The sequence below is a fragment of the Callospermophilus lateralis genome, unplaced genomic scaffold (assembly GCF_048772815.1).
Source record: "Callospermophilus lateralis isolate mCalLat2 unplaced genomic scaffold, mCalLat2.hap1 Scaffold_43, whole genome shotgun sequence".
Taxonomy (NCBI): Eukaryota; Metazoa; Chordata; class Mammalia; order Rodentia; family Sciuridae; genus Callospermophilus; species Callospermophilus lateralis.
Window position 1 is genome coordinate 1736737 of NW_027514380.1, and position 144179 is coordinate 1880915.

At 36.9% G+C, this 144179-nt stretch overlaps 1 pseudogene; it reads left to right on the forward strand.

The window, feature by feature from the left end:
- Positions 1–4735: 4735 nt before the first annotated feature.
- On the forward strand, positions 4736–111682 carry LOC143389045 (kinetochore protein NDC80 homolog; annotated as a pseudogene).
- Positions 111683–144179: the final 32497 nt, after the last annotated feature.

Sequence of the window (144179 nt, forward strand, 5' to 3'; positions counted from 1 at the left end):
GGTTTACTTCAACAGTTTACAGAGGAACACACCTATAATCCCAGAAACTCAGGAGACTGAGGCAGGAGGATCACAAGTTCAAGGATAGACACAGCTACTTAGCGAGGCCCTGTCTAAAAATTAAAAAAAAGCAATTTAAAATAAAAGGTGCTGGGGATCTAATTTACTAGTGAAGTACCCCTGGGTTTGATCCCCAGTACCAATAAAAAACATGTTATCTCAAAAATGTACTTTTTTTTCCTATTGAATTAGCAAAGATCAAAAAGATTAACAAAACATGGTGTGAGCAAGGGTTTTGAAAATAGGATTCTCATGGACATTGAGGGGGACGGTTTTTACAGATAACAGCTTAGGTATATTTATAAATTTTTAAAATGTATATAATATTTGACCTGGCAGTTATACCTCTATGAAGATAAGTGAATAAGTATACTATAATCAACATACCATTATTCATAAGAAAGAAAAACAAATAACATTTTAAATGGTTATGAAAGGAGTATGATGTCTTTAAATAATAGAAAACTATGTAGGCATGGCTGGGTTTTACCTCAGTGGTAGAGCACTTGCCTGGCATGTGTGAAGAACAGGGTTTGATTCTCGACACTGAATATATAAAGATCTATTGACAACTAAGAAAATAATTAAAAAAAACAAAACTAGGCAGCCAGTAAAATGATCACCCATGATTGTGCACATCAGGTTCAACTCACAAATATATATATCACAGTAAAAATGACCACATAGCTTCATATAGAGAGACTGCTGTGTATTTAAATTCTTATATATACTTTCATATCCTCCAAAAGTGAGTTAATGGTGGCCATTTCTTTGTGCAGGAGTTGAGGGCTTACTTTGTCATTATGTTGTTTTATATGGGTAAAAACTTTTCTAGTTATTATAATAAAAAACACAACAAACTTTTAAGAGAAAGAACTGCCTCTATATCATCAAAATTACTTCAAATATTTTCATCTTCCTATTTAAGAGGAAAGAATTCATTAAATGTTGCAAATAAATGTAATACAGGATCTCCTTCTTAGAACCACACTTTAAAATGACAAGATAATAGAAATTAAAATATTAGAGTCAAAAAGCTAGTTAAAGACAAACATCATTATTCACACAGCCCTCATTATTGGCATCCAACTTACCTCCCAGAGGTTCTATGAAATCAAACACTTCTAAAACAATATCCCTTTTACACATTAAGGAAACAGACTGAAATTAATAATAATAATAATAATAATAATAATAATAATAATAATAATAATAAAAGAATTTTTAAAATGTAAAATCATAAAACACTTACCACAGTAAAAACATTTAATTATTTTCCTGTCTTACATTCTTTCATAGCACCTTTATTAAGATCTGGAAAAAAATGTTTGGAGAAGTTAAATAGATTTTAAATGTATACTTTTAATCCAATGTTAATTTACTATAGATTTCTTTTTTTCTGAAACTAGACAAAACAGTTTAAAAGAACTCATGGCAAAATAAGCAAGCAAGAATTCCCAGGAATATGAAAAGCAACAAGGGGAACCTAGTTTTAAAAGATATTAAAACTTTTATAAAACCAATAATGTAATACTGGTATATGAAGAAAATGACTAATAGAATACAAACCTCAGAGACACTCCAATACCTCCAAAAGTTAACAATACCATAAGAGATCAAAGAAGGGCTCTAAAATCAACAGGTGAAAATAACAGACACACAGAAAAAGTTAATGTTGAACCTATCCATTATTCTGAACACCAGAATAAATCCTAATTTGAACATTTAAATGTAAAAGTGATACCATAAAAGTACTAAAAGAAACCATGGGCAAATTCTTAAAATCTTGGAGGCCTTTCAGTGACTTAAACTCCAGATATCTGGGCTGGGGCTGTAGCTCAGTGGTAGAGTGCTTTCCTAGCACTTGTGAGGCATTGGGTTTGATCTTCAGCAACACATAGAAATAAATAAAAATTAAAAAAAAATCAGGATACCATAATGATTAATTTAAACTGTAGTATTTAAAGAAAAAATGTAAGACTTTTGTATACCAAAATATGTAAAGGTAAATAAAAATAAGTAAAAACCTGGGGAAAACTGTAATTGATATCACACAGGGAGAATCTCTCGAATTTACAAATTTCTAGAAATTGATAATGGGGAAAAAAGCAACCCAAAACAAAAATGTGAAAAAACCCACTAACAGAGAATTCACAAGAAAAAAAAATACAATTAGTTTTTAAGCACAATATGCTCAGCCTTTTTAATAATGATTGCAATACACACTAAACTACTCTATATTGATAATTCTCATCTATCAAACTGTTAATAAATTCAAGGGTTGTACACAGTACATTGGAAAGGCCCCAGAGAAATAGGAAATCTCTCTTACACTGCGATCTGCCCTCTGATATCTGTGGTATTCAGACTGAATGCAGCAATCATAGGTGAAAATTTTTTTTAAAAAATTGTCATACTAAACACATACCAACTTTTTTGTTGTCACTAGTCCCTAAACAATACAGTGTAACGACTATTTACATGGCATTAATATTGTATTAGGTTTTCTAAGCAATCTAAAGATGATTTTAAAGTATGTGGAGAAAGTGCATGTGTTATATACAAATACTATGCTTTTTATATAAGAGACTTAAGCATCCTTGTATTTCAGTATCCACAAAGGGGTCCTCAAACCAATCCTCCATGGATCATGAGGAGCAACTGTGCTCCTGGGAGTTTAAAACGGTGCAACACCTAAGAAAACAAGCATTTAACTAAATTATAAATGCACTGCCCACTGGCGCAGTGATCCCACTTCTAGGAATGTATCCCACAGATGTACTTGCACATGTATAAAATGATATGTATACAAGCTGTTTCACTATAGTATGGTCTGTGATAAACCTAGAAATAACCCAAACACCCACCAGGGGGGGCTGGCTAAGTAAACAAGGCACTTAATGGACACTGTTTAAACACAGCTGTTTTTTTTTTTTAATTTTTTAATATTTATTTATTTTTTTTAGTTTTTGGCAGACACAACATCTTTGTATGTGGTGCTGAGGATCGAACCGGGGCCGCACGCATGCCAGGAGAGCACGCTACCGCTTGAGCCACATCCCCAGCACCACAGCTGTTTTTTTTAAAAAAGTGTTTTCTATAAACAAATATTCTTTCTAAATAAATACTAATAGAAAAAAAATCTCAAGAGCATATAAAGAAAAAGCCATAGGATAGAATTACTTGCATTGTATAATACATTTTATATAAAAAGAATAGAGTACACTGGCATTTCTCCTACTATAAAAGGAAACAATTGACATCTATGGGAAATAAATTAAAGGTGGTTATCTAAGAAAGAAAGGCAAATCGGGAAACAAAGCAGTTGGAAATCACATTTTCCCAAGCATGCCTGTGCCATTTTAACTTTTGAACCATAAGAACATGTTACCTACATTAAAAGAATTTTCAAACATTAAAAAGAATACTTACAGAAAGAAGAGAAAGAGACACCCATAGATAAGACTTAAAACTAAGATTTAAAGAGAATTTTTGCTCTGAAATTAGATGCTGAAAAGCAATCTTGGTGTGATCATTGCAAAAGGAAAAAAAATGCTTTTTTCCCCTTCAATCAAGATAAAGAATATGATAATCTGTTTTTTAAAAAGCTATTTGAATGAGTAAGAAATTTGGAAAGGGGAGAAAAATGTACAATGAGGACACTCTAGTATAATGGTTCTCCAACTATGGTCCCTGTACCAGCAGCATCAGCATCATGTGATAACTTGTTAAAATTAATATTCTCAGGCTCCCACCCAGACTACTGAATCAGAAACATTGTACTAGTCCAGCAATCCTTGTAACACCCTCAAGTCTGAGAGTCACATATTTTGTCTGGTTCTTCCCACAGGTTCAGGAACACCATCAGTCTGCATTTCAAACAAGCTCCAGGACATAGAACCACACTTGGATAAGCAAAGCTGAAGTCCTCCTGGGGGAAAAAGGTATGTAACCTTCATATGGTTGAGTTTCCCATGAAACCTGTCCTCAGTATCAGATGGAAAAAGTCCTTAAACAGGCTTCCTAGCCAAGAGATATCATGGAGCTAGTTTCCTACATAAACTGTGTACACAGAGAATAAATGTTTTCAAATACATTCTTATAAAAACAACAACAACTATGAATCATTGAAATTCAACTTAAGGATGTCTCATTTGAAAAAAATTATAAGTAGACCTACAAACTTTCAGAAATAGGCCAAAGAAACAAAAATAAACCATATTCCATAAATTCTGCCTGTGTTGTGTGAACAACTTAACCTCAAATGCATTAAGTGCCCACCATGTGCTTTCATGGAAAAGCACCAAGAAGTTTGTTTCCCTCAAACCCTTTTCAAAAATATTGTCCTCATGTTGATGAACATTGATCTTCCATTTGTTTTACACAAGGAGAAAGATGTGAATAGGAATCTTTTGAATAAAAAATTCTAGTTTAGCAGAGGGCAGAGCACACACCCAGAAGGCAGGCAGCTTTGGAGCAGCGGTGCCGCCAGCAGTGGCGGGATTCGGATCCAAGCTCGAGCCCTCCCTGAGCCCCAGAGCTGCCCAGGGCTCCCACCCCAGCTCCCCAATTGCGCTCACCCATCTGTCCCTAGCCCTGCCGCCCAGCCCCAAGACTCACGCCCCCAGCCCCCCTCCCCTACCCGGAGCCACCTACCACCAACCCGCTGGCCACCATGTCGGTGGAGCTGGAGGAGGCTTTGCTGCTTTCTGGCGCCAAGGGGGTCATGGGGGGGGCAGCTACGTGTGGGGGGAAGCTACAAGGGCCGTGGTGGCCTCAAGCGTAAGAGGACCCGCAAGAAGAACCAGCGGGGGCACCTACAGCCAGCTGGTGGTGGAGACATCCGCAGGCTGGGTGAGCAGAGGCTTGTTGCTGGCAGGCATCTACACAGAGGCCAGGAAGGTGGCTGGGTTCGATCAGCAGAACAGTGGCACCTACCTCAAGTACTTGGTGCACACTGGTGCAGAATGACTTGCTACTGCAGGTCAAGGGCACAGGCGCCACCAGCTCCTTCAAGCTCCATCGCCAAAAGCTGGCGGCCTGCTAAAGGTGCATGCCTTTTCTGCGCCTACCATGCACAAACCCAAGAAGCAGGCAGCACGGTGCCACACGGACCCCTGACCCACCAAGGGCGCCGACAAACACAGGCTCCAGAAGGCCGCTGCCATGAGGACAAGGGCAGCAGCAGCAGTAGCAGCAGCAAGGCCAAGAAGGCAATGGCTGGGAGCAAGAAGTTGAAGAAGGCAGCCAAGCCCAGTGTCCCCAAGGTGCCCAAGGGCTGCAAGTGAGCACCCCAGCACCACACGTGACAACATGGAGGGGGACCATCCCCGCTGGGCCAAGACCTCCCCTCCCCTCCCCCACACGTCGCTCTGGCCGCAGCTCCCCCATGTGCTGCAGGGAGATTTTTGAAACAGCCAGGTGACACCCTGATTGGCTCTGGCCCTTAGCAATGGCCCTCACCATGGTTACACCCCACCCAGGAGCCAATGGGCAGGGCCCTGGTTGGCCAGCTGGCTGCAGGGGCCAGGCCTGTCCCCCTCCCTCTCCCCACCTCTGGGCTCCCAACAATTGCCCAGGGTGCAGGGCAATGCAATGCTCCTCTCCCAACCAAGCCTCAATAAAACATTGTTGACTTTTGCCAAAAAAAAAAAAAAAAAAAAGAATTCTAGTTTAGACAGAAAGTGTAAGGTGCTGGCACATGCCTGTAATCTCAGCAGTTCTGGAGGCTGAGACAAGAGTCTCTCAAATTCAAAGCCAGTCTCAGGGATGGTGAGGCACTAAACAACTCAGTGAGACCCTGTCTCTAAATAAAATATAAAATAGGGATGACGATGTGGCTCTGTGGCTGAATGCCCCTGATTTCAATCGCTGGTACTCACCCCCCTCCAAAAAAAAGAAGGCTATAGAAATCTGTAACTTATTTTTGCAAATCACCTTTGAATAATTTTTGGTGCTAAAAATTAACCAATGTCCTGACATTTTTATATATTTCCTATTTCATTGTCTCTGAGATGCCATCACCTTTAGAACATTCTTATTCTATGTAAATCTCAGAAGAAAAATTGCCATGTGGTTACAATATACCAATTTTAAGATTCCATCCATCTCAGATGTGCATCTTAAAAATCAATAAAATGCCTTAATTATAAATCACATAATTGTATGGTAGATTATTTTTTTTCCAATTAACTCTATGTCTCTCAAATGTAAAACTCCATAAAGGCATGCGTGTTTTGCCCATTTGACAACATTTCCTCCATGCTTAGAAACTGAAACATTTTCAATATCTTTGTAACTCGTTATTTATTTAGTTTACTTAGGAATATGTGAATATGAAAAAAAAAAGTAATGATTTTTAACAGTATTTTTAACCTTGCCGAGGCAAGGTCAGAGTAGAAATTAGAAGTTTATTGAAGGACAGCAGAAAAGACTTCTCTGAGACATTTTACTTGCTCAAAATAATAAAAAAGTAATTATTTTCAATTTGTCTGACTTCTCAGGTCAAAGAGATTCAATACATCTCTACAGAATTGAAAATATATTCTCTTCCAAGAAGTCTTTACTTACATGTTTGTTTCTACAGCAGCTTTCAATAATAATAAGCAACAAACACCTTAAAAGATTTTTAAAAAGTCAAAATAAACATCCTTTTTAGAGTTAAACAAGTTGAAGAAATTTTTGTTACACTCTAGCTAGCTTGAGCTAAATGCTATTTTAATTATTCTCTATCATAACTCGCAGTGTTTCAAATGAAAAGATAATTTGTAATGAGTAATACCATGAGGTCTGGTGTATGTGCATCTATCTACATTTTCCAAATTTGCTAATTTAAACACCAGTAAGTAGAAAGGGTTATTTTAAAAGTGATTACAGCTGGGCATGGTGCTGCTTGCTTGTTAATCCCAACAATTTGGGAGGCTGAAGCATGAGGATCCCAAGTTTGAGACTGCCATTTCAAGAAGGGGAGAAAGGACTGGATCTCAGTGGTAGAGTGCCTCTGGGTTAAAACCCTAATAAGTAACCCACCCCCTAAAGTGATGACATGAATGTATATTCTACTCAACTCAGAACTGCTATTGTACACACTGCTGTCACTTCCCAACTCTGTTCTCACATCAAACTGCTAAAATGATATTAGTGTTTAGATATCAACATTTCTAATGTGAATTCCCATTAAACACAGACAAGCACAACCTTACCTTCCAAGATTCTTGAATAATTGACAAAGGTGTCACTGTTACCGCTGTTGACTGGTGACGAGTCTTGCTTCCCCAATGTTGAAGAATAACACCAGAGAAGCATGCCGAGGCAAGGTCAGAGTAGAAATTATTAGTTTATTAAAGGACAGCAGAAAAGACTTCTCCCAGGGGAAGAAGGGGACCCAAGAGGTGGAATATGTGAAAGGGTGGTTATTTCCCCTTTTTACACTTCCAGTGATGGAACGTATGTTGGAAGGCCTGAGGGGTGGGACACACGTGGGTCAAAAAAGTAATCTGGGCAGGAAGGACTTCATTAACACTTCTTTGAGATGGGCTATCTTCAAATCTGCTGGGGCTGTTTATTAACATTTTTTGGGGATGAACTTTGGGCCTAGGGCTTTTCTGGGGACTTCATTAACATTCCATGAGTTTTACTGCATTTCTGGAAATTCATTCTCAACATGGCCTCCATTTTAGATCTTACTCGATATTAGACCTGATTTACCTGACTACACTGGCTACCTAAATTTAAATCTGGCTTCATCACTTGTCAGGGGCTAGAAGGAAGTTCTCCTTCTAAGAATAGCCTGACCTTTACAAGAAACAGCCTGTGGCCATCTATCTTCCTGAAACATCTTGAGGTTATCTCGCCTCTGGCAGTTTCACAACCTATGCCCAGCAACTGCCAATAGGAGAGCTTCCCTATCCCCAGCGTATAAATACCTCTGTGTGAACAATAAAAATTTGCAGCTTGATCAGAACTCCTGTCTTGATATCATCCCTCGTGTCTCTTGTCCCTTCATTCCTCCCGGCCTAGGTTCACCGCCCTCATTGATGTCCTGCCAATCGGGACATTTGGCGCCCAACATGGGGCTCGAGCCTTTGACTGAGGGGGAACGCCATCCTCCGGGGAGACTTGGCCAAGCGGAGCTCACGATCACCTCGGTAGACACCAGCAAGAGACAGATCCAGGAGGAGAGTGGGGACGACGCACGGTGAGTGACCCACCATGGGACAAGTAGTCTCGTCACATGATTTGTTTTTGTCAGGCCTCAAGGAGGCCGTCAAGAAACGGGGGGTGCGTGTTAAGAAAAAGGACTTAAAACTATTCTTTTCATACATAGGAGAATTGTGTCTGTGGTTTCCCCTTGAAGGGACCATTGATGGTAAAAGATGGCTTAGAGTAGGAGAATGTTTGAAAGATTATTATGAATCCTTTGGTGCCTGTTCCCACTTTTTCTTACTGGAACTTAATTAATGAAATTCTTAAAAGTTTACCCTTTGACATTGGTACCTTAAAACTTGTCAGGATTGGGGAGGAGGGTATGCAAAAGACCTCTCGTCCCTCTCATCCCCCTCGGCATGCCCTTCAGTTAGTATAGATATAGATCCTTCTCAGTCTCCCCAGGACCCTGGGAACCTTCCTGGTCCCGCTCAAAATCCCACCCTAATAAATAAGGCTTCAAAGGTTGCCAACCACCTTTATCCAGTTTTAAATCCTGGAGACATATTGACCCCTGGGGAGGAGGCTACCTTGGAGATGGAAGCAGCTCGCTACCATTCAGATGACCTGCCACCTCTCAGGACCCTATCACAGCCTATAGGACTTACACATCCACCTCTCTCCTATATCCCTCCTGCCTTTTGTGCTCCGGCCCTTCAGGGGCCTACTACCCCGTCTCCCGATATTTTTTCTCCACTTCCCTTACCTAACCTGACTCCCTTGTGAGAGTTTCTCCAACATAGATGGGAACAGATTAAACTTTTAAAAGAATTAAGATCCCTTGACTTTGAGCTCCGATAATTAGCCTTAGGCACGAAGTCTACACGATCTGGCCCAAGGCAGTCTAATACACACACCATAGGCCTGTTCTCGCCTTCCCAGTCACCCACAGTCAGACAGATAAGCATGCCCAGACTGAGGACAAGAATTTAGAGGAGGATCAAGAGGAGGAAGCGGGGGAAGGACAAGAGGAAGACCATGACTCAGAGGATGAGGAGCCCACCCTTAGGCAGGAAGGAACCCAGTGTGCCTACAAAAAATTAAGTCTGCGTTTTCTTGAAAAACTTAAAAAGGCTTGTGCTCACAATGGCCCCACTGCACCTTATACGTTGGCCTTATAGAATGCCATAGCGCACAATGGCTTACTCCTAATGATTGGAAATTATTAGCCCAAGCTACCCTCAGTGCTGGATTCTTCCTGTTATGGAATGCAGATTTCAAAGAGCACTGTCGGGAAACTGCTCAAAAAAAATTTAACTAAGGCCTCCTCTAAATCCTGGACTTATGTTAAGCTAGTGGGCAATGCTCCTTTTGACACTAACCCTAAACAGGCACGGTTCCCTGCTGGACTTTTGTCGCAGATTCAGACGGCTGGCGTACATGCTTGGAGACGCCTCCCTCAAAAGGGCTTGGCTACCACTTCCCTGGCAAAAATTCGACAAGGGCCTGATGAGCCTCAGAGTGACTTTGTTGCACGGCTCAACCTAGCCCCAGAACGCCTGCTTAGACCAAGCGAAAGCAAAAGCACCTTTGTAAAACATCTTGCCTTTGAAAACGCCAACCCGGCATGTCAGTATGTTCTTCAGCCACATGAAGATAAAGGGGAACTTTCTGACTTTATTATACTCTGTGCTGGGGTGGGTGTAGCCCATGCCATGGGTCTCACCATAGGTGCCGCCTTTACCAAGGCCTTTTGCAATCCTGGCTCACATACTTGCTTTACTTGTAAACAACCTGGCCATTTTGCACGGGAGTGTCCAACAGGCAAACAGGGCCTAGGGCCAACATCTTCTCCAACAGGGGCTAAACTGCCCCCAGGCACCCTTTGCCCTAGATATGGTAAACGTCATCACTGGGCCAATGAGAGTAGATCTAAGACAAATGCCCTTGGACAAGGAGGGAAACTCCCTCCTTGCTTAATAATTCCAACCCCACCCTTGCTGGTGATTGCTGGCTTTGCATAACAGGTGCAATCATGCCTATGGCAGTTCCTTTAAATTCTAGCAAAAACAAAGATGATACATGCCAACCCGGACTTCCTTTTAAAGTACAGCCTATGGACACTTTTACATCATGTCTTTTAGGCGTGATGCAGAATAATACCTATGATATTGATGTTGGAGTTACTTCCTTTGGAAATTGCTCAACAGTACAAAATTACTCCTCACAAACCCCACCTCTTTGTCCCCCCAGTGGCACAGTTTTTATGTGTGGAGGAAACTCGGCCTTCCCCAGGCTTCCAGCGAATTGAACTGGTGGCTGTGTTCTTGTCTTATTACTCCCTGATATAACTATTGTACGAGGAGACAAACCTCTACCCATTCCTAGCCTAGACACCTTAGTCAAAAGACACAGGAGGGCAATACATGCCTTACCACTCCTTGCCAGCCTTGGAATAGCAACTGCTGTGGGCACAGGTACAGCTGGCTTAGGCACAGCTATACACTTTTACCATCGCCTGTCTCAACAATTTATAGATGATGTACAAACTCTATCAGGAACCATTAAAGATTTACAGGACCAAATAGACTCCCTGGCAGAAGTGGTCTTTCAAAACAGACGAGGCTTAGATTTGCTGACAGCTAACCAGGGAGGTATTTGCTTGGCCCTGGGGGAACAATGCTGATTTTATGCCAATAAATCAGGCATAGTACGCACTAAAATTAAGCAGCTTCAAGAAGATTTAGAAAAGAGATGAAGGGAACTATTTGAAAATCCCCTCTGGACCTGGATTATGGATTTCTACCCTACCTTCTTCCCCTATTGGGCCCTTTGTTGGGTTTACTTTTAATGGTGTCCATAGGACCCTGCATTAGAAACAGGCTGGTACAATTTATTAAAGAACAGATTAATATTTTAGCCTCTAAGCACATATACAGGTCCACTATCATCATCTGGAGATGGAAGACCGTGCTGCCAACATTTAAAAGGATGTTCCACCCTTCTCACAGGCTTATTTCTTAAAGTTTACATCCTCACAGATCTCTCTTTCTTATATAAAAGTACAAATAACAGCTCTGACCAACCATTTTCTGCCCTTGCCATAAGGGTTAAATTATCCCTCCTCCCATGAACCCCTCCAGTTTGGGGATGATGCACCCATGGAGTGAGGACGTTAGGCCAAAATAACTGAGGGTGCAGGAAGGACTGCAGGAGGATGGATCCACAGATCCCAAAACCCAAGACTTCTGAGTGACATGGTCTGGTGCATGGTGGTTGGCATGCTTCTCCCTCAAAACCGTCTCCTCCATAAACATGTCAAGGCCACAAATTCTCCTAATGAGGATGCTCGCTTGGATCAGGAGATATTCTAAGGCCTCCTAGAGGAACAGAGCCTCTATCACCCCCTAAAAAACATGTCCAATAAGGTATGGTCAAATATTTTATGTAAGAAAGGGGGAAACGTCAGGGGCTAGAAGGAAGTTCTCCTTCTAAGAATAGCCTGACCTTTACAAGAAACAGCCTGCGGCCATCTATCTTCCTGAAACATCTTGAGGTTATCTCGCTCTGGAAGTTTCACAACCTACACCCAGCAACTGCCAATAGGAGAGCTTCCCTATTCCCAGCATATAAATACCTCTGTGTGAACAATAAAAATTTGCAGCTTGATCAGAACTCCTGTCTTGCTGTTATCCCTCGTGTCTCTTGTCCCTTCATTCCTCCCCACGTAGGATTGCCGCCCTCGTTGATGTCCTGCCAGTCGGGACAATCAATAACCAAGATCATGGCCTTTTTTATATGTCAGACAAATCAGAAAAAATAATTTTCCCAGAAAGAAGTTGTTTGTCATCCCTTTCTTGTTAAAATAAAGTAGATAATGGATATGTTCTTAATAGTATCTTCAAAGAACCAGAACAGTCCTTAAGGAAAATTTTTAGTTATCAAAGATATTCAGGGACACCAATTTAGTGTTTGGGGGCATTTAGTGTATGGGGTCCAGGATCTAGGCTTCAAACAATGCTTGGGTGGGACAGATCTGTATCATCAAGATTCATCCTGGTCACAAGAATTTTGATCTTATAATGGTTTAATTAAGCCCACTTTAAATGACCATTACTTTAAGACAAGATATTTAAAAGTTTTTATAGGAAACTCCACCCCTTGCCTCTAATTATGTAAGACAAAGTAGTAAGGGGTGCTTCAGAAGCATAAGCAAACTGTCTGAAAATTAGTGCTCATTTTTTCACACTACACATTAACTTAACATAAATTTAAAATTATAGTGAGTATACATAGACTACTATATATGCTAACAGTATGAGATGGCACATAAATCTCACCCCAATGAATCCAAAAATTTCAATCTTGTTAATATTTTACTTGTTATTACTGGCAGCTGAAGGGATCCATGGAAGGCTTATAGTAAAACCTGTGGGTAGACTGAGGCAGCCTGTAATTGACCTTGGTGTGTAATCCCTAGTTCAATCTAGCCTCTCTTTTTATTAGTTTAAATAAGGTTGTCCCAACACTAAGTATCCCAACACTAGTTTCCATCTTCATCTCCCTCTTGGATTTTCTTGTTTGAACTAGATCCTAGTACTTTTTTTTTTTAACCAACTCAAACTTGTTCACTAGCAGCAGGTGCAAGCACTCGAATGCATGCTGTCCTTCAACACAGCTGAAATTTCTGGTTATAAGTGAGACTGCAATGCATGTCATATATTGTCCTCCCTTTATTTCTCTTCTACATGTAAGTGAAAGTATCACACCCACTTTCACTTATGTGTGTATGCAGGTTCTGTTGTGTACAAACCTCACTGCTCAGTAGCAAAGTGGGCTTGATAAACATTCAACACCAAGGAGAGGAGCCTGGGTTCTGTGGTTGACAACCAACTGTTCCAGACTGGAATCCCCTGCTTCAAGGGTAATCAAACTTTCCTTTGCCTGAGGCAAGACTTGGGCTCCAGTATTTCACATTCCTTGGGCGAGTGACCCCACCCCTGGAGTACAAAGATAACTCTAAGCACACCTTTGCTCTCTCACACAGGGCCAAATGATAGTTTAGCGGTGGAAGTGAAAGGAAAGTGAGCACAACACTTGGAGTTACCAAGAGATCTTTATTGCAGCAGTGCAAAAGAGGAGGAGAGAGAAAGAGAGAAGAAAGAGAGAGCAAGAGAGAGTGAAGCAAGAGATTGAGACAGAGAGAACAAGAGACGGGGGGGGTGGCAGGAGGGAGTTTTTAAAGCCAAATTCTTTTTTTTAAAATTTTTATTGTTGGTTGTTCAAAACATTACATAGTTCTTGTTATATCATATTTCACACTTTGATTCAAGTGGGATATGAACTCCCATTTTTACCCCTATACAGATTGCAGAATCACATCAGTTACACATCCATTGATTTACATATTGCCATACTAGTGTCTGTTTATTCTGCTGCCTTTCCTATCCTCTACTATCCCCACTACCCCTCCCCTCCTCTCTTCTCTCTCTACCCCCTCTACTGTAATTCATTTCTCCCCCTTGTATTTTTTTTCCCTTTCCCCTCACTTCCTCTTGTATGTAATTTTGTATACCCCTGAGGGTCTCCTTCCATTTCCATGCAATTTCCCTTCTCTCTCCCTTTCCCTTCCACCTCTCATCCTTGTTTAATGTTAATCTTCTTCTCATGCTCTTCCTTCTTACTCTGTTCTTACTTACTCTCCTTATATCAAAGAAGACATTTGGCATTTGTTTTTAAGGGATTGGCTAGCTTCACTTAGCATAATCTGCTCTAATGCCATCCATTTCCCTGCAAATTCTATAATTTTGTCATTTTGTAATGCAGAATAATACTCCATTGTGTATAAATGCCACATTTTTTTAAATCCATTCTTCTATTGAAGGGCATCTAGGTTGGTTCCACAGTCTTGCTATTGTGAATTGTGCTGCTATGAGCATGGATGTAGCAGTTTCCCTTAGTATGCTCTTTTTAGGTCTTTAGGGAAAAGACTGAGAAGGGGAATAGCTGGGTCAAATGGTGGTTCCATTCCAAGCTTTCCAAGAAATCTCCATACTGCTTTCCAAAATGGCTGCACCAATTTGCAGTCCCACCAGCAATGTACAAGTGAACCCTTTTCCCAACATCCTCACCAGCACTTGTTGTTTGACTTCCTAATAGCTGCCAATCTTACTGGAGTGAGATGGTATCTTAGGGTGGTTTTGATTTGCATTTATCTGACTGCTAGAGATGGTGAGCATTTTTTCATGTACTTGTTGATTGATTGTATGTCCTCCTCTGAGAAATGTCAGTTCAGGTCCTTGGCCCATTTGTTGATTGGGTTATTTGTTATTTTATTGTCTAATTTTTTGAGTTCTTTGTATACTCTGGATATTAGTGCTCTGTCTTAAGTGTGAGGAATAAAGATTTGTTCCCAGGATGTAGGCTCCCTATTTACCACTCTTATTGTTTCTTTTGCTGAGAAAAAACTTTTTAGTTTGAGTAAGTCCTATTTGTTGATTATAGTTATTAACACTTGTGCTATGGGTGTCCTATTGAGGAATTTGGAGCCCGACCCCACAGTAAGTACATCGTAGTCAACTTTTTCTTCTATTTCAGGTGCTGTGTCTCTGATTTGATATCAAGTTCCTTGATCCACTTTGAGTTAACTTTTGTGCATGGAGAGAGAAAGGGATTCAGTTTCATTTTGTTGCATATGGATTTCCAGTTTTCCCAGCACCATTTGTTGAAGATGCTATCCTTCCTCCATTGCATGCTTTTAGCCCCTTTATCAAATATAAGATAGTTGTAGTTTTGTGGATTGTTTTCTGTGTCCTCTATTCTGTACCATTGGTCCACCCGCCTGTTTTGGTACCAGTACCATGCTATTTTTGTTACTATTGCTCTGTAGTATAGTTTGAAGTCTGGTATTGCTATACCGCCTGATTCACACTTCCTGCTTAGCATTGTTTTTGCTATTCTGGGTCTTTCATTTTTCCATATGAATTTCATGATTGCTTTCTCTATTTCTACAAGAAAAAATGCTATTGGGATTTTGACTGGCATTGCATTAAACCTATAGAGAACTTTTGGTAATATCGCCATTTTGATGATGTTAGTTCTGCCTATCCATGAACAGGGTATATTTTTCCATCTTCTAAGATCTTCTTCTATTTCTCTCTTTAGGGTTCTGTAGTTTTTATTGTATAAGTCTTTCATCTCTTTTGTTAGGTTGATTCCCAGGTATTTTATTTTATTTATTTTTTTTTTTTTTGAGGATATTGTGAATGGAGTGTTTGTCATCATTTCCATTTCAGAGGATTTGTCACTGATATACAGGAATGCCTTTTATTTATGCGTGTTGATTTTATATCCTGCCACTTTGCTGAATTCATTAATTAGCTCTAATAGTTTCTTTGTAGACCCTGTTGGGTCTACTAGGTATAGAATCATGTCAACTGCAAATAGTGATAATTTGAGTTCTTCATTTCCTATTTTTATGCCTTTAATTTCTTTTGTCTGTCTAATTGCTCTGGCCAGTGATTCGAGAACTATGTTGAACAGAAGTGGTGAGAGAGGGCATCCCTGTCTTGTTCCAGATTTTAGAGGGAATGCCTTCAGTTTTTCTCCATTCAGAATGATGCTAGCCTGAGGCTTAGCATAGATTGCTTTTACAATATTGAGGTATGTTCCTGTTATCCCTAGTTTTTCTAGAGTTTTGAACATAAAGGGATGCTATCTTTGTTGAATGCTTTTTATGCATGTATCGAGATGATCATATGGTTCTTATCTTTAAGCCTATTGATGTGGTGAATAACATTTATTGATATCTGTATATTGAACCAGCCTTGCATCCCAGGGATAAATCCTACCTGATGATGGTGCACAATTTTTTTTGATATGTTTTCGTATCCGATTCACCAGAATTTTATTGAGGATTTTTGCATCTAGGTTCATTAGAGATATTGGTCTGTAGTTTTCTTTCTTTGAAGTGTCTTTGTCTGGTTTAGGAATCAGGGTGATGTTGGCCTCGTAGAATGAATTTGGAAGTTCTCCCTCTCTTTCTATTTCCTGAAATAGCTTAAAAAGTATTGGTATTAGTTCCTCTTTAATGGTTTTGTAAAACTCTGCTGTATACCCATCCGGTCCTGGGCTTTTCTTAGTTGGTAGTCTTTTGAAGGTTTCTTCTATTTCCTCAATTGATATTGGTCTGTTTAGGTTGTCAATATCCTCCTGACTTAATCTGGGCAGATCATATGACTTAGGAAATTTATCGATGCCATCACTATCTTCTATTTTAATGGAGTATAAGGATTCAAAATAATTTCTGATTATCTTCTGTATTTCTGAAGTGTCTGTTGTGATGTTGCCTTTTTTCATCCCGTATGCTAGTAATTTGATTTCTCTCTATTCTTCTCTTTTTTAGCATGACTAAGGGTCTGTCGATTTTATTTATTTTTTCAAAGAAACAACTTTTAGTTTTGTCAATTTTTTCAATTGTTTCTTTTGTTTTGATTTCATTAATTTCAGCTCTGATTTTAATTATTTCTTGCCTTCTACTTCTTTTGCTGTTGTTTTGCTCTTCTTTTTCTAGGATTTTGAGATGAAGTATTAGATCATTTATTTGTTGGTTTTTTTCTTTTTTTAAGGAATGAACTCCAAACAATGAATTTTCCTCTTAGAACTGCTTTGAATGTGTCCCATAGATTCCGATATGTTGTGTCTGTGTTTTCATTTATTTCTAAGAATTTTTAAATTTCCTCCATGATGTCTTCTATAACCCATTGATCATTCAGTAACCTATTGTTCATTCTCCAAATGATGCATGATTTTTCCTTACTTCTTTCATCGTTGATTTTCAGTTTCATTCCATTATGATCAGATAAAATGCATGGTATTATCTATACTCTTTTATATTGTCTAAGAGTTGCCCTGTGACATAATATATGATCTATTTTTTAGAAGGATCCATGTGCTGCTGAGAAAAAAGTGTAACTGTTTGATGTTGGGTGGTATATTCTATATATGTCTATTATGTCTAGGTTATTAATTGTGTTATTGAGTTCTATAGTTTCCTTATTCAACCTTTGTGTGGAAGATCTGTCCAGTGGTGAGACAGGTGTGTTGAAATCTCCCATGATTATTGTATGGTCGTCTATTAGACTCTTGAACTTGAGAAGAGTTTGTTTGATGAACATAGCTGCACCATTGTTTGGGGCATATATATTTAAGATTGTTATGTCTTGTTGGTGTATGGTTCCCTTGAGCAGTATGTAGTGTCCCTCTTTATTCTTTTTGATTACCTTTGGCTTGAAATCTATTTTATTTGATATGAGTATGGACACTCCTGCTTGTTTCCAAAGTCCATATGAGTGATATGATTTTTCCCAACCTTTCACCTTCAGTCAATGTATGTCTTTTTCTATCAAATGCATCTCCTGAAGGCAGCATATTGTTGGGTCTTGTTTGGTGATCCATTCTACTAGCCTGTGTCTCTTAATTGGTGAGTTTAAGCCATTAACATTTAGGGTTATTATTATTATTAATATAATTAATAACATTAGGGTTATTATTATTATTAATATTATTAATAACATTTAGGGTTATTATTGAGATATGTGTTGTTCTTTCAGCCATATTTGTTTATTTATGTTACTAAACATGGTTTGTTTTCCTCTTTGATTATCCCCCCCCCTTTACTGTACTACCTCCCGCTGTTGGTTTTCATTGATATTTTCCATTTCCTCTTCCTGTAATATTTTGCTCAGGATGTTTTGAAGAGATGGTTTTCTAGCTGCAAATTCTTTTAACTTTTTTTTATCATGGAAGGTTTTAATTTCATCTTCCATCCTGAAGCTTAATTTCGCTAGATACACAATTCTTGGTTGAAACCCATTTTCTTTCAGTGTTTGAAATATGTTACTCCAGGATCTTCGAGCTTTCAAAGTCTGTGTTGAAAGATCAGCTCTTATCCTGATTGGTTTACCCCTAAATGTAATCTGCTTCATTTCTTTTGTAGCTTTTAAAGTTCTCTCCTTATTCTGTATGTTGGGCATCTTCATTATAATGTGTCTAGGTGTGGATCTCTTATGATTTTGCACATTTGGCCTCCTGTAGGCTTCTAGGATTTGGGATTCTGTCTCATTCTTCAAGTCTGGGAAGTTTTCTCGTATTATTTCATTGAATAGATTGCTCATTTTTTTTTGGTTTGGACCTCTGTACCTTCCTGTATCCCAATGACTCTTAAGTTTGGTCTCTTTATGTTATCCCATATTTCTTGGATGTTCTGCTCATGGTTTCTTAACAGTCTTGCTGAGCTGTCTATGTTCTTTTCAAGTTGAAATACTTTGTCTTCATTGTCTGATGTTCTATCTTCTAAGTGTTCTACTCTGCTGGTAGTATTCTCAATTGAGTTTTTAAGTTGGTTTATTGCTTCCTGCATTTCTAGGATTTCTGTTTGTTTGTTTTTTATAACCTCTATCTCCCAGTATAATTGATCTTTTGCTTCTTGAATTTGTTTATGTAATTCATTGTCGAAGTGGTCGAAGTGGTCTTTCATTGTCTGATTTTGCTATCTAATGTCTTCCTTGAGACTCCAGATCATCTGAAGCATGTATATCCTGAATTCTTTATCTGATATTCCATCTGCTGCAGATATTACCTCTTCTAAAGTTCAGTTGACCTGTATTGCTTGTGGTCCTTTCTTTCCTTGTCTTTTCATACTGTTCGTGTTTCTTTCTGTTGGTGAAACTGTTGTGTTATTGATTTTTCCCCCTATATATTTATATTGCTCTTGTATTGTTGCAAAGTCTCCCTCACAGGCACGGGCGGTGGCTGTGCCCCTCCTCCAATTGGGGCAATGTGCCTATCATGCCGGCAGGCCGCTGGGCCTGTTCTTTTGGTGGTCGCAGGTCCGCCTACCTTGCAGGCACGGGCGGCAGCTCTGCCCCTCTGCAGGCCGCTGGGCCTGTTCTGCCTGTGGGTCACAGGTCCGCCTACCTTGTAGGCGCAAGCAGCGGCTCTGCCCCTCCACAGGCTGCTGGGCCTGTTCTGTCTGTCGGTTGCAGGTCTGTCTACCTAGTAGTCGCTGGTGGCAGCTCTGCCCCTCCCCCAACCGGGGCGATGGCAGGCCACTGGGCCTGTTCTGCCGGTGGGTCGCAGGTCCGCCTATCTTGCAGGTGCATGTGGCGGCTCTGCCCCTCCGCTGGTTGCTGGGCCTGACCTGCCGGTGGGTCGCAGATCAGCCTACCTTGCAGGTGCATGGGGCAGCTCTGCCCCTCGACGGGTTGCTGGGCCTCTTCTGCTGGTGGGTCGCAGGTCTGCCTACCTTGCAGGCATGGGGGTGGCTCTGCCCCTCCGTGGGTTTCTGGGCCTGTTCTGCTGGTGTGTCGCAGGTCCCCCTAACTTGCATGCCCGCGGCGGCTCTGCCCCTTTGTCAACCGGGGAGATGTGTCTTGCAGGCCGCTGGGCCTGTTCTGTCGGTGGTCACAGTTCTGCCTACCTTGCAGGCGTGTGGGGCAGCTGTGCCCCTCCACGGGTTTCTGGGCCTGACCTGCCGGTGGGTCGCAGGTCCGCCTACCTTGCAGGCATGGGCAGTGGCTCTGCCCCTCCATGGGCCACTGGACCTGTTCTGTCTGTCTGTTGCAGTTCTGTCTACCTAGCAGTCGCTGGTGGCGGCTCTGCCCCTCTCCCAACCTGATCGATGGCGGACCTCTAGGCCTGTTCTGCCGGTGGGTCGCAGGTCCACCTACCTTGCAGTCGCGTGGGGCAGCTCTGCCCCTCAATGGGTTGCTGGGCCTGACCTTTTTAAAGTCAAATTCTAATGAGGTCTCTGGGTCTGCAAGCTGCCTTGTTGGCTGGCAATGACTGGATTACACAGTAGTTGCTAAGGGTGTCTTCTGCCTTCAGGAAGATGGGGCAGGGGTGAGATGTGGGTTTCTGTTGCACCAGATGGGTGGAGATCGAGTGTTTAGACTTGATGTAAACAGGTGATAAAGGACAAGACGCGGGGAGGGTGTGAGTGCATGTGTTATCCTGCAGCTAACATTCGTTGAGCCTTCTCTACAGACAACTTGGTTCAGCCTGTCCTGAACCTAACATTCCTCTCATTTGTTTTCTAAGTGACATGGGGAAATCATAAAATCCTCTGGCTACATCCTGCTTAATGGTGGGCAGTATGGGACCTAGGAGGGGAAGTGGAAAAAATGTTCAGAGACAGATCTGGGAACACCAGGCAGCCAGAAATAACACCCAGTGGCTATAAACAGTTATTTTGGCAGGGGTAAAGTCCATAAAAGTTCCTTGAAACCACAAGTCATCAATGGCATCAAATCAGTCCTGGGAAGAGGAGATTCTTGGTATCAGCCATTGGTCCTGTCATAGGGACTCTAGGAAGTATCAGAGGTAGCTTGGTTGAATCCAGTAATGTTAAAGGTGACAGCCCAATTTCAGCCAGTGGAAGGGCAATCACCTTGTCCCATAAACTGAGAGTGGGTGGTGTAATCCTGGTGCCATATCACTTGGATGTTAAAGCACCATTGTGGTTGGGATAGAAACTTGAAAGAAATTTAATGATTAGTAAAAGAAGAACAGGATTGGTGAGAAATTTTGAGTTTGGTGGGCGTGGTGGAAGTCCATGACTGGATATTTGGAAGAGGTACCTTTTGCAAGTGGGAGACATGGTACCAGGGTAAATGTCTAAAAGCTTGGTCACCACTGGGGTAGTAAGTATGACTGTATGGGGTCCCATCCAGCGAGGTTACAATGACTGAGAATGCAGTTCCTTAAGTAAGACTGAGTCACCCAGTAGAAGAGGGTCCAATTCAATTTGTGGTTCTGCTGGGATTGAGGCAATGACTGTTGCAGGAAGGCACTGATCTGTTTGTTTCCTGAGAAGTGGGTGCTGGACCTTTCTCTGACGGAGTGGAGGTGGGATGTCTGAACCTGGGAATGATCTGCTTGATGAGGATGGAGGTGACGGTGTCACCAGTTTCTCTGGATGTAGGGAAATCTTCTACTAACCTGAAAAAGTATAAACCAAAGTAAGTAGATAGTGAAGCTTTTTGTGACTAGGCATGTGAGTGAAGCTGATCTGCCAGTCTTCCTCTGGCTGTTGGCTCCTCATCTGATGTGTGGGTAGTTTAGGTTTGATGCTTCCTTGTGGGAATGCTCTAGATCAGACAGACCAAGCAGAGTGAACCTGACAGAGATCAGATCTCATTTCTAGGAAGTGAAAGAGAGGTTGTAAAATCTGGAAAAGAGGTTATGAAGGGTGTTGGGGGGGCATAACACTCTGGAGCTAGTGTTATGCTCAAATTTGGGACCCCCCCAAAACCATCAGAGACCCAAAATTGATGCAAGCAGCAAAGAGGTGTTTATTGCAAGCTAGCTTAGTCCTCCGTGCGCACACACAGCAACTGGTGATGCTAAGAGGCCCCGAGCCCAGGGTTTGCAGCAGTTTTATACATTCTTTGGAGAAGGCATGGACCCCCACATACATCATAGCATCTTTTAGCAAATCATCACACATTGCAGGAAAATCAAATAACAACTCTAAAACATAATTAGTACATTCACTGGTGGTAACAAGTTGGGTAGAAGTGATTGGTTACAAATATTCATTTGAACTAATTGGTTTAAGCCCAAAGGGGTATTCATGCTGAATTACATGGTTTCCCAACACCATAAACTACTGGGAGGGTCATCTGGCATCCCAGGTATTTCCCTGTCTCATGCTGATTTGTGGATGCTAGGGGGTTACTATGGGTCTCCACTTAGCCTGACTGAGTCAGGGACACCTGGTGCAGCAGATCTCTCCTGTTATTTATAGATAAACCACTTACCAGGGTGGGAATTTCCTAGGAGTGCTCTGTGGGTCTTTAGAAGGACAAAGGTCATGTCCCTTCCCTGGACAGGCTTTGCTCTGAGGTAGAGGCTGGGTTTTCACTAGAAGAGTTGGTCATGAGTTGTAGGTCTCTGTCTTGGGCATCAGGGGCTGGTAGTCTCAAAGAAGTAGTTGATTGACTGGCTGGTTGGTGAATTTGTGTATCTGATCTTGCAGGAATTTCTGTAGACAATTTAACATACAGAGTTCTCTTAGGAGAAACATAAAGAGGACTAATAGGGGTCCTGTGAGGGGGAGGAGCCAAGGCCACACTTGAACATTCCCCGTGGAGCCTGTTGGCCTAGTTGCTGTCTCCTCTTTTCTAGCCGTTCCTGTCCTTCATTACTCCCAGGAATGACTGTGTTTTAGCTTAACTGTTTTTGGTAGGTGTTTAAGATCAAGATGGTCAAAATTGACTTTGTTTCTATCATTAAGAGTAGCTGAGTTCCCATAGGGGTCACTCGTGGAAGAACTTGAAAGCAGCTTCTTAGTTCTGCTAGTAATATCTGTGCTATGATGGGTCCAGGTCTTGCTTGACCATGTGGTTTTCCTTGGAAGCATCAAGGACATCTCCTGTCTCAAATGACCCTCCTATTCACAGCAAGTTAACTGATTGGCTTTTCATTTTCCAGTTGTCTCACTAATCTCCTTGATCAAGAGGTTATGTGGCCCAGAGTTGCAAAGTTCTTTAGAGAAGTTCCGTGTTCCCTAGATTCAGACTGACTCAGAGGGCAAGAGTCAAATATTGGTTTTCTTGGCCATTTTAATTTATCTTTAAGTCTTGATCTTAAAGATCCAGCAAAGTCAGTTTCACCTTAAATTAAGAGTACTGGATTTTAGCTGAAGTCAGGGCTACTTTGGAGTCATTCTGATATGTAGTAAGATGGTAGGCAGAAACTTATCTCAGGGAAGGCAAGGCTCTTTATAAATCTTAGGTAAAGTGTTCTAGTATTAAAGTTTATCTTTGTTTCTTAAATATCATTTTATAAAGTTTACATATATTGTTGCTTGATGATACATGAATACTGGCTAACAATATATGATGTTACATTTAAATTCTACCCAGTGTATTGTACTGCATATTTATCTTATTGATAACAGGCCCAGTTATAGAAAATTAAATGATATAAATAACTCTCCAATATGTTATTCTTATAAGTCTAAAATTACCATGCAACTTTAGTTTGGAGAACACCAGCTTGATATACTGTTTGGTTTTGTTGTTGTTTTTGTTTGACTTTCTATCTTAAAGACTTATATACCTGGAATACATGAACACATTTAATATACAAAAAAAGAGTAATACTACCACAATTACTATTGATGGTTTTATATTAATCAAGTTTAGCTCTTAAAGAAATAACATACTACAATATTGCAAAATAACAGTTGTTGTTTAACCACAGTTGTATAATGTTTAATTCATTCAAAATTACTTGCTCAAAAAACTTTCATATATAATCAACTTACACAGACCTTCTTTATCACTTACTGAATTCTATATAGCCAACAAAAACAGACCTTTTTTATCACTTGCTTAAACGCTCTCATTTACTTAATCACATACACTCTTATCCCAAAACACATTTTCCTTCCATTAAATCCATACTTAGAACCTTCTAATTTCTCTTTCCCATCTGTTAACTTCTTCTTTATTCACACTTTTAAAAAAATCTTTGTAAATTTCTGAACTTAGGCAAATGATTCCATTTTAATAAGTAATATTTTGTTATTTGAAGTACACAATTAATCCCATTTGTTTACAATTTCATGAAAACCTACAAAATGTTTAAGTGAATAAAAGTATACTGTTGTAGTGATGGACAAGGCAAGGTACCTAAGATAGCACTGAAGATGGGGAAACAGTTTTATTTGGTTGCATCCAGATTCAGAGGGCACCTAACAGGAAGACCTTCCAGGAATTGGACAGAGGCATGGAAAAAGCCTGTTCCAAAGAACTCACACACCCTGCTGCATCTAATTTCAGAGCAAGTCCCAGACACATCCTCAGCAGCCCCACCAGGAACCAAGGGAACCAGCCGTGAGCACCGAAGGGAGAAGGACCAGAGGCCAGGAAGGGCGCAGGCCTGCACGGGTATTGGAAGCTCATCCCACCACATCCCAGCAGTGTGACTTTGGGCAGGGTGCTGCACCTCTCTGTGCAGCCTGAGCATGGAAATGCACAAGTTAAGTGCCTGGTACACAGCAAAGTGGTGCTGCCATGGCCATCAGTGCCAAACCCGCCGCCCTGGGAAACTGAGGTTGGCCCCAGGATCTCTTCCCGAATTCCAGGACTGACTAGCCAGGGGGAATGGCCCATAGCACCTGGTGCCTCGCCCTGCACCGGGTCCCCAAATGGCAGGGACTGGGCAGCGCTGCTGCAGCCTCGGGGCATGTTGGGCTGCCTCCGAAGATGCAGGCTACCCACCACCCACCCAATCCACTCCCTTTGTGGCCTTGGTCTCTGCCGCTCTCAAACTCCTCAGCCCCCACCAGACACTACTGCAGCCTGCTGCTCACGTATTGGCCGCTCACATATTGGGCCACCACCACCAGTATCCATGAGACTTCGCTCCTCTCTGCACTCCCCACACTCACCCCAGGGACAGTGGAATGGTCTGGGTCACTGAGCCCGAGCCCCAGGTCAGGACTAGCCATTATCAGGTCCTTTTATCCATATCCCCTTCCTGGAATCCTCTCCTCCAACCCTCGTGACCTGGAAGGATTAAAACCCAGGTGATGTCATGCTTTGTTGGGGCCCTCCAAATACCCCCAGAGACCCAGATCAATGTGAGCAGCAAAGTGGCGTTTATTGTGAGCTAGCTCGGTCCTCCATGTATAGCAACTGGGAGCGCTGAGAGGCCCCAGCCCATGGGCCTCCAGCAGTTTATACACTCTTTGGGGAACGCAGTCACCCCACATCCATCACAGCATCTCTTAAAAATCATCACACACCATGGAAAATCCAACAACATCAGATTAAGTAGCGGGAAAGAATATGGAAAGTGTTCTTGGTTTGTTCAAGGGGTTGATGCAATTAAAAAATGATTGGTTAAACCATGAGGGTGTGGCAAGGGGATCATGTGCCCAGCTGCAGGGTTTCTAGTTTAGATATTGGCCACCACACCTAGGTGGGAGTATCTGGAATTTCAGATATTTCAATATCTTGGCCTATCTTCAGTGATCACCATCTGTGGCTTTTTTAGATCTGTTTCCACAGAGCTTTTCTGTGGTATTTTCCTGATTTTAGGACTATAGTAGGTCAAAGGTTAAGTTTCAGAGGAAAATGAGGTCACAAGTAGACTGAAGTTGCTTAGGTCTTTCAGTGAATCTGCAAATTAATACAAATCTGGAAATCTGTATGAAGATTAAAAAAAAAAAAACTAGAAATGAATACTGGGCCTATCCTGTGCCTGAGGGCTTAGGAGATCCTAGTTTGGAGCCCTGCTCTCTCCTTTACTATTTATTCAGGATCACTTTACAAAAGCACTCTTTCTTGAGGCTTTGACTCTCATCATCTTAACACAGTAACCCCAGGTGTTTTCTGTGACCCTGGCAGAAAAAAACAGGAATGCTGAGGGAGTATCCTGAGACTGAGGGGAAGGGGCCCAAGTGCATTCAATTAATTGTTTTCCTTGATGATTTAATGGTTCTTTTTTTTCCTTTGTTTTTTGCAGTGTTAAATTATAGAAAAAATACCAAAAATTGAAAAGCAAATGTGTTCATGAAGCCAGAATTAGACAGGCAGTCAGTACAGATAGATAACTTGAGTCAGGCAAGATCAAGAAGACTAATTTTGAGTGATTCCAACCATTTGGAGACTGTCACATATGGGAAGAATTGTAACTCTCTCAGAGTTTTGACCCTTGTCAAAAACCTCACACCTCCACCTGTAACCAAGGTAATCTGTCCCATAAATTACCCCTCTTTACAGGAAGTTTTAAGGTGGTTCATTTGTCTTTGGCTCTCTGCACTGCCCTTCCCCCTTCAGCCTACCTGGGATCCACCTTTGGGCCACCCTGCCAAGATTTCTTGGCCTAGTTCTGGGCCTAGTCAAGGATTCAGGAAGGAGAAAAATAAGAAGAAAAGGCAGGAGAACAAAGGAAGCCTAGAACCCCAATAAAGGACAGAAATACTCAATTCTTTGGACACCAGTGTTATCGTTGATTACCAGTGACACGTCCTTGCTTCTCCAGTGTTGAAGTATAACACCAGAGAAGCACGTCAATGCAAGGTCAGAGTGGAAAATAAAAGTTTATTAAAGGACAGCAGAAAAGACTTCTTCCGGAGGAAGAAGGGGACCCAAGAGGTGGTATCCGTGGAAGGGCCATGTCTTCCCCTTTTTATAGCTAAGGTCTTTTTTTAGCTTTCCTGCATTTCTGTCAGTGTTTCTGTCCTTTGTTCTGTTATCTTTCAGTGATGGAATATAGGTTGGAAGGCCTGAAGAGTAGGGCACACATGGGCCAAAGGTAGCCTTGTGAATCCAGCAAAAATAGCTGACCCGATTCCCTATAAGAGTGGAGGAATGTAAGAAAAAAGTTCTCACATCTGTTCAGAATTAACCTCTGAACTATTTAACCAAACATTGGCATATCCTGTCCTTGGATAAGGTATATCCAGCAAAGAGATGAGAAAATTGGGAGGCTATTCTTTTAAATTACATTAGGAGGGGTCTTGTTTCTGCTGCAGAGCTCAGAGGGTTCCGTCTGAGAAATCACATCACCATCAGCACACTCAAAGAAAGAATTGAGTTCTTTCTTCTGACTGGGAGTTCAGGAATTCACAGGGATAGATAGATGATATATATATATATATACAGATATATAGATAGATATATGATATATAGATATAAGGATATATAGATAGATTGGTAGATATGTAGATAGATTAAGAGATATATAGAGAGATTGATATATAGATATAGATATAGATACAGATATAGATATAGATAAAGCAAGAGGTATTTAAAAATAAAGTGCATGCATAGCAGGCTGTCTGACCTGAGCCAGGGCTATAGCAAGGATGATTATGGAATAATAAATGTTTTGTGCCACCATCACACAGAGGTTTCTAATAGTTCTTCTGCAGGGACATGACCTCTTATTTTTCCAGAGACCCTGTGTGAAGAATTCCAGAGCTGTTGAGGACATCCAAGGACATGCTGCCTGTCCCAGCCCCCACTTTGAGTGCAGAATTTCTTCTTTCTTCGCAGGATGGGGCAGAAAGAATTCTAAACAGATAAAGCTGGCCAGCAAGCATCCACTGGCAGATCAGAGTCGTTGCAAGGCCACCAGGACTTGGAGAGAACGGTTGGGATCCAGGCTTTGGAAGCTGCCAATGGACCCACCTTTTTTCCTGTTCCTCTTCTGACCACCAATAGATAGGCCCAGGTTCTATGTCCCTTTCCATGACACAGGTAGGCCCTCTTCCAGTCCCACCCAGGCTGCATGGGAGGTGTCATGAACACTAGAGAGAGTTAGAAGTCTTTCATGAGTGCCTTCTGTCACCCCAATACTGTCCTCTTCTCTTTGTGCCTCAATTTTCACATGGGTTAAAGGAGCTGGATAAGATGATCTTCAAGGCCCTATCAACTCTGCACAGAATAGTGTTTGTTCCTAAGTTTCCCTGGATTTTTTTCTTGACCTAGATTTTTTTCAAGAAGCAACTTTTCCTTCTTCTCCCAGGGAAATCTTAGCCACATGTTTCTGAACTTTTCCACACCACCTTCTCAGGACTCATTTCACTGAATCTTTGTTTGTTTTCTTAAGTTCCTGGTGGCCAGAGCTGGTAAGGTCTTGCTGGCCTGCTCCCTGGGAGACACTGATCTTATATTCCCATGTAACTTTTTCCGTGGAGCGGGGAAGAAAAAGGTGCCCCCTCTCTTTGAGCTTTGGCTCAGTCTGGGGCCCCAGGCTGGGCTCTTTCATTCAGGTTTGTTAATTTATTAAATTTTCAAAGCATCTCAGAGCCACAGAGGAGTCAGTTCAGATGAGGAAACTGAGGCTCAGTAACCATGGCTTGTGCAATCTCCCAGATTAAGAAAATGTGAAGCTGGGAATCCAACTGCATCTATTTGGCCCTAAAACCTGATTTTATCTTTTGCATCATGTAACCTCCTGGCTTTTTCTTGGAGAAGATTCCTGGGTCAAGGACAGGGTGGCCAAATAGCAGAGAAGACAGAGCACATCACGTTGCTCTGAAGACAAAAATACATCCCAGGTAAACAGGGAAGAGAAAAGGAGACACTCAAGTCTCAGAAACTGGCAATAATCCACTTGAAGCCAAGGCTCCTGGCATGTGACATCACACCCAGTCTGCTTCCCACCCAGCTTTGTCAATCTGACTCTTTAGAGAGGACTTTGTACCATATTCTACAAGAGCCCAAATGGCAGAGTGCAATGTGCCATCAGTTCCATCACAGAGGAGTTGTGGGAATTTGGATAAGTTCCTCCCATGCTCAGAAACCTTGTTTAATTTTCATGAGTATTGAGTGTGAGACTGTGCACCTATCTCAACAGATTATGGTGGGCAGCAAAACTGAACAGACTTTTCTGACTCAGATATAAAAACATATTATCATCTTTCACTCACAGAACCCACACATCTCAAGCATCACCTGTAGCAATACCTGACAGAAACTTTTGTATCTCTAGCTGTCACCAACTTTGAACAGTCCTTTAAAGCTTCATGAGTATTTCCATCCTTTCTAGTCTGAAATTCACCCAATAGACCTCTAAGTAGGCAGTACTGCTCCTGTCCATGGCTGTAGTTCACAGATTTAGAAACTAAGGCCCACCATTTATGGTTCCCAGCTTGTTGAAGTGTTGACATGGAGTTGGAGCCCTCTGTCAACACTTCTCTATCTTCTTGTCATTTTGAGAGAGCAGGCTAGTAAGGGCATCTCTACAGCCATCTGTGGTTCAGATGTGCCCAAGACCCTCCTGGGCCCTGTGTCCCTCCACAATGGCCACATGCCTGAGTTCAAAGCCAGCCTCAGGTCAGGACTGAGCATGGAGGTTAGTCCACAAGTCAGCCCTCCTGAGACCACCCACGTCCTGAGGGCTGATGGTCTTCTTTTCTTTTTTTTTTTTCTTTTTTTGTGTGTACTGGGGACTGAACCCAGGGATGCTTCACCCCTAAGCCCCATCCCCAGCCCTTTTTTGTATTTTATTTAGAGTCAGGGTCTTGCTGAGTTGCTCAGGGCCTCATTAATTTGCTGAGGCTGGCCTCCAACTTTTGAACTTCCTGCCTCAGCCTCCCAAGCTGCTGGGATGACAGAATGTGCCACCATACCCAGCTCTGAGGATGCATGGACACCTATAAATGTACCATGACCTCAAGTTGAATGGGACTCACTCCCAGAGCACTAGCCTATATAGCATTTTCCACTAAAGCACACTCCCCAGGTTCCCTTCAGTCCCAGCTGGGCACAGTCCGAGGGGGCATGACTGCTGGAAAACTGCCTGCAGAACTGGATGATTTAGAATTTGTTCTTCATGGTCATAGGATGCTGGCTTATTTTTGTGTCTTCAATTCCATTTTGAAACCAAGGTGGTTCAGACTTCTTTATAAACAGCCAGTCATGAATTCAACTTCATTAAGGTCAATTAATCCTAGATTCATTATAAATTTGCCCAGAGGAAGTTGTTAGACTTTCCCCTTTGATTGGAATTTGGGCTTTAAAGATGCTTTCAGGAGTGAAATGGAAATTTCTCTTTTCTCAGAGGGGACCTACCTTGTCAGTGATTGCCATTAACCCTGTGTGTTCCTCAGTGGGTGATACACCAACCTTAGAGCAGACTGTCAGGCCTCTAGCTGAGCTCCCTGTCACCCCCAAAACTGAGCAGATCAGCTAATGCCACACTGAATCAGAGGTGGAGGAAGTCTGATGCAGTGGCAGAATCTCATTCCAGCAGGGCACAGTGGTGCTCATCTGTCATCCATGTGGCTCAGGAGGCTGAGGCAGGAGGATGGCAAACAATTTGGAGGCAAGCCTCTATACCTTAGTAAGACAGTGACTCAAAATAAAAACACCAAAAAGAGCGAGGGATACAGAACAATGGTAGAGCATCCCTGGGTTCCCTCCCTAGGACCACAATCAATGAGGAAACCTGCCGCTGAATTTGGTTTACTAATACTAGATTTTTGTGAGAAATTTTGTGTCTATGTTCACGGGGATATTGACCTGGGTTTTTGTTTTGTTTTCTTTTTCCTTGTAGAATCATTACCTGATGCTATTACCAGGATGATGCTGGCTTCATGGGAACATATTAGAAAACACTTCTTATTTATTTATTTATTTATTTGGTTGGTAAGAGTTCGAGATGCATTTGGTTTCATTCTTTGTTTTGGCCTTGCTAAGTGGCTGAGGCTGGCATCCACCTTGCCATCCTTCTGCCTCAGCCTCCTGAGTCTCAGGGATCACAAGTGTGCGACACCATGTTCAGCCTTTTGAATAAATTTTTTATAGATGACTTTGAATTATGTTTTCAAGACTGTAAAATGGGCTGGGGAAGTGGCTCAAGCGGTAGCATGCCTGCCTGGCATGTGTGCAGCCCGGGTTCAATCTTCAGCACCACATACAAACAAAGATGTTGTGTCCGCTGATAACTAAAAAATAAATATTAAAATTCTCTCTCTCACTCGCTCTAAAAAAACAAAAAATACTGTAAATTGGCAACCTTTCCTTTCTTGCCTCTCTAGACAGCCCTGGTCCTGGCAATTGCTCAGGATCTTGGGTGTAAGGTGCCTTTCTGCCCCATGGTGGGGAGCAAAGTTTACTCCATGGAGATCAAGAAGACAGAGGTGCTGATGGAGTACTTCCACAGGGCTATCGGTGAGTGTCACGTTGGAGTGACAGATGGCTGTTACTTCTCTGGTGCTTTGAATCCTTTAATCTTAAAAATGCTTCTGTGATGTGTTGATTGGACTGCTCATGTTCTTTTGTTGCTGTTGATAAGACAGGCAAGAGCAGCCAGCCATCCCAGCAGCTTGAGAGGCTGAGGTAGGAGGATCACAAGTTGGAGGCCAGCCTCAGCAACTTAGTGATGCCCTGAGCAACTCAGTGAGACTCTGTTTCTAAATAAAATGTAAAAAGGGCTGGGTTTGGTGCTCAGTGTTCAAGGGCCCCTGGGTTCCATCTCTCGTACTCAAATAAATATTGAATAAATAAATAAAAAGGCTAAGAAGTCTACTTGGGGAGATTTTGATTTAATGCTGAAGGAAAGAAAATGCAATGGGTGGGTGCAGTATTTGGGAATGGGGAGATGTCGTGGGACCCTGTTTCACCCCCCACAGCCATCTGATTTCCTGGTGACTGGCACTGTGTCTTCCTGCAGTGCCTCTATGAGACACTGGCTCTGCCTCTTGATCTTCCCCAGCAGGTCCCTGTAAGCACTCAATTATGGGGCGCTCTCTCTCTCTCTCTCTCTCTCGACCATGACCACTGAGCCACCACCAGCCCCTGTGTGACACTAATGCTGAATTGAAGAGTTCTAATTCTGAACTGTATCCAGAAGCCAAGCTTTGTGTCACATTAAACTTAGGCTTTTTATTTTTATTTTTTGGTACTAGGAATTAAATCCAGAGGCACTTCAGCCCTGAGCGCCGTCCCCAGCTCTTTCTATATTTTATGTAGAGACAGGGTCTTGCTGAGTTGCCAAGGCTGGCCTCCAACTCTCGATCCTCCTGCCTCAGCCTCCTGAGGTGCTGGGATTATACGTGTGCACAATCACACACCTGGGTTATACGTTTAAACTCTTTCTCTCTATTGTTTTTTCTTCATTTCTCCTTTTCTTTTCCCTTTTCATTTCCTATTTTTTAGGGTCTCACTATGTTTCCCAGGCAGTCCTGTAACTCCTGGGTTCAAACCATCCTCTTGCCTCACTATGGCTGAGGCAGGAGGATAGCAAGTTGGAGGCCAGCCTCAGCAACTTAGCCAGACCCTGAGCAACTCAGTGAGATGCTGTCTCTAAATAAAATATAAAAAGGGCTGGGGATGGGGCTCAGAGGTTGAGGACCCTGGAATTCCATTCCTGGTACCAAAAAGAACCAAAAAATGTGACCAATAAGATATCACAACCTTTCAAATGCCTGAATATTATTATTTTTAAGAAATTAAATTAAAAAATAAAAACCATTTTTCTGGGCTGAGACAGGGGCTCAGTGGCAGAGCACCCACCTAGCATGTGTGGGGCCCTGGGATCCATTCTCAGCACCACATAATTTTTTTTTTTAAAAAAAAAGGTATTGTGTCCATCTGCAACTAAAAAAAAATAATTACAAAAATTTTCTGTGAGACAAAAACTTGATAAAATGGCATTCACACAGATGCTTGTGTTTCAGTGTCCCAGTGGAAACTGAAATGCTTTAAAATTTGAAAAAGTATAGGTCACCAGGCACATTTGTTGGGGGTCACCCTTGGGATGTGGGAGTTGGGACACAGCAGGGGCTTTTGATGGCAGCTGGTGAGGAGAAATTTCTAGATTCTGCCACAGAATAAAAGGGCAGGCCGTGGCCTCCCCTCAGACAGGAACCTTCTGTCCCTGCACCTTTGAATTCCTACAGAGCTGCAGAGGGAGGGAGAGAAGTTCATCTGTTCCTGTCTGTGCCACTCCTTTGACGTGATAAAGGTCCCTGTCAAGGACTTAGAAACCAGACCCAGCAGATGAAACCCATGTGCTTTGTGCTGTCGTGGCCAGAGACAGCGCCTGCAGTCCCTCTCCTGGCCACCAGCTGGGCCCACTGTCCACCAGGCCTTCCCCTGTCTACTTGTCACCACTGAGAAACTTCTAGAAAAATATGAATGGCTGAGAGATAGGGATGCCTTTTTTACCCTCCTGGAGGAATTTCATGTCACTGTCCCCTCACAGTGAGTATGGGAAGGCATTCCATTTGGAGGAATTTCCTTTTTGCAGAATAGAAAAGGTTCTATTATAAAAAATCAAAGTAGGCTTAAAAGCCCAGAATTTCCCAAGCTTGACAGAGTTTTCTGGTACCTTCATGTTGTCTGGGAAATTTCTCTTTTTTTCTTCCAGGGATTGAACCCAGAGGCCCTCAAACCCTGAGCCCTATCCCAACCTTATTTTGCATTTTATTTAGAGACAGAATCTCCCTGAGTTGCTCAGGGCCTCAGTGTTGTTGAGGCTACCCTCTAACCCATGATCCTTCAGCCTCAGCCTCCGGAGCTGCTAGGACTCGAGGTGTTCGCACCTGCACCCGGCTTTGTTTGGGAAGTTTGTCTTGGGGTTCAGGAGCTGGGAATTTGGTTCATCAAACACAGAATGTGGCTTCTCTTTTGTGTGTTTTCCTAAAGCCTCTTTTATAGGCTCTTAGATGGATCCCAGGCAGAGAAGAGCTGGCCCTTAGCTTCCTGTCTTGACTCTTCTTGTCCTGGTTGGTTGTCTAGAGAAGGCAAGTGATGGCGTGATTAGATAACACCCCCCTTGAACAGTGGGAAGTGGCCTGAGTGTCTGATCCGGTGTCTGTGTGTCTCTAACTTTGGGACATTTCCATATCAGCTCACAGGGAGCCTGATGGTCACCTGCCAGAAGAAGTCCTGCCCATTTGTCAGGAGAGAAGCGACCCTCATTTCTTCTTCTTCTTTTTCTTCTTCTTCTTCTTCTTTTTTTTTTTTTTTTTTTTGAGGAGGGGCACTAGGGATTGAACCCAGGGCACCTAACTGCAGAGCCACCTCCCAGCCCTGTTTTGAATTTATTTGGAGACAGGGCCTCACTGAGTTGCTCAAGGCCTCACTGAGTTGCTGAGACTGGCATTCAGCTTTCCATCCTCCTGCCTCCCGAGCTGGGATGACAGGTGTGGGTAACGCTCCCTGTAGTGTTGCTCTCCACCCATGATGGTGTCTCCAGGTTGAACTGTAAGGTGACAGAATGGAAATCAATGAAATTGAAACAAAAAAAAAACCATGGAAAAAAATGACAAAACTAAAAGTTGGTTCTTCAAAAATAATAAAAATAATAATAAGATTGACAGACCCTTAGCCATGCTAAAAAAGAGAACGAGAGAGAGAACTAAAAGTACTAACATACGGGATAAAAAAGGCGATATCACAACAGACACTACAGAAATACAGAAGATAATTTGAAATTATTTTGAAACCCTATATTCCAATAAAATAGAAGATAGTGAAGATATCAATAAATTTCTTAAGTCATATGATTTGCCCAGATTGAGTCAGGAAGATACACACAATTTAAACAGACCAAAAACAAAGGAGGAAATAGAAGAAGCCATCAAAAGACTTCCAACCAAGAAAAGCCTGGGACCAGATGGGTATACAGTGGAGTTTTACAAAACCTTTAAAGAAGAGTTTATACCAATACTTTTCAACTTATTTCAAGAAATAGAAAAAGAAGGAGCTCATCCAAATTCATTCAATGATGCCAACATCACCCTGATCCGGAAACCAGACAAAGACACTTCAAAGAAAGAACTACAGACCAATATCTCTAATGAACCTAGATGCAACAATCCTCAAAAAAATTCTGGCGAATCGGATACAAAAGCATATCAAAAAAATTGTACATCATGATCAAGTAGGCTGGTTCAATATACAGAAATCAATAAACGTTATTCACCACATCAATAGACTTAAAGATAAGAACCATATGATCATCTCGATAGATGCAGAAAAGGCATTCGACAAAGTACAGCATCCCTTTATGTTCAAAACACTAGAAAAACTAGGGATAACAGTAACTTACCTCAACATTGTAAAAGCTATCTTGCTAAGCTTCAGGCTAGCATATTTCTAAATGGAGAAAAACTGAAGGAATTCCCTCTAAAATGTGGAACAAGAGAGGATGACCTCTGTCACCACTTCTATTCAATTTATTTCTCAAAATACTGGCCAGAGCAATTAGACAAACAAAAGAAATTAAAGCCATAAAGATAGGGAAAGAAGAACTTCAATTATCACTATTTGTGGAAGACATGATATTATACCTAGCAGACCCAAAAAGGTCTACAAAGAAACTAATAGAGCTAATAAATGAATTCAGCAAAGTGGCAGAATATGAATCAACACGCATAAATCAAAGGCATTTCTGTATATCAGCGACAAATTATCTGAAATGGAAATGAGAAAAACCACCCCATTCATAATATCCTCAGAAAAAAAATAAAATATTTGGGAATCAACCTAACAAAATAGGTGAAAGATTTATACAATGAAAACTACAGAACCCTAAAGAGAGAAATAGAAGAAGATCTTAGAAGATGGAAAAATATATCCTGTTCATAGATAGGCAGAACTAACATCATCAAAATGGCGATATTACCAAAAGTTCTCTATAGGTTTAATGCAATGCCAATCAAAATCCCAATGGCATTTTTTTGTAGAAATAGATAAAGCAATCATGAAATTCATATAGAAAAATAAAAGATGCAGAATAGCAAAAGCAATTATAAGCAGGAAGTGTGAATCAGGAGGTATAGTGATACCAGATTTCAAACTGTACTATGGAGCAATAGTAACAAAAACAGCATGGTACTGGTACCAAAAGAGGTGGGTTGACCAATGGGTACAGAATAGAGGACACAAAGACCAATCCACAAAATTACAACTATCTTGTATTTGATAAAGGGGCTAAAAACATGTAATGGAGGAAGGATAGCAACTTCAACAAATGGTGCTGGGAAAACTGGAAATCCATATGCAACAAAATGAAACTGAATCCCTTTCTCTCGCCATGTACAAAATTTAACTCAAAATGGATCAAGGAGCTTGATATCAAATCGGAGACTCTGCATCTGATAGAAGAAAAAGTTGACTCCGATCTACATATTGTGGGGTCAGGCTCCAAATTCCTTAATAGGACACCCATAGCACAAGAGTTAAAAACAAGAATAAACAAATGGGACTTACTCAAACTAAAAAGTTTTTTCTCAGCAAGAGAAACAATAAGAGAGGTATATATGGAGCCTATATCCTGGTTACAAATTTTTACTTCTCACATTTCAGATAGAGCCCTAATATCCAGAGTATACAAAGAACTTAAAAAATGAAACAATAAGAAAACAAATAACCCAATCAAAAAATGGGCCAAAGACCTGAACAGACACTTCTCAGAGGAGAACATATAATCAATCAACAAGTACATGAAAAAATGCTCACCATCTCTAGCAGTCAGAGAAGTGCAAATCAAAATCACCCTAAGATACCATCTCACTCCAGTAAGATTGGCAGCCATTATGAAGTCAAACACCAACAAGTGTTGGCAAGGATGTGGGGAAAGGAGTACTCTTGTAAATTTCTGGTGGGAATGCAAATTCGTGTGGCCAATTTGGAAAGCAGTATGGAGATTCCTGGGAAAGCTGGGAATGGAACCACCATTTGACTCAGCTATTGCCCTTCTTGGACTATTCCCTGAAGACCTTAAAAGAGCATATTATAGGGATACTGTTCCATCGATGTTCATAGCAGCACAATTCACAATAGCTAGACTGTGAAACCAACCTAGATGTCCTTCAATAGATTAATGGATAAAAAAATGTGGCATTTATACACAATGGAGTATTAGTCAGCACTAAAAAATGACAAAATCATGGCATTTTCAGGGAAATGGATGGCATTAGAGCAGATTATGCTAAGTGAAGCTAGCCAATCCCTAAAAACAAATGCCAAATGTCTTCTTTGATATAGAAGAGCAACTAAGAACAGAGCAGGGAGGAAGAGCATGAGAAAAAGATTAACATTAAACAGGGATGAGAGGTGGGAGGGAAAGGGATAGAGAAGGGAAATTGCATGGAAATGGAAAGAGACCCTCATTGTTATACAAAATTACATATAAGAGGATGTGAGAAGAAAGGGAAAAAGAAAAAAAAGACAAAGGAGAGAAACGAATTACAGTAGATGGGGTAGAGAGAGAAGATGGGAGGGAAGGGGAGGGGGGATAGTAGAGGATTGGAAAGGTAGCAGAATACAACAGTCAGTAGTACGGCAATATGTAAAAACATGGATGTCTAACAGATGTGATTCTTCCATCTGTATACAGGGTAAAAATGGGAGTTTATAACCCTCTTGAATCAAATGTATGAAATATGATATATCAAGGGTGTTGTAATGTTTTGAACAACCAATAATAAAAATAAAATAAAATAAATAAATAAAAGCAAAATTACTTTGAGACATTGGTTTATAAGTAAAATGTATGTGCACTTCTAGTTTTATTTTCAGGAACTGCCAAATTGCTCTCCAAAGTGGCTGTATCATGCATACACTACTCAGTAGTTTATTCATTTTGCATTTCTCTGATGGGTGGGAATTGTGACTAATTGCTGTTTCCATCTGCATCCCCAAGATTACTAGTCAAGAAGCCTGGGTGAAACTCTCTCCTCTGTGACACACTGGGGAGCTGGTCTCGCTATAAAGTGATGACAGAGTTATTAGCATCCCTGTCTTGGCAGGAGCTCAGATCATGGCAGGATTGCATACCAGCTCTCATAGGATCAAAGAGATGCCAAAGTAAGATCACCAGCCTGCAAAAGGTCCTGTATGGTGTACCACATCTAACAGGCCTTTTGATGATGTAAAGCAAAACTTGCCTCCCATGCAGGGTATAGAGTGAAGTGCAGCCTGAATGCCACCATCTACCAGAGTCACATTTTAAAAGAGGAAGTTTCTGGTCAGAGGAGAAAGCCACATGCCTCACTGAAGTAAAAGACTGAAACAGGCCTCTCCTTTATTTAGGAGTCGTGGAATACTCCTTTAAGCAATTCTCATGTTCCCCTTTATTCCTGCCCTCCTTATAGTATCCTGAAACCGCCCTCTTTGGCCTAGCAAGCTACGGTGAAGGAAGAAATGAAGGAGAAATCAAAGAAAAACAGCTGGGAAATTGGCTAATGCAACACCTTGCAACATTTTTCTGCTGCATCTTTTATCTTATAGGATGATAAAACAATGCCAAAGGCCATAGTCCAGCATACGATGCCTCTGTGGTCTTCCTTTTCTTTCCCCATTCTCTGGGTCAGCTCAGGATTTGGCCCTATCTGACCTAATCTGCCTTTCTCTGTCTCTGTCACACCACCATCACCATAACCTGTTCCTAATCATTTCTTTCAATTCATCAGTTCATCCCTTAGGAGCGAGATAACCCACCTGAGGAAACAGAGTCAGGCTACAGACTCAAGCCTCAGTTCTTTTCCACCCCAAACCTGCCTTTACATCCAGGAGTCCTGTTCCTTTTTTGGTGTCAGCTTATCCACCTAATTGCTGATCTCCTCTAAAGGATGAGGATGAACTAGAGAAAAATCCCTGGAGAACTTCCCATTCATTCATCAACCACAGCAGTTGGTGCAATCCACAAGGACCCAGGCTAGGTCTTTGAGACACAAACAAACACACACACAAAGAATAAAGAAAGACACAGGTTGCACCAGAGAAGCCATATAGAAAGAAAAAAAAATCAAGAAAATATTCCTATCATTTGTGTAAATGCCTGTGATTCATTGGTCAAGTAAGAATGTCATAATAATTGAAAAGTATTATTCTAGAAAGGAAGAAGAGGGTCTATCAGTTCAGGAGGAAAAAAAAACAGAAAATCACAGGAGAGGGGCTACATGTGCAGACGTGTAGTCAAGGAATCACACATCATCTGTACTGCTGAAGCAAGGGAAACCTGGAGAGAGAAAATCAGTGATGCTAGCAGAGGAATTCCAGTCCATAACAGAGATAGAAAACAAAGCAAGAGAGCTAGTGGAAGTTTTTCCAAGAAAGCCTCAGCATCTTTAACATGGAACCTTCAGTGAGCCCCAGCATCTTAGAAGATGGTGTGCATGTCCTACCAGAAGGTTCAGCCTTGGAGACAGAGCAACAATAAATCTACAAGTCTATGGAGAGCACACTAGAAAAGGATAATGATCTTGAATTCCATCTGCATAGTCAAAGATTAGGCCCTGAGAAATCAACTCTACCCTTTGATCCAGTTCTGCTTTGGCAAACACACACACACACACACACACACACACACACACACACACACAAGAATAATACTAAGGCAACAGCAAGATTGGTATTTGGAAAAGCATTCAGCCATCTCTTGTTGCTTCCCCCCAAATACCATCTCTTCAACATGTCATACTTCTGGTATGTAGATCTTTCATCACTTGACCTCTAAAAGATCATTTTGGTCACAGTCATTCCCCAACTATTTATCCAAGAGAAATAAACACATGTCTACCCAAAAACATATATGTAAACCTGGATCCAGCATTATTGAGCATTGTCCCAAAATGCCAACTTCCCAACTGCTAAATTAAAAAAAAAAGAGCTGAACATTCTTAAAATGGAACACTTATCAGTTGAGAGAAGCAACCTATTGACAAATGTAACAACTTGGAGACATCGCAAAGCCATTGGGTTAAGTGAGGGGGAAAAGGTGGACTCAACAGAATTCCTAGTATGTGGTTCCATATATATGCCAATCTGGAAAAGACTAATCATACTACTGGATGACATCAGGCTGATTTTTATTTTCTCACCTGCTTGTTTCAGACACTAAGGCAGTACTGTGCCTCCCACTGAAGGAGGAGCTTGTCTGATTGGTCAGTACAGGGCAGGCGACTGCCTAGGGACACAGTGGAGAAATGTGGTACTGAAGGCACTCAAGGAAAAGCAAACTGGCCTCATGAGATAGGAACCAGAGCAAGATGTAGCTTGACCTATTAAGTGCTTATCAAGAATGAAAATGTACGGTTGGTCAAACAAGAAGTAAGAGCTAAGAAGAGCTTGAGAAATCTGAAAGCAAAGCGGAGATTTTGATCTGGGAAAGATGTTGTGCAGGGAGGATTTTCACTGGCTGTTGAGGTTTACCATGCAATTAGGTGCAACCAAGTGGTGTAGGAAGCTCCCTGGCAGAATCAGTCGGGAAGAGCGCATGCATGGCATAGGCATTCCCTGTGCCTTTGTCTGTGAGGTTGGGTTACGGGTAGTGTGGCAGATGGCTGGTTGCACAATCCCTGACTCTTGTAGTTCATACACTTGTTTTTAGCCACTTCCTTTATGTGTGGACAGAAACTGTAAGAATAAAATATGGCAAGAGTTGATGGGATGTCTTTGCTGTGATTTCATTACATTATATAGGACTTCACCTTGCTAGCCAGCTGGTTCTAGGGTTTTGCTTTTCTTGTTGGTTTTTAAGAAGTATGTTGCTGTAAATCCTGTAAATCTCACAGCCACGAGAAAGTGAATTATGCCAACACCCTGAGAGAGCCTGGAAATGGGTCTTTCCCCATTGGCACCTCCATCGGAGAATGCAGCCCTGACTGACACCTTTATAGGAAACTTGTAGAGGATACAACTAAGCCATGTGCAGACTCCTGGGCCAGAAAAGCTGTGAGATGATAAATGTGTATTGTTGTAAGCTGCTGAATGTATGGTGATTGAGTACACAGCATAGAAAACTAATGCCGGTAGGTGTGCTTCATTTGTTTTTCTATATACCCACCATATGGAAGAAATATTTTGATTCCTGTGTATGAAAAGAGAAAGATTTATTCTATGCCTATACCTTAGGCCCCAGGATAAGATGCTATTGCATGATCTCCCTGAACAGCTAGATAGGCAGCATATGAAACCAGACTAGTCAAAGAAGGAAAAGATCTCAGGGCTCTCCTACTGTTCTCAGCAACTAATCTCCACAGAAAAAATAAGGAGAACATATTACAAAAGAGTGCTTAAGGGAGCATAGACCACATCATGTTCCTATCTTTCAAGCTACAGAGAAATTCCAAGCATTAGTTCCTTCCTACTGTTTCTCATTCTGCTACAAGTCAAACAAGTTATCTACTCATGTGGATACTTACTGCAACCAGAATAGAGACAGAAAGTTTCATCATGGGCTGCACAGGTCCTGCATAATCAAACCTTAGATAATTTTGTCCCAGATTTCTATACTCCTGGAATACATATCTTCTTGTAGTGGGTGTTTGCAAATGCTGGTCCTTGACATGCTATTTTCTCTGATTTTTACATAATTAAGTCCTTCTTCAGATCTCAGCTCAAGTGACACCATGACCAAACACACAACAGGAACAACTTAGAGAAGAAGTTTATTTGACACTCATAATTTCAGAGGTCTCAGTCCACAGACAGCCAACTCCACTGCTTTGGCCCAGTGATGGGGGGAAAGCCCACAGAGGAATGCTACTCACCTTAGGGAAGGGCAGGAAGCAGAGAGAGAAGATAAGGGGCCACAATAAAAATGCATCCCTCTAAGACATGCCTCTGGTGACCCACCTTCTCCAGCTGCACGCATTCCTTACAGTTACCAACCAGTCATTCAAACTAGGATAGACTGATTAGGTTACAGCTCTCATGATCTAAACATTTACCCCTGAATATTCCTGTATTAACAGGAGTTTGGGGGGTGCATCTCATATTGAAGCCATAACACTGCCCCAGCAAACTCTGTTTTACCTGTGAAATTAGACCAAATGCTTGTTGGGCCTTTATGATTCAACAGATCTCACCTACTCGCCACAGTGACACTATCCTTTTGCTTGTGCAATTTTGCTTAATGGGAACCTCTGCCAGTGGCCTGTTTCTGAGCCATAGGGGCAGAAGCTAGTATAGGTTTTGACTTTCCATTGACTTTCTATTACTTTGCCAGCACTGAGCTAAGTGTTTGGCACATAAGGTTTAATGTGCATTCCTTCAATCAAGAGCTAACTAAATAGAGTATTTGTCTAAAATAGTTGAAGAAAAGATATACTATGGCCTGAAAGTCAGAAGACCTGGTGTAAATTAGCTTTGCACTCAGTTTCAGTGTGATGTAAACAGCAAGACACTTCAACTTCTGGTCCTCAGTTTCTCTAGTGCCTTGAGAGGCTTTTATTAAAATTTTATTATTGTTGTTATTTTACTTGTACATATTTATAGGATATAATGTGAGAATTTGTTACATGTATTCAAAGTGTAATGATCAAATTTGAGTAGTTAGCATTTCCATCTCAATTTTATTTATTTGTTTATTTATTTATTGGTACAGGGATTGAATCCTGGGGTGCTTTACCACTGAGTTATATCCCAAATTCTTAATTTTCATTTTGATATAGGATCTTGCTAAGTTGCAAAGGTTCTCCCTAAATTGCTGAGGCTGGCATCAAACTTATGATCCTACTTCCACAGCCTCTCAAGTCACTAAATCTACAGGCTTACACCACAACACCTGACATTTAATTTTTCATTACCACATAATATTAGTATATTATTTTTGCAGCAGTGATATTTCAATGCATGTAAACATTGTGTACTGGTCAAATCAAAGCAAATAACATTTTCATCTCCTCATCATTACTGTGTGTTTGGAGACTTCAAGCTCCTCTCTTCTAGTTATTCATAAAATATATAAAGGTTGCTGTGACCTATAGTCAGTCACCCCTCTGTGCTGTAGAACCCTAGAACTGATTACTTCTAGCCTTGTGGGTCCTTAGGTCTCCAATTCACTAACTGTCTTGTCAGCACTACCAGTTCTCATTACCAGAGTTATCACCCCTCTACTCTTTTCACTTTACTTCTTCCAGGAAGCAATGATGAGAAGACCTTTGAAATCCTGCTTTGTTTTCTCAGCTATCCACAAATTTTCAACAAAAACTTCTCAAAAGGATGAAGGGATGTGTGCAAACCACTTTTGAGCCCATTGGGGTTTAAAGTTAAAAGGTCATATTGTATAGAATGGCCCTCATAGTCATCTGGGAACAATAACTAAAACATATAAATTACAAAACCATGATGGCCGGCTGCCATATCCATGGAAACAGATGTTGGCTTGGCCAAAGTGCTTCATAATGATTACGATTAATCATCCTTAAAATTACTGTTATTTATTGGTGTATAACCAATGGAACCATGTTGGAAGGGCTATATTGTACCATTTTACAAATTTCAGTGGCTATAGCTAGTACCCTACATATAAAATAGTAAAAATGTTCTTTAAAATGTATTCATTTGGGCTGGGGCTTGGGCTCAGTGGTAGAGGTTTGCCTGGCTCACATGAGGCACTGGGTTTGATTCTCAGCACCACATAAAAATAAAATAAAGGTATTGTGTCCACCTATAACTAAAATAAATGCATATTTAAAAATAAAAAAAACATACTCATTAAATATCAGTCAAAGAGAACAAAAAATATAAAATCCATTGCTTGAAATAATAGTCAAAAAAACACTGTACCAATACAAGTCACTTTGTTCAAAATAAATTTTCTTCCACGCTTCATACAAACTTGGTGCTAAGACAATACTTATATAAGTGTAGACCTTTTTTGTGAGGTATTTATAAATCTTTTTGCACAATGCTGCTTTAACCCAGAGCTACTAAGTTAGTTTATTGTTGTATCTTTATTTAGTCAATCTTCCTGTCACTAGTATTTTCCCACCTTTATGAAGTTGCAGACATTTTAAATTTGTATCATTTTGCATCTGAAGATTTAAGTATAAATTATTTTAACTGGATCACATATATAATTGAAGTTTGAGGAGAGTTTGAGAAGAATCTTTAGTCAAACTTATTTTGCATGGAGTGAGGAGTCAATTACAGGGACAGGTGACTTTCAGAACTAACTTGGAGCTTCTTCATATTCTTCCTTGATTCAATCCCCATCTTAACCAATAAGATAAATAGGCACCTGACAAAGTATGCACAACCTTGACTTTCCCTCACATGCTCAGTGACATATACCGAAAACAGGATGGGCTGACAGGGCCAAGGGCACTGTGAGTTTGGGTGCATTCCTAATGCATGTTTTCCCAGAACATGTCTACACTCCTCCAATATATTCAGCATTGTTTTCAGTGACAGTAGAAGGCTGTGAGAGACAGCCCCAGGTGCTGTTGGTACAACTTTTTCCTAAGCATGTCCATAAAGCTACTGCCATATCATTCTTGGTCTATTGCCACAAATAAACAGCAATCACTGGGCCCTGGACTATGCTCTTTGAACAGCTCAGGATTGTTTTGCACAATCCTCTGATTATCTGTGGGGTGGGGCAGCTAGAGAGTCTGCTATAGAAGCCAAGTCAGAGTACCATGTATAACAGCACTGCTGACATGCAGAGAGTCTCCAAGAGTATAGCCACAGCCACTGCAGACCTGCTGTTCTACTATACTATCATCAATAAACCAAGAAAATCACTCAGGATGACTTGTGCAGCTGGAATGGAAAAGGAATTCTTGGTAAATTGGAAAGTGATAAACAGCAAAAAATCTTTCAAAGAAGTCAAGATTTGTGATTATTTCTCAGTAATTTTCACTAACAGGTTCTTATATAATACATCATAGAAGGACAAAGTGCAGCTTGTGTTCTAAATATTTATATAGGTGTGCATAGGAGAGTCCTGCTGCCCCCAAAAGGCATATGGAACATCCTTATCTTTAATTAAGAGATATCTTAAAATTTAAGTTGACCCAAATTTCCAAACCTTCCAGAACTGAAAATCACTATTCTGATTTTAAATTACCTAAGAAAAAAGACTCCATGATCTTACTTCAAAGCATATTCTAGAGATTTATTATAAAATATAATGAAGAGATGTGACTATTTGAAGTAATCTATCCTAATGGTTCTCAAGTGGGGGTGGTTCAGCTTTCCAGAAAACATGTTGCAATGTCCAGAGATGTTATGTTACTGTTACAGCTGGTGGAGAAGGCAGGATGTCTATTCTGGGATGCTGCTCAGCTTCCTATAATGCACAGGACAGCCTGGAATTATTCAGCAAAATGTCAATCAGGCTAATGTTGAAAAACACTAAAATAGACAACAAATGTAACTGAATTGTTCTTCTCTAAAACAGTTGAACTACAACAAAAGATTCATAATTTGAATAATTGGATTAATCATTAAAGGCCTCTGTGTGTAGCATGCGTTGGTCCCAGAACACTACATTAATTTCAATAAAGGAAGTTATTGATAATTATTAAAATAAACTAAAAAGGCATTTATTAAGTGCCCAATCATGTGGACAGACCCTGCTTTTCAAGGATTGCTATTTTTTTAATTTTTTAAATTTATATATGACAGTGGAATGCATTACAATTCTTATTACCTACATAGAGCACAATTTTGTATCTCTGGTTATATACAAAGTATAATCACACCAATTCGTATCTTCATACATGTACTTTGGATAATAATTACCATCACATTCCACCATCATTTCTAACACCATGCCCCGTCCCTTCCCCTCCAACTCCTCTGCCCTATCTAGAGTTCATCTATTCCTCCCATGCTCCCTCTCCCTATCCCACTATGTATCAGCCTCCTTATATCAAAGAAAACATTCGGCCTTTGTTTTTCTGGGGATTGGCTAAATTCACTTAGCATTATCTTCTCTAACTCAATTTATTTACCTGAAAATGCCATGATTTTATTCTCTTTTATTGCTGACTAATATTCCATTGTGTATATATGCCACATTTTTTATCATTTCATTTATTGAAGAGCACCTAGTTTGGTTCCACAGTTTTGCTATTGTTAATTGGGTCAATGTTATAAACATTGATGTGGCTGTGTTTCTGTAGTATGCTGTTTTGAAGTCTTTTGGGTATAGCCTGAGAAACAGGGTAGCTGGGTCAAATAGTGGTTCCATTCCCAATTTTCCAAGAAATATCCATACTGCAAACACATACATACAAATCTCTAATTGGCTGTACCAATTTGCAGTCCCATCAGCAGTGTGTGAGTGTACCTTTTTCCCACATCCTCACCAACACTTATTGTTGTTTGTATTCATAATAGCTGCCATTCTGACCAGATTGAAATGAAATCTTAGATTGGTTTTGATTTGCATTTCTCTAATTGCTAGCAATGATGAACTTTTTTTCAAATAGTTGTTGATTGATTGTTTATCATCTTCTGAGAAGGGTCTGTTCATGTCCTTGGCCCATTTATTGATTGGGTTATTTGGGTTTTTTTGTGTGTGTGTTTAACTTTTTGAGTTCTTTATATACCCTAGAAATTACTGCTCAATCTGATGTGCATGTGATAAAAATTTGCTCCCATTCTGTAGGCTCTCTATTGAAATCCATATACAACAAAATGAAATTAAACCCCTATCTTTCACCATGCACAAAACTCAACTCAAAATGGATCAGGACTTAGGAACAAAGTTTACTATTTGAGAGGTGGGGATTGGTGTGCATGGAAAAAAAATTCTCTAGATGTTTCAGAGAAGAAAACAATCCATTCTGCTTGGGTGTCAGGAAAATATTTACACAGGAAGATGACTTCAAACTTTCAGACTAGTTATGCTTTACTTTGTAGTAATGCATCTTAACCATCATATGGAGCTCTTGATTTAAATAGTAACAAGCACAGTTGTAAATATTTTGCATTCATTATTGTGTAAAATATTCTCCAGACAGACCTATGAAGTAGGAACTGTTATCCTTGGATGAGCTAGAATTCTTGCAGGACCTATCTTTCTCTCAACTGACTGCATGGCCACCAGATCACATGGCCTCCATGGAAATGCACTAAGTGATTTCCATCAGAGGATATCAATTCTTAGTGGTTAGATCTTCACTTTCAAGGGGAGGAGTAAAAGGTCTTCAAAGTCTTCTGAGCTTCCGAGTTCATAATCTAACCCTAAAGAGAAGATGATTCGTTTACAAAGAAATCATCTTGGGGCAAGCTCCACCTGAAAACCGAATTTCAAAGTGGGTGTAAAAATGATAACATTAAATAGCTTTCTGTGATATTGACTATAAAAGATATTTTATCTTAGACTGGGGCACAATGGGGCATAAGTGAAGTCCCTGTCATTGCCTTCCCAAGGTCAAATCAGTTTCATCTTGATGACACAAATGCGGTCCACACATCATATCCATTTTATTCATTCATTCATTCAGGAAATATATGCAGATTGTCAAACATGTGCTGGACAGCAGTCTGATACTTGGTGTAAAGCAATGATTAGCCAGTCTTTAACCTCCTTCAATTAATGAATGAAAATGGAACCTTGAGATCAATAGATTTCCAGGCAGATAAAGTCAGCATAATGCTTCTTATCTTTAAATTATTTGAGTTATTGCCATAATTATTCACCTGAATTTTCAATTAAATGTTTAGTGTTTTCTCACATTTGTCTTCCAAATATATATAAGCATGACTCCTGGAAGTATTAATAAAATTGAAAGAATGTTATCACCTAACTCTTTCTGAAGTATTTAAATAATATACGAAGATATATTATGCTAAAAGATACTGACATGTTTTCTTATCTCAATGGCCTTGATTTTTTGCAGAGATATTCTAGATTTTATTTCAATAATAAAAATGAAATTAATTATTTATACCTAAAATAAGATATATCAAGCCAAGAAACATTATGGGAAATTTTATTTTTATGCAATGCTTCTTTTACAATGTTCAGAGATCTCAGTTGAGCAGCTTTGCTTTATCAACTTACCTGTGATAAGAAAGATTTTTTTTTTATCAGATCATCTGACAAAACACTTTTCTCTATCTTTACAAGTTTATTTATGGTACTCCCTGCATCTGGAAGCCTCATTTTCTCCTTACCAATCCCTGCAGCACTCCCTTCAAAACTCTATTTGAAATTGTTCCATTTATGTATGTGTGTTTATTTTTATACTTTGACCTATCCTAGAAAAGACTCAAAGCAGCTTATACCAAGACACATAGAAGATGACCCAATAACATCAGTTAAAAAGTGGGGCAACAGAAGAAAGTAAAACAAGAGTGGAGATGAAATCGATCCAAGAATGAGTCTAAAAATTCATAACATAATTATCCACACATGTGAATAGGTGGGCCATAAATCTGGCCCTAAATTTTCTAGCAGCCAACAAGAAAAGAGAAATTTATCAGTTAGTTACACAATTTGCAGTGTCCATGGAACACTAACAGTCCAAATTTCCTGGGGAAGTCTAATTATTTTTGGTACTCAGACAAGACAGGAACTTTCCCCAGGATCTTTATAAAGAGGTGATGTAATGAAAACCATCATAGCTTCTTCATAATCCATAGAGAAAGGATCCTGGTACTGCTATAAAGATGTAAACTAGTGCCACATGCCAGACACCATACAGAACAAAAAAGGAATTATATTGGAAAGGGGAAAAGAAAAGGCAGAAATGGCCAACACCACAAAAAAAAAAAAGAAAAAAAAAGGTAATGTTCCAGCCACCATACATCAGCTTTAACCCAGACTTTTAATTTTGAGTATCTTGAAGGAGATACATTTAGCAATTCTATCCTAGCTTTTGATCAATATTGCATAGTGACAAGTGTGTAATTAAATGTGGCAAGTGCATCAAGAATGGCTATTCCCTGTGCCATTAGGTTCATCTGCCAGTACTTGAGCAAACTCTAGAGTTGGACTCGGGTTCATGTCCTTTTACAGAAGCTGAAAAGCTTGGAAAAGCACATGACTGATGGATAGATAGCCCACTCCCTTACAAGATAAGGAAACAGTACACTGACAAGAAAATGATCTTTCATGAAAAAATTATTTTGAACCCACTACTGACCCAGAAGTATAGGCAATTGAGGTCCCAAAGTTCTGCTCCATTTTGCATGGCCAAAATAGCTTTAGCTGCATTAACTGAAGATAATAGGATACCTAGCTTAGCCAATAGAAAATATGAACAGAACACTGAAAACATTGTTAGCTTTAAGTAGAATACTTTCTAGTGTATGTCCCAGGATAAGCCATTGTGGAATGCACATCAAGGAAATAGCAAAGTGTTGTATGAGATTGTTAATTATTTATAAGCCAGCTAAAAGATGAAGACCTCTAGGAAAGAAAATAACATTTTTAGAAAAAAAATAAGATGAATAAGAAAAGGCTAACAGGCATACCAGAAGCTTTTATTTCTGGACAATAATTGGCCAGTTGGGTCAGAGACCTGTTAAAGCCACTATTTTTTGGAAAAAAACCCCTCAATATTCATGTTAGAAACGATGTTTGTGCAGTCTTCTCAATACCAGGAGAAGGAGGGGTTGAAGTCAGCCCAACCAGGTCATTAAGAACCAAGTTTTAAAGAAAAGACATCTACACACAATCATTTGTAACCTCAAAAACAATGGTTAGCTGTGTCAAAAGAGTGTTCCTATTTGCTCTGATCTGAGCAGAATTATATAAAACTGACCCTACTCAGAATCTGAGTAGGGTCAGTTTTATATAAATGTCTGGACCTAATGTGCTGTCTAGCCAGAGCTCACGATCTCCTCAGGCAACCAAATTTCAAACACAAGGATTAAAACCAAAGAACTGTCAATAAATGCAGCAACAATTTGATATTTCTACTATATTTTTCTAAACGAAGATAATAGTGATCTGTTCCTCATTAAAAGAAAATATTAGCCTATGAGAACTAAATTTGTAACTTTACAATCAAATGCCTGGCATATATTTTAGAAAAATTTAGGAAGGCTATAATTTGTAATAGGGATTATTGTCATTTTTAAATATGGAATAAATTACACTATTCATCCAACCAGTAGCATAAATTATAGTGGGAAAGTTGGTGAGAGGGGTCCTTGAATAAGATTAGAAAGGAAAATAACCTCTAGAATCTAACTACATGTCCTAACACAATGACCTAATTCAAAACAAATTTTTTTGGGGGTAAGTTCTTTAAAGTAAGGATGAATTGAAATAAGTCTTTAATTGTATAAGCTTCCAAGTGGTCATGAGAGATGTGATGCCTCAATCTCACTGAAGAGATTTCGAGTTGCTCCACTCTCTGCCAACATGCGGCAATGTGGTGCCCCTTAAAACCTTAAGTAGACTTCAGCTAATACTAGACCACCTCATACACCTGAAAACCACTTCCAGCCTGTGTTAGTTTCCTAGAGCTGCCAAGCAAAATAACTTGATTATCTATGCACAGATATTGTTGGTAAATCTTATTCTCAGTTACCAGGGTTTAGGACTTTGGCACATCATTTTGGAGGACACAATTCAACCGTGAACAAAACACTATTATTCTGCAGAACTGAAGAAGAATCTTTGGAATTGGCTGCTTTCAGCAATGATGAGGAGACCTGACCTATCCAATGAGTAGTGATTCTAAAACTAAAGAACAAAGAACAACGACCCCTCTGCTCTTTACCACAAGGAAGGGGCAAAGGTCTGTCACTCCTTGAGCTGTCAAGATAAACAGTGACATCTGCCTCTCTGTTCCTATTCTCTGCAGAGAGGAGGGCATCTGAAGTGAGATTGATTGCACAGAGCCGTGAGCCTGGGTACAAATTCCAGCATCACCACCTCTTACCTGTGGAAGTTTGGGCAAGTCTTTTCCCATCCCCAATCTGTAGTTAACTGGTCTACAAAATGGAGATAAAATGGAATTTATTATAAGATTTAAATGATTTAAATGATTCAAATATATAGACTTAGACTGTGGCTGACACACAATAGCACATGCTCATGTTAGATATTTTAAGGTTCTCAGGCTATTCACAGCTTGGTCTGGTCATCACCTCATTGTGCTCATTTTGAGCAACATACCAATATTTGAAGGCAATTGCATCTGCACTGGTATCTTTGTGTCTGGATGACATACTTTCTCCGGTTTTCCATGAGCAAATTCTTCAAAACATGAGCCATACTTTCCATTTCTTCTATAGTCTACAAAATTTAAAACAGTGTAATACACATAAGCAAGTGCTGATTAAATCCCAAATAACTGAAAAATAAATACAAACTGAACTTTAAGCACTAAGAAGAGGATTTTTATTGCAAGCAAATTTGCATATCCAAGGATAATTCTTATGAGCCATTATTATTTATAAATGTTCAAAAAACTCCTGCAAAGGCACAGAATATAAAACCTGAGAAAACATTATGGCTGCAAAGCATTGGCTTTGGGAATAACATTGCTTTATTATGGTTCTGGCAAGTAATCAATGGGAAACGATGTTGCATAGATATAAATCATAATTGAGTTTTCATCAGGCCTGTGCCAAATCTATGCCTGAATGAAATCCAGGATCCTCATGCCAAAGTGCCTTATCAGTCCATATATGCACATATGCCTTTTGATGAAATCAAAGAACAGTAGAATTCAGGAGAGATTGCAGCCATGTTCTGCCAAAGTCAGGTAGACATTTATCTCTTCCATTGGCCAATGACTAGAGAGTGTTTGCAAGGGGAGGCACTTCTCACACAATTCTTCTCTTTGGATACTACAGAGGATTTAGAGATGAGAACATCAACATAATGAACAGTCTTCCTAAAAGTTTATGAATACCAATATTTTTTTCTAAAATCCTTGAAAAACTTTATATAAATCCCATTAAAATGCCATCAAGTAACACTAAAAAGAAGCTGAAGAAGCTGTGTACCTATCTTTTTCAAGGCAAAAGGGAAAACGGGGGCATTAAAGACTATCTACTCTATGAGTTAGCAAAGAGTTCAAAATTTTCAAGCTTTTATTTCTTCCTGAAAGATAACACACCTGAAACTCTAATTCAATCTGAATTGAATAAATGAAATATTATCCTTACTTCTTTTGAGGGCCGATAATTAGTTTGAGATTCATCACTCTGCTTACAGCTTTAAAAGGATCTTTATTTTAAAAGGTTTTTGAATGTTTCTTAATGCTCTTTTTTTCTTTAGATCAAGCTCCAGAACTTTTTTTTTTATTCACTGGAGATTGACTTTTCTGGGAGAAATTTTTATCTAGATATTTGCTACAGTTCACACCACCTCCCACTGCACATGCAAACACAAAGATTCCCTGTATCTGTACTCTCCACTTGCTATAGTTTGGATCTTCAGTGTCCTCCTTGGTCTCCAAGGAGGTAAAATTATACTTTGTGGTAACTTGAAGAAATGGGGTCTAGTGGGAGGTATTCAGGTCATTGGGGTTTCCCTTAAATAGAAACAGAAATTCTTGATGAAAATTTTTTTTCAGATTAATGGTTCTATTGTGTTCTTCTTTTATATCAAACATGTTGCTCCTTTCCTTTGCAGTAGAATAAGTATTTTTAAAAGTACAAATTAAGAATCTATTGAAAGGGGAGGGAAGCACATTTTTGTAATTAAATGAATTAGAAGGTAATTCAAAGAAAAAATGTTTACACCTTTCAAAAATATCTTATTCAACAAAAAAATCAAATTTATAATATTAAAATCAAATTCTATAGTCTTTACTTATATTTTTTTGAAATGTTAACCCAAAGAAAGGGAAGCTTTCCACGATAAGGTAATAAAATAATGTTAACCACTGTTTCCAATGTTGTATTCTCTGACTTAAAAGACAATATATATATATATATATGCATATGTGCATATTAACCCTGATTCACTAATTTATCTAAAGTTTAGAGTTGCTAAAAATAGAAGTAGCAAAGCAAATCCAAAACAGATGGAAATGGAAAGAGTGAAAAATCCCTAGTCACTACTATTTAGTATAAAAATAGCACTCATTAAATATTATTGACCTATTTTTTATAAAATGAAACAAAACAAAAACTGCTAAAGCAAAAGTCACAGAAGCAAATTTTTTTAATAATAAAGATTAGCACCAGTTATTTGGTGGGTGATAAAGGTGATATTGTTTTATTGTTAACTCCAAGATGTTTGATTATGAGAAATTGCAAACTAAAATGCCTACAGGGGTAAGGAAGAATAATGAGTGAAGAAGGCTGGTAATACAAAAAAGTAATAATGCATTTGAAATGATTGGAAAAAAGACATGTGTAGGAGAATGTCTTGCATAATTTGGCAAGTGTTTCCTAGTCCTGCCTGACATACCATCACTATAAAATCTGGAATTATGTTGATATCGTTTTGTTGTTGTTGTTGTTGTTTTAATTGGCACAATAAATAACCTTTAAAATTCTATTCCAGTCTTTCATCTCCAGCGCCACTCAAGCTTCCTAATTTTTTTTGAAGTTAAGAACAACCTAGGAGAATAATCATCTGGAATAGTGGCAAGAAGAGCTCCATGACATTTTCCGAAGTGAAACAAATATAACTAGTGAAAATTAATATTTTTAAAATCTCTGAAAGTAATGCTAAGGTCACATAGTAAATGGAGAACCATTCATTAAGAAAATCTACTAAGTCTCTGTCAGAAAATTGAGTCTCTAACATCTGAGCTATGGTATGCTCCTCACTCTATCAAAACACCATGATAGAAGCTCTACTCTAAGTAGATAAGGGCAAAAACACAAGATTCCCTCAGTACCCAATCTAATGCAATAGTGTCTCCCCAGGAGGAGAGGGGTACCAATCTTTTTTAGATCCCATAGCTCTGTGTTGCAGAGGCTCTATTTTAGTCAACAGTATCTGAGAGGTCTGAGACTCCCTTTCCTGCTCAAAGCTCTACCATAGGCATGGCAGGGTGAAAGTACCAGGTCCAACCACCCTCGCTTAAGCTTATTCATAGGGCAGAACTTCTACACGAAGAAGACCAGAGATCTCTAGATATTCAGTCTTACATCCATTTTTGTTAAGTTGAGGTGTTTCCCAGAGAACATCAGAACAATATCCCCACCTCCACCTCCATAGCTGTGGTACAAATATTTTTAGTAGGGGTTAAAAAAAGGCCTCAAGAAGACAGAGTCCTGTATTTATTCTTTAGGGAACTGACTTTATTTGGAACAGAATATGAATAAGTTCAAGAGTAAAGACAATGTCAGACTATGGCTGACTTTATGCCATAAACTATGGAAATCAAAAGGCAATAAGAGGACATAGTAAGTGTTCACACAGAAACACAATATCAGTCCAGAATTCTGTCTGTGAAAACTCACATTTCTTAATAAAAAGCCAATCCATAGAATGGCTTAGATGTCTGGTAGATCATATTTATAGTAAAAAACTCTTACAACTCAACAGCAAAAAAAATCAAAACTCAAATAAAAAAAATAAGCAAAATATTTGAACAGACAGATCTTCAAAGATGATATAAAAACCACCAATAACATAAATATCTGCTCAGCATCATTAGCCATAAAGAAATCAAAATTACTATCATTTAATATTCACTATCATGGCTGTAGTAAAAAAAAATTGGTGTCTATAAGAACAAGGAAAAATGGGAATCTCCAGAAACTGCTGGTAGAATGTAAAATCGTGCAGCTACCTTTAAAAACAGTTTGTCATTTTCTATAACTGTAAACATGGAATTCCCATCTTATCCACTGATTTTAATTCTAGATACACACTCAAGAGATAAGAAATCAGATGCCTACTCAAAAAATTGTACACAACTGCTCATTAAACATAATTGATAATGTCCTAAAGTTATTATAAACCTAAAATGCTAATCCAATGATTAACAGATAAATAAAATTTGGCATATTCATTTCTTAGAATATTATTTAGCAATAAAAACTAACAAAGTTGCTGGGCATGGTGGTGCTGCACACCTGTAATCCCAGCTACTCAGGAGGCTGAGACAGAAGGACTGCAAGTTTGACTCTGTCCAAATTAAATAAAAAGGGATGAGGATGTAGCTCAGTGGTAGAGGGTTCCTGGATTCAAAGCCCAGTATCACAGTGGGGGAAAAAAAGAATGCTACAATGTGAAAGAACCTTGAAAACACTATGCTAAGTGAAAGAAGTCATCCAGGGAGCTACCTGTTAGTAGCTTCTGTAGACATTTACCTTGAAAATAAATCAATTTACACCAGGGAGTAGAGAAACAGAGACCTGTGATTCTGTTCTCAGAGAGCCTAGAAACTTTGACATTACCTTCGAGTGAGTTTATAACAGTCACAGACTAGACGTAAGCAGGCATTTTCAGGAAAGATATTATGCATTATCATTATATGATACCATTGATATGAAATTCTTGGATAGGCACTCTCTACAGAGAGACATAAAGTAGAATAAATTAGTGGGCAGGTTGGGGGAATTTAGAAGTAGCTAGTAATAAGTATGACATTTATATTTGGAGTGATAAAAATGCTTTAAAATTGATATGGTGATGGTTACACAATTTTGTGAAGATATGAAAAAGTATTGAATGTACATTTTGAGTGAAATATGATATGTGAATTTTATAGTAAAACAATTTTTAATTTCATTTTCTCCAAAAAGAAAACAACCTGAGCTTCTAAAATAAGGCTTTTTTTTTAATGACCTGGAAACGTAAATATTTTCTTAAACAACTTAAAAATATGTTCCCACAGAAATTTTGTCATAAGTTTGCAGACAACCAGAGAAAGGTCCATATATTTAGCTCAATATTTTACAAACTGTGAACTGAAGTTCTCCAAAGATGCCACATCTATATTTGAGAGCCTGCAGACTTGTGGCCTTGGCTGACTGGAACATGGTGATTGTGGAGAGATGGAATGTTGCAGATAAAGAGCCAAAGTTATCTTAGGCTGCCTTTTGTTCCTTTTAATAGCCATTTACCATCAACCTCTGAATCTGACCTAGCGTTCTTGTGATGACTGGATAAAACTCTAGGAATGTATAACAGGCTTGGTAGACCTCCCACCTCTACTAAGCATACAGTTGAGAATGTGCTAACATATGAATCCTGTGGAGAGTTCCTCCCCTTGTTAAAGTTAACATCTGAATCATATAGAAGAGATTTTTCCCACCTCTTTGTAATCCACTTCCTTGATGACCCCAACTACTTTCTCTTGTGACTATCAAAACTCCTGTAACTTTTTCCATGGAAGAACCATGTCTTTCCAGGTAAATTCAATCAGTGTCACAGGGCCATGGTCGCTCATATTTGCTTCAGAATAAACTGTTTTCTTATTTTCCCAAGGAGGGTTGCTCTTGGCCATTAACAAAGCTGATTGCAAAAATAAAATTTTGGCTTTTCTTATGTATTAAATACATTGATGCAAGGCATAGAAAGAGTTATACAATTCAAAGAAATTTGATTCTCTAGTGACACCTGCAAACAGCAGATTCACAACAATGATTGGTTCCTGTTAACCTGTTAGTAACTTCTGTAGACCTTTATCTTGAAAATAAATCAATTGACACCAGGGAGTATAGTGATTCTATTCTCAAAGGGCCTAAAAACTTTGACATTACCTTCAAGTGAGTTTATAACTGTCATAGACGTATGCAGGCAACTTGTTAGGATGCAGGCACTGTACTCTCTTAATTTTCACTCAGGGATCAAGACCAAAGATGTATGCTGCCACAACTGCTCTAGTTGGAAGAGGAAAATGTCACAAATCATACATTAATCCTTAAACCTTTAGCCTGTAAGTAACAGACCCACTTCTGCTCCCATTCACATGGCCATGCATAATCCTAAGGGAGTAGTGAAGTGCACATGCTCTTCACTACAGGAGGGCTGATAACATTTCATGAACTGCACTTCTGACTACCCAGTCACACACTCCAATGGGATGGTATCATGGCATGTGTGGAGGGCTGGTCTGAAATGATGATGTGTCTGAACAGATCAGCAGTTAGGAGAACAAGGAGCAGTATAGCAGCAGTGCCACTTCCTCCCTAGACCTTAGTCCTCTCCTAACCTGGGATTAGATTTTACCAGTTTCTGTGGTAGGTAGAATAATGCTCCCTCAAAGATGCCAGCACCCTTACATCCAGAATCTGTAATGTGTCACTTATATGGCAAAAGGGACTTTGTCGGGGTGATTAAGTTAAGGGTCTTGTAATAGTGAAGTCATTCTAGATTACAAAGATGAGTCTAATGTAAACACAAGGGCTTTTGTAAGAGGGATACAGGTAAGTGTCACAGCAGGATATCTGATGACAGAGTCAGAATCAGAGGGGCATTTAAAGATGCTGTACTATACAGTCAGTCAAGTGAAGCTCAAGCAGGAGATAATGGACCACTACCTGTGCAAGTTCAAGTTCTCTATCATCTGCAAGCCTGTGAAGCACAGCCAACCTGGCATGGGACACTCAGTCTTCCTGCTTCAACCCCTTCAAATAACCCACTTGGCTTACAAAGGAAAATACAGGTCTCTAGTTCAAAACAAAACAAAAATTGCTGGCCTGTTAACTTTGAAGAATGCAAGCCAAAGAATTCAAGTATTCTCTAGAAGCTGGTTAAGGGGAGGAAATGAATTTGCCATTAGAGTCTCCAGAAGAACAGAGTCCTTCCTATGCCTTGATTTTAGTAGTTAGAACATTTTACATTTCTGAACTCCAGATCTATAATCGTTTCTAGTAACAATTGAAAAGTAATACAATGCCCCAGAACATATGATGTGTGATAGCAGACCTAGAGCCTCAGATAACCAATTTTGAAACTGGTAAGATGACATGACAGGAAGCTCTGTTGCAAAACTGCATTATCTGTACCTGATGAACTTGAAATCCTTTCCCAGCACTCTACCCCATGACCTAGAAAGGCAGGTGGCTCCAACCTCGAAAGTTTTCTCTGCAAGAACTTGGTCCTGCAGCTTAATTATGGTTGAAATAAGAAAAACGCAAGCCCAGAAATATAATATTAGTTTCTCTGCTTTTCTTGCTCCTGGCTGTCTGTGTCATTCTCTTTTATCAGCCTGGACTTTTTTTTTGTCAGCTGAACTCAACAGCAGAACCAAAGCTGAGAAAGGTGCTGACATTGTTCAAACATCTTCAACTGCAGAGCTTTCCACACTTTAAAAAGCATTGGAAGAGATCTTAGAAAGATAATGGGGCCAACCAGACATGCAAAACTTAAAACCACTTGACAACTTCCCTCAAAACTAACAGCCAAACACCTCTAGTGACAGGGAACGTACTGCCTCTCAAGATGGCTTTTTCCATTTTTGAACTTCTGAGAAACTTCAGAACAGAACAAGCACAAATGAATTTATTCTCCTCATAAATATTTTTTTGTTGGTCCTTTCCCATCCCTATTGATGGCTAAGAATATAAAATAGGTGTAATCCCTCTTTTATTTTTATTTATTTATTTATTTGCCTAGATTTTTTTTGTTGTTAAATGTATACAATATTAAGTTCACTAACTTAACCATTTTGAATTGTGCAGGTCAGTGACATTAAGGGCATTCACATTGTACAAAACTGTCACCTCTATCCATTGCCAGAACTTTTTTAATCTTCCCAAACTGAAACTCCACATCACTATTCCCTTTTTTACATGATAGGCCTTGAAGAACTTAAAGCATTTATGAAGTTTAAGAACAAAATCACTTTCTTTGGAAACAATAGCTGAACACACAAGTAGCCTGGCAAAGATCACTTCTTCAGATAATTTTCATGTTACAATAGTGAGATGCATTTATTTGATGAAGTAGATGGGAGAAGATTAAGACCTGGACATTTCCCAGATGGTATAGGTTGCAGCAAAAAATTACCAGAATGCAGGTTCCAGCAAAATGAAGACAGAGGAAGAGAACACAGCCATTAGAAGCCAAGAATTGTGGCCAGAGCCCAGGAAAGAATAAATCAATGTTGTTCTTTACGAAAAATCGCATTCTTTCTTTTCACAACTATTTTGTCAGAGGGGAAACCTTTCAAAGTACTTTCCATAATACATCAGCCATTGTTGAGTTTCCTCATATGCAATAACAAATCATTTAAAAAATTTTAAAGCAATTATTTTATTTATTTTGAGTTAAATGGCCCATTTGCCTCCCATCCAAATCCATTCCAGGCCTCTCTACCATGGTCCATGTCTCAGAAAACTGACTTTTATAGTTGACATCACTCAAGATCACTCTCTCTCCGGTTTGGGGTTTGGTTTGGCAATGGGAAAGACAGAATAATGAGGTAGGAGATTGGAGACTTGGTTATTTATTCTTCCTGTTTAGGATAATTGATTTTGACAGAGGCTATGAGAGATAAAATTCACTTCCTGCCCTGAGGGTTCCATCAGCTTCTGATTTCATCTTTATTATTGTAACTATATTGTTATGATAGTAACATGAGATCTACCTTCCTGACAAATTTTTAAGTGCACAATGCAGCACCATTAACTAAGTACAAAGAAAATACAGCAGATCTCTCTAACTAATTCATCTGATTTCATCTTTTATCCTGAATATCTTCTGATATTCTTGGTATTCTTTAAACAGTCTGTTTTCCCTCATTTTTCAAGGGCCTTTGCAATCTACTCTTTCTCTGTATGGAACACTTTTAACCTTAATACCTCTCTGAACTATCCTCGGTCTTTTCAGACCCCTGCTCAAATATCACCTTATCAAATTGTCCTTCTCTGGGCACCCTATATAAGAAAGAAATACTACACTAACCCCAGTACTTCTTATCCCCTTTTTTTCACCTTATTCTTCTTAACATCATTATCACTGTCAATAGCAATAAATATTTTACCTGTTTCATGCATCCCCTTACTAAGTTCCCTAATGCCACAATTTGGCTGGGCACAAATAACTGACCCACCACATTCTGACTTGCCTGTGGCTCTCAACACCCTGAGGCCCAGAACTTGACCTTTTTGTTTCATTATTGTATCCTCAACACATAAAACAGTACCTTACACATACCAGGCACCCAATAATTCTTTGAACAATGAATGTTTATGGCCACAATTTCACTCATAATAACACAGGAACTATGACACTTCTTTCCATTTATTTAAGTCCAAGAATCTGTTTGCTTCATTTGCCCATTTTCCTCCTTCTGCAAAACTTGAGTTTTATTGCCCAAAAGAGAAAAATAATAGAGTTATCAAGTCCTATTGTAGAATATTAGATATTTCTAGTATGAGAGATGAATAGTAGAATAGTTTGGGAGTAAAAAGCTATGTGTTCACATTAGTCCAATTTAAGGTAAGTGACTCTTCCACACAAGTTTGGAAGTCAAAAAGACAAGAGAAACAGGTCCTGGCATAACACAGAGCACCTGACATGCATTCTTATAATTAATTTGTACCACCATCTTAAAAAATAGAGAAAATTAAGTCCACTTTATCTAAGAGAAAATTGAGATTCAGTGATATTAAATAAATAAAGCATGCCAATCTTGCTCCAAAAAATCTATGGTCATTTTTTCACATTGCTGGAAGGAGACAATAAAATATGTTGAACACAAATACAATTTTCAAGAATGTGAGCATCCTCGTAAGGGTCACATTTCCTAGTGAAATATCCTATTTCATGTCCAAGAATATTTATTCAATACCATTTGAGTAATACCCAGAAACCCTTAAAGAATAAAGTCAATTCTCCCTCATCGTTAGATGAATTATGCAAGATTTTGGCTTTCCTATGATAAACATTTGTTTAAAGTTAGTTTATTAACCAATAACACCTACTCTGGCTAATGATTTGCTTTTCTGATATTATTAACAGTTTGTACTCTGCCTACTTAATTACCATGTTCTAAAATAATAAATCTATTTTTCATTACCAAGGCCAAGGCAAAATTATAAGACATATCCTTCTGTGCTCTTCCCAACCTTTCATTGTTAGAATGTTGCTAGAAGAGAACATAAAAACTAAGGGAAAATAGATGACAAAGAAAGCTGCATACTCAACAGTGAGTCTGACCTCTTACACTCAATAACCAGAATTCAAGTAGACCAGTATTCTTTCCAACAGCCAGTGTTCAGGTGGACTTGAGCCAATGTTCTTAGCCTTACAGGTTAGAAAGAAATTATTCACATCTATATGTAACATATTGTATGCATTTTAGACTACTGTTTAAACTTCACAACATAAGAATTTAATGTTAGCTCCAATTTACAAAGAAGAAAATCATCACCAAACTTAGACATAAAGGAACTGGAAATCATCCCAGGTTCATCTGACCCTAGAACTCTGACCCTAGGTCACTGAACAATGGCATTGAATAGGAGTGCTCCATATCAGAGAGGGAAGGAGCAGCACAATTCCCAATGGCTAATGTGTAGAGGCAGAATGCTCACTAATGATTGAGTAGAATGATGCAACCAATGTACCCAGGCTCCAGACAAGTGTGCCAGAGCTCAGGGCAGGTCAAAAACCTGGAATTAGAATGATAAGCCAAGAACAGAGACTGAAGGCAAGTTTCAAGTGTAGACAAGCACAACATAGAAAAATGCATATCAAATGTATGAGTTCCTGGTGTTCATCCCAGGCACACCTTTCCCCCAGTAACACGTGTAGTCTGTAATTCCACAAATCAATGAATAATTTCACTTTGTGTGTAATGAAAGGCACAACATCTCAAGAATTTTGAGAGGATGGAGACATGGAGACTTATAAGGACCTAAGTACAGATAAAAGCTATAGAAAAAGAACTTCCAATTCAAATAAAAGTATCAAGACCCTTAAACATGCACATTATTGACTTCGCTCACTCACTGACATTTTTTGAGGACATACAGTGTACCAGACTTTTTCAAATTTAGAATTTTGAGATTCTATGCAAATTTCAATAAATCCAAATATGTATTTCTGTTTATTTCTCCAGATTATCAAATCTTTTTAACAACCAGTTTTTCTGAAATATTTTTCCTGAAACTTTATCTTAGTAGTTTTTCAATTAAAAGAAGTTAAGGAAATTCCAGGCCAGGAAAACAGTGTCATAGAAAAATGTCCTGAAATATGAAAGATATTTATCTGCTTGGAAAAAAAACAAAACATTCAGAGCAGATGGGATATAAAGTGGGGAGAGAGTGGGTGGGGTGACAACATTGCCATCTTCATTCTGTGGGAAATTTTTCGGGTCAGGGAGCGAGAGGAAGGTAGGACTAGGTATTACACCTCACATTACACTGGTTCTACCGGAGTTGCTTTAGCCTTGCAGTTCTTCTTGTTCTCAGGAGTAATGTGCTCAGAGATTCAATCATTTCTATTTTAGGATCAGTTCCAAGGCAGGTTTGATTTCTGGGAGAAAAACCTGGATGGATTCCCAGTTGTGCCTCAGTCGGGCCTTCATTCACAGCATGCTTTCCTCTTTCTCTTTGATGTGAATTTTCAGAACATTGGGTGTAACCAACATCCAAACATCAGTGAAATATACCCATCGAAAAATAAGTTTGAATATTTTCACAATACTCCTCATTTAGATTGACCACATCTCCAACGTGCCAACTCACTAGACTTGAGGGTCATCTCTTCAGGCCTTGAGAACAGCCATAAGAAGGTTTGTGGGATGGCTTTAAACAAAGTACCTGAGTGAAGGGACCATACGGATCTAAAATCCAGAGGAGCTCTGCTGTGACTGCTTGTGAAGTTGTGGAGTCTGACAAGAGGTGGTGTCTAACCCCAAAAAGAAAGGATCTGTTTTCTTTTCCATTCAAAGAATTTAGCCTACTATAGAATTTTGTCCCACTAGAGACAAAAACAAGCCTCTGGGATAAAGGACTACTTCAGCCAAGAAGAATAGTGAAAAAAGACTGATATTTCCTCTACAAGAAAGTTAGTTAAGCTCTCAGGCATGGCGATGCACACCTGTAATCCCAGTGACTCAGTAAACTGTAGAAGAAGGATCATAAGTTCAAGGCCAGCCTCTGCAACTTAACAAGACCCTACCTCAAAATAAAAAGGACCAGGGATTTAGCTCAGTGTTAGAACACACCTGGGTTCAATTCCCAAGCTGAAAGTAAAAAGAAAGAGAGAGAGAGAAAAGGAAAATAAGAAAGAAGAATTAATTCTGGGATGATAAAAATGTGATTTTTATATGAAAAAGGCAATAATTGTACATAAATATCTGTCATAAGAAGGAGAGCAATGATGACTACTTATAATTATTTGTATTATTATTAATTTTCAGAGTACTAGAAATACTTATGTAATTCACCTTAAAAGAATTACAAATTAAGCTGTGTCTAATTGCTGTTATTTCACTGTAAATTGAATGTAATGGCTCTGAGCTATTAAAAAATACTGGAACTCCATCATGAATTTTAAAATTCTGAGGCAAATATGGCAATGTCTTAAATTTTGATAAAACCAGTGGAGGGATATTCCAGAGTCATATTATTCTTGTTAATTTTCAGGATACTTGGATGTTTCATAATTTTCAACAATATATAAATATTTAAATCTCTCCAAATAGAAAATTCAGCCTTAATCCTTAAAGTAAAATAGTTTCTTTCCTTAAGTAAAAGGGCTGAGATCTGGTCCTATGGACTTCCTATGTGACCTTGAGCTGGTCAATTTACTACCTCTCTGAGAGTTTTCTCACCTGTAAAATACAAGAATTGGACTAGATGATTGCTCCGATTCTTTACTCTCAAATTTTATGACCGAGTCTACTTTCTGACAGCTAAAAAAGATGGGGATAATTTTAATGCATAGTGTCTGTCTACATATCTTGCATATAACTGATTGCAAATGCCTAGAAGCTAAAATTAATGGTCAAAGAAGTGCCTTCTGCTTCTATTACCAATTATATTGAGAAGCTGCCTCAATTTTTTTAAACATTTAGCAAAAAACAGGAGTTGGCAGGAAATGTGTTGTAAACAATATTACCCCCACACATTTATTGAATAATTAATTGCCAATATGTGGTAGAGTCATAATTTTTGAAACAATATTTTTTCCTAAATACTTGAGTGTTCCATAGTCAGTAATAAATGATTTAATGGCTTAACCTTGATAATTACAGTGTCTAAGGATTGATATCTCAGGTTCAAATTTATTTTATTTTTATTAGTTTTCTTTGAATCAATTTTGCTATATTGTATGAAAATGAAATATCTGCCATAGTTGACTACCCCTACTATTACTTTTCACACATCTATTTTTTAGCTTTGTTAAAGTATAATTGGGAAAAAATAATTATCAATTTAAGTTATGAAATATGACATTCTGATACATGCATGCATTGTGGAATGATTACCAAAATCAGGCAGTTAACACATCCATCTCCTCACATGGTTATCATTGGTGTGTGTACATGGCAAGGACACTTAAAACCTACTCTCTTAGCAACTTTCAAGTCTACAGTAAAGGATTATTAGCTACAAATCTCCAGAATTAATTCATCCTAAAGAACTGAAAATTTATACACTTTAATTAACCTTCCCATTTTCCTCACTCTCCTCTGACCCTTGTTAACCACCATTACATTCACCACTTTCAAAATTCAACTTTTAGATTTCACATATAAACAATATCATGCAGAATTTGTATTTCTGTATCTTTTGCCCACTTATTCAAGCTTTTAAAACTTTTGTACATTATTTCATTTATTCAACAAATATTTATTGAGAGTCTGCAAATGTGTGGCAGGTATTGTTCTAGGTACTTTGTAAGTACTTGAAAATTAACTATATGATGATGATAAAATAAAATGGGCAATATTTTTCATGCATTTTTATTTTGTTATGTAATGTGCAAAGAAGCAGAAAATAGTCCAGTAGTTTGCTATTTTGACTCTTTAGCCTATAAGTGACAATATTCTTTAACACTGTCTTACAAATAAATAAAGAAGGGTTAATGTCACAACCATGAATAAACAGAATAGACAAGATGATTGTCTGAAAGCTTTCATTGATCTTCACCACCACCTCCATTTACTTCTCTTCTCTCTCCCTCTCCCTCTTCCATATTCCTTAGATTTCCACTCATTCACATTTCCCATTCTATGCTTAATGACCAGAAGTCTCCTGTCAATGAGTAATGTGTTACCAGATGTAACTAGCACCCCCCACCATTTAATGCATCATCCTCTTTGGGTAGCCGACTCCGTTAGTTGTAATGTCACTTGGGTTCTCTGAGAAGTGAATGCTAAAATGAAAGCAGAAATGAAAGAGGTTTATTGAGCCATGATTGCTGATGGGGCAGGGGAAGAATAAAGTTTGTGAAAGGTAAGAAGGGAAAGGAAGCAGGATGAGACAGGAGAAGGTTTGCTCACCATGTAGAACAGACAATGTCTCTGTTGACCCAATAGGAAGCTAGAGACTATCCTTTACTGAGTAGACTCTTCTGTATGCATTGTGGAATGATTACCACAATCAGGCAGTTAACACATCCATCTCCTTGCATAGTTATTATTGGTGTGTCCACACCACTGTGGACAGCTGCTGGCTGGACATTGCTGTTAAAGAGCATGGCCTAAGCAATAAAACTGAAGCAGAGCCTGGAAGCATTAAAAGCCAGAGACTATTAGCTGATTTCACTCTCCACAACAGAAAGGCAAGTGCTTTCCTGGAGGAATTCTAAGACTGACCAGGCTTGGTGGTGCATGCCTGTAATCCCAGCAATTCAGGAAGCTGAGGAGGATGATCACAAGTTCAATTTCAGCCTCAGCAACTTAATGAGACCCTATCTCAAAATAAAAATTTTCTTAAAAGAGGCTGGGGATGTAGCTCAGTGTTAGAGCACCTCTGGATTTAATCCCCAATTCTGGAAGAAAGAAAGAAAATTCAAGATGGACTTGCAAGGCATAAGACACTTCTAAAAATCAAGAAATTAGCGGGATGATAAAAAGAGCTGCCTAAAAGGTATATAGGAGGACTGAGAACAATAATTAAAGGAGAGGCTCAGGACAACTCTTGATTAACAGGGGAACCCAAAATACTGTCAAAAGCCGAAGGGAGTGAAGGCAAGGAAGAAGCAGGGATGGCAACTCTAATGTTGAGCAATCTGACCCCAGACAGGAGACCAGGCCTTGCTCCATCTCATAAGAATCTAATGGTCATTTCCTAATCTCTGCATATTGCAGCTGTCTCTTCTGTATTATGTGTAAATATAAGGGTTTGGAAATAAAAAGCAAGAGTCAAATTGTGACAACTTATTTAAATCCCAATATTTGTTAGGTATAATTTTTTTAATTGCTGTTGTTGCAAATTGTTGTTTTATTGAAGAGTTGTTGATCTACTTCACCTCTGCTCCAAATCCCCAGGTAAGGGCTGGTGGAACAGAAACAATCTAGCTGAGTGAATAAGGCAGACCAAGCTTGTAATTCCAACCCTGCCACATACTGGGTTATCGTGAGTAAATTATTAATTTCATTATGCCTCACTTTTGTAATTGACTTTAGCACCTATAGTACCTACTTGATTTTCATGGGTATTTAATCAATTAATAAAGAAAACATATTTAGTATAATGCCAGTAACTCTGTAGATTTTCATAACTCTAGCTGTTAATGCTTGCAATCATTTAATATAATGCCAGTCACTTTGTAGATAGTCAATTACTGTTTCTTGTACACTTATATTTATTTTTAAAATATTTCAAAAACAGCTTTTGTAATGAAGAATGCAAAATATTTAATTTGTTTTGCACACAAAGATTAAACAGTTCTGATTTTGCACAATACCCAATACTATGATCTATACTGCAGAGTCAGCCAAAATTCTATGTGGCTTTATGTTGGCACCTATTATGTTCCCAAGATACTATCTAAACATGCCTTAGTCAAATGACTATATGACAAATGCTATCAGGAGAAAATCTCCATCATATCTACAAATTTCCAACTCTCTGTATATTCCTGTTTAAGAAGGAACATGAGATAGACCCAAATGCAAACTGTTGATGCATTTTTTCCTTGATCAATATTCATGACTCTGGTTCTAGCTTCATCCACAAAAATGTATAGCACCTGACTAGAAAAGTTTCCAACAATCTAGATCTTTGGCATCATGTGGAAAAAAAATGAATAATTGATTGATGTTGATTTTTTTGTTTCACCCAGATGTTTGGGTTTCCTGGAACCCCAACCTAAACATTAGTTTTTTTCTTGGAAAGACTGATTACAGCATAAGCATATCAAAATTTGAAACCCTATTTAACAAGCCTACTCTGCAAAATGTTCTATACATGTGATATCACAATTGCTATAAAAATTTATTTTTAATCAAAAAGGCATTGAAGGGATTCTGGAGAATCTATACTCAAGAAACATACTAGTAACAGGGCACAAAACATGAAGAAACAAGCACTAACTAGCATTAATTCATTTTAGGTACAGACTTCGGACTTTGATATACTCAGCTCATGACCTCAAAAGGAAGGGGTTAAGTTCCTCTATCATAAAAGGTGAATCATTTTCTCACATGAATTTACCCATTAGCAAAAATGGTAAAGTGTTAAGTGCAGCCCACAAAAACCCCTGTTTAACTAGCAATGAAGCTGTGTACAATATTAATCAATTTCCAAAGCTCTTCCTGGAGCCTTCTAAGTTTTTCATATCCCAGAACTTTCAGAGATTCAGTATCCTGATTCTTCAGCTGCTCTAAGCCAAGGCCCTCCTGAGCTGTAAACCCTGATCTCCACAACTCCAAACCCCGAGCAGCTGTGGAGGGATGGGGTCTAGCTAGCAGAGGAGGCTCAAGTGCTAGGCAGCTTCCACCTTAGGAAAGCACAATTTGAAACACAGGGACACACCAGGAATATTTACTACCTTAATTACCATTCTGGTTTATACTCTCAGAGCCCAATTTTATTACATCTTACATTTTCCACTTTTAATGTCTTTCCAGTATCATCTTTTTCTTCCTAGTTTTTTAGTGGTCAGTCTTTTAGAGACTAATCTAAGGAATTTTAACATGCAATTATAAGACTACCCTGGTTTATAAATGTGGCTACTTTTTTCCTACCATCAACAAACTGAGTCCTAGACCTGCCAATAACAGACCAAAAATGCTAAAAAGTATTGGCATGTCGCTCTGAATTAAAGAAAAGAAAAAAAGTTAGAAAAACTCATAGATTTTGAAAGTCATGTATTTTTTAAATGTATGTAATGCATATCTTATTAATTTATTTCTGGCTCATTCTCAGCTCAAGTATAATATATTCCCAGAGGTTTCCTTGATCCCACCTCCCTTGCCAGGTTTGTTATTTATCTCACTTCTGTGATTCTATACTTCATTTTCCTCATTCTGCATTTGCCTTTAACAAATTACATTAAACATCCCTATTTATGTACCTTTCTCTTCCATTAGATTGTACTCCTCCTGAAGGCAAGACTCAACTTATCTCTCTTTCTATCTCTAACACACAGCACAGTGCCTATATATAAAAGGTCCTCAAGAAGTTTTATGAATAAATAAGTCTCTATGAGGCATCAAACATTCCCTGGATGTTTCTTAAATATTTAGATTTATAATGTAATTTTATAAATATAAATAATTCAAAATTATAAATAATATCACATTTAATTCCAGCAAAAGCTTATGAAATAAGCATTACCAAAGCCAGGTGAGTGTGGCTAAGTCACAAATTCAGAAAGGGTCAGAACTAGAATTGAATCCAGGTGATGGGAACTTCAAAGTCCAGTTCCTACCACTATTTCCCCTTGTTTGTGTGAAATATTGTCCGTGGAAGTGGATGAAGTTGAATTTTTCATCGTTCACTTTTTTTTTCCTGAAATAAGCCAACTATTTGTCCTCTTCCATGAATAGGTAAAGAAAAATCAATAATAATTTTGCTTGTAGCTACATGTCTTAGACATTACACTCAAGAATCTAGTCAAGAACACATTTTTCCACTTAGGGCCAATGATAGCTTTAACCATGTAGCTTCACTGTTACTCTTGGGAGAGAGCTCTTCACAGAACTATCTCCTGGGCCCTTCAGTATGAGCTACATAGGATGTATATGGAATGGCCTATCTTCCTTTTTACTTGCAAAAATATAGTTTTTTTCAACTGTTAAAATGACCTGGAGATGATGTGAAGATCCCTCTAGCCCTTGTGGATACCATCATCATGAATTAGTAAATAAAATATAGTCGACACACCCATGGAAAATGCCACTACATGTATTCTCTGCAGTCTTTTATATTACCCTCACAGGCTCCAGTATCAGTGAGGCAATCTGGAATCATTAAAAACATAGCAGAAAGAAGGAAAAAAAGCAGAGTTCACTCATCTCCAATAATAATAATAATATTAAGGATACCTAGGTTTCAGGACCCCAGTGTCCTGCTCCAGAAAGTGACAACATTACCAAAGGACAAGACATTGTTGCCAAAGAGAGGAACTATCTTGGAAGGTGACTCTAAGGCATATCGTCCAAGCATGAACTTACCATCAATCCTCCAGTCCAACTGCCAGGCTCCACAAGATCGCATAAAATATGAGACACCTGGAAAAGTAAAGAAAACTCAAAGCTCATCTCTTAGTGAAGAAGAAATCAAGCATGAAGTTAGTTAGGAGAGGAAAGTTACTCTGGATCACTACCTAGAACAGAGGTTGCTCTCATGGTGTCTGAGGTCAGACCAAGCATTTTTATTCTCCAAGGTGCAAGTTAACTCAGTGTATTTGAGTCATGAGATCATCTTTGTTAGAAAGATGCATATCTACCAGGTTTCATTCCTCAGAATTTTTATTTCCAGAATTCTCTATGGGGTAGTGTGGCCTACTTGGGAAATACATATAGTAACTCCCCTTTCTAGATGGCCTAGGGACCTCATCCAAATGAAAGCCCCTACACTCTTTCATAGTAATTCAAACCCAGTGATAATTTCTCTGCTGGTCTAAGTCCAGATTCAGAGCTCAGTTAAGGAGGCTGTTTCTGTCTAGTTTCCCTGAACACTATAAACATGAAACCTTGCTCCACTAAAGAGTACATGGTAGTTAGACTACTTATATAGAAAAAAAAATCTTTATCTAAAATCTATTTCTATAGTGGAGAAAATTTTTCCATTAGCCCATAGTAAGTGCACAAACACATGCTCCTTTCTTTCTCCTCTCCCTATTAATACTTTCTCTAAATAATATTATATGAGGCAATAATTTAAAGAGACTGTTGGTTGTATTATAATAGCTCTATAACTTTAGATTGAACAAATTCAAACAATAAAATAAGACTGTGACTGCTGAGAAGCAGCAGTAAAAAAATAAAATAAAAAAACTCACCTAAAAGATTCAACAAGATGAAAATGCTAATTGCACAGTTTAACTAATTTCCAGAAAATATATAACAAATTTTCCATATCATCATCAAAGGATATGATAATTAAAAAAGAAATAAATGATATCACATTAAAACCATAGTGTTGGGGCTAGAGGTATGGCTCAGTGGTAGAGCACTTGCCTAGCATGTGTGAGCCACTAGGTTCCATCCTCAGCACCACATAAAAATAAATAAAAGGAAGTCATTGTTTCCATCTACAACTACTACTGCTAATAATAATAAGAAGAAGATTCAAATTTTTTTTAAAAAATAAATGGTTTGCAAATCCATGACTAGAACAGCAAAGACTTATAAAAAATAAAAACAATGAGAGAACAAGAAAAAGTATTGAATATCTATGAGGTGAAAGAGCTAGGCATTATGGGGTACAGACACATTGATGAAGTTAGTGCAGGAGTTTTGGAGGAAGTAACACCTATGAAAGATGAAAGAAGACAAAATTAGGATTGGGGAGAGCAAAGATCAGATCCTGAGATATATTTGACAAAGTCTCAGCCAAACCAAAGGGAAGCTCCCAAGCCAAGATTGCCAATGAGAGAAGGCAGTGTTGGGCAGAAATGTCCAGACCCTACATGCCTATTATGCTTAGTTATTGGCTGAGGGATTCTCAGAAACAGAATGACCTTGGTATGAAAGCTGAGGTAAATCCTGAAGGCATTAACAGCAGGAAATGGTCTGTTAACTGCGCTGCTTGCAGCTGAATGCCCAATATGTTCTTGAGGAGAGATTGGCATAACTCTACTTCCACAGTACATAAAAGTAGAACAGACGGAAGGTGGATAAAAGCCTCCTCCATTCCCACCAGCAGATGAGGCATTTTCACCTTCCTTTACCTTTACCAACACTGAATATTATAATACAGATGAAATTTTTACTGCTGTGAGATTTTGAACAGCATAAGAACGTACATATTATTTTCACATAATTAAAAATATCCTTAAACTTCCACACAATGGTTACAAAAAAGTAGAATGACACTTTTCACTTTCTAGTTGCCAGAATTCATTTCTTTTCATAGGAGCACCCCGATTTTTATTCTGAAAGAATAAAAACTGCATTTTGTACTGTCCATAGAAGAGGAATGCCACTGTTACAGCCTGACTTTTGTGTCTCTAAAAATGTATATGTTGAAGTTTTAAGGGAAACCATAGTTTAATTTTAAAAAAAAAGCATACTTCCTATATCTTTGTCAAAATATTAACCAAATTAAAATTGGAGAAGTTACCCTCAGGTATTCTAAATAGCACTGCACCATTAATCAATATTATTAGTGTATAATTATTTAATATTAAGTCCCTATAACAGACATTTTGTTGTGTTAATTGACACTTTTGAGAAACGGTGGGCTTATGTTTCTGGGCTCTGTGGTATGTGAAGACTTTGGTTTGTGTTCCTTCTCAAATATGTATAGAACACCTGCCACACAAAACTCAAGTCATTTAAATGCCAAAACAAACATGAAATATGAAAGGTCTAGTTAGTATCAAAAGTGTACACATTTGACCTGCTAAAGTCAAATGAGGAAGAAGTAAGTCAAAATATATTAAACTTTTATATTGTAAAGAATGGAACAGACCTGTTTTTTTTAAAAAAATTTAACCATTCTTTTCAACTTAAAAGTTTAATACATTTTGACTTGCCTTTTCCTTATTTGACTTTAGCAGGTCAAAGGTGTAGACTTGTGATATCATATTGTACCTGTACTTGATGTGTAATTCTGTGCCTATAATTCTGGGAGTAATTTGGAAGACTCACACAAATTGAAAATGGAAAGGAAACTAATGGTACTGTGTATTGCAGATGAAGGAAAACTTCAGGTCTGAAGCAAAAATATGTATTAATAAGTATGTTTTAGATTTTTGTAAAGAAAAGTGCAAGACAAGGTGCCTTCCTTTGAATTGGATTAATTTTCTTCACATCTGTTATTTTTATGTTCTTGGATGCCCTTACATACCGTGTACATGCTACCATGCAAAATCTATCTCTAAGGGTGAATGTATATAATAATATATTTATAATGTTGATATACATATATACCAACATTGTTCACTTACCTTGTATTAAAAGATGATATGACCAAGAAAACAACATATTAGAGTTTATATACATGGACTTTTGTGCATCTCTCTGTGAACAGCCATTTCTTGGCATCCCACTGCAGTGAATTATTAAGAGCTGGAATGATTCCCAGAAAAGAATATTAGAATTTACTCTATTTTTCTCATTAAAGTCAGGCAATTGCAATGTATAGTATAAATTATGCCTCAACTTAAATTGAATGTTTTCCTTCAACTAAGGGGGAATTCTTTTCAATTATTATCTTCACACATCAGTCTATAAATTCATAAATGAAAGATAAAGTTTTTAAAAGTTTCCAAATAAATATCAGCATGGTATTTTGTAATATTCTAACATTACATTAAGTCTTGCCTCATCTCAATGAATATTCAATGTAAGTGATTTTTCTAGTCAATTGTTAACAACTCCTTCTTTGAGATTTTTAACTACTTTTATGAGATTATCCCTTAAATGTATTAAATATACCTACGTTCATGACTGGAGTATAGTAGATTATCTTTAACATAATTTTTATTAATTCAATTGAAAATCATAATTGAAGTGGGCTGAATGATGACCCTCCAAAATTCATATCATGAGGTATTCACCACCAATACATCAGAATGTGAATATAGTTAGAGACAGGGACTTTAAAGAGATGGCTGAGTAAAAATGAAGCTGTTAGGGTAGACCCTAATCCAGTCTGACTGTTGTCTTTTTAAGAAGAGGCAATTTGGATATGTGAAGTGGCACCAGGGAGGTCCCACACACAGAGGAAATATCCTGAGAGGACACAGCAGGAAGGCAGCTTCCTGCGAGCCCCAAAAAAATCAAGTCTTCTGAAACCATGCTCTTTACTTGTAGCCTCCAGGACTATGAGAAAATAAATTTTCGGTATTTAACCCATCCAGTCTATGGTATTCTGTTATGATAGCCCTAGTAAAATAATAGAAACTCCTAACTCTTGGAATCTGGGAATAGTAACTTCCATGACAAGGAGTGAATATTACTTTATATGGAAAAAGATGTAGTTAAGCTAAATGAGACAGGGGTGCTCACCCTGTATTATCTAAGTGAGTCCCAATACCATTACAAGAATCCTTATGAGAAAAATAGATGGAGTTAGAGACCGGCACATAGAAGAGAAGATAATATAAAGAGACATGGATGCTAGCTGAGTGAAGCCAACAGCTATTAGAAGCTGGAAGAGGCAAGGAAGGGAATTTCCCCTAGAGATTTGGAGGGCGTATGACCCTGCCAACTTCTGGCCTCCAGAACCATAAAAGAATCGATTTCTTTGGCTTAAAGCTACCAAGTTCATGACTTCAGAAAACCGATACAATAGTATACATTGTTTTGATATAGATGCCCTGGCAAATCTTAGCATCCAGAGAGTTTCTAAACTGAAGTAAGAAAGAAAGAGATTGCTTTCAAGGAGTTATAAGAAGAATAACTGGCAGAGAGATTAATGCCTACTGAACATAGATTTCCAGTTTCACCTTTTGAATCCCACAAATTATCCCCTGAAATTCTAAAAATATATCAGAGAAAGATAAAATATATTTTTTAAAAATTTTATTAGTTATTGATAGACAAATATTCATTTATTTATTTATGTGTGGTGCTGAGAATCAAATCCAGTGCCTTACACATGCTAAGCAAGTGCGCTACCACTGAGCCACAACCCCAGTCCCAAGAAAGATAAAATATTAAAAAGAAAAAGATTAAAATAGTGTTCAAAAATAAATTATATTTTCACCTATATATTCATCAGTATATGTCTACATATAAACGTTAAATCTTTATGTTTATGTGTGCATTGATGTGGTTCTGTAGAGTTCCTGGGTGAGACGTTATATGAGGTAACCAGCTACCTTGGATCTAAGGAGAAAAGGAACAGGATTGGGTAATGTGCAGAAGACAAAAGTCTCATTGCTGAAAAAACTTAGACTGGAGTGAAAATGAGCTTGGAAAAAAAAAACTATTCCTGAAAACTTCCTAGAGCTATGATCTGTGCAAAAAAACTGAACAAAATGTTAACAAAATGAATACTACAATGTATAAAAGGAATTATACAACATGAACCAAATGAGATTCATCCTAGGTATGCAACACTGACTGGTTCAATATTTGAAAATCAATTAATGGAATGCATCAAATCAGCAGGCTCAGAAGAAAAATCACATGATAATATCAATAGATGTAGAAAGGGAATTTAACAGAATCTGTGACAAAACCACTCAGCAACAATGAGTAAAGGAGAACTTCCTCAACTGGTTAAAAATCATCTAAAACAAACAGCAAAACACACCAGTATCTAACATCATGTTCAATTGTGAGAAACTTAAACTTCTCCACTAATATCAGGAACAAGGCAAGGATGTCCTCTCCCACCACTCCTTATCAAATGTCCCCTCTCGCCACTGCTTTTCAACATTATACTGGAAGTCCTAGCTAATATAGTATCACCAAAAAAGGAAATAAATTTTATATGAAATGAGAATAAACAAAACTCTCTGTTAGCAGATGACATGACTGTATATGTAGAAAAATCAAAAGGAATTAACAGAAAAAGACCTTGGACTAATAAGTGGTTGTAGTGAGGTTGCAAGATTTACATACAAAAGTTGATCATTTTCATTTTTCTTTATACCAGCAATGAATAATGGAATGTGAAAATAAAAATAAAATATCAATTACTTTAGCACACCCAAAAATGAAACTCTTAAGTATAAATCTAATAAAATATGGACAAAGTCTGTACAAGGAAAACTTCAAATCCCTAATGAAAGAACTTTAAAGGTTAAACAAATGGGGAGATGTTTTATGATCACAGATAAAGAGACTCAATATTGTAGAGTCACTTCTTCTCAATTTGATTTACATATTTAAAGCAATCCCAACAAATCTCATAATTTATTTTATAGATATTAATAAATTGATTTAAAGTTTATATGGGTAGAAGAAGACCCAGAATATCCAAGAAAATATTGAAGAAAACCAAAGACTAAAGACTAACACTGTAACTTCAAAACTTGCTATAAAGCTATAGTAACCTAGAAAGTGTGGTATTGGTAAAAGAATAAACAAATAATCAATGCAATAGTCTAGGGACCACACAATAGACCTACATTTAATCAATTGATCTTTGACAGAGGATCAAAGGCAATACAATAGAGAACAGATTTTTTTTAAAAAGATGGACACAATACCTTTATTTTATTTGATTATTTTTATGTGGTTGGTGCTGAGGATCAAACCCAGTGAGTGCCTCACGGTTGCCAGACAAACGCTCTACTGCTGAGCCATAATCTCAGCCCCTGGAGAACAAATTTTTCAACAAATGTAATAGCAACAACTGGACATCCACATGCAAAAATGAATCTAGACACAGATCTTATATCATTTTAAAAATGAACTAAAATTTATCATAGTCCTAAATGTAAAAACAAAATTTTAAACTCCTACAAGATAACACAGGGAGAAAATCTTAGATGTCCTTGAGGATGATAATGACTCTTTAGATATAACAACAAAGATATAATTCAGGAAAGAAATAATTGATAAACTGAACTTCATTAAAATTAAAAAATTCTGCTCTGATGAAGGAACTGTCAAGAAAATAGGAGAGGGAGGAAAAAGCCAAGAAAACATATGTAAAAGACTTATCACACAAAAGACTCTTATCCAAAGTCTACAGATAACTCTTAAAACTCAACTGTAAGAAAACAACATGATTTTAAAATGGGCAAAAACCCGAACAGACACCTTAGCAAAGAAAATAACAAATGATAAATAAACACATAAAAAATGTTCAACATAATATATCATTAGAAAACTGAAAATGAAAATGAAAATGAGACACTTATTAGAATGTCTAAAATTCAAAATGCTAATAACTACCAAATGCTTATGAAGAGGTGGAACCACAGGAAATCTCATCCAGGTGCAGCCAATTTGGAAAGCAGTATGGAGATTCATTGGAAAACTGGGTATAAAACCACAATTTGACCCAGCTATTCCTCTCCTCAGACTATACCCAAAGGACTTAAACGTAGCATACTACAGGGACACAGCCACATCAGTGTTTATAGCAGCACAATTCACAATAGCTAAACTGTGGAGCCAAACTAGATGCCCTTCAGTGGATAAGTGGATAAAGAAAATATGTTATATATACACAACATAAAAGAGGATAAAATCATGGCATTTGAAGGTAAATTGATGGAGTTGGAGAATATAATGAAAGAGAATTTAGCCAATCCCCCTCCCCCCCAAAAAAAAACCCCAAATGCCAAATGTGTTTCCTCAGATTTAAGGAAGCTGATTCATAATGTGGGCATAGAGGGATTAGATGAACTCTAGATAGGGCAAAGGCAAGGGAGAGGAAGGGAGGGGGCATGGGCAAGGAAAGATGGTGGAATGAGACGGACACCATTACTCTAAGTACATACATGAAGACAGCAATGGTCAGACTTTGTGTACAACCAGAGACATGAAACATTGTGTCCTAAATGTGTAATATGAATTGTAATGCATATGCTGTCATATATAATAAGTTGGAATAAAAATATATATGATAAAAAAGAATAAACATCCATGAACTAGATCTCTAGCATTAAACATCAGATGGCAACAATGTCATCCTCTATATTAATAACCACAATAATATGAATGGTGATAAACTAAATAGTTCTAATAGATAGTAAAATTATGTTTTCCTAAGTTAAGAGAAAATGATGGAGGAAAGCAAAAAAAATTGAAATATTTAAGAAGTAAAAAGAAGGGAAACTGGAGAGATATATCTGTGCCTGTTTCAGCCATGCTGGGCCACGATCACTATGGACCCCACATCAGGCATTGCTGAAACAGGATGGCAATGCTTTTTATGAACTCCCAAGCTCTTGCCACTGAAAGCTGACATTTGGTCACTTGCAAATAATTCTTTTCTCAGTCTTCTGCTCATGTTTTGGGAGATTATGAGCACTCGTCAATCATCACCTTGTCCCACCATCTCTTGGTCAGCTAAGATTAGACTCTGTCTGTGTTTACAGGTTCTCCCATGCCACTCCACCTGTCTTATCCCTCCCTTCTGCAATAATGGTTGGCACTAATGCCACTGTCACTGCCAGCAGAGCTGGTGTGTTCTAACATATTTCTTGTTATATGTCAAGCCTCTGAATTTCTGTGTGTCTATATTTATCTTATTGTCCAATATTGAATTTCAGTAAAATCCCTCAGTCAGCCACCTTAATAAGAAGTAATACTCACGCAGCTTCAATCTTGGGCTATGGAGCAATTGAAAAGTGCTCTTTTATTCTAATCCACCATCTTTGCCTCCCTCTATCCATAAATTTTAAAACTTATATTTGACAATTGGAACATAAATTATCAAATCATCTAATTTTGTCTTCAATGTATGTAAAGGAAATGCCTAAGATATTTTTATTTTAATTTTGACAATTTGTAAATTAGTTTTTAAATAAAATTTATTTTTTAATTGATGTACTGTGCAATCTCAGTCAAACGTGGAATCTAAAAATTTGATCTTGCAGAAGAATGATGGTTACCAGTGGCTGGGGAAAGGGGAAATTTGAGCAATGAGTGCTAGAGTATAGCTGTTGTGCTACTGTATAATAAGATAACTAAAGATAGTGACAGTTCATGTAAATTTCAAAATATTGATTGTTTACGAAGAGAAGACAACTGAATCTAAATTGAAGCAAGGTTTCTCACATTTCATTTGAGTAGTAAAATGTTGATACCAGTAGACTGATACATCAAATATGATATATATGCTATAATACATATAGTAGCTGCTAAAATAATTATACCAAAAGATATACCTAAAGCATGATAAAAAATACAATTCTAAAAATTGTCAGGTAACCTACAAAGAGGTGTGTGAGTGTAAATCAAAGAATAAAAATGTAACAAACAAACACAAAGCATATAATAATAAACTGGTAGATTTAGACCCCAACATACCAATTGTTATTTCAAGAAGAAATCTCAAAAGAACATGAAAATTAATAGAGAAGAAGACAACATATCAAAATGCAACCATCACCTTGCCCCACCATCTCTTGGTCACTAAGATCAGCATCTCTCTCTTTTTACAGAGAGATACAGCTAAAGCAATGCCTGGAGGTAAGTGTATAGCATTAAATGACTACATTTAAAAAGAGGATAAGTTTCAAATCAATAATTTATGATTCCATCTCAAGAAAATTGAAAAACAAAAGACCAAAATAAAAAAAATGAGGCAAAAAGAAGGAAATTACAAAGAAATCTAGGGCTGGAGTTGTATCTCAGTGGTAGAGCTCTTAGTTCACATGCAGGAGGCACTGGATTCAATCCTCAGCACCACATGAAAATAAATAAATAAACAAAATAAAGATTATTGTGTCCACCTACAACTAAAAAAAAATTTAAATATAGGAAATCTACAGAAAATAATCAGTAAAACAAAAAGACATTTCTTCAAAAATTGTAAAGTCTTTAGAAAGAATAATGAAGATAAAAAGAAAGAAGGTATAGATTACTATCATCAAAAATTAAATAGCTTATGACTACAGATCCATTATCTATTAAAAAATAAAAGAATATTATAAATAACTGATGAGTTCAGAAATGGAAAAATTCCCTAAAAATCATAGATGATCCATATAATCCCATAACCTTTAAAGTTATTTAACTCAAAGTAAAATTCTCCCAAAATATATATTTCTAAGCCCAGACAGTTTCATTGCAGAATTCTATCAAATGTTTAAAAGACTAACATAAGCTGGTTACAGTGGCACATGCCGATAATCCTGGCAACTCCAAAGACAGAGTCAGGAAGATTTCAAGTTCAAGACCAGTCTCAGAAATTTAGGGAGCTCTCCTTTACTCTTGCCATTTCACATCTTTAAAAAACAGGGACAAATATGTAGCTTACTGGTAGAGTACCCAAGAGTTCAATCTCTAGTACTGAAATAAATAAATAAATAAACAAATAAATAAATGACTAAACAAAACTTTATACAATTTATTCCAGAAAACATGAGAACACTTTCTAAATAATTTTCCAAATAATTTGCAAGTTTGTTATTGACAAAATAATTTTGTCAATAACAAAATGTGACAAACAGTACAAATTAAGAATGCTGCAGATTATATTTACCTGAACTTAAACACAAAATCCACTACTAAATACTAGTAAATCAAATACACAAACCTAAAAAAAATTACCATGCTTCAGGACCAAATGAGATATATTTCAGGTATACATAGCATGTTCAACTTTTAAAAACCACTTTTAACACATCATATCAACAAGCTAAAAAAGAATAAATATAGGCATATCAGTATGTAAAGATAAAGCATTTTCAAAAACCAACTCCTAGTATTTTAAAAGGAAAAAAAATTATAAACTCTCAACAAACTAGAAATAAAGGAGAATTTCCACACGTTGATAAAAATTACCTTAAAACAAAACAAACAAAAGTCCCTACAACTAACATCATATGTAATGTTAAAAACTTGGAACCAAAAAAAAACTTATTCTCACTGCTCTGACTCAATATATGACAGATATTTCTAGCACATAATGTTAAAATAAGACTAAATTAAAAATAAAAGTCATGTAGATTAGGAAGAAAAAAATAAAATTGTTCCTATTTGTAGATGATATGATGGCTTATATAGAAAAACCTGACCAATATAAAAACAAACAAATAATCAAAACCTCTCTTGAATCTAAGTGAATTTATCAAGGTTTCAGAATACCAAATGATCACACAAAAATTAATTACATTTTATATACAAATGATGATAAAGTGGAAACTTAGAGTCACAATACAATTTTTAGTGTTACAAATAAAGTACTTACTTATCAATCTAACCAAATAAGTGCAATATCTGCATGCTGAAAATTCAAAAACACTGATGAAAATAATAAAAAAGACTTCAATAAATGGAAAGTCATAAACTGTGTTAATTGACTGGAAGACTCCACATTGTAAAAATATTAAATCTCCCCAAATCAATCTATAGGTTTAGTGCAATTTCTATCAAAATCCCAGAATTTTTTTTCATATAATGCACAAACTTATTCTGAATTTCACATGAAAAGGCACAAGAATTTTATATCAAAAGGCAAGTCAGTAGCTAATTTTACATTATCATGGAATAACTAAAATAATTGAAAAAGATTGAAGTGGGTGAAAGGAAATGCTCACATACTATAAAGACTTATAGCTAGAGTTCAAGACTGACTGCTACTGGCAGACTGATAGGCACAGATCAATAGAATAATAATAAGAGACTCAGAAAATAGACCCACACAAACATACCCAATTAATTTCTTGACAAAGGTTCCAAAACACTAAAACAAATGGCACTGCAGATTTTGAATGTCCATGGCAGTGTGGGGGGTTGGGGGTAATTGAACCACTTTGACTTAAACATCACATTTCATATAAAGTTAAACTCAAAAAAACTTATGAATTTAAATGTAACTATGTAATTATGAAACTGTTAAAAAAAATTTAAAAAAAATAGAAAGAAAAAACTTTTCAGAATGTGGACACCAACATATAGAAAAATTGGATAAATTGGACTTCATCAAAATTAAAAACTTTTGTTCTATAAAAAAAAATCCTCTCAGGAGAATCAACAGACAAACTATAGATTATGAAAATGTATTTGGAAACTGCATATCTAATAAATGATTTGCATCTGAAATACATAAAGATATCTGATAAATATATTAAAAATATTAATAAATTAACCAATTTGACCATGGGCAAACACAATGGCAGTTATTCCTCTGAAGATGCTATGAAGCTGACAAGCACATGAAAAGACTCTTAATATCATTTACCATTATCAAGTATATGCAAATTAAAACCACAATGAGATTCACTACACTCTAAAATAAGAAAAATAGTTGTAACACCCAATGATGAAATGGAGGCAGCAAAACTAGATCACTTATATGCATAGCAGAAATGTAAAACAGTAGAGCTCCTGGTGCACATTTAGATTCCATTCTTAAAGTTTTGGTTTTTGTAAGCCTTTGTATGCCAGTGGTGACCAACAATTTATTTTTTTTTTCTTATGAGTCCAGGTCACCCATTACTGTTACATTATCATTATCTTCCATCTTATAGAAACTGCAAAAACCTGTCTGAATTTTCCTTGTATGTAAATGTAGACATATATACAAAGATAGATATAGATCACAAAAAATGCTATGTATTTTTAAAAATAAAGTTGTTTTATGGATTAAAAAATTGAATGCATTTAACTATATGCCTATACGTACATATACCTACACACATACAATTCTAAAAAAGTTTTTCCTCAGAAAGTTTTGACTATTTTTGTTTTTCTATTTAACTTTATAATTTTAAATATAAAACCACAATTTTAAAACACCAAAGATTCCACCAGAAAAACCATCAGAACTAATAAATGAATTCCACAAAGTTACTAGGTACAAAGTCAACATTCAAATAACACTCACACTGTTATACATGAATAGCAAATTATCCAAAATAGAAATCAAGAAAGCAATCCAATTTATAATAGCTAAAAAAATTCAATAACTGGAAATAAATTTAACCAAAGAGATATAAAATTTCTGTAATAAAGATTATAAAATATATAAATTGAAGATGACACCACAAAATGGAAAGACACCCTTCATTCATGCATTAGAAGTACCTGTACTGCTAAAATGCCCATACTACCCAAAGTGATCTACAGATTCAATGTAATCTCTATCAAATACCAATGACATTTTTTTACTGAACTAAAACATGAGAACTATACCAGAATTTGTATTAAACCACCCCAAAAAAATCAATCTTAAGCAGAAGTAACAAAGCAGGAAGAATTATACTACTTCCCTTCAATATACACTACAAATCTACAGTAACCTACGCAGCATAATATTGATATGAAAACAGATACACACACCAATAGAACAGAACAGAGAGTCTAGAATTAAACTCATTCAACTACAGTCAACAGATTTTCAACAAATAGGCTAAGAAGATACATTGAAGAAAGGGAAGTGTTTTCAATAAATGGTGTGGAGAAAATTGGATTTTCCCATGTAGAAAATGAAACTAGGCCCTAATCTCTCACCAGTTACAAAAATCAACGCAAAACAGGTTAAAGACTTACATGCAAAACGTGGAACAATGAAACAACAGAACAAAACAGAGAAAATGCTTTATGACATTGGAATGGGCAAAGATTTTTTTGGACAAGACTCCAAAAGTACAGGACACAAAAGCAAAAATAGACTTGGATTTACATCCAGAAACTTTTTGCATAAGGAGAAAATGATCATCAAATTAAAGAGATGACATACAAAGTGGGAGAAAATTATTTGCAAAGTTTACATCTGATAAAGGGATAAGGTACAAAATATATAAAACTCAACAGGGGGGAGGAAGGACAAATAGCCCAGGTTAAAAACGGGCAAAAGGCCTAAATAGACATTTCTCAAAAGAAGACATGCAAGTAGCCAACAAATATGTAAATAGGTGTATATTTCAACAACATTGACCATAAAGGAAATGCAAGTCAAAACCACAGGAGATATCATCTCACTTTCGAAAGAATGGTTCTTATCAAAAACACAAAAGGATGTGTTTTTGGTAAGGATGTAGGGAAAAAAAGAAATTTTGCATACTGTTGGAGGGAATGTAAGTTATTTATAAAAAATAGTATGGAAGCTTCTCAAAAAAATTAATAATAGATTTATATATGATCTAGTAATCTCACTACTGGATACTTATCTAATAGAAATTGAATCAATATATTGAAGAGACATCTGCACTCCATCTTTATTGAAGCACTATTCATAATATCCAAGAAATGGGTACAACCTAAGTGTCCATCAAGTGATGAATGAAAAAAGAAAGTAGGTATACACAATAGACTAATATTCAGCCATAAAAAAGGATGAAGTCCTTTCATTTGTGACCACATGGATTATTATGTTAAGTGAAATAAATATGGCACAGATAAGAAATAAATAAGAAATGAATAAGAAATGAATAAGGCACAGAAAAACAAGTACTGCATAAGCTCACTCATGTGGACTCTAAAATTGCTGATCTCACATAAGTTAAAAATAGTGGTTACCTTAGGAGAGAGAGAATGGGGTGGGGGAGAAGTTCCACTATGCTATTGCACAGTAACATGACTATAAAGAAGTATTATGAAGTGTATATTTCAAATACTTAAAAGAAAGAATTTGGGATGTTTGCACCACAAAGGAATGATAAATGAGGAGATAGATATGTTTATCCTGATTTAACCACTATTCAGCATATACATGTACGAAAAATCATATGGTACCCCGCTAACATGTATCATTTTAACATTTTATCGTATTAAAAAATAAATTTCATTTGAATTTAGAATAAATAACTAAAAAATACAATTTTATTTTTATAAATAAATAAATGCATTTCATATCATCATAATCTTCTAAGAAAACATGTTTCTCATATTTGGGATCTTTGAGTGAGCTTTAAATAAATGTCAATTCAAAAATGTTTTTTCTGCCTATTTATTCCATTCCTCAATGCTACCTATAGGTTGATTTTTCCATTAATTAAAATGAACCTTGAGTCTTTTAAAGTCATCTAGTCTAATATTAGTTGCATTAAACTAATCATTCTCTAATCTTTTTAAATCTTTTCCAATTTTATGCCTCAAAAAGAGGTCATTATTTAAATTATGGGAGGTACCTAGAGGCAGAATTATTGCCCAAAATGAAATGAGTTCTTTGCAGAAAAGTCCTTTTGCACTCTTATGAAAATTTTAAGCCATACACAATGCTGTTTGAAAAGCACAATTCAAGTGCTTAAATTAGACAAAAGGGATACCATCATATCAATTTTTATGTCATCCTTAGTTCTGCTATTTCAACTTCTGCCCTCTCATTATTAAGCTTTAAGGCTTAAACACACATCATAAAAAATTTTAATCCCAATTTTCGTGACTTTAACACTCCCCAGAAGTGTGAAGTTCTTTCTTTTTTTACTCCTTCTGGAGAATATGACTATTATATTATTCCTAGCAAGTTTTTCCAATATTAGCATTCAATCTGTGTCCATTCAGATAGCACATCTTTGTGCTACATCTGCACTCAACACTAGACACTTAATTTTCAGGACACCACATTTTAATCAGTCACCAGGGGACTCCTATCTGACTCCATTCTGGCTGTTTCAGAGATAATTGGCATTAACAGAGTACTGTGATGATTTCTACTCTAATCTCAATGGTCATGAATTAGTGTATTTAAAATTACAGACATAAAATTACCCTGAATGCCTTACCTGAGAAGTGGTAGAGCTGAGACCCAAATTGCATAGACATATGAAGGCACACCCTTTATATCTCTTAACAAAAAAAGTTCAGTGCTTCCATTTTTCATAGAAAAACTAACAGAAGAGACAACCATATCACATCCATAATTTCCAACCAGTATCATTGTCAAAATAGACAATCGAAGAACACCACCAGGTCACTATTTTTTCACTTTTTTAATGTAAGTCTGTCCCCACGAGGAGCTAAGTCTTCAGTAGAGTAGAAGCATCTCCTCTTGTACATCCATAAGACATATTGCCAACACTCTAAATCTAGAGAGAACACTCACAAATGTGGCTTTGTGTTTACATTCTTCTGGAAAGTAGAAAGAAATCAACACTCTAATATATGACACTGGTTGGATAATTTACCCTTCAAACCACCTAAACAATTAAGTTATTACAAAAGAGAAAATGGCTTTTAGGAGGAGAAAGACATGCAAGCACCCAGCACAGGAATTTATATGCACAAAGTACTGAATTCATATTTGTTGAATTTAACAGATAGATTAAATTGATCTGGTGGTGAGAAAAGTTTAAGAACTCTTAAACTTTTATTAGAGTTGGGAAGCAAGGAGGTAGGGAGAAGGCACCCTTGATTTGCACTGTGTGTCAATTTCCATGACGAAAATACTTCTTCATGTTCAAGCTTCCAAAATAATGTCACTGCATGTGAGGGTGGGAAGAGTTGCAAACCAAAATTTTCTCTGAACACATGGGCTGATTCCAGCACTCCACTGTGACCAATACAAAGAACATACTTAAAAATTACCTCCTGAGTATGTATTAAGCACCAGGCTATACTTGACCATAATGAGTAAATTAGGAAAAAGAGACATGTTTGATTTACCTCCCTATTTGCACAGAATGTCAAATATAGTGTACAATACATAATAGACACTCAAATCACAGGTATGGAAGGAACCAAGAACTTGACTTTTCATATTCCATGTCTGTTTTGTATTTCTTGAACCCCCAAGTTCAGCCAAACCTCAATCTCTGTAAATACTAACATTGATGCCTAACCAGTGTTTTTATTTTCTCCTGTCTCTTCCAGATTGTCACTTAATCCAGCTTTTCTGGGTTTTTTGATTTATAATTCTTCTCCTGGCTCCATTTTTATCTTTTTCTACTTTCTGGCTCTCTGTGGTTTCTAGTTCTTCCCTGACATGTGGTCTAGCAGGCAGCTTCCACACAGTCAGCAACACAACATACTTAGAATATCCACTACGTCCTTTTCTTATGCTTCTTGATGTTTGACCTTGTCTTCTTGAGGACTTTGCCTTTGGGACAAATAAAATTCATCTATCTCTTCTTGATTCTGGTCTCTGACCTTCAGCTCATTTGGCAAGTTTCTTTATACCCACAGCGTCTTCCTGAAAAACTTCTAAGATCCCCTTATTGCTTCTCTTTCATGTGCATTTGCTTTTTAATTTGATATTATGCTGAGTTACTCTTGGAAATTCCTTTTAATTAGTCATATTGGAATCTGATTTTCTGTGGATTTTCTCAGTGGTACGGGACTGATTGACTTTTGTTTTTATGAACCAAATTAATAAAAGGCCCATTTGCCTTGCCCCATAGTGCTTGAGGACTGACTTTCAAATCAGGCTCCAATCAAAGCCCTAAACGTTCAAATCGATGATTACCTCACAATGATTCTGTTTTGTTTTGCTTTAATTTAACTACTGTATTCCATTCTTTCCCAAAAATACAAAAAGGAAGAATGTCGTATCCCATTCTTCAAGTTAAATCCTATAAGAAAATTAAGAAAGAAGCTGTAATTTACTTAGTAAACACACTGAAGATATTAAAACTAAAGAAAATATGTAGGTGTTATCAACAGTACTAACATTTTCACTCTAAGATTCCTTCAGAATCTCTCTCCTCTGCTTTACACAATTTTTGTGTGTGTAAAGCACACACACACAAAAAAAAAAATCCAAACTCCAAACTCAGTCAAGTCAAGCAGTGGTAGTAAAGAATTCAGGTCAAGTCACCTGCTGACTTGGGAAAACTGGCCCAGTGGATCATAGAGGGCATCCTATATAACAGCTCAAAGATGAGCACAGAGACCCTTGAAGTCTTAGTATAAGCTTAAGTCAGAAGTACAGGGGCAGAACCAAGGAAGGAAGGGAAAAAAACAGTCTCCACTTCTGACAGTAAAAGGAAAACTTAAGAGAATCAAACCAACCACAGGCAGAGTGCCAGAAGGTCTCAAAGACCTGCTATAGCTGAGTCTGGTATGACTGGCATAAAGAAAGCTTCACATATTTAATATATGCATCTTCATGAGTCTGACATAGCATCCACAATGGAAAGGTAAACAAATCTTTGTCATAAACATCTACCCCCTCTGAAAGTTTCCTTCTGCCCTCTCTATTATTATTATTATTATTATTATTATTATTTGTGTGTGTTAGCATTGAGAATATTTAACATAAACTCAACCCTCTTGGGAAATGTTTAATCATACTCATGGGAGTCTTCTCAACCATATGCTTGCAACTGTGTTAACAGTTCTTACCAGTAGAACCCTTGTAGAAAAAGGAATTTCTTGAGGCCAAATGTATTAATATTGCCCAAGTTTAGAAATCAGAGTTTATTTTTTCTATTATTTCCTTGGGATGAATTTATTGTTTGACCTTTAGGAATTGCTTCATTATTTCTATGTGATGGAGGCTTCTATGAAATGACCATAATCTGATGGAATCTGGCACCCAAAATAAATTTTAGAAACAAGAATTAGTAAAGCATAATCTTGGTAAAATAAATGGTATGATAGAAGACTCAGAATCTTTTAAACATAATTTTTAGGTTGATTATTTATATTAAATGGCTTCATTTTTAGGGCCTAGTTAGAAAACTATGAATTCTGGTTTATATCTGCCTATAGGCATCAAAGTATACTTCACAGAGTGTCAGCATTTTACAATCAGGTGTATAACACCAATAAATTAAAACTTAGTGTAAAATTCATCAGTTTTTTGAGTTACAGAACTTGTAAAATAAAATTTTTCACTCTGGAGATGGCAATGCCAGCATGTATTTTTAGTTATAAACATGTCACAATTTAGCATTCCACACAAATCTCAAAAACTACCCTCTTTCTTTATATAGGGCAGAACCCATCTTCTTCACCTGTCATGGGAATATCTTCAAAAGGTTGACTTCATATAGGTGGTGTCAATAGTGTCAACATTCAGTCTCAAAGCACCAGGAGAGATGGAGCCAAGGATCACATATCAATGATATTACCATCTTCTACCAAGCCACTAAAATCAGACAACCAGTTGGTCAATCCTTTGTTTACTCTGATGACTGTTTCAAGTAAATCCCACCAGATACTCAGGCTTATCCAAGACCTTAAAGATATTGAATAAGCAAACAAAAATAACAATAAATTATGTGAAATTCAAGAGGAATCACAATTTCTGTGACCATCCCTGGCTCAGAGAGGGGGAATTTGGCCAAATACAAAGAGAAACACATATTTTGGAAATGGGATGTTGTGTTTACATTAAAATACATGTTCTACTTCCTCCCCTCAGCCTCTTACTTATCAGCACCTGTCAGTCACAGAAGTGATAACTTTAACAATGTTATGGCTGCAGCAAATATTCTCAAAATACTAGTGCCAATATGTGTTTCCTGGGCATATATATGGGTGACTCAGTTCTATTTATCCCCAACCCTAACTCTGATTAGGAGGACCTTCATTATTGAAATAAATCCCAATGTGACCCTGGTTACCATACAACAGACATAAACTCTGTTTCAGGACATTTTTGTTTTTAAAAAGTCTATGAGACATTATATTTAAACAATTCACATATTGTGCAGCAGATTTTTGCATTACCACTTTGTGAAAAAAAATGAGTTTTCATTGCTAAAAGTAATTTGGAGTCAATGGGTATGAAACAAAGGGATGGGGGTGGGCAGCATAGTTCATTGATTCCATACTGAATCTGTTTGTATCTCATTGACCCTCCTTCTAGTAAGCATTTGCCTTATTATCCATAGAGTAGGCATAATGAACAAGTTCCCATGAGCCAACTTCAGGCAACCTAAAGTTAGGTAGGCAGTGAGAATCAGAAAGTATCTCTCAATTTTATTTAGCAAGAATCCACTAAGTACTTACAATTTCCCTAAAAAATGCTAAAAATTTTAAGCATATAAAGGTCTAAAAAGATTTTTGACCTCAAGTTGCTTATAATTGTGTTACAATAACTCATTAATCAATTAGCAAACAACCCAAATAGGTAAAATATGATTCATATAAACAAGAAGTCCCCCAGCACACATACACATGTGGCATACATACACACACACTTTACACTTCTGGAATGAGAAAGAATTCCAAGACTGTGAATTCCGTCTTCATTCTCTCCTTCCAAAAATGGTCCTCTGCCTTCACAATACACTACTGGACCTTCAGACTTAAAGAAAAAAATGCTAAATATTCCAACGAATTATCCCCACTTTTCTTTCACATCCTTGAGTAGTTGGCATTTGTCTTCATATATGGAGGCAAGGAGATAAAAACTAGAAATAGATTATCATGAAGTAGAAATGAAAAGACTTTGAAAAGTATGAAGAGCTATACAAATTTAAAAAGCTGATTGATTACACTCCATGGGCAGGAACAAAAGGCCAACATCAAAGACTCTTTCCTACTCAGGGAAAAAAGTAACAAGGGAAACCAACATAATCCTGTTACTGTAATTGGTTACAAGATTTGATACTTTTATAAAAAATCATCCACCAGTAATCATTCTACATGAACTATATCCAGTAAAAGTATATCCGATATTAACTGGTTAGCAAAAAAATACTTGTATTATCATTTAATTCTAAGAGCAATCTTCAATTTATTCAGAATGGATGATTCTAGCATACATGAACAAACAAATTTGGGACTCAGGCTAATACATACATAACTTCACCAAAGAATGTGGTTTATAAAGGCAGGATATTTCTTTTTAAAATGTTTTTTAGAAGTTGATTAGCCTTTATTTTATTCATTTATTTATATGTGGTATTGAGAATTGAACCCAGTGCCTCATACATGCCAGGCAAGTTCTCTACCACTGAGCCATAACCCCAGTACAGCATATTTCTTAATAGAAAAAGGAACAAAATTGAACAACTTATACTGTTGTGTTGTGTGCATGTACAAATATGTAACAATGAATCCTGCTGCTATGTGTAATTATAATATACCAACAAAACATTTTTAAACATTAAAAAAAGAAAAATGTATCCATACAGAACCCTCTCTATGAGCTACATCAATGTAAAAACAGCAATCATTACCAACCTGAGTTGAGAAGAATCACTCAAAAGACCACTATGCTGCAAATCACCCAGAAGCAGAATTTGGTTAATTGAGATAATATATTCAGGCTAACCTATGTAGATACTTCACATTATGTTGGTAAGTTAATATGTGTACTATGCTAGCTCCATAACTTCGCTCAATAACAGAAGGAATACAAATGCGGTCGTAGAAGACAGGACTGTTAACATGAAGTAATAGGTTTTGAAAACTTAACTCCTTTCTATTCACACAGAATCCTGTACTTCCCCATCCACTCACTTTCATAAGAAATGTAATGCTCATGTACACATCATCAGATTCACTTTCCAAAAAGAAATTGATGCTCACAGAAGACCCCCTTAGTTAAAAAAACACACTAAATCTGGAAGCAACACTGTAATATTGGCCTCATTGTTGGTCATACTATGTAGAGAAAGGCATCAGGAATCAAGAGTTGCCCAAGGTCACACACCTAGGAAATGACAAAGAATCCAGTAGACTACATCCAGGTTTAATCCTCAATATAAAGTTTGTGCATCTCTTCCACTGTGACAATCTGTATGCCCTGTAACAGAGAAGAAAATATGCAAAAATAACATCTTTCTTTCTAAATGCACATTTGTCTTGGACCACAAGTTCCTGAAGGATGGGACAACAGCAGTGCCAACTTGGTCCTCCTTGTACTGCATGGACCTGCACAACCAGGTGCTCTGGGATGTCACCTTGATAATGAGGACAATAGAGAAGCAAAAGTGCTGGTGAAGGTAGACACCTAACTCCCTGCTATGTCTCTGAATTTATAAAAGGTCTTGGGAATGATATGCAGGAAAAGGAAACAGAGTCTCTGAACCCAGGGAAACTGCATACACCTGACACACACTACCGACTCTGCTCTGCTAATGGGCAAATATCCAAAGGAAGCATTAAATCATTACCAGACTTCAAATTACATTGTATTGGAGGAGGAACAAAGACAGATGGCAGGGAGTTCCACCTGCCTCCAAACTCTACTGCACTGTCCCTTGTCTCCCCTGCAGCTCAGGTCTGGAATTTTATGTGCAGCAAAAAAAAAAAAAAAGTCAATGCTGAGCAGCTATTGCTGTCATTGCCTTTCCCACAGTCATTTCGCTATTAGCTGTTGACAGAGCCGATCGTGTAGTTTGACAAGAGCCAAGGAAAGATGAGGGATGAGATGTCAAGGCTAAGAACACCACTGCCAGTGTGAGGTGGCTTTGACACCCACTCACTGCAGACAACCCTCATCATCTCCTCACAAAGAGGAGAGAAGACAGGAGATGATGCAGGGAGAAAGTAAAAGAGGAGCGTGTGAAAAGATCAGCATATTCTGCCTGCCAATTATCTTTGTCTCTCCCCACCCCACCCTCAAACCCAGTTCCTTAATTTTAACAGTTCTGTAAACTGCAGCAATGAGTGCATGGTCCTGTCTAAAGGGAACATTGGTCTCCAAATGTGAACCCAGGTGTGAAAGCACATTGCCCTTCCTGCCTCCCAGGTCAGTGTATTCTCCAAGACCCTCAGCTCTGGCACAGTGTCCTATTACCAAGAAATGGGCTTGTCATTTCTGATCTCCAGTAAAATCTCACACACACACACACACACACACACACACACACTCAAAAGAGACAACTAGGCCTGAGCTATTAAGGGGAAGTCATTATTTCTCTGTCTTAAATCCCTATGCCTATTACCCAAACTTCACTTCACCATTCCCTTTCACAAAAGTGTATTTAATAGTACCATTACATCTTGACATTAAATATCAATTCTGATATCATAAGAATATGTACTCAGGAGTAACTTGATGTGCATCCAAATAGTTTGAACTCTCAACCTGTTCTATGAGACTTTTTAACATATTTATTTATTTATTTATTTATTTTCCCTTGTATAGACTTTATTTTTATCCTGATTTTTTATAGATAATATTTATTGGTTTTATTTTTTAAATAAATGACAGCAGAATGCATCACAATTCTCATTACACATATAGAACAATTTTTCATACCTCTGTTTGTATATAAAGAATGTTCACACCAATTCATGTCCTCATTACATGTTCTTTGGATAATGATGTCTATCACATTCGACCATCCTTGCTAATCCCCTTCCCTCTCCCTTTCCCTCCTACCCTTCTTCCTTATCTAGAATTCATCTATTTCTCCCATGCTCCCCCTCCCTATCCCACAATGAATCAGCCTCCTTTTATCAGAGAAAACATTGGGCTTTTGTTTTTTAGGGGTTGGCTAACTTCACTTAGCATTATCTTCTCCAATGTCATCCATTTACCTGCAAATAGTCCTGATTTTATTCTCTTTTATTGCTGAGTAAAATTCCATTGTGTATATACGCCACATTTTTTTTATCCATTCATCTACTGAAAGGCATCTAGGTTGGCCCCCAGTTTAGCTATTGTGAATTGTGCTGCTATAAACATTGATGTGTATGTGTCCCTGTAGTATGCTGTTTTTAAGTCCTTTGGGTATAGTCCGAGGAGAGAGATAGCTGGGTCAAATGGTGGTTCCTGTCCCAGATTTCCAAGGAATCTCCATCCTGCTTTCTATTTATTTATTTTTGCTGCATAATAAGTCCCTCAGCCCATACTTGTAGAAATATGACAGGTTCCCAATGCCAAATTTCTAGTTCCCCAGGTTATAGTTGAAATATTTTTCTCTCTGCTCTGCAGAAGGTAGAAAGTAAGGGTTGTTTCTAAAGATTCATCCCTCTTAAACTTGAGGTAGAGAGAAATAAATATTATGCCATTAAAGGGCAAATCCTCTTTATGGTCTAATGTCTTTTAAATTCTTCTTGACAGGCCTTTCAGGGGTACAAAGGACAAAAGAAAAGCATATTATTTTCAATTTAGATAAGTGTAGGCAGAATCAGAGGAATATGCATGAAGAATGCTTGCATTCGATCTCTCAGATCATTGGAACATGATCTCAAGGGTCTCTAAGCCCTAAGAAAATTGCAGCATGAGGTCCAGGCCTGCCAAGGACAGGACAAGAGGACTGACAGAAGACAGCTCTAAGAAGCACCATGTAAATGCCCAAGTACAGACCAGAGATCTGCCTGGCTATTTGGAGTCGCATGATCTGCATGTGAGTGTGACTTGACACATCTGAGTGCTAGGGTGGTTGGAACTCTCCTCAACATCAGAAGATTGGAACAAGACTTCATCTCAGTGTTCTGCTTGGGAAGGAGAGATTTGCCCCCACAAAATCTGGGATGTTCTTCTTTAGAAGTCGGTATATCCGAGGGAAACAGGCAGCCCTGTGTGATTGGGCACACAGATAGGCTGGGGCCCAAGAGATAAACTCTCATTGCAATCATGATTTTGCCCCAATAAGACTGGTCTTGAACATATTCTTTCCTAATCCTCACACTGCTGAAAATAAGGAATGAATCATTTTCCCACAGAAGTTGGCTTTGTTAATATGGAAGCATTGCAGTATTCCTAAGACATTTGTGCTGGAAGTACTATCTATTCCAGGGACTGTCAAACTTGAAAATACATTAGAATCACTTTGATAGGTGGTTAAACACACATTGCTGGGCCCTTTTATAGATTTGGGGAGAGACCCAAGAATTTACTTTTCCAACAAGTATTTAAGTACCACTGGCAATACTGTCCAAGGGTTTCCCCCTAAGAATTGATGATCTAACCTAATCCTAAATTTATAAGAAGAAAATTAAATTTAAAAATATTCATTAAATGCCTGTCATGAGTATGATTTTTGGACTTTTTAGGAAAAAAAACACGATTTTATGCTAAATTAAATATTGATTAAATAATTAGACATTTTTACAAAATTTCTAAAAGTGCTGGAATGTAATTCCAGGGTGAGAAAAAAAGGCTGTTTGGAAATTATACCAAAGATAGAAACAGTGAAGGGGAACCATATAGGAATTTTATATGTAAAACTATCAAATGTCTATGCTGTAAAGTTTGTGACAAAATGCAAAATTATGAAAAAGTATTTGTATTCTATATGACAGGATAATGTGTCATGTCCTTAAAGTGCAAAGAATCAACAAGGAAAAGACAAACACCTTTAGGAACTTAATTTGGAGTTGCAGGATCTGCATGTGAGTGTAACACTTGACACATCTGAGTGCTAGGGTGGTTGCAAGTCTCCTCAACATCAGAAGATTGGAAAAAGATTTTAGGAACTTAATTACACAATTTGAAATATATATATATATATATATATATATATATATATATATATATATATGGCAAATAAAAATGTCTAGTTGCACAAGTAGAAAAAAATATGTATATTATATGAGCTTGGCAAATAAATACTAATATTATTCAGTGTTGCAACAGCTTGATTTTTATATGCTGCTGAAGTGTTTATAAGTTGGTAGTGTCATTCTTACATTAGTTAAGGTAACATTAGCTTCTACTATAATAACTCTGGAAGCATATAATGATATATATATATATATATATATATATATATATATATATATATATATATATATGTTTTGTCCACATTAAGTCCAAGAAAGTACTCCTGTGTGCCAGCAGGCTCCCTCTAATCAGTGATTCTAGAACTCAGACTCGCATTCTTCCTTTCATCTAGTACTTCTGCCATTGTTGCTTAGACATTCACAATCAAGCCAAAAAGGGAAATAAGGGTAGAAAATAGCATGGCAGGTGTCTATGGAGTAGTCTTGTAATGACAGGCACAATTTCCATTCATAATACATTGACTAAAAATCATTCATATGATATTGAGTGACACCTCAATAAGGCCATTATTTTTAAAATGTAGAAAGAAAATTCAGAAGATATATTATGTTATAGAAGCAAAAAGCTCTTCAAGAAATGAGATTAAATGATCCATGCATTGCTATTGTGAGGAGACTGAGGAGGATGAGGCCTAAAACAGAATAAGAGTACTTTAAGAGATTATTGTTAATCCTGAAAGAAAAAAATTATAAAGTCTCAATAAAATGGTAAGACTTCAACATTGATGGGAATTCATTAAGGAAAGTCTAGAATAGAGTTATAAAGAATAACAAAAGTACTCAAAAGTTATACTAATGAGTTCTGAAGTGAAAGGGAAGAGATAAGTGTCTATAATATTAAGTGACCTGGAAGGCAAATGCATGATTTTTTTTACAATAAATCTGATGGTATTCACAAAATAGCATCTAACTATAAACACTGTCTTATTGGAGGCTAGAGCTTGAAATTTTGTGCAAAAGTAGAAAATTAGTTTTGCCAAAAAGAGATACTTCTTCCTCTAAAATCTTAGAAATAAGAGAAAATTTTGGTAACAATGCAAAAAAACTGAGACATAGAGATAATTTTTCAGAAATCTATAGTTAATTTAGTAATATGACAATTCAAACTATCTGCTAAAAAAAGTAAAAGGAGTTTATTTTTTTATATGACAGCATAATGCATTACAATTCTTATTACACATATGGAGCACAATTTTTTAAATCTCTGGTTGTATACAGTATATTTACACCAATTAATATTTTCATACCTGTACTTTGGATAATAATGATCATCACATTCCACCATCATTAATAACCCCATGACTCCTCCCTTCCCCTTCAACTCCTATTCCTTATCTAGAGTTTGCCTATTTCTTCCATGCTCCCTCTCCCTATCCCACTGTGAATCAGGCTCCTTATATCAAAGAAAACATTCAGAATTTGGTGTTTTGGAATTTGCTAACTTCACTTAGCATTATTTACCTGCAAATGCCATGATTTTATTCTCTTTTATTGCTGAGTAATATTCCATTGTGTATATATGCCTCATTTTATATCCATTCTTCTATTGAAGGACACCTAGGTTGGTTACACAATTTAGCTATTGTGAATTATGCTGCTATAAACAATCATGTGACTAGGCCCCTGTATCATGCTGTTTTTAAGTCCTTTAGGTATAGACCAAGGAGAGGGATAGCTTGGCAAATGGTGGTTTCATTCCCAATTTTCTAATAAATCTTCATACTGCTTTCCATAATGGCTGCAACAATTTGCAGTCCCACAAGCAGTGTATATATGTTTTGTCCACATTAAGTACGAGGAAGTACTCCTGTGTGCCAGCATGCCCCCTATAATCAGTGATTCTAGAACTCAGACTCCCATTCTTCCCCCACAACCTCGCCAACACTTATTGTTGTTGGTCTTCATAATAGCTGCCCTTCTGACTGGAGTAAGATGAAATCTTAGAGTGGTTTTGATTTGCATTTCTCTAATTGCTAGTGATGATGAACATTTTTTTCATGTATTTGTTGATTGTTTATCATCTTCTGAGAAATGTCTCCTCAGGTCCATGGTCCTTTTATTGATTGGGTTATTTGGGTTTGTTTTTTTTTTTTTTTTGGTGTTTAGCTTTTTAAGTTCTTTATATACCCTAGAGATTAGTCCTCTATCTGATGTGTGAGAGGTAAAGATTTGCTGGTATTTTGAATGAAATTGGACAAATATGGAAGAACAATCATTAGAAACACAACCAGAAAGGAATACATTATTCCAAAAAAATCAAGGGTTTGACTTTTTTGGTAGTTTTTAAATCCCTGAGGTAACATGTAGATGAATGCACAAGGATAAAAACTATTAGATGCAATAAAGGTCCACCAGTCTTTCCTTATTTGAAGAAGCTCACATTATCAAGAGGTGACCAAAATGTACTCACTGGGAAACAAATATACCTTTATTACAGTTATCTGAATCTTTCAAATATTACTTTCTTTGAAATATTTTCCCACAATAGATGTTTGTGTTTCATCACGAGTCATCAACTATGTCACTCAGAAGAGTCAATAGATTTAATAGCTTATCCAAAGTCCAACCATTTTTTTAATTTTTTCACATTCCTTTGCACTTTATTCAGAAGAACACCACACAGTGCAATAATCTCTGGAAATGTATTTATTGATCTGAGGATGTTTCAACACAATACGCAAGACATATGAAACTGGCAGGACATATTAAATATTTACTGTCTAATTTACTTGATCAATCTACAAAGTAGACAACATGGTTTTGAGGGGGTGAAATAGGGAAGATGACTAATCCGGAGGGAAAACTTGACAAATGGAGCAATAAGATTTGTCCATGTTGGAAATATCTGAGCCTCCCAAGAAATGCTCAGGCTGTAAGTTCTCTGTGGACATAAGAGTTACAAAATAAAAAAAAAAAAAAAGTATGCAAAGACTATCCTATTCCAGGGTAGCTTGAGGCAGCTTTAACATTATCTGAACTTCCTGTTTGCTTGTGGGCCAAAAAAGGAGTTCAGTGACAAATTGTTCTGGAGTTCCATGACTAACACTGAAGACTGAACTCCAATGAAGTGAAACAGATCCCAGCAGTAAAACTTCCAGTATCCACATGAAAGATGAAGCACATTTTTTTTTTACTGATATCAATTTTCAAAGATTCTGCCTTAGTTGAGACTCCAGTCACCAGCATGGACTCAAAATACTCCCAAGATAAAGTCATGGTCACACAACAGGCTTTGCAATATTTACTTAAAAGAACATGTCCAGTTTGAAATGGGCCTGAAATCAAAAGCTAGTACTGTTTATGTAAATAAGTTTTAGTCTCTGTATATTAGGCTAGGAAGACCTTGGAAATTATCACTGCTCCCACCAAGCAAGATGCATTTCAGGAGACAATCCTAATTGGAATTAATAAATCACTTATCAGTCAGGAAATGAGTAATCATATCAAGAGCTAGGAAGAAACCAGAAATTTCCGGAGCACATGTGTAACTGGGATCAAATACAGAAAATATCAAGGTTAGGGTTATAAGACTTATATGGGAGCTAATAATTATTTAGTCATGTATTAAGCCATTATTGTGTGTGTACTATGCCCCAGGCTCTGTGATAGTTACTGATAATGCAAAGATATAGAATGTAGTCTTTTTGAGAGAGAGAGAGAGAGAGAGAGAGAGAGAGAGAGAGAGAGAGAGAAATTTTTAATATTTATTTTTCAGTTTTCGGTGGAAACAACATCTTTATTTTATTTTTATGTGGTGCTGAGGATCAAACCCAGTGCCCCGCGCATGCCAGGCGAGCACGTTACTGCTTGAGCCACATCCCCAGCCCTAGAATGTAGTCTTTAAGTAGTTTACCATGTCTAATTGTAGACAGCATAAAGAGTTAATGCACAACAATTTCAGTAGAGAATGCTTCTTAAATGGAATAAAGACCTTCCTGGATTTAGGAAAGTCTTGTGTATCTACAGTAAGCAGAACTTAATAACTTCTTTTTCTCCAAATTTTAAAATTTGCCCTACTCCAAATATAATTCTCCTTTTTGAAAAAGTACTGCAGAAACTTTAAGAAAATACATACAAATAATTGTACTAAGCAAATAAATTCTACAAATAGCCTTATGCAACATAAAAAATTGCACAAATATCCAAGCCCATCTACATTTATTTTGTCTCATCCAGTGGAATATTACAACTCTGTTTCCATGACTTCAAACAGCAAGCTGATTTGGTCAAGTCAGTGAAATAAAAAGTCAAATGAGTTTTCTTAAAAAAAAAAAAAAAAAAGACAAACTGAAGTGGTTGATATCTTCATTCTGTATAGGCACCATTTAAAACATGATACATATTATATTAATCAACTGTGTGCTTTAATACTAATTCCCAATCCATTTTGTCCACTATTTCATAAAATGCACAACTCTGCCTGAGTTACTTTACATGAAGTATCTTAATATATCATCTTCCAATCATTCATTTTCATCAGAGATTGTCAATAGGTAATTGTGTCAGATTACTTGGACTTCAAGTCTTATCATACAGCTTTCCATCCTATCATATATTTTTCATCTCTCTTAAAAGCATCTTATTTTTTTTCTTGAAATTAAATTTAGTTAAAATTATCCAAACTATTCCTGTTTTTATTCTTTATCAAAGGATTACAAAGTTTGTATATTTTGAAAAGACTTGAATAAAATGTTGAAGCCCATTGGGGACAAATATTATCTCTGATTTATGGGTGGGTAAAGAGGGATTTTTCATATTCTGGGAAAAGACATACGTTATCCTATAAGAACAAAAAGCTGTCCTTTGTTGGAAGTGGAATCAAAATCTCTCTGCAGTTCTTGAGAAGAACAGTGCAGAATTCCCATCAACTGTTCAAACTCTATCAACCCCCACATCAGACAGACAGGAGATCGGGGAGCTGGATCAGGTAGGTACTATAGTGATAGTGACAGAAGATAAAGAAATAAGGCCTATTTCCTCTCCCAAAAGCCAAGATAATCATTTGTGAACACTGGAGGTTCCAGGAAGATGGAAGACTGACAAGGAGGCCCCTATAATGTCCCTCCTGGGACATCTCAATTTCTCTTGGAATGCTTCCTCCATTCTTGGCTCTTTACAGAAGAGAATCCTAATCTTCTATCATTTGTACTGGCTCATAAGTTTATTCCAGCTATTAATATCCTGACTCTTTGATCTCAGGATGCATGACTGACTAACAACTTCCCTTCATGTTTCTTAGTTCAAATAAACAAATTAAAGGATTATATTGGTTCATGATTTCATTCTGAACCATGTGATAATAGCCCAAGCAGAGGGTTCTCTTCTACTCAGTCTTTTCATGACAAGGTGGGACATATATTACTTGAAGAAACTGAGTCCCCATTAACTTTAACCCTGGGTTATACCATGGAGAACTTGTGATTTCTAAGAAAAGGAATTTTGACTAACTTTTCTTTATAGTGTGCATGGCTTTTTTATTTGTTGAATTTCTTCAGATAAATGAGCCTTTTTAAAAAAAATTATCTTTATTATCTCATTTCTAAGCAGAAACTTAAGCCCAATCAGAGATTTTTTCTATCCTTTTGGACATGTCACCATTGGGGTCATTAAATATCTCTACAAGTCATAAATCTCATCTCACTTGCTAGTCCACCAAATTTTACCAGGGTTTTAAAATTTTTAAATCATGAGTGAATTAATTAGTTACAACTAGTAGAGCTCAAAATAAAAACATTTTCAAATAAAGGAGAAAACAGCATTTAGGTCACCTGAAGAAAATTGTTATGGCGTCTATACTCTAGAAACCACTTCCCTCATGGAGAAGAGAGCTCACAACCACAAGAGAAACTCTAACCAGGAGAATACTCTATCTGTCATCTAACCTAACCACATCCTCTCTTGTTCTTTTCTCAGTGGAGATGAAAAATAATCTTTCTTGAATAAGCCAGTAAAATAAAAACCCTGCGCTATTAACATAGCTACCACTTTTTAAGTGTATACTAAATTAAAGATTTCTTTTTAAATATTGCTGAATTTGACTCGAAACTTGGAGGTCTTCAGGAGCTCAAATCTCCTTTTTCCCAAAGTTACTCAAGATCAGCTGCTGGGTTCCTATGAAGCAAATTCAACTACCCTTAGTTTTTGAGTAGAGCACCTCTGTTTCATCTATCACCCTTAACTTAACCATGTGAAACAATGAGCAACAGAAGGCAAGAATTCATGGATTCTACAAATTAAATATTAAGCACTCTGTTGCCATATGATAAGTCTCATTATAACAAATCAATCCAAATCTAAAAATGTAGTTTTTTTCTTATTCCTTCTAGCTTTTGAGGAGTAAAAGACCCAACTATCCATTCTATTTCATTCACAATGACATGTTTATTTCATAATAGTATTTCTCAACTGACACATAAAATAAATATCCTTTGGGAGAATATTAAACACAATGTATTCGCAGAGAGAGAGAGAGAGAGAGAGAGAGAGAGAGGAGAGAGAGGGGGGCGGACATCTCTACAGATAGGTAATAGTCTTCAAAGAAAGAACAGGTAGATAAGAGAGAACCCCATCAAAGAGAAAAAGATAGGTTCTAGAGAAGGACTAGAAATCAATAACACAAGTGGAGGGCACTCATTCTATTTTAATCAACTCTTAAATGAAGTGAGCCTACAGGAAGGGAAAATCCCAGGAAGAAACTGATAAAAACACAGGAAAGATTCTGGATTCTTGACATTGATGAGAAAGGGAGATGTGATACTTTAATGACTAAAATGACTTTTAAAAAAGTTTTTTTCAGAATCTTTCTTTCCCCTGGGAAAATTGTATAACTCCAGTGGAATATACAGACTGTACATTGGAAAGTGCTTCTAACACATTTCCTCTCAGTTATGATTGTGGAGAGCATTCTTTTACCTAGAGAAAAAGAACCATTGATTTCTTCCTTCCACTTTCTATAACCCTAGGCCATGTCTCAAACTTAAGTCACACTTGGGATTTTGTTCTTCTGCGAGCAATTTTAGGTCTCTACTAATGTAATCCTAACTTAATTGTTGGAATTAGGCCTGAGTTTCAAAAAGTGGGGGAAGAAAAGATAAAGTGGGCACAATACAAACACATTCTCTCCATGTGTCACCCAACTCTGAACTCTGTTCTCCTATTATCTTCCTACCTCACTTTCTCAGCTATTTTGAGCAATATACTCTCTCAGTTTTGTTTGAATTAAACTATTGCTTAGAAAAATAAGAGCATCACCCCTTTTCTACATAAGAATGATAATGTCATTAAATACAAAGCTCTCTACATTTCAAAAAATAAAAATATTGCTCTATAGTTTAGAGATCCATTTACTTTTATTCAGAAAAATTTAAAGCTTTAAAAAATGGGGATCAGGGACTTAAATTGTTATTGATCTGTCAAATATTGTATTATAACCTAGTGATAAAAGGTAATGTATACCTTATAGCCCCACCTCCAGCTAAAGCTCAGCCTCTTCCATACATATCAGGAAACATTTCAGGAAGCAAATCAAAAGCACTTAACTTATCCATCCCCATAACCTCCATATACACAACTGTTGGTTCTCAGTAAAAACTAGACATTTGTTATGCAAACACTTCTTCAGGAGAGGTGTTTCAGTCCCACAAATGAATCCCTGTGCTGTGGCCCATGAACTCTACTCACATAGAATGTCCCTAGAAGTTAAGAACTACCTTCCTCAGAGCCAAAGGAGCAGTTCAAACCAAGAAACCCTTAATTTAAGAAAGAAAGAAAGAAAGAAAGAAAGAGAAAGAAAGAAAGAAAGAAAGAAAGAAAGGAAGGAAGGAAGAAGGAAAGAAAGAAAGAAACTAAGAGAAAGAAAGAAAGAAAGAAAGAAAGAAAGAAAGAAAGAAAGAAAGAAAGAAAGAAAGAAAGAAAGAAAGAAAGAAAGAAATGGAAATTCTAGATAGGACAAAGGAATGGAAGGGGAAGGTAGGGACATTCGGGACAGAAAAAACAGTGGAATGAGATAAACATCATTACTCTAAGTACATGTATGAAGACAAGAATGGTGTGACTCTACTTTGTGTCTGACCAGAGATATAAAAAATTGTGTTCTATGTGTGTAATATGAAACGTAATGCATTCTGCTGTCATATATAACAAATTAGAGTAATAAAAAATAAATAGATAGATAAATAAATAAACAAATAAATAAATAAATGGAATGGTGTCAACCAATGTCAGCAATCTAGAAAATCAGGTCATGCAAACAAGCAGAGTTTGAGTATTTCTGAGAATTTAGAATAAATCTGAGATGTAACAGCCAGGGAAATGTGAAGAAGGTGGTAAATCAGGTGTGAAATCTGTAGCCACTCTACATGACTAAAGAACATATAGTTCTATTTAATGCTGGGTTCTTACCAGCTCTAAGGAGCAAAAAGGGGAGGAAGAGAAGGGGAAGGGGCATGGGTGTAGGAAAGATGGTTGAATGAGATGGACATCATTACCCTAGTACATGTATGATTGCATGAATGGTGTGATCCTACTTTGTGTGCAACAAAAGAAGTGAAAACTTGTGCTCCATTTGTGTACTGTGAATCAAAGTGCATTCTGCTGTCATGTATAACTAGTTAGAACAAATAAATAAATATTTTTTTAAAAAATAGCTGCCTGGGGATCCAGTTGCATTTGGAGGATCAGAAATGAACTGAATAGCCAGGTATGTCAGCTCATGCAAACAATCCCAGCAACTCAGGAGACTAATCTAAGAGAATCCCAAGTTCAAGCCCAGCCTCAGCAACTTGGAAAGTCCTTAAGCAACTTAGCAAGACTCTGTATCAAAATTTAAAAAGGGCTTCAGATGAAGTTAAGTGGATAAACAGTATTGAGTTCAATCCCTAATACCCCAAAAAGAAAAAGAAAAAGAAATGGACTGAATAACATTTCCCAGATGGGACAAAGATGATGGGTAAAGTGTTCAGGTAAATTAGGACATTCTAGTATGTTCCTGAGGTGTGGGCATCCTTCCCCAACCAAACCCCTAGCCCACCCTACACTAGGCAATCTTTCTCTTCCCTGCAAATGGTAATGAAGCTGGTGTCACTATGGAAAATCTAGTCTTACCAATAGTTCCTACACATGCCTGGTCACCAAATCCACCAGGGTAGTTATTACAAATACAGAACCCTAAGACCCATCCCAGTCTTTTCAAAACACAAAACTGAAGACAGTTTTGTTTATCTGTACCACTGAGTTGGTTTTCTTTTTTCTTTTCTTTTTTTTTTTAAGCAACCAGCCTGATATAGGACCCCAGATAAACATTTGGGAGATTGTGTTTACACATAATAGTTAGTTTCCCTTCCTTAGGTGGTGTTGCTGTTGACAGGAGAATAAGAAAAACAGCAGGGTTTCAGGAAGCCAATAGCAAATTGGCAACAGGCATGAACAGACAATTCACAAAAATATGTACACCTGGCTGTTCAACATACGAAAAGATGTTCCTCTTCACTCATAATAGGAGAAATACCTCAGAAACCACACTGAGATACTGTTTCTTTGTGTTAGTTTGGCAAAATTCTAAAAGTACCACAACACACTCAGTGCACTCATACAGGATGCAAACTGTTGCAACCTTAATGCAGGGGAATTTGGCCATATCTAACAAAACCACATATATGTTTACATTATGACACAATAACCTCTCTTCTAGGAATTCCTATTGAAGAAATACTTTCAACCCTATCAAGACAATAAGCATGCAATCTGTTTCCAATAATTACAAAATATTGGAAATAATTTTAATTTCTGGAGGTAAAAGATTCTTGGAATAAACCGTGGTACATTCACACAATTAAGTACCAGACAACAGTAAAAAATAATAAAAAAAAGATCATTATGAATTGGATGCTTAATTTAAAGAAATGGTCAATTAAGTGGGGTCACAATGGCTTCAGCCTGTAATTATAGCAGCTCCAGAAGTTGAGACAGGAGGATCCAAGTTCAAAGCCAGCCTCAGCAAATTAGCAAGGCCCTGAACAACTTAGCAAGACCCTGCCTCAAAATTTAAAAAAAATAAATAAATAAAATAAAAGAGCTGGTGATATTATTCAGTGGTTAAGCATCCCTGGGTTCCATCCCAAGTACCAAAAAAGATAGAGAGAGAGAGAGAGACAGAGACAGAGGCAGAGAGAGAGAGAGAGAGAGAGAGAGAGAGAGAGAGAGAGAGAGGGTAAATGAAAATAAACACAGTTTGATATATTACCTCTTGTGTAAGGAAAAAAGGGGAGATGATAAATAACATATTCAATTATTGAAAAATAAAAATGAAATACAAAAATCCAGCCTCACAATTCTGGATCTATTATACTGAAGTGTGAAATTCAGAACTAATTTTTGAAATAAACAGAATGCTTTATGAAAAATAAACAATACATAGAGCTACAGGTCATAATTTCATATTATTACTAAAGAGCCACAGTTATGTTTCTGGCTTAGAATGAGTGGAATGGATAGAGGAGGTAGAGAATAGAAACAGATCCAAACAGAGAGATTTAATCATAATCATAAAATGGCATATTGTATTCCATAAAAATATGCAACTTTTTTGGAACACTAACAAACCTCTGGTTTTAAGATATCTATTTTTCAATTTACAGAAACATTAACACCCTTATGCAGAAAATTAACCCAGATTTTGTCCATTCACTGGCTGATACAGATGTTATCTTACCAATCTCTCTACTAATTTAGTCATTAGGTCCAATTTTGTAGGTCCAGTTCACAAGTACTTTTAAAATTTGTTTTTTTAAAATACATGATAGTATATTCTGATATATTATACATAAATGGTGTATAACTTATTCTAATTATGATCCCATTCTTGCAGTTGCACATGGGGTTTCACTGGTTTGTATTCCTATATGAACACAGGAAAGTTATGTACGATTCATTCCGATTCATTCTACCATCTTTCCTATTCCTATCCCTTCTCCATTTACTTAATTTGTTTAATCCAATGGACTCGTATTCTTCCCTCCAATCACCCTATTTTGTGTTAGCGTCTACCTATCACAGAGAATATTTGGCCTCTGGTTTTTTGGGATTGGCTTATTTCACTTAGCATAATAGTGTCCTGTTCCATTCATTTACTAGCAAATATCATGATTTCATTTTTCTTTATGGCTGAGTAATATTCCATTGTGCATGTATACCACATTTTCTTTATTCATTTATCTGTGGAAGAGTACCTAGGTCAATTTCATACCTTTGTTCTTGTGAATTGAGCTTCTATAAACATTGATGTGGCTATGTCCCTGTAGTATGTTGATTTTAATTCCTTTGGGTATGTGCTGAGGAGTGGGATAACTGGGTCAATCGTGGCTTCATTCTAAGTTTTCTGAAAAATCTCCATACTGCTTTCCAGAGTGGTTGCACCAATTTACCATCCCACCAGGAATATGAATTTTTTTTTCCCCACATCCCAGCCAACATTTATGATACTTGTATACTTGATAAATGCCACTGGAGTGAGATAGAATCTCAGTGTAGTCTTAATTTGCATTTCTCTAATTGCTAGAGATGTTGAACATTTTTTTAAATATATTCTTTGACCATTCTTATTTCTTCTTCTGTGAAGTGCTCAGAATGCTGTGAGACACTGTTAGCCATCTTTTACATTTTTTTTGTTTATATTTTATAATCTACCTTTTAAATGACAAAAATTGTATATTTTATGGAATAAAATGTGAAGTTCTGATAAGTTTATATATTTTAAAAGTTTATATATGTAAGATATATGTATGTATGTGTGTGTGTGTGTGTGTGTGTGTGTATATATATACACACACACACACACACACAGACACAGATACACACACACAAACTGTGAAATGAATAAAACATATCATCACCTCACATACTCACCATTTTTGCAATGAAAACACTTAAAATCTACTTTTGACAATTTTCAAGTCTGGAATTCATTATTATTAACTATAGTTAGCATACTGTATAAGAGATCTCCAGAATTTGATCATCCTATCTAACTGAAACTCTTTAAACTTTGACCAAAATCTCCCCATTACCACCTATCTCCAGCCCTTGAAAACCACCATTCTACTCTCCACTTTCCCAAGTTCTATTTTGTTAGATTTCATGCATAACATCATGCATTTGTATGTGTGTGTGAACAATGTTGCTATAACATGGGAGTGCAGGTATCTCTTTGATATGTCTATTTCATTTCATATATATATATATTGCTGTGGGATTGCTGGATCATGTATAACTATGAAAAAGAATTCTGATTTCTAAAATAGGGAATAGTTTATTCTGAATGAAATATGAGCAAACATGCACTGGGAACTCAAGTTACCCTGAAAGCCATAGTTTTCTATGAAGCTTACTCAAGCTTCTGAATTTCCAAAAGAAGGTAGGTGGGGTCTTTAATATGCAGATATAGAGGCTAGGAAATCTACAAGATCCAAATGTTGTTTTCAACAAGATGGGAGAAATTCCTTATAGGATTCTGGTGCAATCTCATTCCTAGACTTAAGGATGGGAGAAGCCAGAGGTTAACTTACATTACCTAGTTGTCATAAAAATGTCAGGTCAGACACTGATATTGATAAAATGGCTCTCAAAAAGGACCAAAAGTAGTCCAATACAACCTAAGCTTCCAGATCTACTCTATCTCTCCATAGGGTCTCATTGATCCAATCAGCAAAATCCAAACAACTTGAAAGTTCCCAAACACCAACCCAACCTCTATGAAGAACTTCAGTTCACATATGTTAGTTCTATTTTTAATTTTTTTGAGGAGCTTCCATATGGTTTTTCATAATGTTTGTCTTGGCAGTACTGGAATTTTACTTATAATACATTTTTTTTTTCAGATTTGGAGGCTCACAGCAGCTCTCACTTAACTCAGTAATCCATCATTAAATTCTTTTTTGAACTTAAATTTATAAAATTTTATTACAACTTTAATATATACACACATAGTCCAATATTACTGTATTTTATGCACATATAGCTGGATTAAATAAACGGACAAAAGAGTCAAAAATTTGGTGCATCCTGATTAGAGTCTTGCATCTGAAAATTAGGGCCCCAAACTATATATTAACTTCTGAAGTGATAGCAAAATATATCATGAATTATGCTTTCTTGCAAGAATTTTTTTTAAAAGTTACCAATTGATGAGAATCTGCATCATTTAAGAGTCCCCTGTGTGGAAGAAGCTGTTCTATTTTATGTTTGTTGATTTGAAAGGGTATTTGAGAAAGAATGGGAAAATGAGCTCAGGAGATCAGTTTTCTGAACAATTAACCTATAAACAAATAAATAACACAGTTGATGGGCTACATAATGTCACATCTCTACAGACAGCCAACAATGAGTTTGTAAGTCAGGTTGACATGATAAATGCAGCTAGATTAGGGTATACTTTGCCAAGTTCAGAAACAAAAGTCCATGTGATCACTTCCATTGTTCTACACTGTGAGGGATGCACTCTGCCATTCCCACCAAGATATTCATCAATAATTTGGGGCATTTACATCTTTTCTCAAAGGAATGTCATGTGCTCCCTCTTCACACACAAAAACAAAGAAACAAAAACAACCAAAAAAAAAAGGCAGAGGAGAACTTAACTCTTAGGAATCCAAGGAAATAACCCAGAAGTAAAAAAATAAAAATAAATAAAGGAGACATGATAAGAAGTCATAGCTTGCCTAGTCTCCTGAAGATGATCTTGGACTTCTATGCACACAAACTATCAATTTGATCATAAATCCTCAGTTTGAAACTTTGGATGTACATTAGAATCAACTTGGCAGGTATTAAAAAAGGTTAATTCTTGCTCCACTCCACCCAGTCAATTGAAAATTATCATTGGATGTTGGGCCCAAGCATCTGTAGTATTAAAACCTCTCCAGATGATTCTGAGGCATGGGATAGGTGAGAATACATTGAGTTTAAAATAATAAAAAAAATCTTTGTTCCAGTGCACAAACTTTATCAAAAAGGCAAAAACTTTACAAGCCACCATTATTACCCTCTCTGCCTGCTAGAAAAGTTTTAATAAAATTAATGTAAAAATGCTTTGATTGGCCCCCTTGGAAGACATGCATTCTGGAAGTCATCTACTTATGCCAGTCATTAAAACTAAAATTAAAAAGTTGACCAAAATTTGCAGATAAAATGTTGAGGACATATCACCTAGAGATAAGCCCATTTCAATAAATTATTACAAAAAGTATCATTAAAACACACCTTTTATATTTTATGAGATGTATTTTTAGTATTATTATTTATTTGCCTATGCTTTTGAGTTTAATGAAAGCTAGGAAGCATATTGATCTAGAATTAGAACATTTATATAAAACTTAAAACATTGTACAATTGTTTTAAAGAGAAGAAACAATAAGATGAAATGCTGCTCTTCTCCTCCATTTTGATCTTTCTCCACACCATGTATTGTTTTCCTTTTCTATGGGTGATAAGAATTTATGATATCATAACAGAACAAATATTTAGAGCAGGAAGTTACTGCTTTTTAAATAACAGAGACTAGATTAATTATTAAAGGGAAATATAAAGAAATTTATAAGGGAGGCACTTGGTGAGAAATAGCTATCTGCTTTTTGAAATAAAGAAAAGGTGTAAAATAGAGGTGAGTGCTTTGGCAATATTAATGTGAGCAGGATGAATTAATGTAGACAATGCCAACTGCCAAGGAGATCAAATCCCTGAAAAAGGAAACTACAACCAGGAGGTGTGGGGAGAAAAAAGAAAAGCATTAAAAATTAAAAGCCAGACAATAACTGCAAGAAAGAATTTTACATCTGAAAATACTTTTGAACTATAGAGAGTGCTAACAATGAAAGATACATCTAGGGAAACTAGGAGAAAAGAAATTTTAAAAAATAAAGGAAAGAAAGAAAATGGCAGAATAAAAATTACTTCATTCCATTTTATCATTTTAATGAATATAAGACAAAGAGTAAGGTCACAGACAAAGGTTTATTTCATCTCCATTGATTTCATCGCTGTCAGTTCCCAAGTCAACAAATATTTGCACAGAGAACAAGACAATGTTTAAATCAGGAAATGGAGTTGGGCAGCAAAGCCCAAAGTGTGTGTTATTATCAACATGTTTAACCTTTGCTTTCAGATATTTCAAAATATTTGCTTGTGGCATCTTGTGTCTCAAGCTGTATTTTGACTCAGTAGTGAATAGGACAGGGTTTTTTGGTTTTTTGTTTTTGTTTTTGTTTTTTTTTTTTTTTTGGTCCAGACTTGTTCAGTTTCTTCAGTTCCCCATGGCAAGAGGAACAGCTGGAGTCACCTGCAGGCCCTGGGAAAAAGGGTCCAACCCAGCCAAGCATGCTGATGTTCTGCAGGTTGCCATGGGGTGGGGTGGGAAAATGCTTGCTGAAGAGAGAAAAGAGAATGCAGTGAGGGCCTAATTATTCTGCAAACCAACACTGAAGTAGTGTTCTGTTTTTCAGTGAAATAAAATTGTTTATTGTGACCTAAGATCATGTCAATGCTTGATGGAGAATTTCTTTTCCTCTTCCCTTTCCATTCCCAATGTTATAAAAATATATAAATGTATATATACATATTACATATGTTTATATGTCTATATGTATATAGAGACACATAAACATGTGTGTATATATATGTGTGTGTGTGTGTGTCACACATACAAGCTAGGGTTTGGGGGTTCTTTTATTATTTGTGTGATTTTTCCTTTTGAAGGGTGTGGTTACTGGTAGCAATTAAGAAAACTGCATTCAATTTAAGGCAATGGTAAAATTGATGACTCTCTGGAATCTTAGTTGAGATTTTTTTGACAGTACATACAAACCCACACACTAAGAATTTATTTCTCTTGCTCTATATGTTAAACATTAATTTAAAAATATCTCTGGAGTGGAGATTTTAAAATTCAAACCTTCTGGGTTGGCAGAGGCAGAAGCTCTTGTTTTAATATGCAGTGAAGAGTAATTGCATAAATTACAGAAATTCGCCCGCTGAGCCTTGTCAGGAAACTGGAAAAAAGAAGAGAGAAACCAGCCTTTGGAAAGTTGAGTATAAATAAACCTGCCTCTGAAAGAAAAGTCTCTATATTTGGTAAAAGAACTAGTGGACATGTATCCCGGGATAGTCAAACTGACATATTTTCCAGGTCTGAAAAAATCAAGGACCCAAGACCACTTAATGATAAAGCATTCATTCAGCAGAGTATTCGACAACTCTGAGTTTCTTACAGAAAATGGTTATGCATATAGTGTATGCATAAAATCTCTACAAGCTCCATCGATTAAAGACTTCCTGAAGACCTTCACTTTTCTTTATGGCTTCCTGTGCCCTTCATATGAAATTCCTGACACAAAAGTTGAAGAAGAGGTTCCAAAAATCTTTAAAAACCTTGGGTATCCTTTTGCACTATCCAAAAGTTCCATGTACACAGTGGGAGCCCCTCATACCTGGCCTCACATTGTAGCAGCCTTGGTTTGGCTAATAGACTGCATCAAGATACATACTGCCATGAATGAAAGCTCACCTTTATTTCATGATGGACAGCCATGGGGAGAAGAAACTGAAGATGGAATTATGCATAATAAGTTATTTTTGGACTACACCATAAAATGCTATGAGAGTTTCATGAATGGTGCTGACAGCTTTGAAGAGATGAATGCAGAGTTGCAGTCAAAGCTGAAGGATTTATATAATGTAGATGCTTCCAAGCTGGAATCATTAGCAGCAAAAAACAAAGCATTGAATGAACAGATTGCAATATTGGAACAAGAGAGAGAAGAGGAGCTGAACCATCTAGAGTCATTAAGGAAGTTGAAAACTTCCTTACAAGCAGATGTTCAGAAATATCAGGCATACATGAGCAATTTGGAGTCTCATTCAGCCATTCTGGACCAGAAATTCAATGATCTCGAAGAAATTGCTAGAGTAGAACTATAATGTGAAACAATAAAACAGGAGAATGCACGTCTACTGAATGTTGTTGATAACCAGAAGTACTCAGTTGCAGACATAGAGAGAATAAATCATGAAAAAAATGAATTGCAGCAGACCATTAATAAATTAACCAAAGAGCTGGAAGCTGAACAACAGCAGTTATGGAATGAAGAGTTAAAGTATGCAAGAGGCAAAGAGGCGATTGAAACACAATTAGAAGAATATCACAAACTGGCTAGAAAATTAAAACTTCTTCCTAAAAATGCTGAGAATTCCAAAGGTTATGACTTTGAAATTAAGTTTAATCCTGAAGCAGGCTCCAACTGCCTCATCAAATACAGGGCTCAAGTTTATGTACCCCTCAAGGAACTCCTGAATAAAAATGAAGAAGAAATTAATAAAGCTCTGAATAAAAAAAAAATGGGTTTGGAGGATACATTAGAACAGTTGAATACAATGATAACAGAAAGCAAGAGAAGTGTGAGAACACTGAAAGAGAAAGTTTAAAAGCTGGATGATCTTTACCAACAAAAAGTTAAGGAAGCTGAGGAAGAGGATGAAAAATGTGCCAAAGAGCTTGAGTCCTTGGAGAAACATAAGCACCTGCTGGAAAGTGCTGTTAATGAGGGCCTCAGTGAAGCTATGAATGAGTTAGATGCTGTTCAGTGGGAGTACCAACTAGTTGTGCAGACTAAAAATGAAGAAAGATGAAAAGTCAGAAATAACTTGCAGCATCTTTTAGAAATGATTGCTACACATATAGACTGTGGAGAAACATCTTGAGAAGGAGATTACTAAAGTTGATAGAGAATATGAAGAATGCATGTCTGAAGATCTCTTGGAAAAATTAGAGAGATTACAGAAAAATATAAGAAGAATGCTGCTCTACTTAAGACTTCTGGTGAATGAAGATCAAGTGCTGATTATCCTTTATAAAAATAGTTCATTAACTGAAAATATGTGAAACCTGAAATTATGATAATTTCTTGATCATTTTTAGATGCAATAGCCAAGTTTTATATGTACCTATAGTTAATAAAACTACATTTGTACAGTGAAAAAAAATATCTCTGGTATTAACTAGTGACCAATAAAGTAAGTTAAAATATCCTGTGTAGGTGCTTCAGGTTTTACATTAAAGTTATCACCAACTTTCAAATTTTTCTTTTTCCAGAAAATAACTGGTGGCTATCAGAGGGGAAAAAGTAGCTCACAAACACAGAATCTGCAAAAGTTTATACAATCTAAATAGTACAATTGAAGCCAATCATTGAGATTAGATCTTGAGCAAAACTCTGTGTTAACACTCACCTGACCCTTGTCTTCCCCAATAATCCAGAGAAGTGCTGCCTTGGGGCAACTGCCTCCTCTAGCCTGTCCGTTGTGTAATATGTCAGGAACTGAACATAGGCAAATTAATCAGTGACAAGAATACCCAAGGAAATAATTACCTTTGTTCTTGAAGTTTGCAGAACTGAAGAGCATCTCACGACCTTATTAGGATCTGATGTACGTCACTTAGCCAGAAACCTCCACCCACCAGTCTGCCATCATCCATCTCCTATAGAAACCATCCCTAAATCAGCTTCCTGGCAACATGGACCATTTAGGATGATGGTCCTCCATCTTCTCATTAATTAGGTCTTCATAATAATGCCACTGCTTTGTTTGACTAATTGACTTTCGATATGCAACAAGTTAACTGAGCCTGTGATGGTAACACTGCTTATTAAAACCCTTTATGCATTTTGTCAATCATTTTTCATTAAGTATCCTAATGTGCCACATATGTTTCTAGTTTCTATATACTAACCTGAAATTGAATTGTATCTACTTCCAATAAAATATAAGTGAAGAAGTAAAATGCTAAATAATTTTTATAATATATATCAATGGTCCTTATAGAGTGAACCCACATCAGCAACATTAGTATCACCTTAGAACGTGTAGTAATGGAAATTCTTTAGCCCATTGTGGTGGCACTTACCTGTAATCCCAGCAGATCAGGAGGCTTAGACAAAGGAGGATCATGAGTTAAAAGCCAACCTCAGCAAAAAGAAAGCAAGATCCTAAGCAACTCAGTGATACCCTGTTTTTTATAAAATACAAAATAAGGCTGGGGATGTGGCTCAGTGGTCGAGTGCTCCTGATCAACCTCCGGTACCCCCCAAAGATGGAAATTCTTGGACCCCATTCCCAACCTTCTCAACCATCAATCCTAGGGTAGAACCCAGCAATATATGGTTTAGCAAGCCCTTCAGGTGACTGTAGGCAGATGCAAAATTTGAGAACCAATTTGCTGATGCATGCAAATGTTAGGCAGGCAATATTCAGCCATAGATGAGGTTGATACTGAATATCCCATCTTATCTTCTGGGAATTGATATAAATCTTAAATTTTAACCAAAAAATATAGTTGTATTGCTATTAGCAGTTCTAAAATTTTGAAACTTAACATAATGCAGGAACAATCATTTCTTGGTTTTGTCAACTTCTTAAATGCCCTGTAGTCACAGTACTGGAAATTTATGATCCTAAATAGACACAATTTCAAAGAAGGTACATGGAAAACCAAGAAATCACTTGGGTATATTGCTTTTCTTCTGCATATTCTTCTTTTCTTCCTACTCTGCATATTCTTGACTCTTCTGGTTGCAAGATAATTTATTATAAACATTGTTTAACACAGTTTTGGAGATTTTTTCCTTACAAAATATTGAGAAGGCAAAAAATGATGCTGTATATCAATGCAATCTCAGAAGATGTGAAGAATAAATCACATAGAACTTTATCTTGAAAGACTAAGGACGAATGTGTGTGACTACAAAGCTACAAGAAAGCAGAAGGGTTTTCTGTTTGCTGATGTTTCCAAATCCACACACATGTGCTGAGCATACAGTAGGTGCTCAGTGAGTACTGAGGGAATAAATAGAAAACTAAATGAGTTTAAATAACCACAAAATAAGAAGTTCTTTAAGCTTATTTTTTTAAATTTTATAAGTACAAAATGTTCCCACAAGTATTCAAAGTATGGTAAATAGACATAAAAACTCTGAAATCAGAGAATAATAGACCAGAAATTTAAACATCCACTCAAGCCCCAATAATTTAAGCACTCAGATAGTATGATATGGTCAGATCAATAGAACAGAACAGGAAGTACAAAAATAGATCTAAACACATGGAAATTTGATGTCCAATAAAGATAAAATCTCAAATCATTGGCAGGAAGATAAACTTTTTAATAAATGAAGCTGAGTCATCCGGGAAAAAATTTTAACTGTCTTCATATCACATACCAGGAGAAATGCCAATGAATCGAAAATGTACTAGAAGAAAATATATCAAGTTCTTTTATGATCTTGAAACTAAACTGTGGCTTAAAATCTATAAGCTATAAGATAAAAACACAATTCAAATTCACACACCTGCATTTAAAATAAACTTCTGCATGTAAGAAAAATTAAATTCAGAAGCTAAAAAATATATTCTTACAACTCATGTCACAGACAAGGATTCATTTCTTAATATATAAAAAATTCTTAAAATCTAGAATAAAAAAATGAAAAATCCAATAGAAAAAAATATATAAAGGATACAATTAGAAGACTCACAAGGAACAAATGCATATGACCTTTAAATATATACAAAAGCACTCAATCTCAACCACCACAGATGTCATTTTTCATCTATTATAATGGCAACGATTCAAAAGTTTAATGATACCTTAAGGCTTAAGGTAATAGGTATTTGTATATTTTGCTGATATTACAAACTAGTACAATGCCTATAGGTAAATTTGACAATGCATATAAAATTTACAAAATTTCAAGTAGGCAATCAGAGAATTTGTCCTATACATATGCTTGAACGTGTGAAATATGTACAGTTATACAATTATCTAGTGTTGAAGTTTACAAAAATATCCAAATGTTCATCAAAATACAACTGTTTAAATATACTGTAATGCCATCTATTCAATGAAACTTTAGCCATGAAGAAAACGGTCCTTTTATTTTTATGTGGAAAGCTTCAGATTATATCATTTAGTAAAGGAACAAAGTATGAATACTTATATGTTTGTAGTTCTCTATCCACTGAATAAGAAATTACAGATCAGAATGTATATTTGCATTTATTTGCTAATATATGTGATAACAAATACTGAAAGTATATGCAAAAATAGAGGGGTAAGTTAATGGGCTAAATAGAGATAGAAGTAGAGTGACTTAAAGTATACGTCTAAGTGTAGGTTGTCTATTTACTGAAGTCTTCTTTTCATATTAAGAATTGGAGACAATAGAGGCTGGGGTTGTGGCTCAGTGATAGTGTGCTTGCCTAGCATGTGTGAGGCACTGGGTTCAATTCTCAGCACCACATACAAATAAATAAAATAAAAGTCCATCAACAACTAAAAAATATTTAAAAAAGAATTGGAGACAATAAAAAAGAATCATTGTGTAAAGTAACCTATATGATTGTGATTTGCATTGTTATTTAAAATGTCTAAATATATATTGGTTCCAAATAGGTACATTTTTTTTTCTAAAGTTACATTGCTAATGTGTTCTCTTTAACATTTATCTAAAGCATATTTTTTTTCAAATTCATCTTTAAAATGAAAATTCCTTCATAATAGTTAAGAATATAGCACTTTACTTTTTTAAGGGGTGTTAATGACCCATAGTATCTACTTCTTAGTCCTTAACTTGCTGAACCTATCAACAGCATTGGACACAGTTGATCTCTTCTTCTCCTTGACACACTTTCTTCAATAGTTTTCCACTCCCTTTGTTTTCTTCCTACTTCAAAAATTGTTTCTCATGTTCCTTTCTACCTTCATGTCTCCTCCCCAACCTTTCAATTTTGGGAAACCTACATGTACTTTTTAGATGATTTCATCTATCCTCACAGCTTCAAATACTCACTAAATGCCAGTGACTTCCCAGTCAAAATATCCAGACCAGAACTCTTTCAGAATTCCAGATTTATACATCAGCCTGGTTGGCTAATACCTCCATTTCTCTACCACACATCTTAAATTTAATATATCTAAAACTGAACACCTAATCTTCCTCCCAATCTTGTCCATCTCATTTCCCTCATTTGTATTGATGGAGAATAATCTTTGACTCCACTCTTCTGAGTCCCACATCTAACCTGTTTAAAAACTTTGGTCAGTTCTACTCTCAACCTTATCTACTTGTCATAACCATGTTTACTATGACACTCATTCAAGCCACCATCTTTGACCTGAATAATAGCATCCGACTTCTAACTGGATTTCCTCCTACCAACTCTTCTCAACACAGCCCCCCCCCCTTTAACACAAAAATCAGATTCTATCATTCTTCTTCTCAGAATCACCAAAGGTTCCCCTCCTCAGGTAGGAACCAATCTCTTTGGAATGTTCCTCAAGGCCCCATATAATCTGTTTTTTGTTATTCTTCTAACTTTGTCTCCTCTTACTCTTTCCTCATTCTTCAATCCAGTTATGACATCTCATAACTCTCTCTTCTCTTTTAAATCTGTCCAAATGTTGCCTTCACAATGAAATTTATTTTAACAATTCCCAGTTTCCAAATACCTTTGTCTAGTTTACTTTTTCCCAAATCACTTTCTGTCTGCTGTCCTATATAATTTCCTTTTTTCATTATGTTTAGTGTGGATATTTTATTTCCTTCTCTGTAATGTAGCTCTATGAGGGAAGATATATTTTTCTGCAAACAGTTTGAACATCTTCTGCCACATAGTATGTGCTCAATACTATACATATTAAATGAATATATGAGTTTGTGTTAAGAATAGATTTTGCCAGTAAATGGGTGGGTCTGAGGCTATTATACTAAGTGAAATAAGCCAATCCCAAAAGCCAAAGGTTGAAGCTTCTGATATGTAAAAAAAAAAGTCTTTTTTTGCACCCCCTTAATTATTCTCCTATTCCATATCTTTAGAAAATGCAAAAACTTTAAGTAACTTCTCATCCACATATGACCCTTAATCATTTCCTTCAGTCCTTGAAATAGAGAAAATGATTCCCTATGCAAAATATTTTCAAATATATACTGAATAACAACTCATAGCTTCTCATTTAACCTATAACCAGAAGAAAAGTACTAGTACCATTACCATCTCCTTTTACAAATCAGTGATGCAAAGGTAAGCCTGTGGTTGAGGCAGGTCTTCAGAATCAGTTTCCTAGCTTGAGACTGGGTCTCTGCCCTGCCCTGACCACAAACTGGTTGCTTGCTACTCCACATTGTCTTTTCTTCTCTACAAATTCAGGGATTGAATTTTCTTTCTTTTGAGAATTAAGCTTTCAAAGGAGTAGCTGTTTTTGCAACCACAATTTTTTTAAAAAAATGAAATATAGCATAATAAGCATAACTCATTTCTCTCATGGCCAAGGAAAATTACACCTCCAAATTTTCTTTAGTTTCTTGCCTACAATCCACCACTGGCCACAAGAGTGCCTCTCAGGAAACAGCTGTTATACATATATATTTTTTAATTACCTAAATACATTACATTGATTAAGATCTAAGAGAAATTAAACTGTCTAACATGGACAAGAGAAAAGGCTATTGCATTATTTTGGTTTCAATTCATCTTCAAAATAGTCAAAATTAAGCCTTGTTAATAATAAAAATAAACAAATTTTTCAAACTTATAACCTGTACTAAATGAGGGATAGCTTGTTAGATATCAGTGAGACTGTTTTCAGTGAGATACTAATATAAATCTTTGTAAGTCTCTTTTTTTCCACCCCCTTAATTTTTCTCCTATTTCATATCTTGGTAGAGACACCAGTCAACACTGTTAGATATAGTTACCATTACCACCACAAATAGAAATAAAAAGTAGACATGAATAGAAATAAAAAAAATGTTAACAGATACAAGAAATAGATGTGTTCATTAAGTCCAAAGAAACATTATCTGTGTTCAAAATTACTCCTGGCTATTCTATTCCATTTCTCACAAGACAACAATGGAGAGAAGTATCTGAGACCAATGTTAAACAAACAAACAAACAAAAAACTTTAAAAACTAACACAAGTCACTGCTGTTATACCTCAAGAGTAGAGTACCTGCCTAGCATTTGTGGAGGCATTTGGTTAGCTCATCAGCATCACATAAAAATAAATAAATAAATAAAATAAAGGTATTGTGTCCATCTACAACTAAAAAAAATAAAGTAAAAATAACACCTGAAAACTGGGCAAACAGGTGCATGCCTATAATCCCAGGTTCTCAGGAGACAGAGGCAGTAGTTCAAGGCCAACTTCAGCTACTGACACCCTGCCCCAAAGTAAAAAATAAAAAAGGTCTGGGGATATAGGTCAGTGGCAGAGCATCCCTGAGTTTAATCCCTGGCACTGTAAAAAAGCAAAAGGAAAATGATGAAAAAAAGTAATATTTAGAATTTTTTCTCTCGAAGATTTTTCCACAGATTTCAACAAACCAAGGTAACTCAGACATTCATGTATTCTGGGTCCTCTTTTTAAAATATTTATTTATATATTTATTTTATGTGGTGCTGAGGATAGAACCTAGTACCTCAAATGTGTGAGGCAAGCACTCTACCACTGAGCTACAGCCCCAGCCCTCCTAGGTCTTCTTAATTCCACTCCTCACAAGCTAAGCAATGACTCTCTATATTCTCCATGACCTTTACTTCCTCTATTACATTTATTAAACTGGAAGAAAAAGAACTTAGGCTATGCATCTTAACTAGTTGTCTGTTTTAACATCTCTGTGCCTCAATATCTTAATGTATCTCAGGAAGGAAACAATTTAAATCACAATCTTCAAAACAGTGTTTGGGGGCCAGGATCTAGGCTTCACACAATGCTTGGGTGGGATAGATCTGTATCATCAAGATTCATCCTATTCACAAGAATTTTGATCTTAAAATAGTTTAATCAATCCCACTTTAAATGAGCATTACTTTAAGACACAATATTTAAAAGTTTTTATAGAAAAACCAACCCCCCACCTCTTGCCTCTGAATATGTTAGGCAAAGTAGTATGGGATGCTTCAGGAGAATAAAGGAACAGTCTGAAAATAAGTGTTCATTTCTTCACAGTACACATTAACTCAACATAAATTTAAATTAGAATAATGAGTATAAACAGACTAGTATATAGGTTAACAGTATGAGATGGCACATAAATCTCACTAATGAATTCAAAAATTTTAATCTTATTACCATTTTACTTGTTATTAATAGCAACTTAAGGAGTTCATTTCTATTCCTTCCTTCAGTAACTCAAAGCACAAGACACAAAGAATGTGCTCCAACATTGTGGGCAAAAAAGGGGATCCATGCAAGGGTCATTGTAGGACCTGTGGGTAGACTGAGGCAGCCTATAATTGACCTTGGCATGTCTTCCCTAGTTCAATCTAGCCTCTCCTTTTTATTAGCATAAATAAGGTTATCCCAACACTGTTTTCTCTCTCTTTGATTTTCTATTTTGAATTAGACCCTAATACTTTTTCTTTTCTTTCTTTCTTTTTTTAAGCAACTCAAACTTCTTCATTACCAGCAGGTGCAAGCACTCAACGCATGCTGTCTTCCACAACAGTTGAAAGTTCTGGTTATAAGTGAGACAGCAACACATGTCATATATTGTTCTCCCTTTATTTCTCTTTTACATGTAAGTGAAAGTATCATACCCACTCTCACATATGTGTGTAGGTAGGTTCTGTTATTTATGAACCTCACTGCTCAGAAGGGAAGTGGGCTTGAAAAACATTCAACACCAAGGAGAGGAGCCTTTGTTCTATGGTTTGCAAACAACTGTTCCAGAATGGAATCACGTGCTTCAACAGGAATCAAATTTTCCTTTACCTGAGGCTAGCCTTGGGCTCCAGGATTCCACTTTCATTGGGCTAGTGACACCCAAACTCTGGCATACAAAGGTCCCTCTAAGCCCACCTCTGCCCTCTCTCACAGGGCCAAACGATAGTTTAGGAGTGGAAGACCTTACAGGAATGGGACAAAAGGCAAAAAAAAAAAAAAAAAAAAAAAAAAAGCCTGTCCCAAGGAAATCACCAATCATTCTGCATCCAATTTCAGCCCTTCCCCCACCAGCGCTCCTCGCCCACTCGCCCCCTCCGCCACCCACTCCACCCCCTCTGCGCCTTGCCGCCACACCCCTGGCACCAGCTCAGCGCCACCCCCGCTACCCCCACATCTATGCTTCCACAACCCACCCACCCCAAGCCCACAAGCCCCGCCCAGCAGCTTTGCACTGCCACCCCCCTCATGCGCAGCCACACGCCCCCTCACAGCGCCGCCACACGCCCGCCCCTCCCCCCACCCCCCACACTCCCCCCTCGCCTGCAGAACCACCCCCACGCCTCCACAACCCCCTCTCCCCCGCTTCCACAAACCGCCCCCCGCCTCCACAAACCGCCCCCCTCCCTACCCTGCTAGGCTGCAGCCAGACACCACCCTCCTTAGCAACCGTGCGGCCACTCCCCCACAGCCCCCTACTCCGTAGCGTGGCCACAGGCCCCCCCCCCAGTCACAACCTGCCGCCTCCCGTCACTCTGACCCCCGTCTCGCCACCTGCCACCAGACCCCACCCCTTGCCTCTGCTCAGCCACTCCAGGCAGCCCACAGTCCTGCCAGTTCAGAGATGGTGCAGACCGTGCAGGCGCTGTTGCAGCTGACACTCACCTCTTGGAGCACTGAGGCTGCTGCTATCACAGCATTGAGATCTCAGGAGATTTTGCTCCTCCCTGCACTCCCCCTCCCTCACTGCTGAATGCAGACCAGGTGTGGAACCAGCTTGGGATGCTCCCCTTTACAACAACCACCCCTCCCAGGAGTCAGGACTAGCCTTCTATTTGTATCCCACCCCTGAATCCACTCCACCCACCCGTGACCACGAAAGATTTAAACCCAGGTGCTAGGCGGCTGCATTGGTCTCACCTGGCCAGCTGGGTGTTTGTGGGCTTGCACCTGCTTGGGCCTGGGGCCCTTGAATATAAATATATTTTAAAAGAGCTGGGGATGTAGCTAAGTGGTAGTGTGCACATGCAAGTTCCTAGTTCAATTCCTATACTGCAAAATGGAGAGAGAGAGAAAGAGAGACACAGAGAGAGAAATGGCAGGAAGAAAGCATACTCTCCTAAATTACAGGGAACCTCTGTTGTTATCAGTGGCTTTGTTCATGGGAGCTGGACTTAAGACAAGCTTGCATGGGTGGAGAATAGAGCAGAGAATCTAAAGGATTCTGGGTTATTGATGACATCACCATGTTGCTGGACTAGCTTCAGACCCACAAGGCTCTGGACATCACCTTTCCTTAGCTAATGCATATGGTTAAACAAATTCCATTTGGCTTCTCTGTTCATTACAGCCCAAACTTACACACTGGGACAGACAGAGAGCCAGAAATTTATGGGGGAGAAACATGCATTATTTTTGCCACCTGGAGCCACCCCAATTCTTGTGAAACTTCCTAAAGTAGCCCCCTCCCCATCAGTCCTACTCAGGTAAGACTGGACTTGTTCAAAGCACTGCATTTGAGGAAAAAAAACTCCTTCCTTGGCCTCTCACAATTTTTGATTATTTATTTGATGGATATAAAGTGGTCTTTTACTTGCCCAGCTCACATATCTCAAAAATGGCAGAGCTGAAAGTCTGGGCACTATCTAGATTCCAGGCTTTTAACCACCAAGTTTAATGCCATATGTCATCTACCTCATTAAATTTAAAAACAAAACCAAAAACAAACAAAAAAAGGTCCCTAATCCAAACCAAAATAAAAAAACGTCTCAAATTCCACTCCATATTTTCTATCTGGCATTGAACACACCTTGTAAGTATTGCTGTGAAATAAAGTTGATGATGCCAATTCTGTAGACTGCACACCAATGATGTGTCTTTTTTTTTAACTTCTAACACATAACAAGGGGAGGGGAAGAATAGAAATTCAATAGATTAGACAAAGGGGAATGAAGGGAAGAGGGGCAAAAATAGGAAAGAAAGTGTAATAAATCTGACCTAACTTTCCTATGTACATATATGAATACACCACAGTCAGTCTCCACATCACGTACAGACACAAGACTGGGATCCTAATTAGAATAAGATATACTCCATGATTGTATAAATTTGTCAAAATATACTCTACTTTCATGTATAACTAAAAAGAATAATAAATAAATAAAATATGATATTTTTTATAAACCCATGTAAAACTACTAGAATTAAACATAGGTGGGGGGGGTGTCAGAGAATAGACCAGAAGAGGAAGGGCAGAGTTGATTAACAAATAGAAGTCATCTGTTGTCAATTTCAATAAATACACAGAATTAATATTGAAGGAAAAAGACTAGGGAAATTCTTGAGCTTAAAAATAGTCTTGAAAGAACATATGAAGCTATTTTTATTAGACTGCTACTGGTAAAGTTTTAAGTTACCTGTAGGTCAACAACACTTCTATTTTCATCTTTATTCATATGTCTTTGCCTATACATGTAAATATGTATTTAGAATGAGTTACTGCTAGTGGATTCACTGGGTCATAAAGTAGGTATATTATAAATTTGAAAGACATTGCCAAACTGCCTTTTATGAGTGTACATCAATTTATATTCTCACCATCAGGGTATCTATGAGCTTGTACATTGTAAATTTTTTATAATATCCTTTTTAGTATTATAGTAAAAGAAATAAATACATGCACATGAAAAACCTAGGCTGCTTTAATTATGGGTGTTTTTATAAAAGATTTCAATGAAATACAAATAGAGTGAAAGTTGAATGATAAGCAATGACTGACTAAATTAATGAGTCACTGAAGGGACGGACAAACAGATAATTGGAGGAAAATTGACTGAGTAGACACTTGGCCAAAGATGGTACACATGAGAGGAGTAAATGGGAAAGGGGGTTACCTTGTTCTATGGAATTATCAGGGCAACAGCAGAAATGTAAATCAGCTCTGACAGAGAAAGAAAAAAGGCTCATTGAGGGAAAATCGTGTTTTGTTTCTTCTCTAATTGATTTCAAGAGAATAAAATGAAACATCAACAAAAATTTCCCTTTTCAGAACGTAAAACACTAGAGACTGTTTGAGTAAAACAGGTGTTTGTGTGAAGCCAACTGGGAACAAGATGGTGAAGTTTCAGAAATCGAAACATAAACTATGTTCTAATCTCCCATCTTCTAGCATAGTTGCTTCAGAGGCCACAGCCCACCTTGGGAGATTTTGAAATGAGAACCAATGATTAGCCTTAGGCATAATGAACTCCTCTTAGAGAGGGAAGTTGTTTTCAAAGACATGGGGACAAGTGGTGTTAGATCCCTGCCACCAAAGTCATTCTAGAACACTGCAGAACCCTCTGACCCTACCTGGTTATCCCCACCAGCACATCATAGTTTCCTTTTCCTTCACAGAAAATTGACCTATGACCTAGTGTGTTCTGACTGGATACTACTTGACCAAGAATACATGACATCTAAAATTCTCTGTCTCTGTCACCTTTGTTCAAGTTTCATTTTTGTTTTCTAATCAATGTCAATACCCTGATGTGATTAAGAGATACTTTCTCAAGTGCTTGAACACATATCTCTTCAGAGAATTATGAAGGAACACATCTTGGCCATTCACCAGGAAATTTTCATGGAACGATGCCTGGCTGATAAAGCAGGTAGTGATGAGAAAAGCCACCAAAGCAGAAGTTTGAATCTTTTTTTTTAAAATTATTATTGGTTGTTCAAAACATTACATAGTTCTCAACATATCATATTTCATATATTTGATTCAAGGGGGTTATAAACTCCCATTTTTACCCCATATATAGATTGCAGAATCATATCGGTTACACATCCACTGTTATACATATTGCCTTACTAGTGTATGTTGTATTCTGTTGCCTTTCCTATCCTCTAGTATCCCCTCTCCCCTCCCATCTTCTCTCTCTACCCCATATACTGTAATTCATTTCTCTCACTTGTTTTTCCCCTTTCCCCTCACTTCCTCTTATATGTAATTTTGTATAACAATGAGGGTCTCCTTCCTTTTCCATGCAATTTCGCTTCTCTCTCGCTTTCCCTCGCACCTCTCGTCCCTGTTTAATTTTAATCTTATTCTCATGTTCTTCTTCCATGCTCTGTTCTCAGTTGTTCTCCTTATATCAAAGAAGACATTTGGCATTTGTTTTTTAGGGATTGGCTAGCTTCAATTAGCATAATCTGCTCTAATGCCATCCATTTCCCTGCAAATTCAATGATTTTGTCATTTTTTCATGCAGAGTAATACTCCATTGTGTATAAATGTCACATTTTTTTATCCATTCATGTATTGAAGGGCATCTAGGTTGTTTCCACAGTCTAGCTATTGTTAATTGTGCTGCTATGAACATCGATGTAGCAGTATCCCTATAGTATGGTCTTTTAAGGTCTTTAGGGAATAATCCCAGAAGAGGAATAGCTGGGTCAAATGGTGGTTCCATTCCCAACTTTCCAAGGAATCTCCATACTGCTTTCAAAATTGGCCACACCAATTTTCAGTCCCACCAGCAATGTACAAGGACACAGAGACCAATCCACAAAATTACAACTATCTCATATTTGATAAAAGTGCTAAAAGCATGCAATCGAGGAATGATAGCATCTTCAACAAATGGTGCTGGGAAAATTGGAAATCCATATGCAACAAAATGAAACTGAGTCCCTTTCTCTCGCCATGCACAAAAGTTAACTCAAAATGGATCGAGGAGCTTGATATGAAATCAGAGACTCTGCATCTGATAAAGGAAAAAGTTGGCTCCAATCTACATATTGTGAGGTCGGGCTTCAAATTCCTTAATAGGACACCCATAGCACAAGAGTTAATAACAAGAATCAACAAATGGGACTTACTCAAACTAAAAAGTTTTTTCTCAGCAAAAGAAACAATAAGAGAGGTGAATAGGGAGCCTACATCCTGGGAACAAATTTTTACTCCTCACACTTCAGATAGAGCCCTAACATCCAGAGTATACAAAGAACTCAAAAAATTTAACAATAAGAAAACAAATAACCCAATTAAAAGGTCCTTGGCCCTGAACAGACACTTCTCAGAGGAGGACATACAATCAATCAACAAGTACATGAAAAAATGCTCACCATCTCTAGCAGTCAGAGAAATGCAAATCAAAACCACCCTAAGATACCATCTCACTCCAGTAAGATTGGCAGCCATTATGAAGTCAAACAACAACAAGTGCTGGTGAGGATGTGGGGAAACGGGTACACTTGTACATTGCTGGAAGTTTGAATCTTGACTCTGCCGTTTCTAGTTAGCTGAGTTTCTGATTTCCCAGTTCTTCATCTTTAAGTACATACAATGTATACTAAGTTAGTCTGTAGAAGCACCAAGAAATTATGGCCTTTGATTTTTGAATAACTGTTCCCAAGATGAAACTCAAGGAAACCAAATGTGCCTTTGTATTCTACCATTATATATTGATTATTGATTTGGAGAGTTAAATAAATAAATTTATCTCAAGAAATAAAATGGTCAAGATAGTAAAGTAATTATGCTAGTTGCTATATATGCAGAGAACATTGAGGTGTTCTTTTGCTGATGAAGTTCAGGGCACCTTCTAAATGTATGAAACATCTGTTAAAGTAGCTGCTTTTTCATTAAATAAAAATAAAAATGTACCACTTTTCTGTGGCAATGCTGATAAATTGGGACAGGTGATGATGCCAGAAAAAATATGATTATGAATGAACCTATTGAAATTCTTCCGTATTTTTATAGGTATACCAGAATAAAAATATATAAAAAGTGAAATAGAAAGTTATGGAGCCCCCAGAATATATTGGAAACCAAGGGGAATGGCTCACCTTCATGTCCCACTCAACCTAGTCTTTCCATTCCAAATGGAAAGCATGGGAATACATACTATTTTCTGCATGACTTAATTAATTTATCACCTGGAAAATTAACACCTGGAATTTTCCAGATAGTACCAACAGAGCAATTCTAAGACTCAAATTCCAATTCTAACTACATATTTAAAACAGCCAACTTTCCTAGGAAGTCATGTCAAATTATCTGGCTTCCATGCAGGAAGACCAAACAATAATTTAGGACATTTTATCCTCAAACATTAAGTGGGATTGTGCTCATTTGAAAATTGTCAAAATAGAGATTTATTGACTCACAAATATATTAAGAATTTTAATCCATAATTCAAAGCATTTTGATCATATTTAAAATAGCTAAAACTCAAGATCCACCCTCCAACTTCCTATCAGTTCTCAATTGCCTTTTCATTAGATACATGCATTAGTAACAAGAAAACAGGCAAAGGCATCTGACTTTGGCAATGTAACAACTGTGAGACAGTTTCCTGTTTTAGTCCTTATTCCTCACCTTATCTACATCACCAAAGAACTTTCCCTCACCCTGCCCCTCATTCTCTCTGAGCAGATTCCCACCATAATCATGGAGTAGAAGAATTCCAAACACCCAGAGGGTAAAGCAAGGTCAAGAAAAGTGACAACAATCTCATTGTATGCCTGACTCAACAGAGTTGCTTTTAAAATTTAAGAGTGAGGAATGCTCAACTGTTATGAGTTGATGTGATGATGCATAATTTGATGGTGATTTAACACCGAGCTGAAAAAAATAAATGACAGTAATCATGGGAGAGAAAGTAAAATACCAAGGAAAGCAGTGAAATGAGCTGAGGTACCTGGAATTTTTGTGATGTGTATCTGTTAGTAATTTGTCAGACTGTAACAATAGAGGTAATTTCACAAATAACAGAAGTTTATTGATTCTCAATATCACTCATTGGTATTTAAAATTGAAGGAAAGGAATTGCGTTTCACTTATTAACTTAGAGAGTTATAAAAGTTGGGCTTAGCCTGCATATAGTAAAACAGACAAATAAAGTAAAACAGAGAAATGATGGTTAATCAGGAAAAGTCAAAGCTATACAAATCTGACTTATGATGAATTTCAAGGTAGACAATTGCTTTGGGAAAGATTTCACAAAATCAAGAAAATGAAAATAACAGTGTTTCATGGGTAAAGCAGAAAAAGAAATGTTTCCTATCACCTTGTAAATCATTGATTGCTGTGTTTCTCCTGAGGTTCACCTGCCACTCTTCAGAGGCATCCAAAGGTCTAGTCATAGAAAGGCACACACATTACTCCCAATGAGCTTAGTTTTGCACACCTGTGCACATGTGATTCCTCCTAACTAAAATATCCTTTCTCTTTATTTCACTTATAAAACAACTCATCCTCATTGTTAAGTTCAAGTGACACTTACCCCCTTTAACATCGTCCCTCACTCTGGTCTCTTATGTACTGCCCTCTGTACTTCCATTCCACTTCATGCCATTAGTCAGTCCATAGTGTAATAACTGATTCACATAGTTTTCTTTCACACTAACTGGGAGTTCCATGAGAACAATGGTTGCATTGCCTGGATGTTCCCTCAGTCATTGAAACACAATCGATGCTTAATAATTATGGATGAGTGAATGAATACAGAAGTATCAAGAGTGAGAAAAAGTATATGTTGGCCCTTCTCTTCTCCTCTCACCATATCATTGCCTTCTCAGTACCTATGAAAGATATGTAATAATTAGAGAGTCTATAAGTTTCTCCATATCCTAAAAAAAATCACTTCTAACTCAGAGGATAATTCTTAAAAAAAATAGGTGGATATTGACTGGAAGTGTCCCCATAAGTACAGTACATGAAAACTGGGAGTGATAGAAGAATATAAAATATGGTTAATCTTATTTAAATCTGACATTTGAAAAGATTTAGCTTCTACCTGGCCATACTTGCTATACTCCTTGATAGAATGAGAGTAGTAACATAATCCTAGCTAGTGGTTTTCCTTTTTTCAAATTCAGCTATTATTGCAATACCTGTCTTATTTGGAGTTGTTATGATTTTGAAAAAAAATCTCAAAACATTTAAAACATAAAAAATATGAGCTATATTCTGCTCTTTTTCTAAATTAGAAGATATTTTTAACTCTTTAATTTCAATATTGCTGTATGCCAAACAGCACCTTGATTTTCTCAAAGAAATCATAAAGAAAGAAAAACATGAGCAATATCTCCAATTTAAAATCAAAAAATGCAATATGAGCTAAATAACTCTTCTTGCCTTTTAAGAAGTCAAAAAACAATGTGTTTACATGAAGAAAATAGAATATTTTATGTGTGTCACTATCATGGAAAGTATAATTTGTAATTTGTCAATGTGAACATGTAAAGAGAGATAAACAATCTGACACTAATGCAAAATGATTATGCAAAAAGAAAGCTTTTAAAACTATTGTGTGTAATCTTTCAATATAGGATAATTGGCTTTTCCCCTTTGCCTAACTCATCTACTCACAAGCAATTGTGTTTCAATTTTTTCCTTCTTAGTAACAAGCAATTTATTTTTTCATTTTCCTTCTTAGAAATCATCATAATCTTTCTACTCACTTAACTCCAGTGAAATGGTAGAATTATTGCCAGAGAAAATAAGTTCTGAATCAAAGAAATCATTTAACATTTCCTAAAGTAAAAGGAACAAGATTTTAGAGGATGGAGTGAGAAAGGGAACTAGAACAAGGGATTGAAGTATTCGGGGTTTCTCATACACATAATTGGAAGTACATAAAACCTATATTCTAATGGAACAAAATGTAAATTCTTAGTGTGGCTAGACAGCATTTTAATCCATTTACTAAAGTTTCATTGGATGGGGGGAGTTGTCAGTTTAATAGGAGTGGTACACTACTGAGTGGAAATCATAATATAAGAAAATAAATGTTTGTGTGCCTTAACTCCAAAAATATAATTTATTTCAGACTTCAGTACATAAAGTAAGTGCTACTTTATAGTATCATGGCAAGTGTATGAATGCTTATGTTTCACCAAAACCAAGAGCAGAAAAACATAACTAACCTAGCACTGGCCTATAGAGAGTGAGCTGTGTTTTGTTTTTCTCAACAAGCTTATCATGGACAACTACTATAGAATATACCCCAAATCCTCTAATTCTTTTTGCCTGACCCCAATTCATGGTTACCAGAGGAGCTGCTGCATTCTTATATTGCCTTATCCATTGGGCCACTATTAACTAGCCTAAGAGAGAAGCAAGGCAGTATCTCTTCTAGAGATAGAAACTGTATTTTTAGAGTTATTGTTCAGAAGACTCTGAAGAGTCTAAATGAATTTTTTTCATTCTTTTTCTTCAGATCACATAATTTCTACCTATTATCTTTATGCTAATTCTTTACTTTTAGTTCAACTCTTCTTTAAGCACTTCTCATGAATTGTTCATTTCAGGTATTATACTTTTCAACTCCAGAATCTCTATCTCCTCTTTCTCTTGTTTTTTAAATTCTCTGCCTTTTTATTTATATTCTTTATTTGATGTGATCCTGTCATTTGATTCCTTTACTTACTTTGTCATACTTTCCTTTAGTTCTTTGAAGATATTCATAATGACTTCCTTTAAGACTTTGTATATTCAATTCAAAATCTGATCACTCTCACAGACAATTTCTATTGCCTAAGAAGAAAGCAGACAGTAAAAAATATATCTCCAAAACTCTCCTCAAAGAAATAGCCTTCCATGGATAGCTTTTAACCTCTTCTCAAAGAAACAGACTTCATTTGCAGCAGAGTGTAGCAAAATTCAAGCCTCCTGTGGGCACCCTCAGATGTTATGGTAAAAACCAATTAGGAGAAGATTGGAAGATTCATTGAATATAAAGGATATACTGTTAGCCAGCCAGTTTGTCTAAAAGAACCAAAGAAAGAGACAGCTGAGAGGAGCCCTCTTGAGGTTAAAAATAATAAAAATTAAATTAAATTAAAATTCATAACCAAACTTTCTAACACTGAACTCATAAACTATTTCTTCAATAGTGACCACATTTGTTTAGCAAAGTCAAAGGAACAATCTATGCCCCAGGGCATTTTTTAAAATAATAGAACTAACAAAACTCTATCATCCCAGAGTGATTGCGGACATACCCAAGCCTGTGCCATTGAAGAACAACAGGAGAAATTTTGCATTGTGTTCAAGGAATAGATTTCAATATTATTATAGTCACTTATTAAAAGAATAAATTAGAGAAAAACAATAATAAGCCCCATAACAGGGTGGCCAGAGCCACATTTCTATAGTACATTATATAAAATACCCAGGTTCCAACAAAAAGTATGAGACATGCAGAAAAACACAAAAGCATAAACTATATATTTGTGAGAAAATCAGGCAATATAAATTATCTGTGAGAGCGACGAGATGTTGAATCAAATATATAATGACTTGTTAAAGGAAGTCATTATGAATATCTTCAAAGAACTAAAGGATAGTATGATTAAATAAGTAAAGGAATCAATAAAGACAAGATCACATCAAATGAAGAATATCAATAAAGAGGAAAAAAAAATTAAGAAACAAGAGGAAGAGGAGATAGAGATTCTGGAGTTTAAAAGTATAATAGCTGAAATGGACAATTCATGAGAAATGCTTAAGGAAGAGTTGAACTAAATGGAGAAGAATTAGCATGAAGATAGATAGGTAGAAATTATGCAATATAAATAAAAAAGGATGAAAAAAGTAAACACATTTAGAGAAATATGAGAATTTAAGGACACTAACACATATATAATGTAAGCACTAGAAAGAGGAGAAAAAATACTCAAAGAAACAATGCCTAAAACTTTTATCTAAAAACATTAATCTACTCATCCCAAAACTAAATGGACATCAAAAAGGACAAATGATGAGAGCCAAAGACAAAGAGAAAAATCTTGAAATAAGCAAAAGAAAAACAAATCATCACATACAAGAGAAACTTAATAAGATAAGCAGCTGACTTCTCTTTAGAAACAATGCAGGCAAGATGGCTAATAGCCAAGAGATATAAGAAAAAAAAATGTCAACCAAGAATCATATATCCAACAAATCTATATTTCAAAAATAAAGGTAAAATATAGAGCTTTTGGGGGAAACAAAAACAGATAATTTAATGCTAGGAGACTGTACTGACAGGAAGTACTAAAGGGGTCCATTCATGCTAAAAGCAAATACCACTGAGAACAATTGAAATCAACAACAACAACAGAAAAGAGCATAAGTAAAGATAATTATGAAATTATGAAAAATAGTAAAAATGCATATTTCTTCTCGTATCTCTATTAACTGTAATAGAGTAAACCCAAGTTAATTCACATCTTGAACATTAGCCATTGGGTACAAAGGAATGTAAAGAAGTTTTTCTTGAAAATTCTCAATCAGATTTATTTATGTAGTCATTGTGCAGATTCCCAGTCTAAATTCTTTTTTCCAGCTGATATAGAAATCAAGTCAAGAGTTTAAATTCAAGTGATCTTAGACTTGAGAACTTTTATGAACATAGAATATAAAATGATTGTGTTTAAATATCTAAGTCAAGTTTTGTTTTGAAAATATAACAAAAAACAAATAACAAAAAAAAATTTAAAATGAAGTTTCCTAATTAAAAATTCAATAATTGAAGTCTAAAACAGACAATGAGTTTAACAACACATTTAACGAAGCTAGAGAAACAATCAGTGAATTGGAAGATGGATTATAACATAAAAATAGACAATGTTTAAGTATTTGCTTACTGCTTCAAGCACTTTAAAAATATAAACTCAATTCTCAAAACAATCCATGAAGGAGCCTAAGTTAGAGTATAAGATCAAGCTTCATGGAAGAATTGAAGCCTCTAGGCTTTTTGGAGGGTTTTACCTGGAGCAGAGCTATGGAGGATACATGGACAGTCAGCAGTCACACAATATGATTTCTCATCTTAATCAAGTATGCCAGAGTGATTTCAGGGTTTGCTTTTAGGAGCTTCATTAGGAGACTTTTTCCAAATGTTTTGATGCAAGTTTTCAGTTGTTTCTCATTGACCACTGATAGCTGGATATGCTGTTTTAAGCCTCATATTAGTTGTATCAAGTTTACTTTTCTGAGAATGTTTTTATGGAATCAATTATGATGCTATCATTTCTTCGATTTAATATGCTTCTCTGAATATAATTTTTTCTATATTTTAGTACATATTTACACTGTTTATTATCATGGGGAAAATGAATCTGAAGCGTATTTTACACGAAATTGTCTGGTTCCTGGAACTCAATGCATTTTACAGTGCTTGAAACATTTCATTGTCTCTGATCATCATTTTGCTTTCTTCATAAATAAACTTATTCTGATTCATGATGTACCACACTCCTTTTCCATTACTCCAGCTAGGCATATTTTCAGATTCTTTTTCTAAAGTTTACTCTTTACAAAAACACTAAATAAAGCATAAGATAGATTTTTGTGACTTCATCAAGAAAGCAACAATTTTCAGCTAAGGATGTAGTTTCAGTTTTTATTATAGTACCCATTCTGAATATTATATTTGTAGAGTTGCATCAACTTTCCCCACATATGTTTTGTTGTTGTTGTTGTTGTAGTTTTAAAGAGAGAGAGAGAGAGAGAGAGAGAGAGAGAGGGAATTTTTTAATATTTATTTTTTAGTTTTTGGCAGACACAACATCTTTATTTGTATGTGGTGCTGAGGATTGGACCCAGCACCATGCACATGCCAGTCGAACTCGCTATGACTTGAGCCACATCCCCAGCCCCCCACATATGTTTTTAAGAAATGTATTTTGGTGATGTTGGCAACTTACAATTCTAACATTATAACATGCAAAGATGTATTTTGAAGGAAAAAATACTTAAGTGGGGACATGATGAAATTACACAAAATATTAGTGAATTAAAACTTAAGCCTGAAGACTGAGAACCAGGTGACAAAAATAAGAAAGAAACTGTATTTCCCAGGAAACTGAATGACTTGACTTTAGCTAGGGCTTTTGGAATATAGTCAGGAAAACCAAAATAAGAAATGAGATGCAACTGTCAGGAAGACAGGAAGAACAGTGGGAAAAGAAAAGTAGCTCAGTGACTACAGAATGAGAAGAGGATAAAGGAACATGTTGCCCCTTTATTACATGAGAAAAAAAGCAATAATAGTAGATACCCCATAAGCCATAGGTTTAAAATTGTTTTGTTGAGGATATTATTTTTTTGCTAAACCAAGTCAAAGCCTCACAGCTAAGATGAAAGAGTCTGAAAAACAGCAATACATTGAAGAAACTGCTAAAAATGCTATCAATATTGTCACTTCCCATTATACTTTGTGTCTAAATACCTTATTTTGACACACACAAAATTTATCCAATTGTTCCACATGCACACACATGCATACTAACAAGAATACGCTCATGTATGAATGTGAATATGCTCATGCATAAATGTAAATATGCTCATGTGTACTTATACATGAGCATATTCTCATTAGATTGTGAATTCTTTCAATGGGGAAATAATTTTATATGTATTTTACATATGCTATTTTCCAGCTCAGGACAAAACAGATAGCAGGAAGTATTTAAAAGAAATTGTTAAATTCAATTATAATTAGTAAATTGGAATATACTGACAAAATGTGTCAAAATGCATTTTTGGAGATCTGTCAAAAAAGCAAAGTATAATTCACTGTATTGATTTGAATTTAATCTTGATTTTTCCGATGATGTCTACTATGTTTATTTTCATAATAAGTTTCAGTTTCTCATTTTTTGTTGTCTATGTGAGGAGAAATGCTGAAATATTTAGTTAAGAAAAACACTTTAAATGGAAAAAATTTAGACAACCAGTTTGGATGGCATGCATATTTTAAAACCAACATTGACACGAATCTTGGACATAAAATGATTCAAGCATAGAAACCAGAACTGTTATTACCCAGACAAGGAATTTGAGTGCATACTTCTCATGATACTTCCTAAGAAGTATGACAACTATTTGTTTTCAGCTCTGACCCAGTGTTCAAGAGTGCCTGTCCCTTCAAAAAATCTCCCCAGCCCCTCAAGCAAGAGAATGTTGACCATGAAGACAGCAAGCAAAGAGCTCAGAAACAGAAATTCAGGGCCTGAAAGCCCTCAGTGACATTACTCCCAGAGTGCTGAATACCTGGAGGCCTTTAGGCTACAGGAAGAAAGTTCAGGAGGGCTGCATCCTTTCAACAATACAGTAAGCAGCATATTTATAACCTAGATTTCAAGTTACTGTAGACTAATAAATAGACTGATGATTTTTTGCAATTAGTTATAAAGACCCTGATATAGAGAACAAAGCAGCCCGATAAAAGACAACACCAGACAAGAATGGTTTAAGACACACTGAACACAACCCTAGACAAGAGTCAGTTAAACAAAGACACAAATCCAAGCCTGACCAGAAAAGATACAAAAATATTAGTACAAAAATGTGATTGTACATCATACAGACATCTCCTGAAGTGGAGGTATTGTAGTGCACTAGTCTGCGCAGAGTTGGCTAAGAGCCCAGCTTTGGCATTTTCTAACTATTGATCCTGAGAACAGGAAACTAGCTATTGTGTGTCTCAGTGGGACTTACTTTACTTATTTGAAAGCCTCTACTCTGGTACCCACCAGGTTGCATATGGACAGCAAGTAAGACCTATTTTTCTTATGTTCCTCATTCTCTTGTTGCCCTAGTTACTCCTTTGAGATAAACGAGTAAGATACTGTTTATGGCTCTCATTCTGCTGTGTCACTTTTAAATAGCCTTTATGTTTTCTTCCTAACAGCAGAGTTTAAAAAACTCCTCTGGTCAAAGTCAAGAAGAAAAAGTAAGTAAGCAATACCTACTCCAGAGAAGTGGCCTAAGAAACCAGGGTCTTTTGGGGGTGCTAAGAATATAATGTTTAGTACTTAAAAGAGTTCGGGAAACAGGAGGTAATTGTTTTAAGGGGGTCACAAAAGTATTACTTTTACTATAATTTCTTATCAAAGAGTACTAGACAACAGGATCTTTAAAACATCCCTTAGAAAGAGTTCAATATGAAGTACATAGTGGCACTCTAGATTCATTATATAGAGTATATGTGGAATTGAAAAACAAAATAGGAAATGAAAAAGAAAATACAAAGTAAGTACATCCTATTTATCATTCACAATGAAAGAAGTGAAAATGATGTCTACCAGTTACAAAATAATCATTTTACTTATTAAATGAAACCATGTACTGGTCTCCTAGTGACACTAAATGCAGCTAAATTCCATACATTCTAGCTAATAAAAAAAATAGAAATTATAGCAAAATATTTAAGATTAGGATTACTTTTTAGCTTCTAGGGATCAAACCTGGGTCTCAGGCATGCTAGACTAACATTTTTCCACTGAGCTACACCCCAGTCCCAAGATTGGGACTTGAAACTTTGAACACTTTGAATATTTTAATGAACATTTGCCATTTAATAAGTGAAGTAGCAGAATTACTGTAACTTCACTTGATCTGGTGCTACTTTAATAAGACATAATTAGCAGGAATGTTTGATTGTCACTGTCACTAAGTATAAACTAAGAATATGTTATTCACTTCTGAGAAGAAGGGGAATGAGAGCATCTGAAGCAGAGATGACAAACAGCATCATGAACTGCTGTCGCATCCACATTTGCATCCCCTGATTCCACCTCACTATTACTGTCCAGAAGGGAGAGATGTCACTGCAGTGAATCATTTGGGCCCCTGAAGCACAATGCTGAATCCAGGATGAGGCTTTTTCCTCCTTAATTTTTTTGGTCTGATAATCTCTTCAAAAATAAAATATAAAAAAGACAAAAAAGAAATAATATAAGGTACTAGAATAAGTGCTAGATCATAGCCACCAAAAAAAAAAAAAAAAACAGTTCTGTGTTCCCGTGTGTGTGTGTGTGTGTGTGTGTGTGTACGTGTTTCTTATTAACTGCTCTTATGTTCCCATAGGTAGTCTGGGTTCAGATTTCTTTACATATGAAAATCTACAAGCTCAGAGATGGAGATGTGGCTCAGTGGCAAAGCACATGTTTAGCATGTGCAAGGACCTAGGTTTGATTCACAGTCTCTCAAAAAAAAAACATAAAAATACACACACACACACACACACACACACACACACCACATTCTATATGTGTGTGTATATAATTTTAGTTAGCTTTTCTGTTCTTATGACCAAAGATCCAGCAAGAACAATGAGAGGATGAAAAGTGTATTTTGGCTTATAGTTTCAGAGGTCTCACTCCATAGACGGGGGGTCCCAAGGTGAGGCAGAACATCAGGGTGGAAGGGCATGGAGGAGGAAAGCAATCAGAAAGAAGAGGGTGCTTACTGTTACCATGCAGTCAATCCATATCAGTGGATTAATCCACTGATTAGATTATAGTTCTCATGATTTAATCATTTCACCTCTGAACATTCTTGCATTGTCACACACATAAAGTTTTAGAGGACACTTCATATCAAACCACTATACACCACACATTTGTAACATATTGTAATAAGCATTTCTCAAAATGGTCACCAGGTTAAACATCAGTGAAGTGATTGTTTTCTGCCCAGTTACTCATATTTTTAGGTGTCCAATGCAAGTCCACCCTTCATGTTTCTAAAAATAGAGTTGGGGATATTATTAGTTTTTTAAAATACACCTACAAAAGCAACATATGCTTTTATTATGTTGACTGTGATTTGTTACAGAAAATAATATGTGGCTTCAAAATTTCTTAAATCTATCAAAGAATCTAGAAACATTCCTAACAAATGGAAAAATGTGACTTACTGTCACACTCTCCACCAGCTTCTCACAGAAATTAGAACTAATAGACTTTTTCCCTGAAATTCTTTCAAGAAATTTTGAAAAATTTGGTGAAAATGATTGACAGAATATTTCCTTCAAAATAAGTGACTTCCACATATAACTCAGTGCCATTCACATGGAAAGACCTTAACAAATGCCTATGATGGATGGGTATGTTTTAAGTACATACTCCACTTTGATTATCAATCCACATTCTTACCACCATAATGATTCAATTAAACAGAAGTGCCAGTGTTTTACAATTCTGCTTTAAGGTTCAGTTAGTCAGTCATCCAGTCACCTGCTATTCATTTATTTATTCATTCAGTGCCTACAATATGTCTTTGGGAGAATCAGCAGTGAATTCAATTGACAGTTTCCATTCCCCTACTGTCCTTTGCAGACCAATGAGGACAGGGGGTGGGGGGAAGAAAATAAATGCATCTGTAAGACCATTTTAGTAGTCTTAAGTGCATAAAACAGGAAAATAGGATAGAGTTGGACTTGAAGGAGAGGGAAGAACAATTTTAGACACAAAAGTTCTAAGTATATAAGACAGGGAATGGGGTAGAGTTTGACTTGAAGAAGAGGAAAGAACCTATTTTAAACTTTTCTCAGAGGAAAAGATTCTGACAGATTGACTTCTGAACTAAATGTAGTCAGCCATTCAAATACCTAGAGAAAGAAGTTTTCAGGCACACCAAAGAGTTAAGGCAAATAGAAGAAAAAGTATTTTGAATCTATCTAATTAAAATGAGAAGACATCTGAGAAAGAATTTTTAAATTATATATATTTAAAAATTATAGAAAATATATAATTTTTAAAAAATTATATGTGATATATATATATATATATATATGTATATATATATATATATATATATATATAATTATACACACATACACAGTGGATTTAACCCAGTGCTTCACATGTGCTAGGCAACCATTCTGTTACTGAGCCACAATCCCAGCCCCTGAGGAGGATTTTAAGTCAGGTTTATTGAAGAATAGTTTGCACACATGCAAAAAAATATCACACATTGTATGGATATGATGTAATGAATTTTGTCAAATGTATATAATCTTTTAAACACCACCCCAGTGCTACAATTAAAGATATAAAATATTTCTATCACTACAAATAGTTGCCTCATGCCATTTTTGCAGTCAGTGTCTTCCCCAGCAAAAGCCACTAGAAATCACTACAATTTACCGTATAAATGGAATCAAAATGGCTACCATATAAATTGCCTCATGTAAGTATGCAATGTGTCATCTTCTGGCCTCTTTAACATAATACTTTCAATCATCTTCTTGCATAAGATAACAAACATTGGAATGATATGGAAGAGAGAAAGCCTTTTTGGTGGGAATGTAAATTGGTGTGGCTATTGGGAAATTGTATGGAAGCTCCTCAAAAATTAAAAATTGAACCATGACATGATCCAGAAATCCTGCTTCTGGGTATATCCAAAGGAAATAAAGTCAGTGTTTTGAGGAGACAGCTGTGCTTTCCTGCTCACTGCAGTATCATTCAGAATAGCCAAGAAATGGAATTAAACTAAGTAAACATCAGTGGATCAATAAATAAAGAAATGGTAAAGTGTTTTAGTCAGCTTTTTCACTTCTGTGTCTAAAATACCTGATAAGAGCAATTTTGAGGAGAAAAAGTTTATTTGGGGGTTCTTTCAGAGGTCTCAGTCCACAGACAGCCAGCTCCATTCCTCCAGGCTTGAGGTGAGGCAGAACATCATGGCAGAAGAGTGTGGTGAAGGCAATCATCTCACATGATGATCAGGAAGCACAGATAGACTAAGTTCAGCTCACCAAATATATACCCCAAAGACATGAAACCCAGGAACTCATGTCTTCCACCTACACCTTACCAGACTACAGTTAACACTCCGTTAATCCCTGTTAAGGAGTTAATTCACTGATTGGGTTAAGGCTCTCATAACTCAATCATTTCGCCTGTGAATGTTCTTGCATTGTCTCACACCTGTGCTTTTGGGGACACCTACTATCTAAACCATACCATGATGTAGGTATAAAATTAAATATTTTTCATCCTTCAAAGAGAAGGATATCCTGCAATTGATGACAATATAGATGAACCTGGAGAAGTGTATCCTAAGTGAATTAAGCTATGTACAGAAACACAAATGCTGTGTGCCCTCACTACAATATGCCATCTGGAGAGAAAAATAAAAAAAAAAGGAGAACAGAATGGCGGTAACAGGGGCTTGTGCTAAGGGAAATGGGAGATGTTCAAATACATACAATTTTCATTTGTCAATCATACTTGAGTAAAGCTGGAAAAGAATATATACAAGTCTGGGCCTCAGGATAAAGTTAAGATCTAGAGAAAAAAACCTAGAGTCTTAACATCTGGATAGTATTTAAAACAATGGGATTAGTCATTACCCAAGGGGAAATTGGAGGACCAAGTCTGGAGGTCTTCAGAGTATTACAATGAGGTCAAGAAGCCAGAACATTGGGAAGAAATACCCAGTAAACAAGAAATAAAATAATGTTAGACAAAAAAGGAAGCATTTCAGAAAGGAAAAAGATTGCTCAACTATGACAGTTATGGTGTAAAATGAGTTCTTATCATTTATTATAAAACTGGAAACTGTCAGTTACCTTGATAAGTACTTTTTTAATATCCCTGTGCCAGAAATTAAATAAAAATTGGGAAAATTATGGAGACAGTAAAAAAAAAATAGTCACTGCTTGTTGGGGATTAGAGAGAGAGGGAAGATCAACAGGTGAAGCCCAGGATTTAGGGCCCATCACCACTCTATGATAATACAATGCTATTTTAAATTTGTCCAAAACCATAATATATATAGCATCAAGAGTTTTCCCTCATATAAACGGTGGACTCCAGGTGATAAAGATGTAGCAATGTAGCTACATCAGTTTTAATAAGTGAACAATTTTGGTGGAGGATATTGTTTAAAAAGGGAAGACAGAGAATGGCAAAGGATGTTATGAGAAATCTCCATATCTTCCTCTTAGGTTTGTTGTGAATCTAAATCTTCTCTTAAAAATATTATGCCTTTATTTTTTTAAATAAAGTACTGGAAATGTCACAGTGAATAAAGCACAAGTGATAATATGTAGAAATTTACAGTCTAACATGAACACCTTGGTTCTTTAACTGCATACAGAGATTGGGAATTGAACATGTAGTTAACAGTTCAAAAAAAGAGTTTAGAAGTTCAGAGAAAATTTGAATTCTTTGGCTTTTCTTCTATTTCCCCCTCAACAAACTTTTAATACAACTACACTAAAGAAAAATAAAACATTATAATTTTATGTTAACCATAGTAACATTATATTTAAAGAGAGATATTTATTCTTTAGTAAATTAATAATTTAGAATGTATTTGAAGACACAACCAATTAGCTGCAAGTAATTTGCATTTTTATGTATTTTTATTAGTTTTCTAGATTCTTTTTCAGTGTTTCTATAATGTAAATATTATCTTTCAAAGGGAAATGGCTTTTTTTGTATTTGCCTGATAATGAGCTTTTTTAAATTATCAATTGGCAAATTTCATACATTTCAAAGAAAATGTAGCTATTAGGGTTGAAAGACTAGTGAACAAATCCATGTGTATTCACCAGGGTTCTCTAGAGAAACAGAATTCACAGGATATATACAGAGGAATTGATTATAAGGAAACGTCTGTGAGATTATGCAGACTGGAAAGTTCAAGAGCTGCAGGGTGAGTCAGCAAGCTGGAGACCCAGGAGAGCTGATAGTGGGGTTATAGCCTGAACCCAAAATCCTAGGACCAGGAAAACCAACGATAGTACAGTTCTCAAAAACAGCAGGCTCAAGATCCAAGAAGAATCCATATTTCAGTTTGAGTCTGAAAGTAGAGGAAAAAAATAAACATCCCAGTTTGAAGTAGTCAGACAGACAAAAGTGTTTTCCACTAGTTGAAGGCTGAGCCTTTTTTTTCTAATTAGGACTTGAATTGATTAGATGAAGCCCACCCACATTAGGGCGGGCAATAATCTTTACACAGCCTATAAATTTAAATGCTAATCTTAACCAAAAATACTTTCACAGAAACCCCCAAAATAATGTTTGAACAAATCTGGCAATCATATAACCCAACAAATTAATGCATTGAATTAACCATCACTGTGTGTACAGCATTGTTTTGTTCTTTAGCTTAGTATCAAATTATTTTTCCATTAAAACTGTGTTGTCAATTTTTTCTTGTTTCTGTATTTTATTATTGTGATTATTTTTTGTTTTACTGCCTTTTTCCTTCCTTTTTTTTTTGAGCATCTACACGTATTGAACACAGACCAAGAGTCATCAAGCATCAACCATGAACTCCACAAAGCATTGTAGACATGACTTATTTCATCCACACTGCAGGGGGAAAAAAATCCCCCAGAACATTTCAGAAAGTCAGACAATAAATGAGCATAAGACATCACACAAGTGAAAACATGCATTATCAAATTATTCCTTCCACAAAATGCACACAAATTTTTATTCTCAGGCTTAGTCTACCAGGGGCAAAAAAAAAAAAAAAAAAAAAAAGCTGAGAAAGAGATGTGTAAAGTGTATTATAAATTTAACCAAAAAGCTTTAAAAATATAATCCATCATTATCATTAATAAATGGTTGGCACATTGGAAACTCCATTAACCATTTTTGGTTTAATTGTTAATTGTAGAGTGAGCAAACTTTCACTCTAAGTAGTATCTTTAAGCAACTTAGTGGGCTCCTCTAATTACCTTGTTGATCAAAACTGGCAAGGAAAGGCTAGTTGTAAATATGTATAGATTTATGTCAACAACATAAATCTCATAGTTCTTTACAGCAGCATAAAAGAGAAGAGAAATAAAGCATAAGCCAAAATAAAAATTGAAAAAGACAAAACAGTAATTCAAATTGGATCATATAGACCTAGGTACAAAACACAAAACTCCTAGAAGATGACATAGACAAAACCCTAGACAAATTTGGGTGCAGTGATGATTTCTTAGATACAAAGAAATCATCAACAAGCTAACTTAGTTAAAATTTTAAATTTTATAAAGTTAAAAGTTGCTCTGTAAAACACACTGTCATGAGGAAAAGGTTAGCCACAGGCTGGGAAAACACATTTACAAAACACATATCTGGCAAAGACTGTATCCAACATAAATGTGAAACCCACACTCTAAACTATTCAAGACTAATAGCAGATGCACTACTTGCATTCACATGGATTACTGGGGGGCCCAATTTGGTGATTCTGATAGCACTTACCTTATAATAGCCAGTTCTGACCAATCGTTTAATGTCCTCTGCTAGGGGGTTAGCAAAACAGTATCAGTTTTTTCCAAGTGATACATATTTATCTGCTGCAGAAGGAACATGCTTGTTCCAAGACGCTAGGCAGCTATTCTAAACTCTCCTATCTGGGGCTTGGCCCAGGCTTCAGTGCAGCCTCCTTTATCCCCACCGATAGACATCTCTAATCCTGTGAAGTCTGCCTGATCATTTGGTCAAACAACAGGTTCACCTGTGCTACAGGCTCAATGTGCAATGGAATACTTTCTCACTCTTAACCTCACACAAATTTAGCTATCTTTCACATCACTTGCAATATGGTTGCAGCAGTATCTAAAGTGCAGAATATGCTAACTCCAAAACCTGAAGAGGCTTACTAAGTATTATGCTATTTTCTTATTCATAGAGTGGGCCCTGAATATATTGTGTTTTGACTTCCACTCTCTGCAACACAAGTATCTTACTAAAATTTCCAGAGTACTTGCTATCTATAGCTCTTTGATGGTTAATGTTAATGTGTCAACTTGATCAGGCCACAGGGTGCACAGATATTTGATTTAAAATTATGCTGGGTGTGTCAGTGAGGGTGCTTCCTGATGAGATCAACTTTTAAATCAGTAAACTGATTGTCCTCCCCAAAGTGAGTGGTCCTCATTCATTTCACTGAAGGAGTGAATGCAATAGAAAGACTGAGTAGTGAAGCCTTCACTCTCTGTGTCTGGCTGTCTTCTAGCTAAAAGACCAGTCATCTCCTGCCATTGAACATGGACTCAGTCTTGAACTACACAACAGGTCTCCTGAATCTCCAACTTGGTACAAACTGTGATACTTTGCCCCCATAATCACCTGAGCCAATTCCAATCAATCAATCAATCAATATTATTGATTCTGTTTCTCTTGAGAAGTCTTCCTAATTCAAGGGTCTACTGTTACTCTGGAAATATCTTGCACTCCTGGAAGCACACACCTCTGGAAATTATTTAAATAGTAATTAAAACAAACAACAAGTCAAGGAATTGTGGAAGAAAAAAATGTTTTTTCCTGTTTTTTAAACAAGGATCCCAGATGTTTTGTTTACCAACCCTGCTAGGTAGTTCAGTTCTGTAGCAGCAACTCCTGCTGTTAGCTCAGCCTGCAGAAAGAAGTGGCTACTAAGCGTCTTAATAATGCCAAGGTCCCCCTCACAGTGCATCTCTTATCACCTCGACTGTATATCCCCTGGGCCCCCCAAAGAATACAGTCATCCTGTGAGTCCTCTGCTCTTCCATTTTAAAGAAACCTTAGCATGACCATTTCTCTATGTCTGCTTGAACCCTTCTTCTACAATCTTCCCTGACTGTTTTGACATTTCTACTTCATTTTATGAGGACCATCACTTCTTCCAAGCTTCTGGATATCTACCCCAGCAACATAAAATAAATCATATCCTGGGGCTGGTCATAGTGTCACATACCAATGATCCCAGTTACTCAGGATGTTAAGGCAAGAGAATCTCAAGTTTGAGGCCAGCCTCCTAAACTAACTGAGACCCTATCTCAATAATTAAAAAAAAAGATAAAAATATAAATAAAAAGGGATGTATCCCAGTAGTAAAGTGTCCCTGAACATTGAAGAAAGAGAGAGAGAGAGAGAGAGAGAGAGAGAGAGTGCCTTTCCAGGGATTAAATGCTGTATTATGAGAGAATTCTCCCATATTGCCAGTTCTTTATTATCCATTTTTATATTGTGACCCATCAACCCAGCACTCTCAGGAGCCACTTTTGAGCATACCCTCCACTGATACAGATGATCTAGGTCTTTTGACAGTCCCAATAATTTCCCAGTTGGGTCTTGCTGAGATAGATCCCTGGTAATTGCTCCAGCAACCAGGAGAAAAGTTGGGAAAAGTCCTGAGAAAAACAGCATAGTTTTATAAAACATTAATTTTATTTGAGACTTCTCCATATCTTAGAGTAAAGGGAATGAGGGATTCCATCTTCCAATAAAGGGGAAGACCCAGAAGTTTCAAGAAAATCTGTCAGTTCAAGGTTCTCATCATAAATCCTTGGGTATACTCTTCCTCTCAGGCCCTGACTTTTATTTAGTTTTTAAAAACCTATACCCTATAGAATGCATTCAAACATTATCAGAACTAATTATCATACACTGTCAGAAGATTAACCAGCTGGCAGCTCAGTCTACATGGCTCCGTGTGCAAAATTAACTTCTTAATTTGTTACACAGCCCTCAAGGTCTCCTGTTTTAGAGCTGGGTGGCTAACACCCCTACTCTTAAAATTACCCAAGCTCAAGGCTCACATTTCTCTTCTGACTCCTCTTTCTCAAATAGTGTTGCACTTCCATTTGTAATTCCTCACAGCCTCTTTGGCAATTTCTC